This window comes from Talpa occidentalis, unplaced genomic scaffold, assembly GCF_014898055.3.
Source record: "Talpa occidentalis isolate TD23 unplaced genomic scaffold, MPIMG_talOcc4v2.1 talOcc4.17, whole genome shotgun sequence".
Lineage (NCBI taxonomy): Eukaryota > Metazoa > Chordata > Mammalia > Eulipotyphla > Talpidae > Talpa > Talpa occidentalis.
Genome location: NW_023601754.1, coordinates 58009202 through 58135343, shown reverse-complemented (window position 1 = coordinate 58135343; position 126142 = coordinate 58009202). Strand labels below are relative to the sequence as shown.

Below are 126142 nucleotides of genomic sequence, written 5' to 3'. Positions count from 1 at the left end.
CTGCCGGGACGGCGGCTTGGGAGGCCGTGGGAGGGGCGGTGACAGGGTGACCGGCGGCGCGGCTGTCTTTGGCAGATCTCTTGCAGAAGAAATCAATCGGCGCCAAGGAGGAGACGGGCTTCACGGAGGGGTCCACCAAGAACCCCATTGTCTTCCAGCCCCCCTCCCAGGCCCTCCCCGGGGACCCAGTAAGTCAGGTTGGACCCCGCTGAACGCTCCGGGACATGGACGCCTTCTAGCGTGGGGATTTCTAGCCTGTTTAAAACAAAGCGGGAGCTGCAGAACCCGAGGCCAGCCACACGTGCAAGAGTTGCAAAGGCCGCTTTGGTCCCCTCACCCGTTTCGGGGCCTCGGAGGCGCAGAGATGAGGGCCCCGCAGCCGCGGTCCCTCGAAGTCCGGACGAGAGTCTGGCCTGCGAGCGTCCACGCTGCGTCCCAACCTCCCCTCCCCCCAGGTTTCCCCCTCCTCAGTTACCCCAGTTCAGCACCGGCGGGGAGCCTGGAGGTGGGGCGGGTGGGGGTCGGCTGCCTTGGCCAGGCTGACGCGCCTCGTGGGCATCCTGCCAGGTCTCCCTGCCCAGCCGCAGCGTCACCAAATCCGACTTCCTCCCCATGAGCCACCCTCAGGTGAGCCGGGCCGGGGAGAGCTGCCGTCCCCGCGGCGTGAGGCGGGTTCTCTCCCGGGGTGGTTGGGACAGCGCTGGGCGAGGGGTCACTGGCTGCTTCCCTGCTCAGGGGGATGAGTTCCTGCCTGCGCTGGCCAGAGGCTCCGATCGAGAGACCAGCTTCAGCCGAGCAAATGAGCGGATTCTGAACCCCAGAGTGAGTGACAAGGCGGGGCGCAGGGAGCCCCTTGTCGGGGGGGAAACTCAGGCTTCCTGGACCCAGCACATCTGAAGGGTGGGAGGACCCGGGAAGGCCTCCTGGGGAGGGTCTAGAGGCCTAAGGGCTCAGAAACAGGGGGTGTCTGGTTGGAAAGCAAGGACACAGTCCTGGGTTGGGGGAGCGCAGGTAGGGCTCAGCCTGCCCCTCCCTTCTTGTTGCCTCAACCTGGTCACCCAGACACCCTTTTGTGACTCCCCCACCCTGCTTCCTGCTCCCCTACAGATGCCCCCTCCTGGCCCAGAACCCTGGCAATTCCAGGCACCCCAGCGTATGCAACAGACAAATGTTGCCCTGCTTGGCCGAGAGACGGTGGGGAACAAGGTGAGGCCTGGGATACACAGCCCCCCCCCCAACATCCCTACCCCACCCGACCTGACCAGTGCCCTCTGTATCCGCCTGCGCAGGAGCCCACGGGGTACAGTCTGAACAACCAGGGCTATGTCCGGAGCGCCTGTGACCCCGATTTGGGTAATCGCTACCTGACCACCTACAACCAAGGGTGAGCCCCAGCCTGCGCCAAACCAGGACTGCAGAGCTGGCCCCCATTTCACAGACTGGGGGACTGAGACTGGGGCAAGATGAGGGGCTCGGAGCCCCTGAGTTCCCGTGGGACCCCCAGACCGCAGCCAAGGGTTTGAACACAAGGCCTTTATGGGGCAGGGGGGAGGTGGGGGAGGGAGGGCGGCCAGCAACAGCGATGGGGGTTCTGCAGCCTGAGCGCCCTTGAGGGAGGGGGAGACTAGAAACCGATGCCAAGCACGTAACTCAGAATTATCCAGAAAAGGGGGGGAGGTGTGGTGTCTGTACACCCAAACATTCGGGGAGCATTTGTTCAAGGCTGTCCCTAGAGGCAAAATCAGCCCCTGGGGCCTCCTTGCTCAGGCAGAGCAGCCTCCCCAGAGGTGGGGTGCAGGTCCTGGCAGCCAGGCTGGTGGGCGGGAAGAAAAAGGGGTAAAAAGGGGCAGTGCGTGGCACAACAATAGTGTCTGCTAAAAAATGCTCCTTCCAGTTCACAGTAGGGGGGCTCCATCCTCCCTCAGAAGGTAAACTCTGCACTGGGCAAGTCCTGGGCAAAGAGTGAGTGCCCTAGGCATCAGGGAGGGCTCCCTGGAGGAAGTGTCCTTAGCCTCATGGGGAAGACTCGGGGCGGGGCAGGAGTAGAATAGAGGTGTCATTCTCAGCCGAAAGCACGTCCTGATAGCATCTGTCATGTGTGTGTCAGCAGGTGTCTTCTGGGTCCACACGGTCCCACCTCCTCACCCTCTTGTACCCCAAGATGTCCCTCCATGTTCAAGGCTGAACCCCTCCCCTTGAGGTTGAGGGGAAAAGAGGTGCCTGAATCGCAAGCACATCGGTGGCACAAGGGCTGCTCCAGTCCCCAGTTCCGTGGAGGACCGGTGGGAGGGCGGGGGCTCCCGCTGGGCTCTGGGGACAGTGTCCCTGGCCCTTTCCAGGCTCCGGCCACCTCCTGCGTCGCCAGCAGATCCCTGGCCCAGGCACCTCTGCTGGCTCCTTCCCCCACCCTTCAGCACTACTGAGCTCCTTCCTGCTGTGCCTGGAACCCAGGGATCGGAATCATGGTTTCCACATCAGCCTATCTGCACCCCTTCTTTGCAAGCTCAGGGGCGAGCCCCACATCTTACATAGCACCTTCAGAACCTAGTTGCAGAGAATGTTGGCGAGATGGAAGAAAAAGCCGAATGCATGTCATGGCGCAGGGCACCAAGGCGGCACACTGGAGGGGCGTCCGGGCAGGCAGGACGAGGGCAGTCTTCCTGGGTAAACACTGGCCAGTGGAGTGCCAGGAAGAGGCGGTGTGGACAAAGTCCAGGAGGCTGGAGGCACCAAGGCAGTCCATGCCCTAAGGAGCCAAGATCCCTGCCGGAGAAGGGCCAAGGCAGCAGGGTGGACAGAGGCCACCTTTCTACCACCAGCCCATCCTGTGTCTCAGGTACTTCGAGAACATTCCTAAGGGTCTAGACCGAGAAGGCTGGACTAGAGGTGGCGTCCAGCCCCAGAAACCAGGAGGCTACGCCCTCAACCAGCCAGTCACCCGCATGGAGGCCACCCCCAGCCCCGAAGAGAGCCTGCGGCGCCTGCACCCCAGTGGAAGGTAGCCCTGCCTCCCTGTCCTGTGCTGCATCCGGGTCTCCCCGAGCCTGTCCTCTGCCCCTCTGTCCCTCCATCTGTCTGTCCTCCTGAGAGGCCCGTTTTCTCCCTGCCTTGTTCATTGCTTGTCCTGCCCTCATGCGCCCCTCCTCCCTCTCCCCAGTGACCCCTTCCTGGAAAGGCTGCTCCCCCAGGCCAGGGCAGGGGCTGGGGAAGCTGAGCTGATGAAGTATGGTTCAGCCTTGCTCTGACGCCTCACTCCACGATCTAATTCCTCAAAAATCACATCTTTACACACAGCGGCCCAGAGCTGCCAGGCAAGGAGTGTTTTGTGGCTTGGCTGCCAGGTTTGGCGCTGGCACGGAGCGGAGAGGCAGGCAGAGAAGGTCTGGCTGGCCACTCACCCCCGTCTGTGCCCTCCCTCCCTGCAGAACCCTGATCTCAGCCGACCCCTTCTACAGAACCGCCCCTCACAGCAGCCGCTTCACTGGGCCCAACTGAGCTGGGTAAGGGCTGCAGGGTCCCCATGAACAGCTGCTTCCTGTGTGGGGTGGCCATGGGGGTCATTACGGGATCACACCGGCCTTCCTAGGGGGTAGGTGGGAGGTGGGATGCAGACATCAGGGGACCTCATATGGGGAGAGTGCCTGAGCCCCTCAGGCCTCCTCTTTGTTTCTTACAGGTTTGCCATCCCACTGGGACAGGAGCCGGCTGCTGTCCCTACCTTCACCATTCCTGCTGGGGCTCCCCGTGACATTCCTAAAGAATTAAAAAGGCACAGAGCAGAGAGCTGTGTCCATCACTGCAGGGTGGGTGAGGCAGGGCCCCAGGGGTGGAGGAGCCGGATGCGGGTCAGCGAGGCCCGGGTGGACTCACCACCAGCCTATGGACAGAGCATGTCACTCTCGAGACTCAGTTTCCTCCCCTGCCAAAGGCTGTCCTGCGTACTCTGCGTGTGGAGGTGAGGACGCCTGGGAGGGAGCAGGCGGGCGGAGAGGCGCAGGTGGAGAGGCTCAGGTGGAGGTGAGTGGAGGCCGTGTTTCACCTGGCCTGTGGAGCAGGATAAGGTGTCAGGCAGGACTTCCGGGGCCCTTCTAGGGTCCCCCACAGGATGGTTCAAGGAGAAGGGTGCAATAGGCCAGGAAGAATCACAGAGATCTCTCTCCAGAGACAGAGACTACAGATCTGTGGTCTATGGACAGCCACACAGGGTACGGGTGTCTAGTCCAAACAAGGCACCTAACCTGACCCCCCCTAGGCTGACCCTCCCTAGACTGACTCCCCCACTAGGCCTATCTCCCTAGACTGACTTCCCCCCTAGGCTGACTCCCTTAGGTTGAACTCCCCCACCCCCGAAGCTGACCACTCCTAGGCTGACCCCCCGGAGCAGGACCTAGAGAGCAAGTATCTTGTGGGAAGGAAAAATGGCCTCTGGTCCCAGTGCTGCAGACCGCAGCGGCGGTCCACCTGCAAGGCTGCTCTGGCTGCTGCAGGGCCCTTCTGTCACCTCGGCCAGCTGCATGGGCGTGCACGACCATACAGCTGGCACGGTGTGTCTGAGGAGCCTCGGCCCCGAGAGGGTGTGTGAGCTGCTCGAGGTCACACAGGGACAGAAAGGTGGCAGCAGCCCCACCCGGGGAGCTCCCCTTCACTTGCAGCCCAGCCCTGACTCAGAGGTGCAGCAGCTGCTCCCCGCCCCCCTCCACCGCCCCTCAGTGGGTGTCTGTGGGCTCTGCTGGCCCTGGGGCTGGCTGTTCGCAGCATATCTTGCGCGCCAGTCGGGGGCTGTTCGGGGGCCTGACTGGGGCTCCATGCTGTCTGTCCTCCTGAGAGGCCCGTTTTCTCTCCCTGCCTTGTTCATTGCTTGTCCTGCCCTCATGCGCCCCTCCTCCCTCTCCCCAGTGACCCCTTCCTGGAAAGGCTGCTCCCCCAGGCCAGGGCAGGGGCTGGGGAAGCTGAGCTGATGAAGTATGGTTCAGCCTTGCTCTGACGCCTCACTCCACGATCTAATTCCTCAAAAATCACATCTTTACACACAGCGGCCCAGAGCTGCCAGGCAAGGAGTGTTTTGTGGCTTGGCTGCCAGGTTTGGCGCTGGCACGGAGCGGAGAGGCAGGCAGAGAAGGTCTGGCTGGCCACTCACCCCCGTCTGTGCCCCCTCCCTCCCTGCAGAACCCTGATCTCAGCCGACCCCTTCTACAGAACCGCCCCTCACAGCAGCCGCTTCACTGGGCCCAACTGAGCTGGGTAAGGGCTGCAGGGTCCCCATGAACAGCTGCTTCCTGTGTGGGGTGGCCATGGGGGTCATTACGGGATCACACCGGCCTTCCTAGGGGGTAGGTGGGAGGTGGGATGCAGACATCAGGGGACCTCATATGGGGGAGAGTGCCTGAGCCCCTCAGGCCTCCTCTTTGTTTCTTACAGGTTTGCCATCCCACTGGGACAGGAGCCGGCTGCTGTCCCTACCTTCACCCCATTCCTGCTGGGGCTCCCCGTGACATTCCTAAAGAATTAAAAAGGCACAGAGCAGAGAGCTGTGTCCATCACTGCAGGGTGGGTGAGGCAGGGCCCCAGGGGTGGAGGAGCCGGATGCGGGTCAGCGAGGCCCGGGTGGACTCACCACCAGCCTATGGACAGAGCATGTCACTCTCGAGACTCAGTTTCCTCCCTGCCAAAGGCTGTCCTGCGTACTCTGCGTGTGGAGGTGAGGACGCCTGGGAGGGAGCAGGCGGGCGGAGAGGCGCAGGTGGAGAGGCTCAGGTGGAGGTGAGTGGAGGCCGTGTTTCACCTGGCCTGTGGAGCAGGATAAGGTGTCAGGCAGGACTTCCGGGGGCCCTTCTAGGGTCCCCCACAGGATGGTTCAAGGAGAAGGGTGCAATAGGCCAGGAAGAATCACAGAGATCTCTCTCCAGAGACAGAGACTACAGATCTGTGGTCTATGGACAGCCACACAGGGGTACGGGTGTCTAGTCCAAACAAGGCACCCCTAACCTGACCCCCCCTAGGCTGACCCTCCCTAGACTGACTCCCCCACTAGGCCTATCTCCCTAGACTGACTGACTTCCCCCCTAGGCTGACTCCCTTAGGTTGAACTCCCCCCACCCCCGAAGCTGACCACTCCTAGGCTGACCCCCCCGGAGCAGGACCTAGAGAGCAAGTATCTTGTGGGAAGGAAAGGCCTCTGGTCCCAGTGCTGCAGACCGCAGCGGCGGTCCACCTGCAAGGCTGCTCTGGCTGCTGCAGGGCCCTTCTGTCACCTCGGCCAGCTGCATGGGGCCGTGCACGACCATACAGCTGTGCACGGTGTGTCTGAGGAGCCTCGGCCCCGAGAGGGTGTGTGAGCTGCTCGAGGTCACACAGGGACAGAAAGGTGGCAGCAGCCCCACCCGGGGAGCTCCCCTTCACCTTGCAGCCCAGCCCTGACTCAGAGGTGCAGCAGCTGCTCCCCGCCCCCCTCCACCCCTGCCCCTCAGTGGGTGTCTGTGGCTCTGCTGGCCCTGGGGCCTGGCTGTTCGCAGCATTCTTGCGCGGCAGGTCCGGGGGCTGTCCGGGGCCTGACTGGGGCTCCATGTGGCACGTGGGCGGCTCCAGCTGGCTCCAGCGTTGGAGGAGGGAGGAGGGACACCGTGTCTCTCGTGTCTCTCGGCTGCAAAGCCCGGCAAGCCCAGGACCTGGTGACAGACCCACAGCTATGGGCGGGGCCTGCTGGTCCCTGGCCCCCAGCTCCTGGTGAGTCACCAGAGGAGCAACTCGAGGACAAGGTTGGCCCCAGGAAGGGGGGGTAATCAGTCCCTCCTACCTGCAGTCTCAACGCACACAAATAATACCGTCTGCATAAAAACAAGTAAGGAGGCACACGGACCCCTGAACACACGCACACACACACACACGCGTGCGTGCACACGCATGCCAACTCACAGTGCCATGGACTCGCTACCCAAGCATGCCCGTACAGGCAGACACACACAGACCCCGGACACACTGACAAACAGACACAGATGCGAGAGACTGCCAGGACAGACACCCCACTTCACTTCCCCATCTCCTGCCCCCGGTCGGCTTGCAGCTCCTCTTTCCTGCTCACCGTGGCTCTGCCCGGCGCGACAGGATATGGTGTCAGGGACACCGGAGCCTGAGTCACCCTCTCTCCATCACCGTCCCCTCCCATTGTCTGTACCCTGTTTCCAGGGCACCTGAGCTGGGTTCACCCCACGACTTTCCAGAGTTGGAGCTGCGGCTGGCCCCCAAGGGGAGGGGCCGAATAGCACCCCCTGCTGCCTGGGCCCTGCCTCCCTCCCGCCCGCCCCCCCACAGCCAGCTGGTCTTCAGGGAACGCATCTCCAACCCTGTAGCGGTCCTGGGCCCCAGCGCGCAGGGTCTGCGTCAGGATGGCATGACCCAAGGCACGGGCGGGCAGGAAGGGGGTCCAGGAAGAGCCAAGGCCAAGCCCGGATGGTTCCGGAGTCCACCTGGCACAGTCCATCTCCCAGTGGTGGAGGGTCCTGACCTGGCTCATGCAGCCAGCAAGGACTGTGGCGGGGCCTGCAGGGGAGGAGCGGAGCCCAGGAGGGAGAAGCCAGCTGTGGGCGTGAGCTGACCGCTGGTCTCCAGCTTCCTAACCGTGGCCCACTCCACGGACTCACCCCAGACGGGCCCCGGGTGGGGCGAGGTGTGAGCCAATCTTTGAGTTAAGTGGGCAAAGCGACCAGTGTGGGGCACTGGAGGAGGCCAGGCTGAGGTCAAGGATGCGGTGGCGGGCCAGCCCAAGGGTCACGGGGCGGGGCGAACGATGAGCCTGAGAGGTGGGCCTCCCCACAGAGAAACCAGCCTGGCCAGATTTCAGGGATCCACGCTGGGGGACCTGTTCCTGCCCCCTCCCACACTGAGGCACAGACCAGGCAGAAGCTCAAAGGTCAGGACAGTCCGGGCATATTTGTCTGTAAACCTCAGGTGGATGGACAATGACCAGACTCTACCTGCCGTGGGGGACGCCAGATGTGGGTCTCTGGGCATCACCTATGCTAATGTCAGGATGGCAGTCACTGCTCCCTGCAGGTGTCCAGGCTGGAGGCTGAGGCCCACTGTGCCGACCGCCCCCGCCCCTGGCCAGGCCGCAGTTACCAGTGACCCCCAGGACCACTGAGCTTTGCCTTCCAGGCTGTCCCCTCTCATCACGTGCCCCCTTGCATTCCCCTCACATGGTGCCCAGCCTCTGACCGACCCCAACCAAGCTCCCCGCAGTGGCCAGGGGGCCCCCACATTGCACCCCTGCCCCCATACCCAAGGCCAGGGTAGGTCACAGCCCAGCAATCCCCTTTGGGTCCCCAGGGAAGGAGGGGAGACGCTTCTCCCCGTGGCCCTTAGGTCACTGAAACTGCTTGGGAGGGGCTGGCCTTTGCCACGTCTCCCTCTGCTGTCAGGAGAACGTGGGCACCGAGGATGCGACTTCACTTTTGGAGCCCCTGACCGCTGGCCCAGGCCGCCCGGTGCCCTTCCCCTCCTGGCCCCGGGAGTCAGTGGTGCTGTCTCCCAGAACTGAGCTGTGGAGCCTGGACTCAAATCCCAGTGCTGCACTAGCTGCACCTCCTAGGCTGCCTCCAAGTGCCCCTGCTGGGCCCCAGCAGGGAGCAGCTGCCCCATGGGCTCGGGAGGGTGTACCAGCACTGGGGCAGGCGCAGGTGGGAGTGGGGCCTTGGGCCAGGTGAACTGCCGAGTCACAGGGCCTCTCTCCGCTTGGGCCTGGACAGGACGCTTCTCCTATGGGAGAAGGGAGAACATGACGGGGTGACCCACCTGTACGGTCCTACCTGAGACCTTGGCTGCTCCTAGAGGGGGCCATGCCCTGCTCTATCCCCAAGGCCAGCCTCTGCCTGCACAATGCCCCCCCAAGCTGCCACTCCCCTCCCCCACCTGCTAAGCAGGCGTTAGGGTGCGGGTGTGTCACTCCTTACAGGGGTGCTTATTGTAGCTGCCACCAAAAGTTTGCTGCGATACCCGCAGATATTCCAGAAGCTGCTCTGAGGTGCACAATGAGGATGATTAACCTGATTCTAGGCGCCCACAGCCTCCCTGGTGCTGGGAATATTCCGTGGGCCTGCAGCTTTGCAGCAAGAACACGGAGGGGCCTCCCTCATGGGGAAGGCTGGGGACGCAGGTGGGGGCTGTGCTGACGCCATCAGTGTGGAGGCGTGGAGTTCAGAGGACCCAGCGGGGTGGCAGGATTGGGACAGATGCTGGGGGCCGCACCATCGGGCCCCACTTCTGACGCATGAAAACGCGTGAGGCTGCTGCCCATCATGGTGTAGTGGCAGCTGATGTTGACAGGTGCCATCTGGCCGGGTCACACGTGACACACACAGCCACCAGCTCATGGGCTTGACAGCTGGCCAGCTGAGGAAAGGGATCTGTCTGTGGGAGGTGGAGGCCTGGGGGTGGCAGGCAGGTGGGCACGCTACACACAGACTGATGGAGGCCAGGGACTCGGAATCTGATCCCTGATTTCCTCCCTGACCATCTGGAGAAAGAAACATTCCCCAAGCAGCCAACTGTGCAAGGACAGACCCAGGAACCCCCACATAAGGCCTCTGCTCGAGGTCAGAGGAGGGTCTGTGGAGATCTCCCAGGCGTCCAGATAGTTCCCTGCTCTGGACACAAGCTCCAGGTGAGGAGCTCCCAGGAAGGTTCTGAGTTGTAAGACATCACCCCCCACCCCAGAGGGACCTTTGTGATGACCAGTCACCTGTGTGGGAGAGGAAGCAGCCTCCCAAATCTATGAGGCTCAGGGAGTGCAGGCCTGGGACTCTCTGCCCTTTAATCTGGGTCTTTCCCATCACATCCTGAACCAGGGTCTCAAGTGGGCAGCAGTAGGGTTGGACGCTTCCTGGCAGAGCACACATGCATACACATCTTCATGGGTCCTGGGGAGATACAGCTGAATGGCTCACCTGAGAGCGAGACTGGGCCTGATGCTGCAGGAGCTGTGTTCAAGGAAGACTGCAAGGGGCCACCCTGGGGGGCCCATGACGAGGTGTCCCTTCTGCTAGGACAGTCTGTAGCAGGTCCGCATTCTCCTTGTGGGCTTGTGGGGCTGGGGACTGGAGGCTGCATTGACAAACGTGGCAAACTTTTTCCTGTGTACCTAGGGGGCATCTATCGGGGTGGGGATACCTTGGCATGACAGTGAAGGGCCTGGGGACATGGGGCAGCAGTCCCTCCACTGTGATCACATGACCACCTCAGGGATCACAGGCTGCAGCCTGGCTGTGCAGACAGCACTTGTTGCAAGCAGCAGAAACCAGCCACAGCTAATTTAAGCAGACAAGGCATTTATTTAAAAGGTTTTGGGTGCCCAGAGAATCTACAGGTGGGCCTGAGAGCAAAGCAGAGTCCAGCCAGTCGAGACCCGTGGCCAATGTTGCCCCGTGGACCCACACAGTCCACCTCCCCTGTGGCTGGTCCCTGGCCACTGCCCCTGCTGCAAGGACAGACCCAGTCCACCTCCCCTGTGGCTGGTCCCTGGCCACTGCCCCTGCTGCTGCTGCTGCTTCTGAAATGCAGCTCTCGTTTCTGATTCAACATCTGTGATGGGTGCCTCTGATGGGCGGCTCTCAGGACACATACCTGCACCTAGTCTGCAAGGGAAGCTAATAAAGGAGTTCCCAGGGTCACCAGCTCCCAAGGTGGAACATGTGGTCCTGTTGGGTGAGGTAGTTGGGTTTTTCCGACATAGGAAGGGGCTTCAGATACCGCGAGGCCCAAAGAATCCAAATGTCCTCCACCTGTGGGTTTCCATCCGCAAGAAGGTGTTACTGGACAATAAAGGGCATACGACTGGTCAAAGAGAGCACCCAGACAGCTTCCCAGTCACTGAGCTGCTCACCTGTGCGCGCAACTACAAGGCCACTCGGTTTAGGGAGCAACAATAATGGGGTTTATTTAACAAACGGGGGAAATGAGTCACTAAGGCCACGAGTAGCCGATTATCTCACCCCAAGTGTTCAGAAGTCCTAAACAAAAAATGGTGTCCAAGATGGCGTCCACCCGCCACTGAGGGCCCAGAACGAGCAGCAGCAGAGATAACAGGCTGGGATCCCACTTACCACGACAGCAGGAGACTCTCCGGAGCCGCCAAGATGTGGCCGAGGCAACAGCGCAGTGTCAGACATGCAGGACTGGGAAGAGCAGCAGTAACTGAAGACCCCACCGAGGGCCCACTCAGCTCTGCAGGGCACCCAGCTCCAGGCCCTCGCCCCCTCCAGGCTGTAACAGCATCAGAGCTGGGAACAGTTTCAGCCTCCAGGCTACCTGCAGAGCTTGTCAACTTCTCTCCTCTGTGGTCGGCGGCTGGAGCCTCTCTGCCCTTCGGAGATCTACGAGAACAGTCTGGAAGACCATTTCAGCTCTGAAATGGCAGAGTCGGGGGCTGCTTCTGCCAGTAACAGCCTTCGGCTCCAGCCTTGCCCTTTAGGGCCCCTCCCCTGCCGTTATAAAGGGAATGGAGCCGCCCCAGGAGCCAGCTGCTTTACTCTCCCAGCAGGGACACTGCTGGCCCTGATGGCCCCCTGGTGAGACGCAGCAAGAGGGGAACTTCTTCACCGTGTGGTGAGGGTCCCGGAGCCACTCAGTTCTCTCACATCTGGTCGCGCTGTACATGGCGGGACATGCTCAGTTCCACAGGCGCAGACTCAGGAGCTCAGAAACGTGCACGGTCTCTCTGTAACTGAGCTTAGCGGCGACATCTGTCTAGTCCACTCTAAACTCCAGTCCTACTCAGTCCCCTTTGAAGTTGAACACTGTGCATTGAGGACTCAGATCCAATCAGAACAAGAATTCTGCCTGCCTCACCCTCTCACTGCCTTCTGTCCTGAGGGCATGCATTTTTGCAATTCAGTCTTGGGGAAAAGGATCCAACCATGTTGACTCCCCGAGAGATGTGTGATCTCTGGGGGTTTTGATCACCCACATCTGTTCTCCCAGCACCTGCCAGGAAGCAACTGTGACCCCCCTGATCTCTGGATGCCAAGGTCGTGAAATTGTTATAGGGCAGCCCCGATACAAAACGGGGTGCCTGACTGTGGGTCCTCACCCGCGCTTAAAAGGACTTACCAATGCTCTACTGCAGGCACACGCGAAAGGTTAATAAAAGGTTTATTGACAAGGGAAGGGGAAATGAGGAAATGTACAGCTCTGGGAGAAAAGTGGGAGACAAAGTTTTAAATGCGTCCTACCCGATCCGCCGATCTGGAATCCCAAATGGCGCTCTGAGAGCTGGCCAGAGCCAGGAGCCATGAAGCCAGGAGGAGAGCGACAGCGAGCCACCCCAAGGCCCACGTGTTTGGTTTTTATACCACACCTGGCTGCCCAACTCCACCCTCAGGTCCCAGCCACCCTCCCTTTGGTGGTGATGGGATTTGTCTTTCCCAATGTCCTGATGGCTTTGGTCTGGAGTGTGGGTGGGGTCCACAAAGCCTGTATGGGATGAGCTCAGGACATCATTTCCCTCTAATAATTTCAGTTCTCCTGCTGCCTTACCTGGGCCATGCAGCCCCTCCAGGTGTCCCGGTCTGCCCTCAGCTACCTACTCCTACACATCCATCTGGGAAGTACAGAAACTTCTGCATGCTCCCCCTCAAGCCAGGGCGGGTTTGTGTGTGTAGGATTCGGGGTAAGACTAGCTCACCTCCATTCTGGTCTACTGAGGCTTCTCCATGCCAGTGAGGAGAGGCCTGTTGCATCCTAAGGGAAGTGTAAAACCTCTCTGCCCTGGCTCCTCCAAAAGTGCCTTTTTTCACGCCACCCTCAGGCTCAGCCCCCCAGTAGATGGAGCCGGCTTCCACATTTAGGGGCGTTGCTGCCCCTTCTTCTCCCACCCACTGGTTGGGCCTCTTCTTTTCTGGATGACACATGATTCCCCTCTCCAGGACTTCCAGTGTCTGCTCTCAGCTCTCCAAGTTCAAAGCCAAGCTTTTAGAGTCAGAAAAACCATTTTTCTATCCAAACCTCATCTCAGCTGGGGTTTCAAAGCTTCCTTTGCAGCTTAAAGCCAAGGATTTGATCTTTGTTCTGTACTTCCCTTGGAGAGCAGGACTATTGGAAGCTTCAGTTAACATCTCAATGTGATAATACCCAGCTCCCTGGCGCTGCAGGACAGTCATGGAGGGAGCCTGGTGGGAGGCACCTCTTCCAGGCTGGGGTTAGGGTGAGGGAAACCAAACAGGCACAGAACTTAAAGAAGTGCCACAAAACTCAGTAATCAAGATAAAGAGCATTTCATGAAATCACTTTAAAAATAAAAGTTGATGCAAGGGCCTCCCTGGTGGCGCAGCGGTTGAGCGCTGGGTTGCGAAGCTGCCCGAAGCCTCCGCGGCGCCGGTTCGATCCCCGGCTGCTCCCCAGCCACCGGAGGAGGGTCCCGCATGGCGCGCAGACCTCTCCTGCCGCCCACTGCTCCCCTCAGCAGTGTACTTCGGTCCTTCTGCCTGCTCTGCTCCCCTCTCTGGCTCTGGTGAATTCTCTCACCCTCTCGCGCTTCTGACTGTACCCAGTGCTTGTATAAATAAATAAATAAAAAATAAATCTAAAAAAAAAAAAAAAAAAAAAGACTGCATTTCTTTTAAAAAAAAAAAATAAAAAAAAAAAAAAAATAAAAGTTGATGCAAAAATAAAGGATGAACAAAATGTCAACATTTTAAATAAAGGTAGGATTAGTACTACTGCTTTGCCCTTTGGCACAGCCAGCATGGCTCATCACACCATTGGCACTGAGCCTGTCTTTGCTGCGTTGAACTATTATTGATCTCAATGTCAGAGTAACATTTAATAAAGTTAAAACCTAAGCCCCAACTCCTTATCCAGCAGACAAGTTTGGGAGGCTTGACTAGATAAAGAGAATGGATAAGGTTGCTATGGAAACCAGTCCATAAGACCAAGCACTTGACCAAGAATGCAGAAGCAAGGCCAGTACAAAGGTCAACAGCCAAGACCAGACATCCCAGCAGATAACAGTTTATAAAAGAAAGGCTTAAACCTTTCTTGGGTTGCAGAACTCTCATTTCTCACCCCCACTTGCAGGATATTTCAATAAATCCGCCTTTTCTGTTATCCAATCTACCTTTGGTGAATCTTCTCCCCAGCCCTCAGCCCCATCAGATGGCCCCAGGGAACCTGTGGGAGAGGAGCTTCCCGTTCATGCCTTCAGCAGATTCCTGGAGTAGATACACCTGGTGCAGGCACATCAGTGAACAAGGTCCCTAAGCTTGTGTTGCTTATGTCTTAGTGCAGAGAAAACAGATTTTAAATAACTCACTATGAACAATTGTAGACACACTATGCAGTAAAATGTTCTGGGAAAAAGACTCCTCTGACATGTAGGAGAGCAAGGTCATCAGCACAGACCTGAAGTCTGAATCAGTTAGGCAAAATCTGATGCCAGTTTTCTTACCCCCACCGATGCCCAAGGAACTGTCACAACTGGCATGCAGCCCTTTCATCTCTGCAGGGCGTTCTTTAGAAAGCAGATTAGATCCTGCATAACCTTCCTCTAGCTTCAGCATGACAGGTTGGGGCAATCTAGAACCAGAAGCATCCCTGTCAAGAATATATTTTTAATGTCAATGATTCTCTGTTCTTATCTACATAAAGTGGATTCAAACTTGCGTTCATTGGAACAGTTCTCACAGACTAAAATGTGTCGGACAACTATCCTCACTTTGATTAATAAACTTTTGTCTAATCGCTGAGACTTTATTTACAGTTAACATTATTTCTTGAATTATAATCAGAATGATAAGTACTTTAAAGGAGGGATGCGGGAGCTTGGGCACCCATAACATGGGGGTTTGACAAGCTATGGAGGACCTGGAAGGCTTCTCTGAGACAGGAAGGCTTTAGCAGAAACCGTAATCATGAGCAATGTGAGCCAAATGAAGTGGGTTAGACAGCATGTGCAAAGGTCCTGGGACTGGAAAAAGTAGGTGATTTTAAGGAACTGACCTCAGTGTGTTAGTCAGTCTGAGTGGAGTCTGAAACAAACAGCCCTTACATTTAAATGACTAAACATTAAAAATGTTATTTCCCACTTGCTTCATATTCTTCACGTGCTGACCCAGGGATCCAGTTCCTTTCCAGCTTTAACACTGCAGAAAATAAAAGACAATGAGATTCTTCCAGGATGAGGCGTGAGTCCCTTTGGCCTCCTCTGTTGGCCCAGTGCCCACTCCAGGTCTCCATCCCATCCTGCTGGGTGCTCAGGAAGAAGAGGGGCAGAAACAGAAATTGGCCACCTCCGGGAGCGCTTTTCACAGGAGAGTAACCGAGTCCTTGGGGAAGTCCTTGGGGGCCACGGGAGGCCCTGGGTTGATAGTCTGGGAGCAGGACATCTGTTTTGCTCTTGGCCACAGATCTAGGGCAGCTGCCAGCCATGACCACAGCAGTCTCTTCCAGGAAGAAGAAGCCATGATGCGCAGAACCCACTTTGCAACATGCAGACTTACCACAACCGGCTAGGAGACACCATGTCTGCTTCACTCCCTTGGCCTCGTTGCTCTGGCGGCCCGGGGAGGGGCCGAGAACTCTCAGCTTTCAGCAGGCCAGGAGATGGCTCTCAGAGCTCAGGTTCTGGGAATGTGATCTCTCCACCAGGCTTCAGTTTCTAGGGCCCCTGGGGAGCAGGCCCGCAGCGACTGAGCTAGCCTCATGACCTCAGCTACCTAATAAAGGGTTCTGGGCACTGATGGGCCAGACGCTGCCTCAAATTTGTCAGCGGGCAACCCCTGGGCCCAGAGCATAGTCCTATGTGCCCCTGGAATTGGGATCCTCTTTGCTCTGCCCTCCTGAAGCTGGTTTGGGCCTCCTGGGCTTGCCCAGGATTCCAGGGAACCCCCAGTTTGGGAAACTCAGGGAGCCCTGTGTCCTGGAATCAAAATCTCCAAGCAGGGCAGTCCTGCAAACCTTTCTGCTGTGTGCAGGGCGGGGGCGTCCTGGTTTCTCTAGCCCCGCTACGGGAGGCGTGAGACACAGCAGGAGAAGGCCCGCTTCCAGAAGACCCACTGGAGACAGACTTTCCAGTGAGGAGGACTTGGATCTTGTCTTTGCCCCCGAAGAGCTGTGTAACCTTCACCAGGTTACTGAACTTTTCTGAATCTGTTTCTTTGCCTAGAAAGCCTGGAAAGGGCGTGGGGAAAGGTCGGTTAGGTACTCCATCACGCTCAGATGATAGTGACCGCTGTCATCGGTGGAAGAGATGACACAGAGATGACGGGGGGCGGGAGAGGTACAAAACCCCTCCCAGCTTCTCCTTCTTGCTGCTGTCTGGTGGCACAAGGGGTTAAGACGCAACCTATGAAGCTGTCCGCAGCCGCTGTAGCACAAGTTCCATCCCCAGCCAAGGAGATACCAACATGGCGCAGCAGACCTCTCCTGCCTCACCCGCTGCTCCCCTCAGCAGTGTATTTCAGTCAGTCTGCCTGTTCTGCTCCCTACTCTGTCTCTGGCGAATCCTCTCACCCCCCACACCTCTGGCCTGTACCCCTGTTCTTGTATGTATAAATAAATAAATCTTAAAAAAAAAAGTGTCGGGTCTTCGGCATCCCTGGTGGTGCAAGGTGTTAAGCACAGCGCTCTGAAGCTATCCATAATCTCTGCAGATAGTTCCATCCCTGGCTGGCCAGCTGCCCATGTGGCGCAGCAGACCTCTCCTGTCTCGCCCGCTGCTCCCCTCAGCAGTGTATTTCAGTCAGTCTGCCTGTTCTGTTCCCCACTCTGTCTCTGGTGAATCTTCTCACCCCTGGCACCTCTGGCCTGAACCCCGGTTCTTGTATGCATAAATAAATCTTTACAAAAATAATAATTTAATAAAAAAAAGTGTCAGGTCTTGCCTTCCTTTGCTCACACCCCCAGTGCCTCTCACTTTCTCTTTCTGACCTCATCTGCAGCCCCACCTACCCCCTGCTGCTCTGGGCCGCCCAGGCTCTCTCCCTCCAGGGTCTTGGCAGCTGCCAGGCCCAGTGTCTGGAACTCGCTCCCCCAGATATCTGCCTACGGCTCCCTCCCTTCCTCCTCCCCATCCTGGCTCCAAGGGCAACCTGCCAACTTGACCTCGGGCAGCTCTGTCTTCACTGGAGTCCTCGAAGGTAAAGCCTGGCCACTGTCTTGATAATATGCGCTGTGGATGTGAAAGCTGCTGAGAGCACAGATCTCGAACGTTCTCATCTGAGAAGGGTTTTGTAACCGTGCGTGTTGATGGATGTTCACTGGAGTTATCGCGGGGACATGTCCCAGTATGGAAATATTGAATCACCATGTCATACACCTGAAGCTAATAGGAGAATGCACGTCCCTCACACCACTATTAAAAATAAATAAACAGGTAATTAAGTGGAGTCCTCAGGCCTCCTTCGCTCTCATTTTGTTTCCTCCATTGCCTGACGCTGTGCACTACTCTTTGTGGATCACCTGTACCCCACTCTCTCCATGTGTGTGCTACACAGGCAGGGTTTTGGGGTCTCTTATAGTCACATTCGGAGCAAACGCTGTGCCCAGGTATAGGCCAAGGAGCTTAGTGTTGGCTGAGTAGGCAGCTGAAGGGCGGCGAAGGTTCAAGTCGGGGCGGGGGAGTGCAGGTAAGGAAGAGGGCCAGGGCATGCCCCCCCCAGGATGAGACCCCGAGAGGTCATGGGTCCCAGGGGGTGGTGCACACCCATGGGGAGCGCTCCTGCCTGCAGGTGTTTTTCTGGGACCGGGGTCTCAGGCTTCTTGCAGACACCGAGCAGAGCCTGTGACCCAGAAGGGCGGCCAGGCCCCCTCCCTGCTGGGACTTTCCTGGCCGGCTTTCTAAGAACCTGACATTCCAAGGCCTGTGGCACTAGCCGCGGTGGACCTGGCTCCAGAGGGCGTGGGGGCCAAAGGGAGAGCGTGCTGGGGCAGGGGTGCTCGTGGGACATGGGAGGAGAGACAAAGGCGGCTGATATGCCGCGTGTGCCGCTTGCTTCCTTTTACTGAAAAGAAAAGGCTCTCAAAGCTAGTGTGACAGAACGCGAGCAATTGCCAGCTCCGGATCCGGGGCACAGCGGCTCGGCACGGAGGCTCGGCACGGAGGGCTCTTACTGATTCTGGGCTGCACAAATTTCTTTTTAAAATCCAGCTTCAGAGGTGGGCAGGGCAGTTAGAGCTCACCGTTAGGAGCGAGGGGCTGTTTGCAGGGGCCTGAGGGGCGTGTCTTTGGACATTTATCTGTGGGTGTGGACAGGGTCTCAGCCGTTCCTGGCGCTGTCGGGGGGAGAGGGCCTTTCCTCTGCTGCTCCCCCCTCCCGGGTCTCAGTTTCCTGCCTTCCTGGGGAGTGGGGAAAGGCTGAGAGGCCCCTTGCTGGGGTGAAACTAATTCATTAGCGACACCTCAACAAGGACTGGGCGCCCGCGGTGCCAGCGTGATTCATCAACATGATTGCCCCGCTGCCAGCCTGCGTGGGCCCGGAACGCCAGCACATTTTACCTTTACCCACTGAGAAGGGCCTGGTGGGAGGCAAAGGTACAGCATCTACCAGAGCAAGAAAAAGACTCAGAGAAAGGAGAGGGTTGGTCCCCTGTGCCCTTGAACCCAAGGAGCTTGCCAGGCTGGTAGGAGTTGCTGCAGGGGCTCATGTGGTTTCTGCCTGTGCCAGCAGAGCCCACAGGGCTCCTGGCAGGGAGTGCAGCTCCGAGCATGTGGTGAGGGGGGCTGGCTGGGCTTCCTCCTCCACAGTGAATGTTCTCTGGGGAAAACTGCTAGGGGGGTGGCAAGGGGTGCAATGGGAGAGGCACTCACCCTCCTCCCATCATCCTGGCTGCGTTTTCTAAGCCTTTCTAGACTCTGAGGTATCGCCTCTTCCAAGAAGTTCTCCGAAATGAGTAGAAGGGAGAGCTGGACTGGGGCGGGGGGAGGGCAGGAAGGTGTGTGACGCCCCCTGGCTGGGGCTCAGAATCTCCCTACGCTCCAGTCTGGAAACTGGACTCCCACCCTCAGCCCCAGCAGCCTCCCTTCCAGGTCGGATCTGCGGCTGGGTCCCAACTCAGAGCAATACCTGCCTCTGTGTTCCTCTTACCTGTTCACCCCATGACACCCCGATGACAAGCGCTATTGCTCTGTTCTTTTGCTCCTTTATCCAACACAGAGATATTGAGTATCTGAGCAAAAGAAGCCAGGAGCAAGAAAAGTACACACTGAGCAATTTCGTTTCTATGAAATTCAATAACAGGCAAAACGGCTCCATGAAGATAGAGGTCAGGATGACGGCTGCCCCTGGGAGGTGGGGATTGACTGGAAGAGGCACTGGGGATCGCTGTGAGTGACGGCAATATCACATGGATGTTGACATTTGTCAAAACTCATCAAACTGTACACTTCTGAACCATGCATTTCACCGTATGCCAAGTTGGCCTCCATTTGAAAAAATGTCGAAACGTTTCCTTGATGGCTACCATCTGCTGGACCCTGTGCCAGCCCGGACGGAGACGAACTTGCCTGGGTGGCTGCGTGGCTCTCCTTCTCACGTCCTGCCGGCCCCTGCTCTCCACGGACGGCGCTCCCTCCCTGCCTGCAGAGGGGACGGGAGGGGGGAGGTCAAAGGGTGGCGCGCGCCCAGAGGAGGTCTGTCCGCGCATCCAGTCACACAGCTCGCTCGCACCTGCAGGAGCCAGGGGCGGGCGGGATGGGGGAGGACCCGAGCCTGCAGGCTGGCTGCCTGCTATCGCCTCCACTCGCCGGCAACCTCCTGCAGGCTGCCTCATGCCTCTGGGACCACTTTCCTCCCCTTCCGTATGGGCTTATTAATGCCTTCCTTGTGGTTTTGTCATGAGAGTTACAGACTCCTTTGTGAGCAAGTTCATTGCCGGGGTGGAATCATCACTGTTTCCACTTGTTGGTGGCACACCAGTTGGCAGCACTGACTTGGAGAGGCAGACTCCATGGTTTCAAGTCCCAGCAGTGCACCAGCAAGGTGAGCTCAGGTGAGCTCGGACTAGTCACCCAACTCAAGTCCAACTTCTCAGACTCAGTTTCTCCATTTTTTAAAGTAGGGAATCGAAGGCACCTATCTCCTTGAGTTGTCCAAAGAATCAATGCAATGCTTCGCACAAAGCTGGCCCAGGGCCGGCCCCCCACAAAGCAGTTTCTGCCAGGAACTCTGCAGGAGGGCCCTGAATGGGGTGGGGTGGGAGGCAGGGCAAAAGGCTGTGGCTGGGAGCATGCGCTAGAGGAAGAGTTAAGGACGCACCATCACCCTGGCTGGTGCCCAGAGGCACGAGTCCGGGTCCTCTGTCCGCCCAGCTACACGCAGAGCCTGAGCACAGCTGGGGGGACACGGCAGGAAGCCGGAGGGGTGTGAGCGCATCCAGGACGAAGCTGCCGGGAACTGGGGTGCCCAGGAGGCCAGGGAGGCAGCGCCAACCTCTGGGTTCCGGCCAATTCCCAGATGAGCTTCCCTCGCCCTCGCCAAAGGGTCAGAAAGCAACACCGCCTGAGTTACTACCCTAAGGTGACCCCAGCAAGGAGACTGGCTCTAGGCCGCTGGAATGGCCCAGAGTGGCCGGCGATGGCCGCACCCCTCAGTTCTTCCGCCAGAGCCACTTGTCCCGAGTCCTGCATCGCAAGGCCGCGTTTCTTGGCCCCCTCCCTGGACGCGCCGTGCTGGGGAGCACCCCACTGTGCCCCAAACAGCTGGCCGTGGGCGGAGGCGCAGACCGCCCGCCGTCGGGTCTGTGCCGGCCGCGCCAGACCCGGCCCGGGCGCACCTGAGCCCGCGGCTCCGCGAGCTGGGGGGCGGGCCCGACGGGCGCCGGGGGGCGGGCCCGAGCGCCCGGACCCCGCGCGGGAGGCCCCGAGGCCCCGCCCCGCCCCGCCCCCCTCGCCTCATTGGCAGCCGCACGCGCGTCGGGGGTTGCCAGGGCGACGGATCGCTCCGCCGCGAGTCAGCGCCAAGCCCAGCCAGTCGGCCTCCGGCGGACCGAGCGGGGGAGGCCGGAGGGCGCGCGGCCGAGCGCAGCGCGCGGTGCGCGGGGGCCCCAGGCGGGCGCCTCCTCCCGGCCCGGCCCGGCCCCCTCCCGGCGCAGGGACCGGCCGGGGCGGGGGGCCCCGGAGCCCGCGCGGCCTCGGCCCCGTCGGGGAAGCCGGGGGGCGGCCGGGGCGGGGCGGGGCGATGCCGGGCGGCGGCGGCGTCGGCGGCCCCGGCCGGGGCCCTTGACCATGGGCATCGCCGAGTCCACGCCGGACGAGCTGCCGTCGGACGCGGAGGAGCAGCTGCGCAGCGGCGAGCAGCAGCTGGAGCTGAGCGGGCGGCGCCTGCGGCGGCTGCCCGGCGCCGTGTGCGCGCTGAGCCGCCTGCAGAAGCTGTACGTGAGCGGCACGGGGCTGCGCGAGCTGCCCGAGGAGATCGAGGAGCTGCGCGAGCTGCGCATCCTGGCGCTCGACTTCAACAAGCTGGAGCGCCTGCCCGACGGCCTGTGCCGCCTGCCGCGCCTCACGCGCCTCTACCTGGGCGGCAACCGGCTCCTGGCGCTGCCCGCGGACTTCGCGCAGCTGCAGAGCCTGCGCTGCCTCTGGATCGAGGGCAACTTCCTGCGGCGCTTCCCGCGGCCGCTGCTGCGCCTGGCGGCGCTGCAGTCCCTGCAGATGGGCGACAACCGCCTGCGCGCGCTGCCCGCCGAGCTGCCGCGCATGACCGGCCTGCGCGGCCTCTGGCTCTACGGGAACCGCTTCGAGGAGTTCCCGCCCGCGCTGCTGCGCATGGGGCGCCTGCACATCCTCGACCTGGACCGCAACCGCCTGGGCGGCTTCCCCGACCTGCACCCGCTGCGCGCGCTGCGCGTCTTCTCCTACGACCACAACCCGGTCACGGGGCCCCCGCGCGTCGCCGACACCGTGTTCCTCGTGGGCGAGGGCGCCGTCGAGCGCATGGCCGAGCGCGACGAGCCCCGCTCCCGGCCTCCGCCCCGCCGCCCGGCGCGGGCCTTTGAGGATGAAGAGGAGGAAGACCTGCTCATGGGGGGCGGGGTCTCCCGGGCGCTGGGGCCCCCCCCAGGCAGCCTGCGCGCCCTGGAAGCCGCTCCAGAGCTGGGCACCTGAGCCCGGGCGCGGGGTGATGGACTTCGGCCATTCTGGGAGGAGGAAGCGCTCTGGGAAGGTCTGTGGCACCGGCGCGCCCCTCCTTGGGGCAGCGCAGGGGCCACTTTGGGGACGCAGCAGGGAGCAGGCGGGCCTGGGGGCCATCTTCAGACATTGCTGGGTGCTCAGGAGACAGCACCGCGGGCGCTGATTTCTGGGCAGTTGGCAGACCAAGAAGTTCAGCTCTGCGCAGCCCCCTGGGGCGCCATCCAGTCTCTGAAAGTCACTGACAACGCAGCAGAGGTGCCAGCTTCCTCCTGGAGCCAGGGGCACCGCCACCCACTGCGCCAGCCCCTTCCGCTGAGCCGGGATGCTCTGGGCGCTCACCCCTGCCCCTTCTCCCGGAGCCCGGCTGTCCCAGGCCCACCCTTCCCGGTGCAGGAGCTGCTATCCCTGGGCAGGACAGCACCCCCGTGTGAGACAGACCTGCCCTCAGAGGAGGACCTGGCCGAGGGGTAGGGGCTTGGAGTTGGGCTGGTGCCCAGGACAGAAATGGGTTTTGGGGCCCTAACACCGCAGCTGCCCTTGCCCCTACTGGGGCTCACCGAACACCATACCTCCCACGCCAGGCCCCCCTGCGATTCGTGTGGGGATGGGGGCGCAGACGGTAGGGTCTCCTCCCCTGCCCTTCACTCTGTTCTTTTCTCTTAGCCTGTGCCTGGAATCTGGCTGGGAGGAGAGCGCACCCCCTCTCTCCGCCACAGCCCCAGCCTTCCAGCTGTCAAATTTGAAAAGAAGCCACGGTGCCTGGTGCCTCTAGGGCCTGCCACCCCGGAGAGAGCGCTCCTCGCTAGGAGGCTGCCCCGGCGCCTCTCGCTGCCTGCACTCTCCATTCCCTTAAATGGGCACAGGCAGGGTGGCTGGCACGGCCAGGGGCACGACGAGCACTGTGTGCCGCCGCTCCCTCAGCAGGGACAACCTCAAGGGGGTGAGGCGTGGGGCCGTTCCCAGGGCCAGATCTCCCCCAGCCAAGCAATAATGGGAGGAGGGGCCAGATGCGGGGACACTCAGGGACACGGTCGGGGCAGCGGCCCCGCATCGCTAGTGTTTTCTTTAGGAGAAAAAAACAAAACTGGCTGTAAACATAAATTATATTTCTTGGAGAAAGACTGTGCATTTCCCACATGCCTGTTTATTCATGAGCCCTGGGAGCGCCAGGTCGCTCGGCCATGGGCACGCGGGGCTCCCTCCGGCACTGCCTCTGTCCCTGCGGCCCAGCTCGGTGCCAGGCCGGCCCCGACAAGTGCTCGTGTCACCGGTGGCTTTGGCTGCTCGGGATGAGCCCGGGTCCTGCTGTCCTCTCCGCCCCTCAGCCCCCCACGCGCTCCTCCTCCGTCTCCCCCATCCTGATTCTCAGGTTCTGGCTTTCAGTGTATTTTCAACCCCCCTCCAGCTGGGCTGAACTTTTCTTTCCTTCACGGTACCGATGCCCCTCCCTCGCCCACTGCCCCGCTCATCTCTCTCCTGTCTCTCCCTCTGAGTCTGTTTTTCACGACTCTCTCCCCTCATTGTTCAGGAAAAAGAAAAAATAAAGATTTACAGGAAGAAATTTGTTAGACCTTAAGCCTAGAGAACCATCTCCCGTGGGAAGCGGCTGCTGGCCAGCATCCCCGTGACAACACGGCTGATGTCATCCAGGGCCAGGGGGTCAGGCCCTGCCCAGCAGCTCTGCTGCCCGCTGGGTTGGGCCTGGGTTGGCGGAGGCTGGGGGTGGATCTGGAGCATTCAGCTTGTAAGTGGGGTGGAAGGTCTCCCACGGGCAGGAAGAGCTGGTGGGGGTTGCTGGGAGGCGTTGGGGTCTGGGCCTGGCTGCGGACTGCCCCCTCCCCGGCCTCTTTCGTTGCCCACACAGTCTCCCCTGTGGCAGGCGCTGTCAGGGCCAGTGGCCCTTCTTGGGGTCTGGGAACTTGGAGGAAGGAATGTGAGCTGATCCCTGGGGGGAGGGGCTAGAGCTGAGCCAGTCCCCTCGCCTGAGACTCTGCCATTGACCCAATGACCTTGAACAAGTGGTGGCCTCAGTTTCTCCATCTGCACACAAGGAGCGGGTGTGTTTTGACCTGATGCTGCAGCTCGGCGGGCTTCATGCAAATCCTAGACAGAGGGAAGGGGGCGTGTGGGGTGACCCGGAACAACCGCTGGCTCTGGGAGCCTAGATTTTCTCTCTCCAGCCTGTTCCCTGCTGCGCTGGTCCACAAAACAAAGCCCTGTGAGGTACCCCCACCCCAGGACGGCCCTGCCTTGTACTCGCTCCCTTGCCACCATCAGAAGCCAGTTCCCTCTGGGAAGTTAGAGCATTTGGTTAAAGTGGGTGCTGATGCCCAGCTTGACCGCATTATTGAGGGGCTGTCTGCATGAGGAAGTGGGGGGCTGCTGTGGAGACAGGGGGCCTCCCAGGCGCCCTGTGATGAAGAGAGCACTGCCTGGGCATCCTGGCCTGCCCTCGCTTCACTGCCTGGGACTTCCCACTGGCCTTGGTGGAGCAGGGAGATGGGGAGACGAGTTTTGCAGGGCGCGCATAACCCAAGCCTCCGGGGACAGTCGGCGTGGGTGGGCCGTGGGGGGAGCAGGGCAAGAGGTCCTGGAAGAGTTGTGTTTGCGCCAAGGATGCAGAGCCGAAGCCAAGGGAGTTGGCTGAGGTCAGAGCAGGAGGGCTGGCAGTGGGGACTGTGTGGTCTGAGCAGGGCAGGAAGAGGCTGGGCCCTCGGAGGGAGGGACTTGTCCATACTTGGCTGTTAGGCCTCCTCACCCAGGCTGGACCCCAGCACACGAGATCACCCCACGCCATCCTAAGCCCTTCCTCTCCCGTGACTGCGACCCCTCCGGGCCCCAGAGCAGCAGAGGCGGGGCAGGGTGGGGGTTGGCTTCTCCTGGCTGTTACTGCCCTTCGCCTTCTTCCCACCGACTCCCAGGATTTGGGGGAAGTAGGAGAACAGGGTGCTCAGGAACTGGGGGCCCTGCCCAGGAGCACCTCCCTCCCTTCAGTGCCTCCGCCACGCTGGCCTGCTCAGCCATCTGGCCCCAGCCTCCTTAAGACACCTGCGCACACTTGTTCGGAGGATGGGCATTTATTAGCACAACCAGGTGTGCCACACAGAACATGTGTTCAGATGGGGGGCCCTGCCCGGGGGGCTCACAATCTAAACGAGACACAACACGGACACACAGGACACCGACACGGGGAGCAGGGCATCTTCAGGGGACACAGCTGGTCGGGGGCCCCAGGCTGGGCATACAGCATGTTCAAGCGTTGGCCTCTGGTGGTCTTTGTGTGGGGAGGAGAAGAGAGCAGGCCAGGGCCCAGGGCGGCCTTCCAGAAAGCAGTGGCATCCAGGAGGGACTTGCAGGGGCAGGAGACAGCGAGGGCAGAGGCCGGGCAGATATCTCAGCGTAGGCGTGGATGAAGAGACCCGGCCCACGAGGGCAGGAGAAGAGGCCAGAAGTCCAAGAGGCCCTGAGCCCGCAGCAAGGGCCTGCCCCTCTGCCCGCCGAGCTATCCCTGCCTCAGGCTGTTTTCCCAGAGAAATCCTGGCAAGGGGTTCTGGGGAGAAGGGTGCTCTGGGGCTACTTACCTGACCCTAGGGCGCCCTCCAATCTCTGGGACAGAGACCAGAAGTTATATCAAAAGATATAACGACCTTTCCGCCGGACCTCGAAACCAGGTCGTAAGAAATTAAGGGACAGGGAGGTGCGGCAGCTTCGGGGGGTGTACTAAGCACAGCGCCAGGAGGCAACTGTGCCCCCCCAGGTATGGGGGAACAGGAGGCCCCCTTTAGTCCACACAGGGGCAGGGCCAGCAGATGGACAAGTGACAGCAGGGGCTCCTTTTGTGTCTGGAACAGAGGCGGCCCCTTCCTTCAGAGGTACCCGGAGAGCTGGGGGCCTCCATTTCCCTGGGCTTGCGTGCGAGGGCAGGGCAAGGGCCTGGAAGCTTATTGCTCTTTTGTGGACTGAGAAACGGGCTGGAAAGGGACTAGCTTGCCTGGCCACAGGGACTGGTGGAGATTGGGACCCAGCTTGCCAGGCCCAGGGGCAGGGACTGGCCAAAGGCTCTTGAGTGGGAAAGAGATTTTTTAACCGTAAGGGGTTAAACCAGAGAAAGGCAGGACAAAGTCACGAGTCCAGCTAACAAATCCTGAGCTCTGTCCTTTTGGGGGTGGGGAGGTGGAGGGGCAGGAGGAGGAGAGGCTAGCCTGAACCCACAGTGACCCAGCTGGAGCTCAGGTGAGGGGGCGGGGGCAGGGCTGGAGGGGCCATTCTTTGGTTTTCTGACCTACTCTGGGGGGTGGGGAGAAGGCAGGCTGGGTGAGCCAAGGGGCACCCCTCAGGCCTCTGCTCTCCAGAGGCCTGGGGTCAACCCCGGCCCTGGAGGGGCGGCTCCTCCCCTGCTTTCTGGACAGCTGGTGGGTTGGGATTCCAGAGTGCGGCTGGGCTGGAAGCTCGGGAAGGACCTCATCACCAGCGAAGCCAAGGCCCAAAGGTGACAAGCGGAGGGGAGACAGCCCCAGGCTCCCGTCCCCCCACTGCCTCTCCCCTGGGAGGTGAGAGGGGGCTGGGACCCACGCAGGAAAAAGCCAAGGCCCTACTTTTTCATGATCCTTTATTAATCAGAACGGGCCTCGCCACAAAAAGCAGCGCCCGTTCCCACAAAAATATGATTTTGCAAAGAGGAAATCTTGCTGGCTTAGAGGGTGCGTGTGGTGGAAAAATTTTGTATGGTTTTTTTTCCTTTTTTTCTTCAGTGTTTCTTCATTTCTCTTCACTGCAACTTTTTTTTGTGATAGTGGGTTTCTGTTTTATATAAAACACTTGCGCTGAAGGACTCAAACACAATACAAACAGCGGCCACCGATCCCCACCCTGGGGTCCCAGCTGGGCTGGGGCGCTGGGCCACCCACCCCCTGGCTGTTTTTGTGGCTGTTTTCCTGGTCCCTTCCCTGGCGTCCGGGGCCAGTGGACAGGATCCTGGTCCTGGGGCAGGTGGGACTTATATAGCAGTTGTGGGGAGACGGTCACATAACAAGGTAACGACAAAGTCTAGGCGCCCACAAAGACGGCAGATGAGGCTCGTGAAGGGCCTGGGACACAGTGGCGAAGAGAGAGTGGGGCCAGGCCAGCCCCGGCTATCTCTGGAGGCTCTGTGGGGGGGAGGGCAGGTGGGTCTTGCGTTCAGGCAACGGTAATAATACTTTGCTCACGGGTAGCACCTTCAGAGTCCTCCTACTGCGACCCCCAGGTCAGGTGACAGCGGCCTCACAACCTCCCCTATGAGGTAGGTGAAGTATTATTACCATCAGTTGACAGATGGGGAAACTGAGGCCCCGGGAGTGCGGGTGATGTGCCCAAGGTCCTGGGATGGTGGCAGGCTCTGGTGTCCTTCTCCCACCCTCAAGTTCCCCCAATCCCTGTTCTCCAGTGGCCCTAGACCGCCCGCCCTCACCCCCCCACCTGCCTCCTCCGCGCCCCCGCCTGGCCCTGGCCCTCCACGTGCAGCTCCACCCCCACATCCCGGCTGGTCGGGGTCCAGAACCCAAGCAGGGTTCCCCAAGGTGCGTGCTCGGACGCGGCTGGGAAGCGCTCTTTGCATGTGTGATTGGCTGGGAGCTCTGTGGACGGGGCTCTGCAAGGGACGGTTCGATCCCCGGGCCCGGGGCGGGGCGCTCTCCCTGGCCTCCCCCGGAGGGGCCGGGGCACAGGGAACCAGGGCGGCTCCGAGGGAGGTGGACAGGACCCCTCCGCCTCTCGAGACTTCCCACAGCACCCTCTCGCTTCCACACAGCCTCCCGAGTCGCTGCCCTCCTGTCTCCCCTGGGGGCCGGTCCCTAGCCTTCCCCATAAAGACGGTGCGGACCCCCATTTTAAACAAAGCTACAATATAGAAAACTTTGGATTTACAAGAATGTGGTTGACTATTTGCTTTACACGAGCTCTCTTGACTCTACAGAATGATTCACCTACTGTGTGTGATGCTCAGATCCTCGGGCTGGGACGGGCGGGCTGGGAGATGCAATTGAAGAAAATTTGGAGATGGGCCAAAACGTGGCCTCCTGCCCCACCTACGGCCTCCTTCCTACCGGAGGAAAATGGCTTCCCAATACCCGTGCGGTGGCCACACTCTGCAAGGGGGGCCTGCCCAGCGCCTCGGTCCGGGGTGAGCCCCGGGCAGGGCTGTGGGCCGAGCCCAGGCTGCGGTGTTGGGGCGCCACCTGGCGGTGCGTGCTGGGGACGTCAGGTGCCGGCGCGCGGACCCCGGATTCCAGGCTATTCACCAGCTGGCTCCTGTCAATGCCCGGACCTGCAGGGATCAGGGGGCTTAAGCAGAGATCATCCCCCAAATCTGCGGCCTCCAGGGGGAACCAGGCCCGGTCTCTGCAGCAGCTGACACGGAGAAATCACAGCTACTCTGTGTGGGGCAGACTCAACACTCCCTGCTCTCTCTGCCTGAACTGGGAGAGGCAAACGGGCGGCTGCGGCTGTGCAGGCGACGGAGCTCAGAGGCCACGAGCAGCAGCAGTGACTGGGGCCACAAGCCTGGGGGCGAGGGGCCCGCGCGCGTGTGGCGGCAGGTCTGCCCAGACCCACCGGAGGAAGGGGGAGGAAGCAGGAAAGCATGGAGAATATTGCCACATGGCTGGGACTTGAACTCTGGGAAGGCCGAGGGCGTCTTTGGATGAGGGTGTCAGGGAAGAGAGTTAGTGGGGGCTTGGGACCCCTGAGAAGAAAGGGAGCAGGTGAGTCCCAGTGGAGCAGGATGTACACAGTAGGTGCCTAAAATGTGCGAGCCAGTGTTCAAGAGATGAAATCGCTGGGGTAGGAGCTACTGGGGAGCTCTGAGCAGAGGCCGGCACGGGGAGGGCAGGGAGCCGGCCCCGGGAGACAGCAGGAGGCAGCCCAGTGCTCAGCCCAGCTCGGCTGTCCCTCGTCCCCACCCCACGCTGCCCCCGCCCCACTCACCCCTCACCCACCCCCCAGCTCTGCATGCACTGCTGCCAGCCTCCAGCCCCACCTCACTTCGTGAAACCCTGCTCTCTGCATAGCGCCCAGCACTGCCAGCCCCGGCAGCCGGCGCGCCCCGCCCACACACACGCACACACGGTGGCCACAGGACTCAGGGCTGTGCTCCAGGACTCTGGAGCAGGCTGCATACGATCCCGGCATCAGGGCCCAGCCGGCACCTGAACTGCCCCGGGACGGGCCTCTCCTGGCCAGGCCGGGGCCAAACGCCTCGGCCTCCCCTCTCCTGGCCCCGCATGGGGGACCCGGGAGGAGGTGGCCTCTTTCCCCTCCAGGCACTGCCTTAAAGAAAACGGGGGGCCATGCCCACCTGGCGGGCCTCTGGAGGGATCTGCCCATCTGGCTCTCGAGCTCTCCCCCACTTCTTTAGCATCAGCAAGTCAGGAAGGAAAGGGGCAAAGCAGGAAAATGGCTCCCAGAGTCCCTCCCCCAGAGCTGGACTGGTGGGGGATGGGGCTGGTATTTCCTAGAAACTGGGCCCAACTATTCCTGGGCCCCCTCCCTGGCCGAGCCCTCAGGGTCCTCCCCTCCCCCACGGCAGGGGGGTCAGGCTGGGCATTGTGCATAAAGTGGTGAGGGCATGATGGCGACCCAGGCCCTTGGCCCCCCAGGCCTCCCTTGGCCCCACTCAGGCCTTCAGCTGGTGCCACTGGGCCACGGGCTGTCGGGGCCGGGCAATCATGTCCTTCCAGTGCTTCACCTCCCCAGGGCCGCTCTTCCAGGACAGGTAGATCTGGGGAGGAAGGGAAGAGGGTGGCATTAGAGGTACTGGCGGAGGCCTTGCCTCATGCCCCCACTGGGGGGAGACTCTCTATCTCCACAGCACCCTAACCTGTGATCATGGAAACAGCCAGGCCTCTTCAAGCCTGATCACCTACCCCTGGGGCCCCCTTCTTGCCTGCTCCCTCCCAGCCTGATCTACTTTCCTCGTTGGCCTCCCTGGGGAGCCTGGGCATGTCTGGCCCCCCAGAATCGGACTCGGGCCTGTTTTGTAGTGGGGGGTTGGAGGAGGGGTGGGGGCCCCTTGCTCCCACGCCCTCCCCATGCTCTACCTTTTGGGCACTATCTCTCCTTACTCACAGCCACTCCCTCTCCCGGGCACTTGCTACAGGCCAGGCAGGAAGCAGGGCTTTTTACAGCTTGGTCGTCACATCCGCACCTGTGCGGCAGGTATAGCAGGTGCTTGAAGAAGGTCACACTCATTGGCCGCTGTTTTGTTTTTCCCAGTGATATTATGACAATAGGACATTAGTGGAGGACCTGCCTATATGTGCTTCACTTAAAGTTGCAGTTTCTAAGAACCTATGGATGGCATTAAGTGAGGACTCGCCGTGTATGGTTACCCCGATTTTACAGATGGAGGAACTGAGGTGCAAAGAGTTAAGAGACTTACCCCAGAATTTATGAAGGGCACAGAGGGGCTGAGACCCAGTCTTTCTGGCTCTACACCACTAGCCCCAGCCTGCTGTCCTCTGCTTTAGGGGCTCACACCTTATGGGACCCCATGTGCAGCTGACCCTAGCTTGTGACTGACGCTGGCAGAATAGGGGGTGCCCTGAGCTACCCGGGCTGAAGTGAGGACAAATCCACCTTCGCTGTGGTTCACCCAACAGGAAGTAGAATCATTTCAAAAGGAGCTGTGACTGGTGGTCAGCAGCAGGGGGTCAGGTGAGCTTCAGGAGAGCTTAGATGTGGTTCCTTGGCCCTTGGCCTGAGCTATACAAGGAAGAGGCTCGGCAGGTCCCAAGACCAGTGTGTGGGTGATGGCCGTCCTGGGGAACAGTCTCATCTGTGACCCAGGACAGCTAGTCACGCTCCCTGGGCCTGGCCAGGTGGTGGGCCGGGTCAGCTCTTTGGACACTAGCCACCTCCCTCACCCCCAATAGCTAAGTTCTCCATTCCCATCAACCTGAGGGGCGTCTCCAGTTCTGCCCTATTCCCTGCGGGTGCCCAGGTTACCTTTCCCGTTTCCCCCCGAGGAGGCCAGGCCCTAGGGGACCCCTGTCCTTCCCTCACTGGCTTCTGGCATCCCTCTGCCGGCCCCAGCCATTGGCGTGGTCTCAGGACTGCCTGATCTAGGTACTGCACAAGCAGCTCCTCAGTGTTTGGTCCTCTCGGCACACAGTGAGGTTAGGACTCATTCTCATTTTGAGAGGCGGAAGTGAGGCTCCGAAGGCTACAAGTGACAGCAGGTGGGGCTGGAACCAGGACCCAGTCTGACTCCCGAGCCCCCGTGCTCAACACTAAACCATCCACAGCAGTAGATACTTCAAAGCTGATGTCACAGGACTGTGTCCTGGAAAACGCAAGGCCCAGCATAGACTCTTTGGGTTGATAGATGCAGAGGAGAGGCCACTTTCTACACGACCCTGTGGACTGCTGCAGGGTTGGCATTGGCAGCTCCTGTTTATAGATGAGGACCCCGAAGGTCAGAGAGGCCCGCGTCCGGCCTGAGGTCACGCAGCTGCAGGCAGCACGCGCGGCAGGAACAGAAGCCAGGTCTTTGGAGCCTGCCCTTCACCCCTCCCCAGCTCTCCCTCTGCAGATGGGGCCCCAGGTGACATTTCTCCAAGGACCTCCCCCTGTCTGAGGGTCCTCGCCCAAACCCCACTTTTGTGGAGCTTCTTTCTCCCACCTCCTTCTTCCCTCGTGCTCATGGCGATCTGTCTTTAGTTGACAGCCCACAGGCGGGCTCTGAGCGGGATCTCGTTCACCCTCCTTGTTTTCAGAAGAAATGGAGGCCCGGGGGTGCCGTCTCCCCGTGTTCGCCGTTCACCCACTGCTTCTTTAAGGATCAACCCTTGCCGGACCTGGCTGTGTGTCCCCCCGCCCCCCGGCTCCTACCTTGCCGATGACGTCGTTGCGGCTGAGTTTGTCCTTGTCCATGACGGTGATGATGATGGTCGTCTCCCTCAGCTTCTCCGTGGGGATATCGAAGGCAAAGGACTCGTTGAAGATGGGGTTCAGGTTCCTCTTCATGGTCACTGTCTTCTTCTTCTCCACGCGCTTGTCCTTGTACATCAGCCACACCTTCACGTAGGGGTCTGGGGGATGGGTCGAGGAAGGATCAGTGGGGCAGGAGGTGGGGCTCCCTAGGACCCCTTTTTCCTCCAGGTGAGGAAGCCAAAGCAGAAGGGGCTGAAGGCTTTCCCTAGAGGGCAAGGAAAGCTCAGGGGTGGGGGGCACCACGGAAGAGCTGGAAGGAGCCTTTGCATCATCTGGGGTCCCGTGAGCACCGCCGAGGAAACCAGCCCCCGAGTGGCCAGGTCTTGCCGAGGCCCCAGACAAGGGTGTCGGGGCTGGAGCTGGAACCCAGGTCTCCCCAGCAGCGTGCCCTTTCCTCCTGATTCGGGAAGGATGGAGTCCGAGGGGAGGCTGACACCGAGGATGCTCCAAAGGGAGCCAACAAGGGCTCTAGAGCAGGAGCTGGGGCCAGAAGCGGGGCGCAGGGGTTGGGGGTGAGGGCTGCCATGCAGTCCCCTGCTCCATATTCAGCATGACCCCAGTGTCCCCAGAACCTCCCCCGACCCGCCCACCCTGTCACGAGAAAGGGCCCGCACCTGATGTGCCCCCGATGTCCATGGCTTTGAGGTTCCGGGCTTTGATGATGTTCACGGTGATGGAGTTGGCAGAGGGGTTGTAGCAGAGAGACAGGAGCAGCTCCCCTCGGCTCCCCTGGAGACGCAGAGGGAGCGGTGAGGCTGGGCCGTGGGGAGGCCTGGGGGGCTGTTCCCTTAGGTTCCATGGGAGGGGTATGGAGACGGGTGAGGAAATGATAGCCAGCTCCCTGGCTGGCCCAACTGCCCACGCCCCCCACACTGACATGGGTGCTCACCCGCCCCGCCTGTTCCTCCTGTCACTCTGACTCCCCTCATCAGGCTTCCACCCAAGCCCAGCCTTCCACCTTCCTCGGGTTAAGGAGGAACTGGGGGCAGACCTGCCAGCACCCCCCGCCCCTCCCCAGCCCAGGGCCCGAGGCGGGGCCTCACACTCCCATCGCTGCATGGCTTCAGATCCTTCCAGAAGGTCTGCATCTGGGTCAGGTCCACCTTGTTGAGGGGGATGGACACCTCCCCAATGGGGTCGTTGCGGCTAAAGCGGTCGTAGTCCAGGACCTGGAGGTAGAGGACCCTCTGCACCACCTTCTCGTAGGGGAAACCTGGGGGAAGACAGTGCAGGTGAGGTGGAGGCTGAGGGGCCACCGGCCGGGCACAGCAGGCTGCACCCTCTCAGACACTCTTGCGTTGCGGAGAACTGGCAGGGGTCCTTGCCCCCCGGAGGGTCTCCTGCCCATCTCACAGCGGGGAGACCAAGGCGCTGATGGCTTAAGCGACTTGCTCAGAGCTCTGAAGAGCATCATGGGGCATCTGCTCCCTGTCGTCGTGTGCCCGTCCCAGCAGCCGCTGCCCCTCTGCTCGCCAGCAGTGCTGCCACCGGGGCACGGGGCGAGGGCTCCAGCAGAGATGGCCCCACTGCAGGAGGGCGCGCCCCGGGAGGGTTAGGACAGAGGGCCATGCCAAGACACAGAATGAGGAGGGGCTGCACGTCCTGAGGCCCCTTGCCAGCACTTTGCCGGCCCACCAGCCTTCCCAAAGGGACCCTCAGCTGTCCCCTCTCACTGCCACCTCCCTCACCCATGCCACTGGGCACCTCTTGCCCAGACAGTCCCCAGAGCTTCCAAACTGCTCTCCCGCTGCATGCTTCTCCTTCAGCCCATTCTCAACACAGCAGCCAGAGCGAGCTTTTAAAAATAGAAATTCACATCCTGCTCAAACCCTTTCAAGGCCCCGGGGCACTTCCAGGCTCGGAGCCCGGCCTTGGCTCCTTCCCCAGCTTCGCCCGCTGTCCTCTCCCTGCTCGGCTCAAGACGGGGTGGCTCCTGACGGGGCTCGGGGCTCGGGGGTCAGCCACCCGAGGTGCCCTCCTGCCCTTCAGCCCACCGGTTTGTCCCGCCACACCCCTCACAGCCATCTGGCCTGTTCTCTTCCTTTAAGTCTCAGCTGGCTCTCCTGGCGCCCCAGATGGGTGGGGCCCCTGGTTCTACCCTCTAGAGCTTTCCTTTCACGGATGTATCACCAGCTGTAATGGAGATTTCTTGCTCTCCCCTGGAGCCTGACTCCCTCCCTTGGAGAGGATTTCCGGGAAGGCATCTCTGTCCTCAGCCACCAGATCCCAGTTTCTAACGTGGCTTCTGGCACGTAGTAGGCACTCGATAAATAAGTTAAGTGAATAAACAATTGAACCAATGAATAAATGCCGGCAAAGTGGTCCGATGGTGCGATGGGTATGGAATGGGAGCTAAGGCGAGGGTGGGGTGGGGGAGAGGGGGAGTAGGAGGGAGCCTGGGAGGGTCTGGAGCTGGAGTCACCGTCCCTGGGGAGGCTGGAGGAGGGGCCAGCCAGGTCGGACACTCCCCAGGAGTGCTGAGACTGTGGCCACATAGCGTGCGGCTTAGTTATCTGCACACCTGTGTCCTGTGTAGACCAGGAATGCCCCGAGGGCCGCCCCAGCATCCAGGACAGTGCTACACCCCCATCCTGAGCCAAGGCTTTCACTGGCTGTGCCATCTCCAAATTGGCCCCCACACTGACCTGGGGGGAGGGTCCATAAACAAAGGGCACCCCTTAGCTCCCCCTCAGTGCTTTCTTTAGTAGCTAGCAGGCTTTATTTAGCAGCTGGCTGTCACCTTGCAGAAGGGGCACCAGATGGGAAAGCGTCCCTGGGGTGCACATGGAAGCTTCTGGAGAGCCAGTGTGATTTATTCTCCTGGGTGAAAGGGTTAGGGCTTCTTTAAGTGGGTTGAGGCACTCAAAGTCCCTGGGTCAGAAATCACTTCCTGATCACACACCTGGCTTCCTGGTTACCCTGAATCCTCAGAGATAAGACACAAAGAGAAGTCTTAATCATTCCCCAGCATCAGAGGGGTGGGGCTGTCCACACGGGAGGTGTCAGGGGATGGGAACAGATGGAGGGCACTTAGCAAATGGGCATAAAGTGGTTTATAAAGCATCCGGCACAGCTGTAAATGCTTTTTACCATTTACTGATCTGCTTAATCCTCACTCTTATTATCTTTTACAGGTGAGGAAACAGTTCAGAGAGGTTCAGGAACTTGCCCCAGGTCACACAGCTAGAAGAGATGGAGCCAGGATTCACACTCAGGTAGCCTGGACCACACCTGTGCCCGCAACTTGCAGGACGGTGGTTCTAGAAGCACCACCTCTGGGTCCTGTGGGTGCCTGCCTTCCTGCCTGCCCTTCTTGGGGGTCCTGTGCCTGGGTTGAAACCATGGGCGGTCGTCTTGCTCACCTGGGCTGTGACGCCCGCTTCACAGGGCCCTGTAACCTGAACCCTGCCGTGCACACAAGTTAACTGCACTAAGACACCGGCCCGCGTGGGCAGGTGCAAGCACACATGTGTGCATCTAGACATCGTGGTGTGGGTGGCGGCAGTAGGGGGCTGGGGGGGTGGGCACCAGCCTCACCTTCAAAGAGGAAGGTCTCATTCCAGTGGGGGTTCAGGTTCTTGCGCTTCACCTTGGTCTCCAGCTTGTGCTTCTTGTCCGGCAGCAGGTAGATCTTGACAAAGGGGTCACTAGTGCCGCTGAAGTCCTTGGCGGGCAGCTCCTGGGCCTTCATGATCTTCACAGTGAGCGTGGACTCCTGGAAGTTGTAGCCCACGCTGAACTGGATCCGGCCCAGGTTCTCTCGGCTGCAGCCCTCATGGGCCTCGTCCTCCTCGGAGCCTGGGGACAGCTGGGGGAGGGGGAAAGGGTTGGCAAGGATTCTGCGTCCCCCAAGTCCGCACAGCTTAGCACAGTCCAGCTGCTGAGAGCTGCCCTGCCCCCTGCCCCCAGGCCCGCCCCGGCCCCCTAGGCCCGCCCCTGGCCCCCCAGGTCCATGTTCACATTCAGGTGAGGATGCTCAGGTGGTGGGTCAGTGCCTCGGCCGGGGACACACAGGGAGGGAGGGCAGAGCCAGGACAGCCCCTGTCTCCTGAACCCCAGAGCAGTGCGCACCCCATTCCTGGAAGTCGGGGTCTGCCCCTACCCCCCAGGTCACAGCTGAGCGGCGCACCTGGGTCCTGGGCTCCCCACCCCGCCACAGCCCTGAGGGGTGCTGTGAGGTACACCAGCGCCAAGCCCTGCTATGAAGCAGGCGAGGGAGGCCGTTCACGTCTCACAAGAGTTTCCCGAGGTGTTTCTCTGGAAGGTGGCTCTCTGGGGCTCTAGGCATATGTGATTTACAAAGCGAGAGAGGCAAATTCGCAGGAGCCATGCCTATTTGTGTAATCAGGGATCTTAAAATATAGACTCCCAGGCCCGTCCCTGGGGAGCCTGATTTGATGGCGCTGGGGTGGGGGCCTGGACCTCAGAATTGTTTAAAGGGACCTCGGGATTGTTCCGCTCACCAGGGCTGAGGCCCCCTGGAGGGGAGGGCTACCCTGCTTTCCAGACCCAGCCCCCGGGCGTGATCATCTGGGCCCCCCAGCAACGCACAGACACAGGGAGGGGAGGGTGGGAGGCATCCCGCCCCCTGGCTGACATGGACAAAACAGGAAGAAATTGGGGGCCTCCCAACCAAGTGTTCCCACTGTGGCTGCTCAGAGGGAGATTTTAGATCCTGGCCCCACCCCCAACCTTCCACCCCAGCCATCTGGCACCTGCCCCAGACCCCACCCCGGGCCTGGGGGGTCCATGCAGCATCCGTTTATAAAAGCCCCTCAGCAGACTGGCTGAGAGCCGGGGTGCAGGAGGGGGGAAACAGGGCGCCACGCTGGAGAGACAACTGCTGGCATCTATTTTCTCTCCCCCTCTCCCCTTCTGGAACGTTCTCTGCACCCTCTCCTTCCTGTTGGAGGGGCACCCCGAGGCTCTGAAATACTAGATGGCACAGATGGTAAGAAGACGCGCAGTGTGCACCTACCATGGCAGAAGACTCTTACATCACCTTCTCACTGAATCCTGACAACAGCCGGGCCGTCATCACCACTCTCTAGTGGGGGAGACTGGCTCAGAGAGGTTAAGTCACAGGTCCGAGACGGCACAGCAGTACGAGCTCCCTGCCTTACAAGTCCACTCTCCACCAAAGCAATCCCAGGCCAATTCTGAGACCTCCCCCCAAGCCAGCGAGGACTCACCTGCCCCAGGTGGGAAGCCTCTACACACTATTAACGCAGACGACGCACGCGCCTGCCCTGAGCCACGTGCTTCACCCTCCTTTGCTCTGTCCACCAGCCTCTCCTGGATCATAAAAATATCTCACAGAGCAGGTTTTCCTAGGTCCCTGCTCAGCCCAGAGCAGGAAGATGGGCATTCCTATTGTCACATGACATATGAGGAAACTGAGGCACAGAGAGGCCATTTTGGTGGAAGAGCTATGGCGACGGCCCATCCTCCTCTCTGACCCCTCTTGCCTCGGCCGCCTCTCCTGACCAGCTGTGGGAGCCTGACTCCTGTCTTCTGACCCCCGACTTCTGACAGCGGGGGACCTGGCGGTCATATGGGCCAGTGACCCTGCCTCGGCCTGGCGGGGGGGCAGTTAGATCCAGCATCTCAGCATCCACTGAGCAAGGAGAGGGCGCAGGGGCCTGTGCTTCTCCTCTGCCTGCCCTCTCGGCCCCTCCCTGGGCGGGCTGGGCAAGGGCCGTCCCTCCTGGGAACCTGCTACCAGGAAGCTGTAGCCAATTAAGAGGCTGTGCAGGGAAGAAGGCCGGTGTGTGGCGATGGCTGGCCCAAAGGAGAGCACAGCCCAGGCCCACCTATGGGGGGCGGATGGACAGGGCAGTGCTGGCACACGGCGGGTGGGGCAGGGAGGAGGGGGTGGGGAGGCCCGAGGGAGACCAGCTGAGGAATGGGGAGCTCTGACACGCCAATCTGCAGGGAAGACACGTGCCGCCTCTGGGCCCAGCCCGGGCCTGCTGACCGGGAACCCGCACTTAAGATGCTGGCAATTCGTGTGCATATGCCCATCCGAGAGGCTCCGGGCTGGATGAGGGCAGGGGAATGGACGGTTAAAGCCACCCGGAACCTTAAACAGCAGAAGGGTGGGACCTGGGGGCTGGGGACCAGCCCAGGGACGGTGGGGGCTGCGGTGCCAGGACTATGGGTGAGGGAACCCTGAATCGAATGTCAGGACTGAGGAAGGACTACGAGCCACCCAGTCCCCTTCCTCTCTAGCGGAGAGGGGCTCCAGGTCCAGGCAGGGGGAGCGGCTTGTCCCAGGGCCCCTATTCACTAGCACCACAGCAGGCCACGGCCCAAGCCTCACGCGCGCTCTAGGCCTTCCTGGGACTGGAGCTGACTCCTGTCTGCAAATCTCAGCTGCCCATTCACCATGTCCTCACTCTGGCCCTGGCCTCCGAGTGGTGCCCTTTGAGCTCTGTAGGGTGAACAGTGTGAACCACCGCTGCCTCCACTATGGGAACCACAAATTCTGCCTTTGGTGGGCAGCCCCAGCCTGCGGACTGGGGTCCTGGTGGGGTGTGGACAAGAGTACCCCAGCATAGCTGGCCCCATCCAGGGGTCAGAACTGCTCTCCTGTTCACTTCGGGCCTCCACCTGCCCCAGCAACAGGGGTTGGTGAAGGCCCCGAGGACAGGCCCCTTGGCTGGGAGCAGCTCCTCAGGCCTCCCCTCGATGGGACGCCACTCTGAAGGAGGGGACGCCTCTGCCCCAAGTGCTCTGTCCACTAGCCTCTCCCGAGATCATAAGGATATCTCTGAGTAGGCTTTCCTAGGTCCCTGCTCAGCCCAGGCAGGGACTGAAGGAAGACGGGCATTCCTATTGTCACTTGACATATGAGGAAACTGAGGCACAGAGAGGCCACTTTGGTGGGAGAGCCGGGAAAGCACCCAGGCCCTGCTCCCTCAGTCACCAGGCGCTGGTGGGCGGCCTTGCTGAGTGGACGGACGAATGCCACGCTGTCGCCAATTTCCCCACGCGCCCCTCCCCCTGCCTGGCCTCTGGGCCTGCTCACCATGAGCATCTCGCTGGTGAGGGAGTTGACGAGGTCCGAGACGGAGGAACGGGGCTCGGTCCGGCGGTCAGACTCATCGTGGGGCGTCTGGCCGGGCACCGGGGCTGTGTTCACCGCCTTCCCTCCTGCCGGCAACCTGGGGGTAGGGAGTCCAAATGAGCACAGGCCGAGGTGGGCTGGGCTGGGCGCCACGGGCCTGGTGGCAGCAGGACCTTCTCTGAGACCACGCAGCTGCCACCTTGTTCACCGGGAGGCCTGGTTTTCCTCAGAGACCAGGGCCTAGGGCCTGCCCTCCTTATAGCTGGCACCCCTGGCCTGGACCCCAGTGTGATCCAGTTTGACTTCCCCCTGGGGTGTTGTGTTAGCGGGTGACCCCAGAAAAATCTCCTGCCCTCCAGTCACTGCTTACACGATGGTCTGGGGCGTGACCCCTACCCAAGGCCTGCCCCACCCTGACTCGCCCGCTCGGCAGGGCTGGCTCCGTGGGGCGTGTCCAGACCAACTCACTGCATCGGCGCCCTCAGCACCACGCCCAGTGTCTAGCACTGGTGCCCTCGGCACATGCCCAGCGTCTAGCTCCCGGAGGCCCCACCTCTGTTTGCTCAGGTCAGCAAGTACATAGGTGCCCTTCGACGTGAGACCGGCCGGGTGAGGTCAGGGCCACCGTGCGCAGAACTTTCTATGGTGACAGAAGTGTCCTAGGTCCGTGATGTCCATGTGTGGCGAATGATTTTGATTGAAAGTAATTTAGCTGTGAAGAGCCACTTCTTGGCTGGGGAAGCCTACGCCCCTTGCTCCCCGGCCCCACCCTCCCGCTCTAGGGCTGCACATTGACAAGGCTGTCATCCAGGGTCCGAGCAACATGGGGCACCGCCGAGAACCCCCGGACCTGACCATTCCACGCCAGGCCCTGTCTGCACCCGATTCCACGCTGTGCCTGGGAAGCCGCGCTCTCTGGCCAGCACCGGGCGATGAGCCCCGGCTCCGTCCAGCCGGAGGCCAGGACGGGGGCACTAAGAACCTGCCCAGGGACCAGGCTGGAACATCCATGAGGAGAGGCGGGGGCAGGCAGCGTGGAAGAGCCGGGCAGACGGCAGCAGGGGCTCAGGATCGGCTACGAAGGGACAGCGCACAGGACTAGAGCCACAGACTCGACACCCACGCGCCAGACACAAGCTTCGGTGTGGACCAGCTGCCAGCCAGGTTGGCCACCGCAGGCAAGACAGACATGCGCGGAAGGTGCCAGCCCTGGAGGGGGGACACCGGGACCCCCCCGCAGGGCGTGCGCACACACAGGAGCACACATGAACCGATACTGGGGTACGGGGAGGGGATGGCACAGGCAGCAGAGGGGACCCCGGGAGACACACGTGGGGAGACCAGGCATGCCGAGCTGCACGCGGGCGTCGGGCCAGGACCGGAAGGCACAGGGAGCCGCTTCAGGGACTAGAAGCCGCGAGCATCGGGCGCGCCTGCCGAGACCCTGGCCTCGGCTGGACAAGGGAGGACCCCACCCCGCCCCACCCGGGCCATGCGGGCACCCCCAGAGGCACGGCCACAGCAGTGCACGCACACCACACACAGACACACACGGACACGCGAGCGGACACGTGCTCACGCAGACAGGCACGGGAGGAAGAGGAGATTGAAATAGCTGGAGAGGTAAAGTCAGGTTAAAAATAGAGCAGGAGAGGAGAGCACGCGAGGTTGACTGCTGAAGGTATGAGAAAGTCGGAGTTATTTTGGCCACACCACAGCGTCAGCGCAGCTGCAAAGCAGCCTGGGAAGAGATGGTCAGCGCCACGGAAGCTACCGGAGGTCACAGGACAGAGAGACAGAGAGAGCACAGAGGCAGAGGGAGAGGCGGAGGGGCGCGTCACCGGCCCGGGACATCCCTGTGAGGAGCAGATGGGGGGCAGGAGAGGGGGAGAGAGAGGCCAAGAAAGGTTAGTTGGAGACGAGCGGAGGAGGCTGCTGGGGGACAAGGGGCCAAGGAGGAGCGAGGCGGCCGAGAGGAGAGGCAGAGAGGCGGGAGACACACACCAGGACAGAAGAAACATGGCGGCTTCGGGGCGAGGAGAGCGATGGGGTGGCCAGGTCCCTGCCCTGCACCCCACCAGGGTGGGGGTGGGGCCACGGTTGGAAACCATTTGGATCCCAAGGAGCAATGGCTGACGAGGATGTGGGAGCATGAGGTGAGATGGGGGCAGGTGGAATGGCAGAGCCAGGAGTGGGCCAGGGTGGCCTTGGCTTCCCGCCCTCCAGGGCCAAGGGCATTCTGAAGTCCTTGGGGCCCCCAGAGATGGGGATTCCGCATGGGGGGGCCTCAGAGCCACCTGGAACCCAGGAGAGGGGCGGTGACCAACCCTCCCACCTCCCTCGGGACCTGGTCGCTCGTCTCCCAGGAGCTGGCTGCCTACACATTAGGGCTCCCTGTCTCCCCACCAACCATCAAGGGACACCCAGCCCTCTGAGGGTGACCCTGGGACAGCCCCGGGGCCTTAGATCTGGCAGGTTCAGGGTATGACACCAACTGAGCTGACCTCAGGGATCAGCTGCGGTAAAGGAGGGGGCGCTGGGGCAGGAGGGAAGACCCTATGTCTGGACAGGAAGACCCAAAAGCTGGACAGGACGAGACAGCTGGCCCCGGCCCACCTGCCCGAGGTCCCAGAGCCAAGTGGAGCCCTGAGGGGCCTGGTGCCCAGCGGGTGGTGCCAATGCCAACCCTGGGGACGGGGAGACTGTGGGGAAGGAGAGCTCAGTTCTGGACCCCCTGGCAGCGGCCTCACCTGGGGAACACCCCTGGAGCCATGAGAAATGAGTTTCCAGGATGGGGTGGGTGTGACCAGGTGGGAATGCATGTGTCCACTGGGAAAGTCAGGTTGGGCGGGGCCCGGGGCCTCCACCTCCACACGCACCTTTCCCAGGATGGCAGGGGACAAGCTGATGTAATGATCAGAAGGGATGGGTGTGTTAAAATATGGAGTGAGACCTAAGTGGCAAGGAGGCAAAAATAGGCTGTGGGTGAAAATGGAGCCAGTTAATTAACACATGGGTGATGTGAAATCTCGTTTCCAGCCTGCATCTGCTCCCTCACGCTTCACACCTTTCCCCAGCATGGGGCTCGGTTTCTTAGCAGACTTTCAGAGGGCTCCGGCCTCCCTCCTGCAGCCTCTCGCCCTCCCGTGGCCCCGGCCCTCTCCCGGCAGCCCTCTGGCCTGCCTGGGGCCCAGTTCTGAGGCCAGACTCAGGAAGCATCTGAAGCGCCAGGTGGGTGGGAAGTGTGACACCACCTGAGCCTCTGAGAGAAAGAGCTGGTCCTGCTCCCCCCCACCCTAACCCCAGGACTTCTGCCTCTGCCCGCCACAGACATGCGGCTGTGGACTTGGGGATGGGGAGGATATGAGAGGGCTGCTCTCCAGAAGCCACGAGAGGGACTCCTGTTGGCCGTCTGACTCGGCCGACCCGCCCCCACCCCAGAGCCCCTGGCAGCCACCTGGGACAGTCCCTTCTTGCACCTCAGTCCCCTGCCCAGCTCACAGATCTGGCAAGCGGCCCACCCCCCTTCCCTCACTAGAAGCTTAGCGTGTCCGAGCTGGAAGGGGCCACACTGTCCAAGTCTTCGTTTGACAGGCAGGACAGTGGCCCAGGGATAGGCTGTGACCTGCTCAGGGTTGCAGAGTGAGGCCCTGGCTGAAGTGGAGCGACGGGCAGGCGTCCTGGCTGTGGGGCCTTAGGCCTGGCGAGAAGCAGACCTGCCCCCGGAGATGAGCCTCCTCCCATGACTACAGGTGTGTGGCCCAGCCCGTGGCCAGGGGAGAGGCACCCAGCCAGTGCAGGACCCCTGGCCTTGGGACCTCCAACCTCTTGCCTTCCGATGAGCAGTGTCCACACCCCACCCCCCTGAGACAGGCCCAGCAGAGGCTGAGCTCCCGAGCCCACGCGCAGCTGAGCGCCCAGCCCTCTGCCTGGCTGTGCTGTGGCCACAGGGGCTATTCCTGGTCCCCTCAGGGGTCTGGGGCCAGCAGCAGGGCTGAAGCCACAGGGAGGGGCACCTGCTGGCTGCCTCTGCTTCCCCCGTCCCTCCTCCTGGGACCTCCAGGGATGCGTTCCTGTTTCTTTCTGGCCACCAGACTCCCCCCATGCCCCAGCCCTCCCTGCCAGGAGCTCCTCCTCTTCAGCCCACCGTGGAGTGTGCGACCACAGCCCCCTCGGGCCCCCAGGCAAGAGGGAGGTTGAGGTGGCGGGGATGAGGGAGCGGGGCCAGGGCCCCTTCCCTAACATCCCTGCTGCCCACCAACCACCAGAGAAACAGGGATTTCTGGGCCAGGGTGGGGCAGAGATGAAAGATGAGGGCAGCAGAGGGGAGCCAAGCAGGGAGATGGGGTAGAGGCTGGCTTGCTCCGGGCGAGGCGCGGGCAAGCAGGCCCGGGGAGCAGGCTTGATCCAGAATGGTCCCAGGACGGCCGCGTGGGCCTCAGACCCAAGGGATACCACCACGCGGCCCCGTGAGGGCGCCGGCCGGGGAGGGGCTGTCCTCCCGCTCCAGCATCTGCTGAAGGCCACGGCGCCACCGCCGCCTGGTCCAGCAGCCGGGCCGTCAGGCGGGCGGCCTCTCGCGCCTCCTTCTCTGCCGCTGCCGTCGCGCCGCAGGCCCTCGCCTGTGCTCGTACCTCTTGTCCCCCTGAGCGTTCTGGGTCTGCTGGGTTCCTGGGTTTTGCAGGTCAGGGATATTGGCAAAGTCATCCTGCTCCGAAAGCCCTAAGACCAAGGATAGCACCACCATCCGGCCTTCCCTGCCCGGGCGGGCAGCCCACCAGCCGGGGTGAAGCGGGAGGCCCCAGGGGCGGGGGCGGGAGGGGAAGGAGAGAGAGACAGAGACAAAGAGAGAGAAGAAAACAGCGTAAGAAACTGGCCCTGCAGGAGAGAAACCAAACTTCAGCACTGTCAACAGGTGTAGAGCAGAGGGGGCTGGCAGGGAGGGGGCAGGGAGGGCGTTTCCATGCCCCAGGCCTTGCGCCCTGGGGGCCAGAGCAAGGTTCTCTGGAGAGGGAGGAGGCAGGGATGGCCGAGGCTGCTGTGCCTGGGACTTTGCTGGGGAGCAGAGCACAGGCCCTGGGGCACCCTGACTTCCAGGGCTAATTCATTTGAATTGCACAAAGGCCAGAGGCTACTGGCTCTGACCACAGGGTCCCTGGGAGAAGAGGGAGGGCTCTGGTGCCTTCTTGCTTCAGGTCTGTGCAAGCAGGTGTGGGTTTCCAGGTGGGAGGTTCTTAGAAAGTTCAGGATCCAGTGGGCACCGAGCCCTCTGCTTATGGAAGGTCTGATAAAGACGTCCCTTTGGGTCTTGTTCGGCAGGTGTCCTTGATGCCAGCAGCTCCCTCCCCCAGGTCCCTGGACACATGCCCTTCAGAGGAGCATGGACCCCTTTCCGCACGGGAGCCGGCCATGGTAGGCCTTCTGCATCTGCCTTCCTGAAGATCTGGGAGTGACCGCCAAGGCTTTGGGGTCTTGAAGACGCAGTTCCGAAGGCACGAAGACCAAAGGTGGAGAGAAAGTGCAAAGGTGGAGAGAAAGTGCAGGCATGTGGTGTGGCCTGGAGATATCCTGGCAGGACAGAGGGAAGCCTGTGTCCACCGTAGGGGGGTCTGGAGGGATCCCGCTCTGAGGGAGGCCCAATCTAGGAAGATTGGACAGGGCGAGAGAGGCCCTCGAATAGGACAGGTGTCACTACACGGGGCCACAGGTCAAGGTCATCATTCCAGGCCACCACTGGCTCACAGCAGGGTCACCTGTATTTTCCAAAGGTGTCCTCTCAAAAACATCTGAATTCGTGGGCATTTTCCAGAAGCTCATTGAGTGCTGCGTCACGCCCCCAACAGCAGCAGGGGGTGTGAAGGTTTCCAGGCAGGCATGAAAGCAGGACTCAAGAAAGGCCAAGAGGAGATGAAAGTCGATGGAATGTTCCAGAGGCAAGGGACATGGGGTGAGAAGGTCTACCACATCAACTCCCACCCAGGAGGGCGAGGTTTAGGGAGGAAGAGCGGGCTGTGGCTAATTCTTGGAGAGGTTATTAAGAAGAGAACTCTGTAAGAAGGGCATCTGGATGGGGCAAGGTGGCCGGGGGTCTCAGAAAGCAGGGGTGGCCACGGGGTCTGAGCGTGAGGGAGCTGAGTGGCTGCTTCTAGTTGTCGTCTCTGTCCTGGGCACGGTTATTCCAGGCTGACACCTGCGTTGGCATCGAACTTTTGGGAAACAACTCCCCCCTTCCCTCAGGACAAATCCTCATTTCTTTGTTCTCTGCCCACCGGTACTGTTTTAGAGTTGGTAAAATTCCATTTGGCTGCTTGGGAGCTAGTTGAGCTGGGGGAAGGCGAACCCAAGGAAAACAACATGTTTTTCCCTGGTTAATGCATTTTTCAGATACTCCTTTTGCTCGTCTTAAAAACAAAGCAGCTCTTCTCCATAGATCCCCAATTTGTCATTCTCTGCAGCATCGCAGGCTGCAGGGCTGAGAAGGGGAGAATTTGGGGAGAAGTTGGTGGTCATGGGGGATCACACCCAATAAGCAGGAGGAATATCTCCATCCCCACAAGAAGGTGGGATCTTGGGGGCCTGGCCAGCGCTCTCACCTTGACTCTTGACCTGCACCGCCAGCACGGGGCAGGGGCGCGGAGGCAAGAGAAGGGTCTCAGCCACCTGCCAGCTACGCTGCGAGGCAGAGGTCAGGGCGGCAGACTACAGCTGGTGGCCCGTTTTCGTACAGCCCACAAGCTAAGAATGGGTTGTACATTTTTAAATGTGATAGGGACCACATGTGTCCTGCAAAGCCTAAAATATTTATAATCTAGCCCTTGATAGAAAAAGCTATGCAGACCCCTGCTGTGAGGGTGACAAGCAGAGGAGGGGGGGGGTGCGCAGAAATAGGGTGGACAGAGGATGGAGGCCCGGGAGGGAGGATGCTCGTCCAGTCCCGCAGGAGTCCCAAGGGCCCAGCGTGGAGGCCGCAGATGGGCCACTCCAGTTTGCCAAGCAGCAGGTCCTGCCAGGTGGGGCCGCGGGCCTCTTGCGCGGTAGGAAGCTGGTGTGGCAGGACCCTGGTGTCAGGGGCCTCTGCCCTGGGGGTCTCGGTCAGAGGCAGGGTGTTTGGCAGGACTTGCTTGGCCACAGAATCCCCACATCTTGCCAGGGAGCTGGGCCTTGGCCTTCCCTTCCTCCTCTCCCAGGCTTCACGTGCTGGTCTGCTCCGAGAAAAGTGCTCCCAGGGGACACCTGGGAGATAAATCATCCCCGAGAGCCTGGAAGGAAGGTCACGTTAGGCTGGAGGGGGTGGCGATGTTGGGACGAAGCCCAGGCCTGCCCTGGGCTCTGAGGGTGAGTGCAGATGGGCGGGGGGTGCAGGCAGAGGGCCACCTCTGGTGCCCACCAGCCAGGGAGGGGAGGGGCACGAGGGGGGATGGACAAAGAGGGGGACCTGTGGGAAAGTCAGGCCTGGACACTTGAAGGGAGGTTCTGAAGGGGAAACAACTTTTTCTCAGCTTTGGAGAGAACATCAAGGTCTGTCCTCAGGGGTCAGTGCAGGAGCTGGAGGACAGGTGGCTACAGAGGTCACAGAGGCAGAGGACAGGGTCACAGAGGGACAGGGGAAGTGAGGGAGGGAGAGAGGAAGCGGGGGCAGGACGGTGAGCAGAGTTGGGTTACAGGGAAGACACCAAGGGGAGGAGGCAGGGCCTGGGAGTGGGGGAAAGGGAGCCAGAGGCTCGGGAGGAGGGGAGGAGAGAGGTGACAGGAGCCGGGCACTGGCCAGGGCCACGGGGACTGGACGCAGGAGCAGCTGGGGACGAGCAGCAGGGAGGAGGGGACAGATCTGGGACCTTAGCAGCATTGCCTAGTGTCAACACTGACTTTCAGGCGGCACATTTCCGAGCCCCAGAGGCACGGGGGGGGGGGGGGGGGCTGGTGTGCTCAGCAGTGGGCTACGTATGAATCCTTCCATGGGGGACTTTGGGCAGTTGAGCCCCAAGAGGCTGGGGTAAAGGCTGGGGGGCGGCCAGTCTGCCTGGCACCCTGCCCCGGAGCAGAGCCCGGCAGGCTGCACTCTGGGAGGCACAGGGGAAAGAGGCTGGGGCAGGGGGTGGGGGCTGGCCCGCTCAAGGGGGGACTTACAGGAAGGATTTCATGTCCAAGCCTCGGTTTCGAATCTGCCCCACCACGTGGTCCCAGCTGCCTGGGTTGGAGCGGCTGCGGCCGCCGGCCGGCCGGTACTTGGAGCCAGCGGAGGCGCCCTGCCGAGCCTGGCCCCGGCCATGGCCATGGGCCCGGGGGTTGGGGCCGGGCACCGAGGCCGTGTGGGCCTGCAGCTGGCCTAGGCTCTGGCTGGTGGTGGGCTGGCTGGGCTGCCGGCCCCGCTGGTGCTGGCTCAGCGGCTGCTGCAGGCTCTGCTGCCGCATCAGGGTGCGGGGTCGCTGGCATTTCGGCTCTCCCGCGGAGCTGGGGATAGACTCTAAGGTAGTGGCCGTGGACAGGGTGGAGTCCTCGAAACTTGGGGCGGGTGGAGGAGAGGAGAGAAAGGAGAAGCAGGTGAAGGGATCACAGTGGAGGAGAAAGAAGCCGAGGGCCAGGACTGGGAGGCCCCGGTGCAGGGCGCGCTCTGCAGGACCTCGCCAGGCCTCCATTGGTGTTGTCGCTGCTGGTTGCTGCCACCATGTCAGCCCAGAGGCCGCAGAGGCCTGTGCCCACCCGGAGGCCCCCAGGTTGCCCTGCCCAGCCCGCCCTCTGGCCTTGGCTCGGCTGGTGCCTGCGCCCCCCGCCCCCCTGAGTGGGCTGGGGAGCTGCGGAGGCTGCGGCTGCTGCGTGGCGAAGGTGGCCCTGTGGTGGCCTGTCCTGCTGGAAAGGGAGGGGGGGGAGGGCGCTGCTGCCGTCCCCCCACTGTCTCTCCAGGGGATGCCAGGAATGGCTACCTCTGTGTTCTAAGTACGACTGGCCTTTGGAGACGCCAGGAAATCCAGGCCAGGGCAGAGCTGGCCTAGTAATGCTTGGGGAGTCGGGGTGGGGGGTGGGGAGAGGCGGCCTTTCTTCTGCTCTGTCCACGAGGGGAGGGAGGGTCCTTGGGCGTGGTCAGAGCGGCCTCGGGACTTGGGCTCCGGGGCAGCTCTTTGCCCCTCCCGGGCCCCGTGTTCCTGCCGCTCGTGCCTGGGGATGACCCCCAGTCAGAGGAGACCGAGGAAAGGGTAGATGAGGTGGGAGCCCCAGGACCCACTAGCCTGGCCACCCTGCCACAGATCTGACGGAGAACAGGGGGACTGTCCCGCCCTCTATGCAGCTGCAAGGCCCCTGCCCCATGGGCTCAGTGGCAACTCTGAAGCGGCTGGGAATGGGGCAAAGACAGCAGGAAGGAACCAGGATGGACCCCAGCAAGTGTGGGGTCAGAGACCTGGGGTTCAAACCCCATCTAGGCCACCTACTAACTGTGGGACTTTGGAAAAGTTAGACCCCCTTGGTTTCTTCACCTGTAAATTGGGGGTAAAAAATACCCCCCAAACTGCCTCCAAGAGGGTTGCCAGGAAGACTAATGAGGTGGGGTGCAGGGATGGGGGGCACCGGTCAGTGCTGCAGGTACCGTGGGAGATGGAGGCAGAAGGAGTCAGACCCTGGGCCACCTGGAGCTCTGCGGTCGGGGCAGGGACATAGGGCACCCACGGGCAGGGCCAAAGCTCAGCTCCTTCTTCTGTGTCTCTTCCCTCCACCTCCCAATCCAATGGTCTAGGGCAGGGGTTGGCAAACTCTGACCTGTGGGCCACATCTGGCCAGCCACCTGATTTTGTACATGAAGTTTTAGTGGATAGTCTCAGTAATTTACAGCTCATCCACAGCGACTGTGGGGCGGCTTTGGGATTGCAAGGGCAAACGCCTCGTCTTACCTGGCCCTTTATAGAGAAAGTTTGCCAACTCCTGGTGCTGGACCTCAGGGTAGCCTACGGCTGCCCAGGCAGGAGGCCCCAGGGCCCTCAGAGCCACTTTCACCACAGCAGCCAGGCTTCCGCTCTGCTCACCCCCTGAGCTTGCCCTGGGAACCAGAGGACAACAGTCAGGCTGCCCCTGTGGGCTGAGAGAGAGAGAGAGAGAGAGAGAGAGAGAGAGCGAGAGAGAGAAAGAGAGAGAAAGTCAGAGAATAGTAAGAGAATGAAAGAGAGAAAAAGCAAAACATGGGTCTTGGGGTGGGGGGGCAGCAGCCTTGCCTGGAATCAGGGCCACCGCCAGGCCAGGCCCAGACCTGGCGGCCAGGTGGGCCCACAGCTCCCTGGGGGCCGGCCGAAGCAGGGGGAGGACGGCACTTGGACGGCCGCCTCTTCCTCCTTGCTGACCTCATTTTGGTTTCCTATCACATCCAAAATTAGTCCAATTTACAACCTCTCAGTCACAGGAAACTAAAATTGGTTCCTCCAGGCCTGGAGCCAGTGGAGGGCATGGAGGCCTCCGCCAGCCTGGAGTCTGTGGCCGGAGCAGCTTGGGAAGGGCGGGGCACTGGGCTCTCCGAGGGGGGCTGGGCTGCCCTCTGGGACCCTCCTAAGACTGGGTGTCAGGGGAGAAATCTGTGTTCTCTTGGGTCAACAAGGAAACATGGTGCCGGCACAGTGACCCTCAGGGACCCTGATGGTGGCAACCACGGGTCTTCTGAAGACATCTGGAGGGCTCGGAAGTGAGGCAACAGGACAGCTAAGGAAGGGTCAGAGCTATCGGCCTCCTGAGCGAGAGGCTACTCCATTAGCTGGGAACGAGGCAGTTCTAATAGCTGCATGTGGAGCCTCCGTCCCAGTGGGGGACAATGGTGATAGTTCAAGGGATTTTGAGCCTGGAAGGGCTCAGCTGAGGGGAAACTGAAGGTTTGAAAGCCAAGAGCAGAATAAGACTGGCCCAGGGTGGGGCGAGGGGAATGTACTACCTGCTGAGCACAGGGGCCGGCTCTACGCTCCTCGCCTGAGGTGGGACTGGCCGCTTGGCAAGCTCAGACAGCTACTTCAAAGCAAACAGCTCTTCTGTGTGATGTCCAGACCACCCTCGCCAGCAAAGAGAAGCTAGCCGGACTCACCGCCCCAGCTTCCGAGAACACACAATCCCAGCAGCTGGTGGGAGGGCTTGCTGACCAAGACTGGGACAGCCGAGGGGGGCGGCTGAGATGCAGGAGCGCCAATGGGACAGCCGCTGCCCGTGGGGGGATCTGTCACATGGGTGTGGGGCAAGCAAAACTGACCCAGCCAATGGAGTCACCTGATGGTCAAAATGAAATGGCTCGACCGCTGGTCTAGAGCCACCTGCTGGCGGCAAGAGGGAAGATGAGCAGGAAACAGGCTGAGGGAGGCCGGCCCCAAGGATGGGAAGGCCCGACGGCTGATGCCCGCAGGCCTGCCGCCCGCGGAGGGATGGCCCGATGGCTGAGATGGGACCGCCAAAGAGGATGGGATGAGCCCAGGGCTGAAATGAAGCTGCCCTGGGGCAGAAAATGCAATGGTCTGGTCGCTGGCCAGGAGCCGTGCGGGGCGGAGGCCGGAATGCGACCCCGGATGGCTGAGTTGCGCCCAATGGCAAGGACGATGGGAGTCCGTGGAGGATGGAATGAGCCAGGGGCCGAGGACGGCACCTCTGGGGGCAGCAGCGGGCAGGCCAGGGGTCCCGCTGTCCACCCTGGCGGGGCAGGCCTGAGCTCCTGGCTCCGGCGGCCATGGGGCCATCACTCACTTGGACAAGTTGAGCTTCCCCGCGGCCAGGTGGCTCTGCACCGTCCGCCAGCGGCCTCTCCCCGCCTTGCCCGGCTCGCTGGGGGCAGCCCCGCCGCTTCTCAAGGCGTCCTCTCCAGGTGGCGGCACCGGCGCCGGCTTCTCCCCCAGCCGGCCTTCCCGCTCCACCGCCAGCCCCGCCGCGGCGGCCACTTTGGCGCCCGACAGGAGGGTGCCACTGGAGGCACGCAGGAGGCAGCCGGGCCAAGGGCACCGGGGTGGCGGTGGGGGAGAGAGGACAGGCCACAGGGGGGGGTGGGGGGAGGAGGAAAAACAATGACAGATAAAAGGAAGAAAGAGACAGTGAGAGAGGAGGAGAGAGACAGACGGACAAGAGACAGACAGAGAGAGAGAGAGAGACATCAGCACTGCAAATGTGTTAACAGCGGAGCCTGCAGAGAGGAGAGAGGGGACCGGGCGGGCCGGGGTCGGAGAACAACGCACCACGACAACGGAGGGGGGGCCCCTCCCCACCGCCTGGGGCTGGGGCGGCGGGGGTGGGGGAGGGCAGCCACCTCCAACTCTATCCCACAGGACAACGAAGGGTTAACGACGGAGGAAGAGCGGGCTGTCCAGGCCAGGAGGCCCCCAGGCAGGGAGAAAGAGAAAGCCGTGTTAGTCAGAGATCATCACCACCACCATCACCGCCACCACCGCTCGACACCGACCACCACCACCACCACCACCGGGCAGCCAGGGCAGCAGCACACAGCAGGGAGGAGGAAGCGAGCCACGCCGAGGGAGGGACCAAAACGGGCAACCCCATCCTGACTGCACAGAGCGGGGTGGGGCGGGGGCCAGCTGGGGGCCGGGGCGTGGGGGGGACGCTCCTGCGTGGCTGGCCCTGGGGGAGGGGCAGGCGAGGGCGGGCAGGCGAGGGGGGCAGGAGGGGTTGCTCGTCTCCATGGCCAGCCTGCCCATGGGGGGCCTGGGTGGGGGAGTGGGGGAGAGGAGCGGGAGAGAGGGGACGTGGGGGGCCGGAGGGGGAGGAGGGCGTGCGCGGATACTCGGAACATATGATCAAGCCAGTAAAGTCACTCACTTGAGGGACAGTCGTGGGTCGCCATAAGGGGCGTAGGGTGAAATGTTTAGAATAAACTCCTTGGGAGGGTAGGAGCTCCATTTCTGCTGCACTGTGCTCTCATTGTTATTCCAAAAGTCTCTGTCTAGATCACTGGAGGGGCAGAGAGAGGGGAGAAAACAGGGAGATACAAGAAGAAACAAGAACTGCAAGTCCTGCGGGGGCAGAGGGAGGGGCAGGGCCGGGCGCGTGGGCACAAGGGCGGGGCGGGGTCCGCTCCTGCGGGAGGAAGAGAGGCGGGGGGTGGGAGGGGTGGGGGCAGCCTGCACCCAGCACACGCACACGCCACGGCCACGCACACAGGCACACGCCGTGGCCACGCGCACAGGCACTCGCGGGCCAGGAGGAGCTGCAGCAGGTGGACGAGCCTCGCACCTGGGAAGCTGGTGGGAGAGAGAGAGACGGTGAGAGGAGGGGGGAAGGGACGGGGGACCAGGACTGGGTGGGGTGGGGAGCAGGAGAAGGACGGGGGCTGGTTTCTGGCTGTAAAGAGCTAAAAGGTAGATTGGGCTCTGCTGCCAGCCCCCGGGGCCCCAGCTCTCCAGGCCTCAGGCCCCCGCCTGTCGAAGGAGAAGGGTGGTTGTGACCACCAGGCCGGCGGCTCTCCCACGCGGGGCGGAGGCCTGGTTCTCGACACCTGAGGCTCTCCCCGTTTCTGTCCTTCTCCACAGAGCCACTCAGGAGAGGCCCAGCTGCCTGCCCCCCTTCTCCTCGTCCTCCCACTGACTTGAGGGGACCTCCAACTCCTGCAGCCCCCTGTCTCCAACCCCTTTGAAAAACACTGGGATACAAACTTCACGTGAGATGGTCAGGAGCCCAGCAGAGCTGGAGACCCTCGCTACTCATTGCAGATGTGGGGGTTGGGCCACCCCCAGAAAAGGGAAGTGCTTCCAGGCCTCTGACCTTAGTGGGGGTAACCAGGGTCACCAAGGCCCAGCAGGTCCTCTGCTCTGGGGCCTGTCTCAGGGAGCCTCCCCTTCTCTGGGGAAGATGCTGGGCAGTCTCAGCCTTGGGCCTTGGGCCCTGCTGGCTGGGGCAGCCTCACCCTGTGCCCTGGTCCCTTTCCAAAGTGGAGATGCTGGGTCTGCCTCAGTGCCCACATTCCTGCCTCTTCACATGTGGTGCCAAAAAAGCACATATGCTGGAAGCACAGAGAATGGATGGGGGGCTTCCCTAGAGGAGTTGGGGGGTAGTAGGAGAAACCTCAGTCAGCAGAGGGTGTGGCTTGGAAGCCCAGGAGGGCAAGGGTCTTCACCAGCCTGTCAGGTTCCAAAGGCCCAGAGGAGCAGAGTTAGGCGCACAGGGAGAGAAGAGGCAGTTCACAGGCTGAAGGAACATTCCAGAAGGTAGCCTGCCTGAGCCATCAGGAATGCATTAGGGAAGGGGCTCTGAGAAGGAGTAATGTGGATGGGCTGCATGTGCTGCTGCTGTGCTCAAGGCCAAGGTGAGGTCCCTACTTGGGGATGGGGGTGCAATGGGGGTGCAATGACATACCCCCGAGGGTCGACCAAAAACATATTCAGGGGGAGCAGCTTCTCTACTGCAAAGGTTAACCTTGATTTTGGTTCTCAACCTCAGACTCGAGAACAAAAGACGGTAAGACAGTGAGAAGCCACAGGTCCCAAGGAGACATGGGCCCTGACTTAGGGGTGGGTATGGCCTGGTGGGTATGGCGTGTGCCTGTGTGTATAGGGGTTCAAAGCGAGTTCACAGGGGCTGATGGGGCTGGGCGTGGGGGAGGCACCCCCAGAGGTAGTAGGAGGCCCTCCCTGGCCAAGATCCCTGGACAGAAGACCCTGTTCCCACCAGAATGGTCCTCTGATCCCCTCTCCCAGCCGGGCATCTTCAAATTCAAGGGCCACCCAACCCTAGGTGTCCTACAGAGAAAGATGCCCCCAGGAGCATCCCTGCCTTGGTCTCCCACCCTGTGATCCAGGGAGCTCTGGGGACCCTCAGGTTGTCCGCTGCGGGACTAGAAGAAAGAACCTTTAATGGAGGGAGTTTGGGAAACAGGTTCCCCTACTGCAGGACTTGTCGGCGCCTTTAGTAAGACAATGAATGTCAGTCTCTTCAAGAGGGTGAGAGACTATGTGGCATTTCCCAAACTTAGTCAGGGTCTTTGATTCATGGAATAACTAGTAATCATTTAGGGGGAGCAAATGCCGGGGGGCACAGTTTGAGAAGCACAGCTAAAGAAGGCTGCTTCCCAGAATCCTCCAGGAGACGGTCCCTTTGGAGGAGGTCCTAGGTCCACAGGGAGATGGTGCAATGAGAAGCCCTGCTTCCTGCCACCAGCTGTGGGCCCTGGCAGGAGGCCCAGGAACCTGGGGGCACGGAGGAAGGTGGCTTCCTTCCGCTGGGGCAGTGGGCCTGACTGCTCAGAGGGAGCTGGCAGGCAGGTCTACAGGCTGCCAGAGAGGCAGGACGGCCCTCGTGTGCCCTCACTTTGGCTCAGCCCTTGTGGGGTGGGGGAGGGTGCTGTCCTGGCCCTTCCCCCGCCCCACCCCGTGCCCTCCCCTTGCTGGGAAACCCATCTCCTCCCATGGGTCCTTTCCAGGACTCCTGACCCGGCCACACACCCGATACAGGAACGTTATGGTTACCTGGCAGGGGCAGGTCCCCTGGGCAGCGAGCTGGGTGAGGGGCAGGTCTGGAGGTGGCCCAGGAACCGGGCTGGCCCTGCACTCCCCCCCAGGGGCCCCTCACACCTTCAGAAAGCCTGGGCCTGGGCTTTGCACAGCCTGAGACTCCCAGGGCTCCACTTTGAAGGCTGCAGAGTGCAATCAAACCAGCTTCAAAGGCTCTCCGCGGCTCCTCTGCACCCCAACCTCGGCCTGGTCCACCCCTTCACTTACCACCCAACCCAATGCACCCATCTGCAGCTTCTGAGCCAGTCCCAAACAGGGTCAGAGCAAGACATGAAAAAAGAGGAGGGGGCAGAGGTGGGGCAGGGAGGGAGCCCTCAGGAGCAGGGGGCAGGAGGAAGGGAAGTGGGGGGGCGGGCAAAGATCAGGGCAGGGCAGGGGGTGGCATGAGGAGGGGCCAGGGACTGTGAGTTGAAGGAGGCAAGGGCACAGGGATGGGGGGCTTCGGCTTCAGGCAGAGCCCCTTGCCTGTGGGCTGGGCCTGGGGTGGGGGCGCACAACCCCCAGGTATTCTGACCTGACAGCCTCCTCGCGAAGGCTGGGGCTGGGCGGGAAAGGGATCACTGGTGAGGCCAGAGTCCTCGAGGGAGAGGCTCATCCCAGAGGGGCCGGGGGTTCTCCAGTCCCCATGAAGAGGGCTCTCAGCAAAATGGGGAAACCTGGGTGAGGACTGGGGGTGATGGGGAAGAGAAGGGCTCTGCTTCCTCTGAGTGGTCCTCACTGGGGTCTGTCCCCCTCCAGGTCACCCTCAGAACATTGGTGGGGTCTGAGCAAGGTGCCCCAGCCCCCCCAGGTGAGGGCTCCGGGAGCAGCGATTATGGGAGGAGACTGGAGGTGCGGGGTGGGGGGCACAGTGTGCGTGACAAGAGGGTGGATGGAGGAACCAGCACCCAGGGTTGGGGCAGGAGGCAGAGGCCAGGAACCGGGGCTGGGGGCTCTGAGAGGCACAGGCAGAAAAGGCAGAGGCCTGGAGCCACCCTGAGGTGTAGGGTGGCGGCCAAACTGAGTGTGTGCGTGGCCAGACTGGGACAGGGCTCCCCCGACTCAGGCTGCTTGTGCACCCCCTCCCCGAACTTGAAGCCTGACACCTACTTGATGGCCTTCTTCTCGCTGCGCCCACGCCCTGAGTCCGGAGTGCCCACCGTCTCCAAGGAGTTCTTGTAGCGTTTGCCCTGTGGAGACAGCCCAGGTTCATCCCGGGAGACGGGGCGGCGCCCTCCCCGCCTCCCCGAGGGCCCAGGGGACCGAGAGGAGACTGCAGCCTGGCCTCCGAATCCAGGCCGGGGCTGCTGTGTGAGGCTGTCACCACTGTGGGGTGCCAGCCCCCTCCAACCTGCTCCCTGACTGGCAGCAGGCTGGAGGATCTGCCCCACCCTTGACCTGCACCTCATCCCTGACCCTCAGGAATGGGGCCCCGCCTGCCCGCCTGTCTCCTGGGGCTCTGGCCCGGCTCCCGGAAACATCTCCCTCTGCCACGGACAGACGGCTCTCAGGCGCCTGGCCACGTCACACCGTCCACGTCACCGCCCCCAGATGGTGGGGGTGGCATCCTGCAGGGCAAGGTTGGCAGTGGCCAGTGACGTGAGTGGCGGGGGTGGGGAGAGGGCCCCGTGCCCAGTCCTGCCCAGGGCCGTGTCCGGCATGGTCTGGGGGCTCCCTGGGGGCTTCGTAACCTGGGAAGGTGAGGCAGGACAGGGCTGAGCGCTCTGCTTGGGAGGCAGGCAGCCAAGGAAGGAGGCTGCCATGGCTCTGAGGCCAGGGCCCCTCCGCTGCCCCCCGGGGTCCCTCAGACCAGGCCGAGGAGTGGAAGGGGCAGGGCAGACGCAGAACTGGGGCCAGGTCCCCCAGCTGAGGATGAGCCAGGGCTGCAGCGGGACCGGGCCTGCTGCCGGAAGGTGAGCACCATTCACCTTCTCGGTTTGGGTTTCTAAATTTAGCTCCTGCAGAGCCGGGCACCATTAACATTCCTGGCTGCCACCGAGAGTCCTCACGCGCACCGTGGGCCACGGGCCTGGGCTGGGCCCAGGGCCGACAGGGGCCATGGCGCGGTGTGTGCAGGGACTGGGGCTGCCCACCGCAGCCCCTCAGGCCCTGGCCCGCCCTGCCCAGCTGAGTGGGGATGGGCACACGCACTCACATGGCGCACCCGTCTCCCCAACATCCCGTCATGTGCACCACACGCAGCCACCACAGCCGATTACTCCATCCCCCCTCAAAGCACAACAAAAGCCGCACAGCCGCGTTCCCCGACACTGCTGCCAGCTGCAGCCCCTTCCTGCACAGAAGCCAGAGTGGGGTGGGAGCGGAAGCTCCCCAAAGGGTATGTGGGGTGGGAGGGCCCTCATCCTACCTCCAGCACCCCTAAACCTCAGGTGTGTTGGGTCCTGGTCCCAGCAGTGGCGCGCCTCCCCTGTATCACCCCGCTCAAGTCCCTCGCTCTCTCCAGCCTCCTTCTCCTCCAGTCTGGGATGGCGTGGGGTCCCGATGCGAGCCCGGCCCTCTTCCTGCAAGGCTCTCACCAGGCATTTCTCTCTTCACCACCTCCAGCGGGAAGGCGGCCCCCACAGGCAGGGACTGCTTGGTCTCTAGTCCTTGCTGTAGAACCTGCTACTTGGAAGTTTTCAAAGGCATTAATTGGAAGCCCCCTCTAATGCCCCCAGCCTGGGGTCCCTGGCCCAGGCTGTTGCCTCTGGGCCTGAACTTAAGAACTAGATCCAGAGCTGCTAGCTCTTCTGGGCCACAAAAGCCGCCCTCTCTCGGATCCCTCTCATCGTTACCCAGAAGTTCAAATCCCAAATAATTTCCAGAGCGGCTCCCTGGTGGCTAAGGACTCTTTTGGGACCCTCCATTCTTCAGCCCCTCAGGCAGTGGGGGACAGCAAGTGTCCCACTGAGAGCCCCAGCCCCACCTCATGACCTCTCTTCTTTCTCTCTAGTGGCAGAGAACTGGCCTAGGACCAGCATCCTCTGCTGACTGGTCAGCTGCCCCTTCCCCCAGGCCAGGCCTGGATGGAGTGGGTCACCCCTAGTTCACCCAGGACATTCTAGAAGCTTCTGCTGGTCCCTCTTCCTCCCATAGCCCAGAGACCCTTCCTCTCTCGCTGCTGCTGTCACAGAAGTGAGTGCTCAGGGGGACAGAAACCAGGGCAGGACTAGATTTGGGGGAGAGGGGCATTAATGAAGCATGACAGGAAACTGAGGTGGGCCCAGGGGACATTAGGAGGCTGGAGAGGAGCCCAATACCACCCACCAGCCAGTTTCTCAGGGAAGGGGTTGGCTGGGCTGATCTGGAAAAAGCCAGTTGGAGATTAAGGAAGTTATTAATGTTTGGAAATGGGATCTGGGTTGGCAGGTATCACGTCACCACTCTGAGGGGACAGGCAAGCAAGGAGAGCCCAGCAACTGGCAGGGGGCATTTAAACCCCTCCCAGGAAGCAAGGAGGCAGACTGTGGGAGTAGGGGGGGGTCTCTGGCTTCTGGAACTTGAAGGTGGAAGGAGGGTGGTGGCAAGGTTGAGGAGAAGTAACAAAGCTGCTCTGGGGGGCAAGGCAAGAGGGACAGGCTGTGATGTGGACCCCTGGGGAGGCTTCCTTCCCTGGAGGGTGGAGGCTGCAGAAGGGGCAGGGCTCAGGGGAGATTCTGCATCTCAGATGCCAAAGGTAGTTCTCTCCAGCCTCCCACCTGCTACAGAAGCAGTCATCTTTGAACTGCCGTCCCCAGGTGAGTAGGGTGGGGATGAGGTGCTCAGTGTGCCAACAGAACACACAGACATGCGTGTGTGTGCATGCACACACACACACACACACACACACATACTGCAGCAACTGGCTGCACGGGGGGCTGGGACAGTGGGGCGGGCATGAGCATCAGCTCACCCGAGGATCTGATGAGACGATCCACATCCATGCAGGATGAAATCTCTCTCTCTCTCTCTCTCTCTCTCTCTCTCTCTCTCTCTCTCTCTCTCTCTCATACACACACACACACACACACACACACACTGCACCAAACACCGCAAAGTCGACACACTCAGCACAAAGACCCCCACTCAAGGTCACTGGCAGCACCTGCTCATCCAGCTTCCCCTGCTTTCAGATGCAGACAGAAAGCCTGAGGGGCCTGCCTCCAGCGCAGTCACTCCCCACTCCCGGCCTCTGAGGACACACAGAGCACGTGGCCAACCTCCCCCCCCCCCCGCCCCCAAGTCTCAGACAGAGGAGACCCAGGGACAGTGCAGCCCCAGAGCAGCCCGGTGCTCACACCAAGCACACTCACGCCGGGGCAAAGGGGCATTCTCCGTGGCTCCTCCCCAGGGGAAGGGGGCGGTCACCCTCCCAGTCCCTCAGTTTGCCTATCCTGAAGAAGGAGGCTTGCTGGATTGTGGGTCTTTTGGGTCCTCCCCATAGCGCCCCTCTCCAAGACCCCCAAACCCTCGCCCTGGCTGTTCTCTTTCGTAGAAGTGAGGTATGAAGCCCCCCATGAACACAGTGCAGCTGGCCACTGCCCTGCCCCCTAAGGCGCCTTGAGAGAGGGAATGGGGCTCCCAGAGGCGGCACCCCACACCGGCCGCACTCCCAGCCTTCTGGGGCTGAAGGCGGCAGGTGCTCTCCGGGGATTGCTCTCCACTGGCTCTGGGGAGGACCACACACCTGGGCACCTCTGGGTGCACCTTCGCGGGTGGCCCCCTGCCGCCCCCAAAGTCCCCACCACACTTCTGGGCTGGGGCTGCAGGCTCGGGATGAGTGGGGGGCTCTCGGGGCAGGCGCCCTCGCCCCGGGGAGCTGCGGGCTGCGGCGGGCGGCTCCCCGCTCCCCCCCTGGAGGCCTCGGGTGATGAATGTCTCTCCCGCAGGCCTCGTTACTTATTGATGGCCTAATCCCGCTCGCTAATTCCCCAGCCCTCGTTAAAACTGAACAGGAGCCGTTTGTGCTTGTACAAACCCCAGCACCAGGATGGATGTGCCGGCGGCGGGGCGGGGCGCGCGGGCGGCGGCGCCTCCTCATTGGCCACGAGGCCGTGGGGCGCCCCGCCCCGGGCCGCGGGGAGGGGGCGCAGGAGGCCTGGCGGGCCTCGAGGCTCCTCGGGCGCGGGGGGGCCGGGGGGCCGGGGGGCCGGCGGGTCTCTCCGCGGCAGGTGGGCGCGCGCGCGGTGGGGAGCGGGGCCCGGGCGCGCACGCAGACCTGGGGGCCCACACGCCGGCTGCGTGGACTTGCACCAAGTGTGCCGGGCTGTGTGCAGGACCTGTCGTCGCGGGGGGCGGGGCGGGGCCCTCAGGAGCCTCACCAGTTTGCGCTGACACCAGTGGCAGAGGCCGCAGAGGACGACAGTGACGCTAAGGCTGACGGTGATGATGGCAGAGACCAGCAGGACATCGCGGGTAGGCGCCCCTGGGGAGGACATGGCACAGGTGAGATCCTTACTGGGCAGGGTCAGTGATCCCCCCTTAGCCCAGAGCCCCCCAGGACAGCCAGCCCCCTCCATTTGGCCCCCACACTGGCAGCTCTGAACCCCAAAGTCTACTCCCAGCTCTGCCTTGCTGGGTGGTATTTTCCTCGGGCCTCAGTTTGCTAATCTGTAAAATGGGGAAGTTGCACGGGCTGACCCCTTTCGGGGGGTCCACACCATGCCCCACACTTGACAACCTCAAAGGGAGAGAACACGAGTGCCCTTCAGCCCTCTGCAAAGCCAGCGCTTTCTTCGGCCCAGCTGGCGCCCACCACCCCACATCCCCACGTCCTCTGAGCCACAGCTCCAGCCCGATGCGATCAAGGGGCATTTCAGTTCCCCATCCCTCTGAGTTAGGTCAAGACTCAACAGCCGCGCATTTGGTCAGAGGCGATCCCTGGAATCCAAGCACGGGATCTCGCCCCTTCAGCGGGGCGCCCCTCCAGGCTGGCCCCTGCACACCTGCCCTCGGCAACCTGAGCTCCGCCGGGCTCCCTTCCCCCATCCTGTGGGCTCGGCCCCAGCTGCTTGCAGTGAGCGGAAGGGCTGCCTCGCAGGTTCCACGCCAGGGCTCAGCGTCCCCCACTTGAGGTGAGGAAACCCTGACGTCTAGTGTCTGCAAATCCGCCTCTTGTCAGCTGTGCGGCTTAGGACCAGTCTCATAACCACTCAGTTTTCTCGCCTGGAAATGTCAATTAAACCTCCTCCCTGCCTTCCCACAGGTGGTTGTAAACATGAGCCCAAACCAAATGCCAGGAAGACAAGACCGGACCGGAGTGAGCTGCGGGGGAGCGGCCGGGGAGAAGGTGGCCCGGGCACAGTGCGCTGTAAATGTGCGTGCGCTGGGGTGAGTCCTGAAGTCAAGGAGACGCTGCTTATTTACAGAGGCGCCTGCGTGGGCTCTTCCGTGCCAGGGATGGTGGTAATTAAGAGCCGACAGTGTCTTTACGGCTGGCCTCGGATCCTGTGGCTTTAGCTTCTCGCCTCCCAGTCTCTCTTGCTTTGCGGCGGGGCCTTCAGGGAGGGGGCAATGTAGGGGGCAGTGGTCATCCCCAGCTCTCAGGGTGCCCGGGGCTCCCTCCCACCCCCCTCCACTGCCCTGGGTGTCAGGCTCACTACCTCCTCCCCTAGAACGCCTCGGGGCCCCATCTCTCTCCCCAGCTCCCTAAGCCTCCTCGCCTGGCCGCCACCTGTGCACGTGCCTGTCTAACTAGTTCCAAGTCCACAGCCTTGGCCCCAGGAAGCCCCGCACACAGCTCGCTGTCAGCCTCAGGGCCACGCACCCAGGAGCTCTCAGCTCTGCCAGACTCAGGGCCATGGCGGCCAAATGGGGGGCCTCCATCTTTAATGTCCAGGCTTCCGAGGAAGAGGGGGCAGGACGCGTGGCGTGACAGCCGCGGCGCAGAGGCATCAGCCCCCTGAGACAGGTCTGTGATAGCAACGGGCAAATGCGCCTTCAGGGAATGGGGGTGCACGTTTTACAGTCTCTGTACAGGAATTGCCCCTGCCCCATCAGAAGGCCTGGGGGGTGCTGTGTGGGCTGGGAAATGGGGGACCCCACACCTTCCTTTGTTCGGCACACTTTTAAATAGTCAATTCCATTCTTAGGTTGAGCTCTCTTCAATGGCTCTCCATGAAGAATCGCTGCGAGATGGGCCTCCCCTGGTGGCGCAGCGGTTGAGCGCTGGGCTGCAAAGCTGCCTGCAGCCTCTGCAGTACCGGTTTGATCCCCGGCCGCCGGGGAGGGTCCTACATGGCGCGCAGACCTCTCCTGCCGCCCGCTGCTCCCCTCAGCAGTGTACTTTGGTCCTTCTGCCTGCGCTGCTCCCCGCTCTGGCTCTGGTGAATTCTCTCACCCTCCCGCGCTTCTGACTGTACCCAGTGCTTGTATAAATAAATAAATAATCTTTAAAACAAAAAGAATCGCTGCGAGCCCCAGGGGAATCAGGCGCTGCCCACGTAAGTAGCAGCCAGTGGGAAACAGAAGTGTCCAGCTCATGATGTCTTACCCTGTCGGTGCCCCAGAGCCAGGGCAGAACACCCGGGACCTCCGAAACACCAAGGAAAGACCCACATGTGAGCACAGCCTCGCTTGCAGTGGCTGTGCGGCCCCAGCTGAGTGTCTTAGCCACGCGGTGTCTCCATGTTCTCCTTCACCAAGTGAAGGCGATAGTGGCACCGCCCTACTGGGCTGCTGTTGCCTCTTCATAGATAGGTCTTATCATTAGTTTCTTGATAACATGATTATTTTTTTCTCAGGTGTACACAGAAGGTGCTTGGAGCTCAAGGGAAGACATGATGGCTGAACTAGGGTGCGATCTGGGAAGGCTTCCCCGAGAAGGTGACCTGGGGCTTGGGGCCGAGCGCAGAGGAAACAGCAAGAACACAGGCGAGGAGGGGCAAGAAGTGCCAGGCCCACTGTGTGAGCAGCTGGACTAGGTTTGGGGCGTGACGTGGTGGAGAGCAGGAGAGCAGCTCCTGACGGCAAGGGGGAGCCATGGGAGGTCTCTGAGCAGCGCGGGGCGGGATCAGAAGGGTGTAGCAAACTCAGGATCTGCAGCTCTGGAAAGAGCTCACAACTCCAGGGGGACCCCCTGCCTTGCTGTTCCCTCGACCCCCTTCCCCAATATACCTCTTGCCATGGGGTATTCGCTAAGGGCTCACCTCCCTGGAGCACCCTCCTCTCTTTGCCCGACAAGTTCCTTCTCGAAAACTGCTCTTCAACCCCTGCTGTAGGCTGGAGAGCCCTTGAGGACAGAAGCCTGTCACTCCCAGAAGGCAGCAGGCACCTCTGGGTGTCCAAGTGACACCCAGAGCCCCAGGGAAGGGGCACCTTAAGCAGGATGAGTGCTGGGTGTGGAGGCTAAGGGAGAAGAACTAAGAGAGGCCAGTTCTGGCCTCTGCCCAGCTGTGTGGCCCCGGGCAAGGTACTCAGCCTCTTGGACACCTGTGCCTACAGCTGTGGAAGAGCTGACCCTTCCTCTGAGGATGAGCTGGTGTTCTGGGTGCCCCACATGTAGTAATAACTTAGTCCTCACAACAACAACTGAGGGAAGCATTTTGATTGTCCCCATTTTACAGATGGGGAAACTGAGGCACAAAGGGGGGTACCTCGTGCAAGGTCAGTGAGTTACTAGGTGGTGGAGTTGGCATTGAACCAAGCCATCTGGCTCAGCATCCACACTCTTTGCCTTGACATCATACATACAACAGAAATGGGTGGTTGCTGGTTTTTAAAGTGTGCTCTTTGGAACCCTTAGGGTTCCCAGGAATTTTTCAGCGGCTGCAGAGGCGGGTGCTGAGCAGATGAGGCTATGGTCCCTCAAGCTCTCTTCAGCTGAAGTGGCATCATTTCCCTGTTTTAAATCTTGGGTTTTTGTAGAAAATTCCATTTGAAGAAAAGGGATGTGTCATTCGTAGGACCCCCTGCAGCCTGGGTGGATGCTGTCATCGTCCAGGTACTGCCCGCTACCCCTCGGATCCTCTCAGCCCCCCCAGCATCCCGCGGACAGCCCCTGAAGCCAGGATGAGATCAACTCTTGCCGTTGCAAATTGCATCGCTATTGTGAACAAAAGTGACATGATTCTTCGGTCAGCACGCGCTGTTGTCACCAGGGGGGGCCGCATGTCCTCGCATGCCAGCTGGAGTGAGCGCATCCGGAGCACGGAGTCACTGCGTCTCCCGCTAGAAGTTACCGCAGAAGTCAGAGCCAGACCCCATCAAAGCACAACCCCCAGGAAGCAAGCCCCCCCACCGACGGCACTGTGCAGGAGGCCTGCTGTGCCCTGCACTGAGCCCAACCTGTCTCCCTGGAACATTCCCCCCACACCCCGTGGTCTTAAGCGCGCCCTCCGGGCTGTTGGGAATGAATCGACTCCCTCTGCCACATGACAGGCCTCCAAATCCTGGCCGACAGCTCGCATGTCCCCTTCCAGTCTTCCCCAGGCAAAGCCACCCGGCCTTCCAGCCCTGCCTCCGAGGACATGCGTGGTTTCAAGTCCCCTTAGCATCAGCATATTAACATGTGGGGAAAGAAAATATTGCAGCCCGAGTCAGCCTTCTGGCAGGGCTGAGTTCCACGCCCTATCCTTGGGCGGAGGAGACATCCTGGGTCCCAGGGGGTGAGACACTGACAAGGGCAGACAGATGACATGGGGAGACGGGGAGGCAGGGTGAGCGGGAGGGGGAGAGCAGGCCTCCAGGGTCCCACCCCAGGGCTATTCTGGAGCAAGATCTGAGTCCAGGCACATCGCTGCCCCTTTGCCCAGGCTGGTGGTGGGCGACTCTGCTGATTACAACCCAGGGCTTGTGATGACCCACAGAGCCTTGTGGGCACTGCTGGATCCAGACCATGCCAGCCCTCAGGGCTCTCAGGGTCCAGCAGACACGCTCCCGGGTGGGGGTGGGGGATCCACCTCTGAAGGGTTCCCCTGGAGTGCAAGCTCCAGGAGGGTGGGGTTTACTCGTCTGTTCACCCCTGTCTTCCTAGCACCAGTGATGGAGCCTGGTGAAGAGCAGGCGCTCAGTAAATGCTTATTGAAAGAATGAGTGAGGAGGAACCCCAGATCTCCAGGAAAAATAACAGAGGCTGCCATTTATTATGCACCTACTGTGTGCCAGAATACAGGGGCCAGGAAGGCAGGAGCCATATCTGCTCTGCTCACTCCCATGTCATCGGGCACAGCCGACGCACAGAAGGTACTCAGCAAATATTTCATCCATGTTCAATGTTATCTCCTCGTTACCCACACAAAATGGGGGAGAAGAAATGGGAGAGGCTGCAGCGGCAGAGTTTTACACACACACACACACACACACACACACACAGCCAGGATCCCGTCCCTTCTTCCCCCGTATCCATCATTGTCTGACAAATCTGGATTTTTTGAAACCCAGATGAGAAGTTCCTCCTCCAGGAAGCCTTCCATAATCTCCCTAGTGGGAATGAATTTCTCCTGCCTCTGAGCTCCCACACAATGCTGGTTCCCTCGTCGTCGGGCTCAGTGGTGAAGCGCCAGGGCTCTGGAGATCAACTGTCAGGGCTCAAATTCTGGCTCCTATTCCAGGTTGTGCCACCTAATCTCTGCTTGCCTTGGTTTCCCTAGCTGTAAATGGGGGCTCACAGTAGCACATGCCTCACAGGACTATTGTGAGGTTCACAGGAATTAGCACATATAATGCACTTAGCACAGTGCCCAGCACAGAATAAGTCAGCAATAGACGCCAGCTATTGCCACAGCATTGTGACAACGTGCTCTGTATTAGAGACATCTGGGGCATGCAGTTGGCGCTCACTGAGCGCCAACGAGATACACATCCAGCCCTCCCGAGGGAGCACAGAGGCCAGGGGTTATGTCTGTCTCAATCCTATAGCGCTCCCCTCCCCCCCTTTTCATGTTTCAAGGCCAGGCCCCAGGCTTGGCCAAGAGCAAGCATCAAGGAATGGGCGGCTGAGATGTGGGGGTGTGGGGCAGGGCCGACAGCTGGAAGTCAGGCTGGGCGTCAGGTGTGAACTGCAGACCTGACCCTGTCCCTTGCCAGGGCTCAGCCCCACTCCCTACTGCTTCTCATCTCCTCAGCAAGTCATGATTTATGGATGAACAGAATCAAACAGGGCTGCTGGCTGCTGGGATGCCCCCGGGAGCTGCTGGAGAAGGAATGGACTTCAGAGGCAGGCTCGCCAGCTGCCCAGGGGGGAGCGGGAGGGGAGCTAGAGGGGAGGGGCAGGCACACACACAGGCCACAGACACAGACACCATGGTGTGCACACCCATACACACATGCCGCAGAGACTCAGCCTCAGCACAGACGCCATGCCTCCCCTCTGCATGTGCACACATGTACACAAACACACAGAAGCCTCAAAGACTCACTCCTTGCATGGACACCACGCTCTCTCTCTCTCTCTCTCTTTCTCACACACACACACACACGCGCGCACACACACACACATTTACATCACAGCCATGAGCCGATACCCAGCCTACTCTGCTGTGGTGAGGTCTAGGTGAACATGCAGCTCTTCCTCGGGTCTGGTCTGGAATTCCCTCCTCGCCCACATGGCCTGCTCACATCCTGGCTGCCCCTGAGGGAGGGCAGTGGACCGGGCAGGAGACTTGGCAGCAGATGATCTGGGTTCAAGTGCCACCGCTTTCCCCCCGCAAGGAACCCAGGACAAGTTCCATTCCAGGCCTCTGTGTTTTATTTTCAAATGATGATACTAACCCCCAACCTCCCCTGCTGGGCCCTGTCAGGATCAAAAACAGCCAACATTCCCCAAGCACATGCCTTTGTGGCAGACCCTGTGTCAGGGAGCTTGCATGCACCTGCGCACTGACCTCCATTACCTTCTACTGTTCTTATGCCCATTTCACAGAGGAAGAAACAGGCATGGAGAGTTAAGGCAGCTCGAGCTTGTCCCTTTTTGCCAGAATACACCTGCCTCCTTCTGAGCGACGATGTGCCAGCATTCTGTAACGCGCTCCACTGCCCAGCCTGGCTGCACTCAACTTTCCTCCTGCTTCCAAGGTCAACGCCTTCAGACCTGAGGAATTGCATAGGCTGTTCTCCCTGCCTGGAGTGCCCTCCTTTCTCTTCTGCACCTTCACTGGCCCTAGACAAAGAGGGTCTTCATTTCCTCCCACATTCCTTTTTGCCTCCTCTGTAACTATGGGGTTCATAATTATGGGTTATAAGGAGCACTTTGTATATCTTTCCCCTACTGAGAGTAGCTGGAGAATTGTGACCCCAGATCATTATGTACCCCAATGTCTGGTACCTAGGAGAGGCTACATAAGTGCTGAACAAATGCGTGAAATTATTCAAGGTTCCAGGTAAGCCCACCTACTCCAGGAAGACCTCCCTGATGACAAGTACTCACAGCAGTCTCTTCTTTTTCCAAACATGAATTAACTGGCCTCTCTGTCCAGTCCCCTTTTCTTAGGGGTGAGCCTGTGGGACAGTGGGGTGAGATCATGTTTCCCCATTGTTTAGGGTCCCCCATCGCCCGTGGTCCAGAACATGATAGAGAAGTCACTGGACAGGCTGGAAATCTATGCACTCTCAGACAGTGAATGCACACTTCCCATACCCAGCCCTTCTAAAGTTGTCCCATCACCCCATACTCTCCCAGTCTAGACTGCTCCCCTTTGGGGGCATCCCAGGCCATTCGCTCTTCTTACCAGGGCTCTCCTTACTTCATCATAGTAACTAATGTATAGTCAACATTGAATCATGTTCACAGTCCTCAGCATCCCTCTGAGGGTACATACTGTGTGATCATTTTACAAAGAAGGAAACTGAGGCTCATGGGAGTCAAATACTTGCTCAAGTGCACATGGCAGAGAGGAAAGGCTGCACTGGCCCTGGAGTCTGTAAGACTGCAAACCCTGCAGCTCCACTCTTGTTCCACCCTTGAGGAACTGAACCTTGGAGCACGTCATGTGGAGGTTAGAGGGAAGAAAAGAAACTCAGTGAACGCAGAATAAAGAGTGAGCAGGGAAAGGGTGGCTTCCACTGGCCGAGAAATTTTTTTTTTAATAACCATTATTTTTTTTAAAAGATTTATTTATGCACACAAGAGCTGGGGTACAGGCCAGAGATGCGGGGGGTGAGAGGATCCACCAGAGACAGAGTGGGGAGCAGAACAGGCAGACTGACTGAAATACACTGCTGAGGGGAGCAGCGGGCGAGACAGGAGAGGTCTGCCCCGCCATGTGGTCTCTCCCTGGCCGGCCGGGGATGGAACTCGTGCTGCAGAGGCTGCGGACTGCGTCATAGTGCAGTGCCTAACCCCTTGTGCCACCAGGGAGGCCATGGCTGAGAATTTTACCAAAGGAGCCATGCTCTTTTTCAGAGACCTCTCTTACATACAGACCTTTCCTGGGGATCCCTCCTTTCTCCACCAGTCCGGTCCTTGACCTCACTAGACAGGCTCAATCCACCTAAAGTCCCCAGAGCAGCCAGAGGTCGGGTGCCTGGGGCTGGACAGGGTGGGAACCTGAGGAGGAGGTTGGGTGGCTGGAGGACTTGCCCAGGGCCCTGTCTGTGGTGCTGACCGGAGTGCAGCCACTATTCCAGGAGGTAGCCGACGGGTGTTGGGGCTGGTTGGGGCTATTGGGGCTACATCTGCCAGCGCATTCACGTCCTGACCGTGCCTCCTCCCACCTGATTCTGCAGTAAGACGAACATGTCCCACTGCCCCCCCATCCCCTGGCTGCAGGATGCCGTTCAAAGTGGAAAGCAGTGAACGCTGGAGTCACAGGTTTCCAGAGGAAGCACCCGTCCACGTGCACGCTGAGCAGATGGAAATGGGGGGAGGTGGCAGAGAATTCACAAGTGCAGGGCCTACCAGCCCCAGGGCTGTTCGGGCATGGAAAAGGGGGACATTTTTGGTAGTACCCCATCTCCTTTCCTCCTCCCGACCCAACGCACACAAGGAAGCCAGAAAAAGAGCAGAGTTGGGGAAAAAGCAAGAGAAAACCAATGAGCTAAATTCTGAACCCTGAAGAGCAGGGCACAGCTCCAGGCCTCCCGTCATGCTGAGTTTTCTGTCCTCTTCCACTCTAATAAAACTCCCCACTCCGGGCCACCCACCTTGGGAACAGGGGCAGCGCTCTCCTTGTAATACGGGAAAGAAACTGAGATGGGAAGGTATAAGGAGGGGAAGAGAGCCAGCACTCACTTCCCAGGAAAGCTGCGTCTCGGCCCTGCCCCCACGCCCTCCAGACTGTCTCCCTGAGTGTCCTTCAGGAAGGATGAAGGCACCCACGACCCCTCAGGCCTCACCCCAGGTGGGAACGAGGCCAGTGAAAGAGGAGGCCCGAGGGGAATTGTTTTGGAAAGTTACAAGTAGCTCAAATAGGGGCTTAGCAGGAGCAAGCCTCCTCAACCTTGACTGTAATAAAAACAGATAATGCGTGAGTGAGCTAGGGAGAGAGCGCTGGCAGGGGCCGCAGAGGCCGCCTGGATGCAGACAGTTTAGAATTCAGAGGAGATGCCAAGTGAGTAAACATCGAATGAAGGATTATCTGGGTGGGCCAGGAGCAGTTCCAGCAAGAAATTGGACGGGGACGTGTCAGGATCCACAAGCACACCGACTCCTCCTCAGAGAGTGAGGCCTGGAGAGCTCCGAGGACCTCACCCAGGCCTCCCCTACCTTTGCTTTCTCCTGCAGCAGAGAGCGTGGCCTTGGTAATAATAGCTCACATTTGTTCAGCGCAGAACAGTTTACAAAGTGCTACAAGTTTACTGAGGGTTTCATGTCCGTTACTGATCCATTATTGCACATAAGAGAGGGGATGGGCTCTCTCCTGCTGGTGATGCCCCTCCCCTCACCACAGCTACCCCCACTTCCGGTCCTGCCTTGGAGAAGCCGCCTGCATCTGGCTTCAGTCTTCAGCTTCAAATGAGGGGGAGGGAGAGACACGTCATGTAGACCCCAGAGAACTGCTGAGTCCGGAGTCATCGGGGTCAAAGCCATTCAGGACATTCCAGGTGCCAGACTGAAGGGGGAGCCCATGCAGAAGGGTGTCCAGTCAGGAGTTAGCCTGCAGTCAGCCATTCTCCCCACCAACCTGATCCCAAAGCTGATGAGTTGCCTAGGCAGCCATGAAAAACCCTCATGTCCACCAGGACAGGAGGAGCCCAGATGGAGGGCCTCTCCGCCAGGAGTGTGGAGCGGGGGCAGGATCAGGGACGTGTGATGATTAAGTGCAGGCCTTGACCACTAGTTACTCCTATGAATAATGCATTGTTGCGCCTTGGCCTAAATCAGCATCTTATTGTTATTAATAATACACACTGCAAAGAAGCTGAGTTGGAATGGTGTGCTATATTTTATTTGAGGATCTCGGAGCACTTTAGAGCTCCTCATGCTGATGACTCAATGCTACCTCCTCAAGTCACAGGCTTCCTTACAGGCCAGGGCACCTGCCGTCCACCCTCCCACCTGAGGCTCAGAGTCATGAAACCACAGGGGCTGGAATCTTCCAACAGCGATTCAGATCCATGATCTGGGCTTTCGGTGGGAGAGGGAGGTACACTTAATCTTTACCAGCTCAAAGACTCTCAGGGATGCAACATAATGTGAAGCTGATCCAAGAGATATTTAGGAAGGAGGGAGAGAACCAGTGGGATTCCAGAGGTCGGGGGATGGATGAAGAGAGGCCACAAGGGATCTGATCCAGTTCTGCCTCCCACTGTGTCACTGTGGCTGCGCGACCTTAGACGCCAACTCAACACTCTGGCCCCAAGTCATCTGGTTAAAATATAGGGCATGTGAGATTCTCTTTCAGAAATGCAGTTCTGACATATTCTGGGGCATCACTTGCACCATAAATATTAGGACCGAGGGCCTCCCCTGGTGGCGCAGGCGGTTGAGCGCCGCGCTGTGAAGCTGTCCGTGGCCTCTGCAGCGAGGGTTCGATCCCAGCCGGCCGGCGAGGGTCCCACATGGCACAGCAGACCTCTCCTGTCTCACCCGCTGCTCCCCTCAGCAGTGTATTTCATCAGTCTGCCTGTTCTGTTCCCCGCTCTGTCTCTGGTGAATCCTCTTACACCCCGCACCTCTGGCCTGTACTCCAGCTCTTGTATGCATAAATAAATAAATCGTTTAAAAAAAAAAAAAAATCAGGTCCGTGAACGACCCGGGCTCTGTCCGTGGTGCTGAAACTGCGGTAACAGCCGCTGTCCTTGGTGCTGAAATAGAACTCAGCCCCGGGACGAGCCCTCCTCCTGGCCGCCCTGTGCATTACTCCTGGCGAGCGTGATCTAAGCGACTGGAACCTTCTTCAGGTCGCAGAGAAGTGATCCCACCTTCCTCCGCCAATTTTTCCCTGATGAGGTACCAGCTGAAGCCACGGCAGCAACCAGCCAACCTCCAGATCCTCAGTGAAGTCCTCAGCTGCAGAGGAGGAGCTCGAAGGGAGAGCGAGCTTCCCCGCTAAAGCAAATGTCACATCCCACTCCCCAAGGGAAGCCTCTGCACTGCCTCCTGGCGGCTGGCGCGGGTACTGCGCTCAGAGCAGGAACACAGAAGGTCCCCAGCTGTGGAGCTGGGAGAGTGGAAAAGGAGCGGCAGACGGTCTGGCCCCCGCCACCCCCTCACCCCTCTTGGGGCAATCTGGCGTTCTAAGATGCAAGGATGCCCAACACCCTCACCCTTCAGGCTGCCCGGCTGTGCGTTGCCCGCCAGGGAGTGTGTGTGGATGGGGATTGTGCATGCTGCCTGGTTTAACAAGAACTATCAACCCAGGTGACCAGCTGAAACTTCCTGCTCCCTCCCCCAAAGAGGTGTGGCAGATATGTTTAAAAAAACACAAGCTTTCCTCCCCTTGCAGGGCCAGTCCTACCATGATGACTACAAAGGGCAGAGGCTCCTGACCTAACAGGAAACTAAACTAGAGTCCTTCCCTAGGGAAAAAATAGGGAGTTGAGGGGAGAAGGTAAAAAATGCAGCCCACACCTGTTCCCTCACCCTACAGGTGCGGGTGATTTGAGAAGCAGGTCTGTGGTGTTTCTAGGTACTACTTGATATTCACCTCGCTGGTCCTCGAACAAATAAAACCACCTGAAGGCAACACCCAAACACAATTTCTCTGAATCCAGGCAAGGAGTTAAGATAATGGCCTTTAATTACAGCAGATACAGCTAATATCATTTTTTGAGCACTTACTAGAGGCCAAGCACTGTGCTAAGAGCTCTGGAAGCCTTATCTCATTTAGCCTCACTTGCCCCTCCCTAAGGAGCATTAAGATCAGCATCTTACAGGTGAGGAAAGTTGTGTTCAAGAGAGCCGAGGTGACCACTCAGAGTGGCAAGCGGGGAGACTGTCATGGGAAGCCACGTCTGTTTGCCCTTAATTCTGCAGCTCAGATGGATCCATCTCACCATCCTGTCATGTCCTGGATGCCTCACTGCTTCCAGGTGCTTCCAAGACCACCCGTCCCTCCTCCCTCCTCCCTCTCAGCTGAAAGCCACATGGAGGAAGACAGTGACACTTCACACTCCCACAATGCTTTACAGCCCACAAAGTGCTCTCATAGTCACTGTCCAAATCAACCCTCAAGAGACCAAGGGATGAGGCCAGCAGGGACGGCCTCTTCTGATTTTACAGGGCAGAAAACTAAGGCTAAAAGGAGTAAGTGGCTTGCCCCAAGTCACACGGTGAGTGGTGGAGTCAGAACTCAGAGGAAGAGGGTGCGACACCCAGCCAGTGCTCTTTCCCCACTTCCTAGAGTCCAGGGTACTGGGGGGCAAGCCAGGGGGGTCCTCAAGCACTCCCTGAGGGGCATCCTGTGGCCCTGACCTGGGCCGCTTCTCCTTCCTGCTCCTTAGAGGCCATCAGTTGGCTCAGCTCTCACTTGGAGTCTTGGAGTCTCATTCTAAATGAAATTTTTTTCCAGGCAATTACCTTCTGCTAATTAGGAGGCAAGGCTGCCAGTCCCTGGGCCCTGGGCTGACCCCCTTTCTCAACGCACAGGGGTGCGGGGTGTTGAGGTAGTGGGTAGCAGAACCAGTCACAGAAAATGCCCAAATCAGCCCTGTTGTCTGAGGCTGGGAAACTTTTTTTTTTTTTTTTTTTTTTTTTTGAGGGGAAGGTTGGTGGAGGAGTAAGGAGCTCTAAGAACTGGAAAGGGGGGGGGGAGTGGACACTGGGGAAGGAGGGACTCTGAAGTGAGAGAGAGCCAGGAGATAAGAAGCTGGAAGGAGCGCAGACATGCCGCGCAGACTAGGAGACACCTAAGTCAGGAGCAGTGGTGGCGGGGTGGGGGGGGGTAGGAAAATCCAGAGAAACAGGGACACGTCATCCCAGGAAGGAAAAAGGAGGAGAAATCTCAGGAAGCAGAGACACAGAAGGGGGGAACACAACTCCCCTCTGTAGAGGGAGAAGAAGGAAGAAGGTGCCCTGGAAAAAAACAGTTAAGACTACAGAAGTGGCAGGGGCAGAGAGAGGGAGATACGGGGAGACTCCGGGAAGGGGAAGGAGAGAGGAAGGACAGGGAGGAAGGAGGAACTGCTGAAGGAAAGCCCCGGGGAGCAGGGGAGGAGAGCGGGGGAGGACGGCTGGAGTGGCAGCTCCCAGGGCCCCAAGAAGGGCTCTCTCTACGTCACTGTCCTTGAGCCTCCCCCAATGTCAGTGCCCAGCCAGTCGGGCCTGCACGCCCTCCTACGCAGCCACAGGTGCGGGCGGGCACGATGGCAGGCCACCAGCCAGCTCAGGCCCCAGATGCTCCATCACCCAGGGCAGCCGCCGGCCTCCCTTCCTGCCAACCTGCCACCCCCTTCAGCTGGCTGAGCCAGGGGCCCTCCTGGGTCACACAGCAACATGGCACCAACCTCTCCACTTTGTAGAGGGAGGATCGAGGCCCAGAGAGGAAGGCGTGTGCCCAAGGTCATACAGCAAGTGGGTGACGAGACCAGATGTGGGGGCTTAGGGGCTAAGTCCCAGGTGGGTCTTGTTCCCTCCTGGGTAACAGGAGACATAAAGGCATCTTGGTTGCCAGCAATTCAGTCTCGGATCAGTCCGAGGCCTGTGCAGTGCACAATGGCAGGCAGGAGGGAGCGACGGTGGCCAGGGCTGGCAGGAGGGCAGAGAAGTCCCACTTGTGCAGCAGCCCCCAGGCTCTGCTCCGGTGAGGGCGGCCGTTAGTGCTGCTAAGCGCTTGCTAGGCACGCTGTCCAGCCGCTTGAGACGTGTTGTGCAGGATGGCGAGTCCCCACGACCCCCTTCTACAGCGTGCGTTCCCGGGACTCCCTCCTAGGGAAGAAGCTGAGACTCGGGAGGGTTGAGGAACTGGCAAGCCTGAGGCTAACCAGTGGCCTGGCTGCTGGCCTGTGGGCCCCTCACCCCGACATCATCTGAAGATGCTCAGATCTCTGAGCAACCAAGATCCCAGCCCAGCCCTGGCAGATTCTAGGCCCCAAATAGCAATGGGGGGAAGGGGAGTGGGACAGGGGGCTTCTTGCAGCCCAAGGGGGGGCTGCAGGCTCATTCAAGCACTGAGGCACTGGAGTCCAGGTTCTCGTCCCAGCTCTGCCACTAGCCTGCTGTGTGACTTTGGGCAGGTCATTTGCCCTCTCTGGACATGGTGTAACCACTCGTGCCGTCAAAGGGTAGGGCCAGTAAGGAGAGTGAACCCACACATGGTGGGTGTGCCCTGCCATTCCAGGTGGTTCACCTGAACTCAAAGGCCCCTCCTGGCAGCCCTCTGGAGGAGGCGCTCCCTCATCTCCATTGTGTAGACAGGAAAGGAGGCAGTGAGAGGTTAAGTCACTTGCCCAAGGTCACACAGTGAAGTTCATGGCAGACCTGGGATGTGAGCCCAGGCCTTTGGATCCTCAGGTCCATGCCCTGGCTGCCACTCTGCATTCTTCCCCCTGCCCCCCCAGCTCTGTGTGTGCCCCCGGGAGGGCTGGGACACGTGACGTTGTGCTCCCACGCGAGACACACACCTGCTGTTGTGTGTCTGCGCGACACCACGCGTGTCTCTCCTGTGCTTTCAGCCAAGGTCTGTCTGGAAGAGCCATGCTGGGTCAGACATCGCCACCACCCTCGGGGCACCAAGAACGGGGCAACTCCAGCATGGCCACAGGTCGTGCACGTCCCCCTTTTGGGGAACTGGCTGACTCTCGTGGGGGCCGGGTACCATGTCTCAGCACACAGACACATGGCGGTGACGTGGGCACCACACCCCTTCTCCTCTGCCCCCTCTAGTGCCTGGGTGGCTCTCACGTCACATCACACACCTGCTGCACCCCCATCCGTGCTGCCTTCCTCACGCCTCTCCCCAACAGAAGCAGGCACCTTCTCCAGGAAGGAAGCAGGCACAGACCCAGCCCGGCTCCCACGGCCCGAAGACGCCAGCCAACCCGGGGGTGGAGAGGGAAAAAGAGGCATCGACCGGAGGCTCTGGGGGGCGGGGGGCCACGGTTCCTGTCTGGGACTCAGCCCTCCCTGCAGTCTCCGTGCCAGACCCCAGTTCTCCAGACCCCGGAGATGCCACCCCCTCCTTTGTCATTGCTACATATAGGGCCAGACGGGGAAGCTGCCCATCACTCCCGGGCAGGACTGCGCTGCCACCACAGGTTCTCTGGCCAAGTTACCATCGTGCACCCCCCCCCCCCCCCATCCCTGGTCCCTGAGCTCTCCTCCCCCTGCCCAAGCATCTCAGAGTTCTGGGTATTTTTAGGCCTCAGCTGACAGGCTGTGAAATCGCTCCCTTCGCACCTCCCCAACCAGGCGGGGGCTGGAGAGGGAGGAATAGGGTTGGGGGGGGGGGGTACACACAGCCAATTCATCAGGCTCCTCCAGGGCTGGCAGGTGCCAAGTAGGGAGTGAGGGGCTCCTCCCCTTGAGAGGATCCTTCCACGGCGCCTGCAGGCAGGGAGAAGAGATAGGGTGGGAAGGAGGCTCCACCCTACTCCAGGGATCTGAGAACAAAAGCTTTAGGGACACCTCCGGCACTACCGGGGGACACCCCAGGAGTCCAGCTCTGCCTCCAACACCAGTCCCCAGCACTCCCTCCCGAGGGATGGGTGACACAGGCTGGCGCAGATCCTAGTGGGATCAGGGAGGCAGCAGGCAGTGGGGCCCGGCGGAGAAGACCTTGCTCTCAGCCCTGCCCTGCTGAGTGAGCTGGTGGGCACCTGGGGCCTCCGCCTCTGCACCACCTATGGCCCTTGCAGGATGCTGGGAAGACCCAGTGAAGGACGCAGTGGTCTGCGCACCCACGAGGCACTGCCGGGAGGGTCTCCCTTGCTTCTTTCCCTGACCTGCCCGTCCTCCTGACCGCCTCTTCTCCTGCCTGCCTTCGCAGGAGCCTGGCCTTACGTTCTTGGGGGCCCACCTGTCCTCTTTTCCCCCAGGGAAGTAAATCCCCACAAACACGGTACTTGCCTTCCTGCTTCCTGCTGCAGGCCACACACAGGCTTCATGCGTGCGCGTGGACCCAAATACCAACACGTGTGTGTGCTCCCAGCGCCTGGGTGTGAGGGCGTTTGCCCTGGGATGACCTCCTAAGCAAGTGGGAAGATGTACCCAGGCCCTGCTGCGAATGGGCCCCTGCGCCAGGGGCCGTGGGCACAGGGAGGGGGGCGGCCCGCCTGGTTGCCGTGGAGACAGTTGGCTCTGGTGGGGCTCAGGAGCTCAGGCCTGGCAGCTGGAGTGTGAGCCATGTGGCTCCCCCAGGGCCTGGCCCAATCCCACGGTGGAGGATGGGGTGTAGAACCAAACCTCAAGAGCATTAACCATGCCCACCGGGCACCGGGCCTACCCACCGTGGCCCTACATCCTCTGGAAGGCTTTCTCTGGTACCCCAGGTCCCTTGGGCTGCCTGTTCACTTGTCCGTCTGCACCAGGCTGTCCCCATGACTGTCCATTACCCACCATGCGCTTCCCAATGTCAGGGCCCAGTCCAGCTCGTCGCCAAGGACCTAGGGCATGGGTGCCTGGACTCAGCCCTGTGCAGGTGAGACCGCGGCGGGGCTGGGCAGAGGTGGGTGTTTACATACGCCACTGTCGGGATCAAGGTCTTTATAAAGAACTATTTGAAAGCCGTCCATGGGCCTCTGGTGGCCTAAATTTCTTTTTTTTTTTTAAAGCACTTTTCCTACTTCAGAATGTCAGGACCTTCCTAATCTGGTCCAACCTGCCCGTTGTGGGCCTCAACTCCTGCTACTGCTCCCCAAAGGCCTCCCTCCGCCAAGTTCAAGCACACTCACAGCTGCCTCGCCCCTGCTTGCCCTGGCAGGCTCTAACTTCTTCAAAACCCAAGGTCCTGAGCCCAGAGCTCATGCTCCTGGGTCCAGCGGTGTGGCTGGAAGGCCCAGCTGACTTCTAACTACAGTTCCCCTTGCAGGGTGGTCTCAGGATGCGCCGAGGCACGTCACATGTTTAAAACAGCCTGGCACACACAGGGTGCAGACAGCTTTGCTGTTGTGATGGGAGAGGACTGACACCGCCTCGGTGAAGCCCTCCCCAGCTCCTCCCCCTGCGGGGCTGAAGCAGGCATGTCCTCGGAGCTTCCGGAACCCTCGTCCCACACATCAATCACTCGGTACAGGCAATGTTGATAACAGCTGCCGTTGGCTGAGTGTTTACTACGTGCCGGGCTCTGTGCGAAAGGCGTTTCCCGCCTCATCTCGCCTCCTCCTCCAGCCACCTGGGAGGGAAGAAGCATCACCATCATCCTCACTTAGCAGGGGGGAAACCAAGGCCAGAGTGCTGGAGACACACTTCAGGGACTCCGTGGCAAGTGTCCGCCGAGAATCAAATGGACCCAAGACTCAGCATAAGCAGCCCCACCTCCGCTGCACATAAAGTGCTTAGCACATACTGAGCGCTCCACACAAAAGAACGGACTATTACTGTGTGGCTGTTAATATCAGGGAGTGGATGTATGTGCTGGGTGACCCGGGGGGGCTTCTTTCAGCTGCATCCCTCTAAAGCATGAAACCTTCATTCCTAGAGCGAGAGAGGGTTCAGAGGGACTTGGGCTGCCAGGGACGGGGGTCACGATGGCCAGGAGCCCTAATGTGTGGGCCCAGGGGACCCGAGGGGTGCTGGAGTGAGTAAATGCAGGAGGAGCCATGCGAGGCCCAGTTTGGGCAGAGCGCGTGCCGGGGGCTGGCCACCGCTCTCTGGCCCCGTGAACCACCCCATGGTAATGAGACGGATCCAATTTGTACCCAGGGCCCCGCCGGGAGCAGCTGCCGCGGCAGGGTTGGAAGTAATTTAATTGGACACATTAGCCACACAGCTCTCCCCTCCGCTCCCGCGCGCGGGGCTCACACAGGCGCCACACTCCCCCACCCATGGCCTCCCACACCTTAGGCCACCCTTCCCCGGCTGTGGGCAGGTGGCACGCTGCACTGGTTGGCACCATGAGACCCCCCACCCAGTGAAGGCATTGACCCCTCAGCACCCCTTCTCTTTCACTTGGGGGGGGTGTCCCTGAGACTCAGGGGTCTGGCTGTGTAGGCCCCAGGTTCTCCCTTTTCTGTGATGCAAGAGGAAACCATGAAAGCCTATAGGGCAGGGGTGCAGAGCTGGCTCTCCTGTCTCCTCTGATGGGCAGAACAGATCACCCCCTCGCCCCCTGGAGATTCCCCAGTCTCCTGCCCGTCACCCTTCAGGAAGGGCCACTACCAAGATGGGGGAGCCCTTCTAGGGCTTGAGGGGAGAGGCACACACACACAAAATCAGACAAAGTCACAAACACACAGATGTACCCAGTTACACACACACACACACACACACACACACAGAGACAGAGAGAGAGAGAGAGAGAGAGAGAGAGAAAATGCCAAAGCTGCAGCACCTCCACCCAGCCCTGCCGAAAGGCCAGGTGAGGCCCTGCTCCCAGCAGATGGAGGCCTCAGAGGCAGCCAAGTCAGCAGGTGGGAGGGTGTGGCAGGGGCAGGCAGGGCCCCTGGAGGGCACGGGCCCTGCCTGTGTACAGGGCCAGGGGAGGCGCCCTCCCCCAGCACTTTCCGCCACTGCTCCCCATGCACCTCAACACACGGTGCTACAAATACACTCATTAGCTGCTGTTTACAGCGGGCAGGGCACTAGGTCCAGCTGCCACCCGCACACGCACGCAGGGACACACCACGCTGGCCCACCCCTTCCCACTGCCGCCGTGGTCTGCACACTAATCATGCAAAAACGTCAACTCCCCAGACACCCTGGCTCGAGATGATACACGCCGGCTCCCAGCCCAGACACACCTCTTCCCAAGGGCCCTTCCAGGTGGAAGCTGCAGAGCCCCCCAGAGCAGACCCCACCTGCCACCCACCTTCCAACCCACTGGGTCCAGAATCCCAGGCGCAGGCTCTGGGCGCCGTCCAGCCCCTTCTACAGGCCCCACGCTGTCTGCCAACTCTGGTCCAGCCCTCGGAGAATTCTGCTGGGTGAGACCAAAGCCCTGCCCTCCAGACACGAGCTGGACAGGGCCCAGCACGGCTGCCCCTGCTGCCTGGAAGGTCAGGGACTTCCATGTCCATGGAGTTGGCACCATCCGCCTGGCACCACCGGCTGGGGTTCCCTGGCAAGGCAGGCGGGCACCCGGGCTGGGCCTGGCACAGGCTGGCTCCGGCACCTGGCCAGACTGGTGACGCCCCAACAGAGGGCTGACCTCACCAGCCAGTGTGCCACCTGCAGGGCACTGAGGGCCACCCACGCCCACACAAAATGTCCCAGTGCTTCGGAGGATGTCTGTCCCGATGATGCCTCTTTCAGCCAAGAGCCCTCTGCTCGGGGTTGGGCCTCCCGCCCCCCACCAGGGCCCCTCCACACTTCTCCCCCTGTTGTTCTGGGCTTTGCTCCCCTGGGGGAAGCAGTTATTGAAAACGGTCCATCAGATTCAATAAGGATTCAAAGTCCCTGAGAGAATAGGGTGGGCGGGGAGTAGGGGTGGGGGAAAGGGGCTGTGAAAAAGGACAAGAACCACCCACTCCTCCTCCCTTCCCAAGACCTCCTGCCATAGCAGGGCTGGAGGGAAGGGCAGGCATCCCCTGGCCCGGTGGGCCTTCAGCGCCCCTCAGGCCTGGGGCCAGCCAGGAGGAGGACCCAGCTGCCCAGGGTCTGTTTTTGCCCACCTGACACCCACCTGTTCACCTACATTCCAGCTGCCCCTGCCTGTCACCTGCAGGCCTGTGTTCCCACCCCAAGCCAGTCAGCTCTAGCTCCCTTTCCTGCACAAGGGGGGCTTTCAGGCTCTCTCCTTTCCCACCATCCCCTGGTCCTTGAGCACCCAGCCCCTCGGTCAAGTTGTCCCCACCAGACCACTGAATAGCTCGACCCCAGGCCAAGGAGTGCTCCATCTCCATGGTAATCCAGGGCTGGGGGGCACTGGCTGTCCTGGCCCCAGCTTCACAGCAGCTTGGGTCCCCTCCAGGCCATGGCCTGTGGGAGAGCGCTTGATCTTCCATCCAGGACTCTGGGGGACTCTGACCCAAGATGCAGGCCAGGGAGGTCTGGGCCCAAGCAGCCTGGCAGGTGGGGGTGCCGGGTGGGGAGGGATTTGTCAACGAAATGGCCATACAGTGTCAGATCTCCTGGGAACATCCCACACCCTCAGGCCTGGTTCCTTACCCCACGGCCCTCACAGAACACCCCCGATCTACACTTACAGCTGTACCCCTAATTCCCGCCCCTCACATCACCCAACAGCCTCTGCCCCTGGATCCTTCTGAGACCCACCTTGCCGAGGTCCCCTACCCCAGCGTCTGTCCCCGAGGGATCCCTTGCTGGGCGGAGTTGCTCTCGGGGACAGAGCTCACTAACAGGTGAGACGAGGCTTCAAGCACTGCTACCCGGGGGACCAGCACAGAGGCCTGGAGGGCAGGCCAGGCACCCTCAGGACCTGACCTCCCTCCCGGGAGCTCCTTCCCTCGCTGGCCTTGCTCACTAGCTCACCGCAAGGTCACCTCTCCCTCCTCCCTCCCTGCTGCCTTCCAGCCTGCCCACTGCAACGCTGACCCCTGCAGGCCTGCTGAGGCCATGCCCGGCCCGGGATGCCGGGCTGGCCTGAGGGACACAGGAAGGCCTGGTCAGGCCAGCTTGAGACTGAACAGCCAGGGGCCGAGGGCTGCAAGTCCTCGGAAGGGGCAGAGGGGAGGCTGCCGGTACGGTTGGGGGAGGCCGCGCAGAGTTTGGAGCAAAAGCCCATGGGGGTGTGTAGGAGGGGGGCTGGTCTTCGTTCGTTACTGGGCGCTGGCTTTTTCCCACAGTCCCTTGCTTTAGCCATGATGGATCAGGGAGAGAACTGCCCCGGGGCCAGGGGCCCACGTGGGGAGGGAATGGCATCTGTCAGGGCCAGGCACTCTGCAGGAGGCTGAGGCCTGTGGGGACTTGCTGAGTGAGTGGGATGAGGGAGGATATGCCACAGGGACCCTCTGGAGCCAGCCTGGGACATGGGGCACAGGAGAACACAGGAGATTAAGATTTTTAAAAGGATTGGGCCGCAGGTGTTCCTGGGAACGGGATGAGGGGATCAAGACATAAAAGGTCCAGGCTCCTGTGGGAGCGGAGGGAATTAATTTGAATATCTCCCTCCCTCCCAGTGCCAGGCAAAGAGCAGAGGGGACATAAAGATGGGGTACCCACAGCTCTGGCCAGAGGAGCAGAGTCTGGGGGGCCTGGGGTAAGCTGGGGAGGGAGGGGAACTCTGGCCTGGAACTAGAGGGATTATGTGAGGTTGGCAGGGATGCCAGGGGGGACAGAAGTCAGACTGAGCACCCCGGGGGACTAGGATCAAAAGCAGATGCTGTCCTCTCCAGCCTGTGCCTCAGAGCAGAGCCCACACCTGAGAGAGGTCAACCTCAGGCCTCCTGGCTCTCTGGCTGCCCGACCACCAGCAGGGCAAGACCGGGCTCTGCCCCGTACAGGGGAACTCATTGAGGATGGGGGAGAGGGAAAGGTCTGGGGGTGCCAGGATGCTGGGGGCAGCACTGGCTTTCAGGCCCTCTGCCCAGACGATGCCAGGCACATCCCGTTGGCCTCCGTGGAGAGGGCAGCGGTGCTGGGAGGAGTGGTGAGGCCGTGGTGCCCAGGCGTGGGAGGAATGACAGGGAGGGGCGGGGAAAGAGGACAGGGCCCAGGCCCAGGGCCTCAGAGGAAAGGGGAAGCTGCTAATCTGCATCCCCCCTTCCAGCCTGGCACCCAAGAGCTGGTCTCTGAACTAAGCTAGTGGCTTCCGAGTAAGCTAGTGGCTTACTGTTACAAGTAAGAATGCTTCTGCCCTTGGTCCAAGCGCTGGAAGCTGGCAGCCTCCTGGGGAAGACGACAGGGTGGCGGACCTGGGTCGGGACAGACGAAGGGGTCTCCAGAGAACATGTCCCTTCAGTTACTACCCACAGGACATTCGCAGAGGGGACTGAGGCGCGAGAGGAAGACCGAGTCCTTTTCCCCCTTGTACCCAAGTGCTGAGTGAGCGCCGTGCCTGGCACCCAGTAGGTCCTCCTCAATCTGCCTGGGCTGCAAGGAGCGCATGGGGGTGGGAACACTCTTCCCAAGGCAGGGACAGGCTGCGGCGGTCCCAGAGACAAAGAGCAAATGTGGGGCTGGGGCAAGAGCTGGCCACACCAGCGCCCACTGGACTTCTCTCCAAAGCCTTGGGGCGCTAGGTCCCTTCTGTAGAGGGCCTTAGAGCTGCCCCCCAGGGCCCCCACCCTGAGGAGGTGGGCAGCAGTAAGCCAGGAGGCTCTTCATGTAGTGGCAAGTCCTCAGGCTGGGGTGTCATGCTTTTAGCGTCAAAGAGAAACCCCGAAGTGGAGACCCTAATGCCAGAACCGAAACACTGGGGCTGCTGGGCCTGGGGTGGGGCTCCCCAGGTGGAGCTGAGACTGAGCCCGGGCAGGAGCTGCAGGGGACCTGCCTACAGGTGGGCACTGTGTGAGGAGGTGTGGGCAGCCCGGGAGGAAATGGCAGAGCAATTTCCCGAGGAAGGCGGAATGGGAAGGAGGAAAGACTCCCCGGCTTGGCTTCCAAGAGGCCAAGCAGAAGGGTGGGCTCCGGGCCACTCCCCAGGAGCTATGCAAAGGGGTGCAGCCCCTCCCCCTCCCCCAGGACCGGAGTGAGTTTGGGGTTCTTTGCTTCCCCCCTCCCCAAGCCTAGGAGAACATTTCCCCAGCACCCCCTTCTCGCCAGTCTCCGCTCTTTCCCCAGGTACTCCTGCCTCTCCCCTCAGCGCCCCTGCGGCTCCCCGCCCCCCGCGGCCCCCTCCCCTGCGGCTGCACCAGATCCCCCGGGCCTGGCCCCCTCTCCTTCCACGGCCGGCACCGCCTCTGTCACTCCGCTCCCCGGCGCCCACAACCTCGGCCAAAGCCGCCCGGGCTCCTCGCCCTGGGGTCCCTCGGCGCTGGCACCCGCGGGGACGGGTGCCGGGGACCCGGGGATACCTCGGAGGGCAGCGCCGGGCGCCCGCGGGGGGCCGCGCTGCTCGCCCCGCCGCGCGCTGTCCTTGGGCTGCGGGGGGGGGGGTCCTTGCGGGGACACGGCGAGGCCGGCGCCGGGCGGCAGCCTGGCGGCGCCCCGACCGCGGGGGCCCGAGTGGGTGCGCCCGCGCCCGCGCCCCGGCCGGGGTGACCCCGGGGGCGTCGGCGCGGCTGCGGCGCGCGGCGGCCCGGGCCGGGCTCCGAGACGGCGCCCGCGCTGCCGCCGTCCTGCCCGCCGGGGCGGGCGCCCCGCCGCGGGCCGCGCTTACCTGGGCTGGCCGCCTGCGGGTCCCGGTACATGGTCTCCTCTCGCGGCTCCCTCCCGGCTCCTCAGAGCCGCCCGCGGCCGCGCGCTGCTCCGCCGCGGCGGCAGGACATGGGGCCGGCGCCCCCGGGGGCGGGTCCGAGGGCGGGGGCCGCGGCTGCACCGAGCGCCGAGCCGGAGCGGGGGCCGCCCGCCCGCCCTGCCGCCCGCCCGCGAGCGCCGCGCCGCGCCGCCAGCCGCCTCCTCCGGCCGCGCGTCGCGGGTGCGCGCCGGAGCGTGTGTGAGTGTGTACGAGGCCGTGTGTATGTGTGTGTGAGCGCGTGTGCGAGCGCGCCCGGGGCACCGCCGGCGCCGCCCGCCGCCCGCCGCCGCCGAGCTCCGCGGCCGCCGCGCCCCGCCCGCTGCTGCCCCCTGCCGGCCGCGCCCCGCTCTGCGGCCGGCCCGCCCCCCGGGCCGCCCCGAGGGCACCGCCGCCCCGCGCCCCGCCCGCCCCCGCGCGGAGGGCGCCGAGCCCCGGCCTCGCCTCTCGGGGCCTGCGGGCCCCGCCGGCCGCGCGCGCCCCCCGCCCGGCCGCGGCTTCGCACCCCGCAGGGCCGCGCGGCCCGCCGCCGCCTCCGAGGGGCCCTTTGACTCCGTTCCCCACGCGTGGAAATCCACTCCGGGTCTTCCGCGTGGCGGCGGCGGGAGGGCGTCAGCTCCCGGCTCGACCGCGCGGCGGTCCCGGGAAGACAGGCCGGCGTGTGCGAAAACCAGGAGTGGATCTGGGTGCCAGCGCTGAGCCTGGGCCCGCCACTCCGGCCATCCCGCGAGCTTGCACGCGACTGCAGCCAGAAGACTCTCCACCCTCGGTGGGGACTAATAACCGTGCCCGCTTAACGCAGCCCCACGAAAGAGGAGAACAGACCTTTCAGCCTCTGTTCGTCCCTCTCCGCACCGACCCTCCACCGCACCCCCACACCCCCTCTTCCTTGCTAGGAGCACTTCAGGGGGTTGGAAGTTCTTCTTTCCCTTCCAACCCTGGGGCTCTTTTGGCCCTCTTTGCCCCTTTGTCTGCTCAGCACAGTACAAATGAGGTGAACCGCAGTTCCTTTTCTATAGAATTGTACTGCTTGATTCTGGGGCAGGGAGAAGGGGCCCTTCTCCCCAGGATTTTAGAAGCCTGTAACCCTTGGTGGTCTCAGGTGTAGAGAACTCCCCGCACACACCTACAATCAGCTACACCCACCGCCACCACCACCACCCCCACCCGCACACGCACACACAGACACACACGGTGGCACACAAACACACCATGGCAGATACAGACATGGAGGTGTCCACAGTACAGGCCTGTCCTTGCCCCGGACTGAAGGGGGTGGCAAAAGGACAAAATCCCTGGGCATGCCACAGCATCCTGGTCCCTCCCCTCCTACAGAGGATGCAGCTTGAAGGTAAGCCAGAGTCAAGGATGCATCTTGAAGGTAAGCCAGATCCTCCAGAGTCAAGGATGCCTCCTTGCACCAGAGAAATCCACTGAACTGACTTTATACTGCACAGCCACACCCCCACTGGTTCAGTAGTCAGCCAGCACCCGCAGGGACACCTCTGTGTCAAGTCTCCCCCAATACACACAGACACACACACACACACAAACACACACACACACACCCCCCAGCCCCTTGAACTCACATGGAGCCTATCACACACACACAGGCATACACATACACCTCCACCCACAGCTTTTCTGGTTGAGAAACAGATAAGGAAATTCCCCCAAGCAAACCTCCGTGAAGATGGTTCCGGTGGAGAACAGATTTCCTTGGATTGAATGTTCTAATTAAAAATGGAAGGAAAGAGGCATCTGTAGTTTCTAGCCCACAATTCCTCAGTGGCCAGAAATCTCAGCCCGCATCCCCTGGTCATGGATGGCCCTATGTTCCACAGCCGCCGTCATCTCCCCTGCACACAGCCAAGATCCAGGAGCTACTGCATGCTTGTTTTTTAGCAAACCCAGAAAACCCAGCCAACAAGCTGGGACTCAGGGTCTCCAGCCTTGGCAGATTCCAATCCCTCCCCCAGCTGCCTCTCTCACTGCTGTGAGAAAGAGCAAATAAGTGCACATATTCCTGTTCCCACCCTGTGACACCCCCCCCCAGCCCACTCATCAGTGGGCACCACCCAAAAAAGGTTTCCCATTCAGGAGTCCCCCCACCCATCAACCTGAGAATCCAGGAGGGGACAGCAGATCCATCCATGCAGCTCAACAGGTCTTTATAGCATCTAGAATCTTGGAGTTTTCAGGGTCTGCAGGAAATCTGAGAGATGATCCAGGCCACCCTTCCGGTGACAGGAGCTGGAGGCTTCTAGCAAGACAGGAACTCACTCATGAAGTAAAGGGCCCCAGAGCTAACGGCACAGGGACTTGACGAGGGAGTCTCGGTCCTGACTCCCAGTTTTTTGCCATCTGTGGTGAGATTCACGACAGGACCCACGCTTGGTCCCACCCAGGAGCTCACAGCCTGTTCCTTGCGAGAAAGTAAAACTCCCCATCTCATTTTTTCCCAGCAGGGTTTGGACAATGTTCTAGGATGTCGGAGCTGGACAAGCCCCCTGAGATAAGGTTGTGGAACCCAAGGTCATCGGGGCATCGGGAATCTTGGGTGGCTTTTCCTGCTTCCTTTGACTCTGAAGACCTATGAGATGATGCAATTAAAGCATTTGAAATGGTACTTGGAGCACAGAACTTCTTCTTGATAGTAAATGCCATTATTGCTACTTGTTTATCCTGGACAGAGATGCCACACTCTCCATTCCCCTGTTTGTCTGTCAAGGAAGTTCTTCCAGGTGTCTAACCTGGAATCACCCTGCTGCACTCAAAGGCTACTCTCTTTTGCTGGAGCACCAGTGAGAACCAGGCTAACTGTGAGTTCTGTCTCCCACACACTTGGGGAGGACTGGGCAGGAGGCGGAGTCTGTGGAAGTTAGCAGGCCCCCGAGAAAGTTCAGAGGGTGGGAGTTACCCTTGGTCTGTCCCCCGGTCCTGCCCTGGCAAGCAGGTGATGGCCTGAGTCTTGGGGGTTCTGCCTCTCCCCTCTGGCCTCTAGTAGAGGCGGGCCCACAGAGGTCCTCTCATTCCATGATGCTGCTGGCCTCTGTGTTATGGGTTCCATGACGTGGCAGGAAATGCTGGCAGGACTATCTCCCCCAGGACTGCCACACTGCGTGCTGCGGACCCCTCAGGCCTGTTTCCGCTCTGGTGCTGTCATCAGGGCCCAGGTGTCCTGGGCCGGGTAGGGGAGGGATGAGAAGCAGGGAGGGACGTTCTGTCCCTCAGGAGCAGATGCCAGGCCTGCACTCTCCTAAACAGGGCCCCTGAGGCCACTGGGCTTTGTTGCTAGGCCACGGCTGGGAGGCAGGGCTCCTGGGTTCCCTGCTGGCCTCTACCTGGACTGGTCTCTGCTGCTACTTCTCTCCACAGCTCCTGTCCCCCCTACCCCACCCCCTTGGCCACAGGCTGAATTATTAATAAAAATGCTGAGGAAGCTGTTTGTGCCGCTCACGTGACAACAAACACACCTCTCTCCTCACCACCGTCCATGTGGCAAGACTGGGCTGAACAGGGACAGGCTCAGAGAGCAGCCAGAGGTGGCTGGAAAGCCTGGACCTGCTGGAGCATCCTGTCCCTGCAGCTACCCACCTCCCCTGGGCTCCCCTCCCTCCTCTGCGGAGGCCAAGAGTTTGAAAAGGGAAAAGCGTAAAATTAACAGACTTCATCTCCCCAGAAAGAAGGGGACAGCAAACTCCTGGAAGGCAGCGGCTGCCATCGCTGTGGCCCTCCCCACCCCCGGTCGCTAATGGAGACTGAACCAGTGCTTGCTGGTCAGATACCCCCTCTTCCGATCTCGTGACCACAAATGTCGTGGCGCTTCTACCACACGCTGCTGCTACCAAGGAGGCGGCGTCTGGCCCACAGCAGCCACCAAGAATTTTACACTTAAACTCGGATCCTGCTTCTGACTCTAGTTGTCCGGCTTTCTAGTGTGTTACTGTGTCTCTAGTGTGTTACTGTGTGTTATTGTGTCTCTGGGCCTCTGTTTGCTCGCCCCCAAAATAGGGCAAATAGTGGCACCAGTTGGGTGAGAACATACTGGGGAGATGGCAAGCCAGGATTGGGGGGTGACTCCAGACACCGCGACCTGGATTCAAGCTCACTTTCCACAGCTCTGAACCCCGTTCCTGTCCTAAGGCTCCCTTTTGGGAAGCCCCTCCCCACTCCCACCCCGATTCTTTCTCCCTGTAATTTGGCCCCCACCCCACCCCAGATCTCTCTCTCCAGGGTTACCCTGGTGACCCCTTGTCACCCCAAATGATGAAAGCCGGTGCCCCCTCTCCTGGCCAGCCTCTCTCCGGACATCCTTGTCAGAATCTTGGCCTTAGGCTTCTGTTTCCAGACACCCCTGACCTCTCAGCCTCCCGCAACTCCGGGATCCTGAGAAGGATGGGGGCCCTTATCAGGATGCATTGTGGAGGCAGCTGGGCTGGCAGGTTACAAGCTGACTGACCTGGGGTAAATCAGTCCATCCTTCCGAGCCTCAGTTTACCACTCTGTACCACAAGGCTGTTGGTTTTTCATCCTGATTTGATATCGACTCTTTCGGCAATGCAATAAGCTCATGGACACGTGTCCTCAGAAAAACGCATCTTCACAAACAGTGCTTTGTGTCCACAATGGGGAGGGGGGTGCAGTGTGCAGAGAAAACCCCCTGACACAGACGTCTATACGGTCCTTCCAGTTCTGTCCCTGAGCCCAGTTCTGCCCTCCCCAGTGATTCCTGGGTGATGGCGCCCGTGGGCTGGGAGCACCCCCCACCCCAGCTCCCCTCCCCCAGCGGTGGCAGTGGCTGGAGCCAGCTAGCCGGCAGCTCAGACCAGCATTTCAATCCCTCTAGGAGGCTATTGAACAGGCTTCACCTGCCTTTCAAGGTATTTAAAGGTTCTTTGACCAAATGCTTTTTGATCCTCCGCTGATGGGAACCAAGCAGCGGCTCTTTCGCCAGCGCCCCCCTCCCCCATGTATTAGTGACTAAGAGCTCTTTTGATATCGCAGAAATCTTCTGTGGTTTGTTCAAAGCCCTGGCCCTTGTTGGCCACCTCCCCCGGAGACCCAAGCCGGTCAGCTCCAGCAGCCACTGCCTGGCCCCAGCGGTGGCCTAGTTAATGGGGGCCTCCCAGGGCTGGAGGGCTCCCCGACAACAGTGGGCCCCGAGCCCCAGCCCAGCCGGGGGAGGGGCTGCTTCGGTCTAGCCCACTCCTCCGAGCACCCCCCAAACCCCCTGCCCGGCTCCGGTGGTGGGAGCAAGTCTCTTCCTGCGGCGCAGCCCAGGCTGCAGAGACGGGCTTGGGGGGCCCCGGGGTGGGTTAACCTGCTTCCCGGGTACAGTACACGAGGTCTCAGTCTGAGGCTGAGCAGCGCAAGCAGGCACCGGCCTCCGTGTGCGGGGGGGACCGGAGTCAGCACCCCCCACTCAGGGGCCTCGCGGACTCCGTGCGCCCGGCCCCAGCGGTGCCGCCAGCACCCCGCGCCTCTGCTCCTCCAGCACCCCGCGCCTCTGCTCCTCCAGGATCGCGCTGAGGCGCCGGGGCTGGCCCCCCGCCGCAGAGTCGTGGGGGCAGGGGAAGGGGCCGCAGACCCGGGCCGCCCCCGCCCCGCGACGGGCGCCCCCCCAGCTCGGGCGTCTTCGCCAACTTGGACCGACCCGCCCGGAGCGCCCCGAGTCGCCGAGCGCGGGCGGGGGCCGGGGCGGGGATGCGCGTGCGCGGAGGGGCGCGCGTGAGCGGGCGGGTGGCCGCGGACCGCAGGGGACGCATCGCGCCGGCGGGGGAGCTGCCGCACCCCGAGCGGGGGGCGCGACTCGCCCCAAGGAGCCACCCCTCCGGGACTGAGGCCTCGGCTGGAGCTGAAGACCTCAGTGGGGGTTGGGACCCATCTCTCAGCGGGTCGAATGGTGTCGGTCCCAAGAGGGCTGTGACCGCCCCCCACCCCCCACCCCGGTCCCACCGGGCCTGCCCTGCGCTGGGGAGGGTCACAGGAGTGGCCCCAGGGCGCCTGAGGTGGCAGTTCGGGTTGTCAGGCCCCCTCCCTCGCTGAGGGCGCTGCGGGCCCCTTAGTGGGGCCAGACCCAGCGCGGGAATCCAGTCCTGGCCCTGCTGCAGTGATAGTACAGCAACAGCCACCACTTACGGATCTCTGAGGGCTTGCCAGGCCCCAGCGCCAAGTGCATAACGCACATTATACCACTAATAGTCAGAGCCCTGAGGAGGAGCGCCTTGTGATCCCCAGGGCAAGGGGACGGGCCAGGCGAGGATCAGAGCAGGCATGGCCTGCCTGAGGTCACCCCGCCAGCAGGAGCCAGGACAGGGAGGGCGGCTGGGAGCCCACCCATTCTGCCCAGTTCTAGAACCTAAGCTCAACCAGTGGGCTTGGCTGCCTTCCGCCTTGCGAGCTTCTGGAGATAGGACAGATGCCAGGTCTGCTCTTGAGCCAGTTGGGTCCAGCTCATGGGAGGGGCGAGGGGTACAGAGGAACAGCACTGGAAAGGGGAGAATGTAGGGGAACCTCCCCCTCACCGCTCAGGCTGCTCTGTTTGCTCCTGGATCCCCTTTCTTCCTGCTTCCACCCCCCAACTGTGGGCACCCCTCGAGGCTCTGTCCTCAGCCGCCATCTTCCATCTTACCCCACGCTCTTTCCTGCTGATCTCATCCCCTCCCACAGCCTCAGCTTTTGCTTCAACCCAGCTCCCAAGTGTGTCTCTGGGGCCCTGACCTCCCTCCCAAACTTGGCATCTGCTTCTAATGAAGCATCTCCACCCAGGTGGGGTGCACTCATTGCCTTCTCCGAGAAGCGGCCCTTCCCTGGGATCCTGCCAGGCGTGTCAGGGCTCCATTACTCTCCTAAGCCCCAGACCAGTCCCCACATGCCTCCCCCACACTTAATTGGTTTCCAGATCCTTCAGACCCTTTCCTGTGGGGCTGCTCACCCTCACTGCGAACTTAGTAACTGCTCCCTAAGTCAGCCTGGCAGCCTCTTCCCTTCCACCTCAGCAGTGGCTCCTAAGCAGCTGCTTGTTTATTCTACCACAGGCCAGTGCCCTCCCTGACTGTGATTTTCTGAGATCAGGTCTGATTACCGCGCTCCCCAGCTCCCTGGCCAAAGACTGTCCATGATTCCCTATTACCCGAAGAGTCAGGTGTGAGCCTGAAATGGAGTTGTCTCCAGTATGGCCCCCCCCTTGTCTTGCCTGATGCCGTACCTTTAGCTACAAACTGTTCTTGTTCTTGAGTTTCTGCTGTGTCTTTTCATCCCCCCAGAGCGCATCTCAAACACCACTTCTTCCAGGGAGCCATCCCTGATTTTCCCAGTTTGAACTCTCCAGGAATTCAGGAGCCTCATGGTTAATTCTTCAACGTTGCCCTAATGGGACTGTTCACCTCTTCAGTCTGTGCTCAGCCCACCTCCCCCACCCAGGCATCAGTTTGGGAGCTCTTTAAAGGCAAGGGTCTCCCACAACTATCCATCTTCACCTTCATTTTTAAAATTGATCCATTCAGCAGATATTGAGCAACAACTATGTGCTAGGGACTGTCAATACAAAATTCCTACTCTGGGTTCCTCCTCAGGGATAACTGGCGTGCAGTGGACCAAGTACACTAATAAAGGGATGCCAGGGCACATATTGGGGTTAACCTTGCCCTGGGCAAGCTTTTCTCCAGGTTCCTGAATGCCAGACCTTGGCCTAGGCTCTAGGGGGGAACGAAACTGAGTAAGCCCTAGCCCTGCCCTCCCAGCACTGTAGGCATATAGAAACACCGCATGTACCCATGTGCGGTGGTGAACCAATGAGACAACAGAAGACAAAGCAGTGGCCCCAGCACATCCAGAAGCTTCCTAAAGGCCCAGTGCTCCATGTCCAACAGGAGCCTCTTTGCAAAATTAAATTGGGTGGGAGAAGAAGGGAGTCATAATAGAGACCGAAGAAGAAAAGGAAGGTTATGCAGGGAGGGCAATGACAGAGCAGTTTCACCACATCTGCACGAAGGGGCCTGCCACTCATCCCAGAGGGATGTCTTTCGGATGAATGAGATCATCCATGTGCAGCGCTCTGAACTCTTGGGAAGAAAGGAGCTATATATATATATATTGAATATCAGTGATATTATTAGTCTATCCCCATCAGACCAGTTAGTCCTTCTCACCAGGAAGCCTCAGTTTCTCCCCTGGGGAAATCAGGTGTGCCCTATGACAAGTCGCCTCTCCCTGGGCCTCAGTTTTCCCATCCATACCTGGAGGCTGTGGGGTGAGTGTCTCTGGTTCCCCCAGGGAAATGCTTTGTGGGACCGCTGTGTCTCACCAGATGCCCTCTGTCCTCTCCTGCTCCCACACCCTGGACCAAGCTCAGGAGTCCCCATGATATCACAAAGGCCACTCCCTGCCCTGTTTGTCTTTCTGGTCAAACAAGGCTGTTAGGCAAGCGTGGACTTTCCCACTGGAAGTTTCCCTGTAGATTTGGGGGCACTAGCTCCTGTATTTTGAAAAACGCTCTCTCTCTGGACACTTCACCCCCATCCCAGGTGCAAGATCTGGGTTCTCCTGGACAAGTCCTGAAATTCTCCAGGCCCCATGGGACTCCTCCCTTTCTGGCCAGAGTGTCTGGGTATAAGATGCCCCCAGTGAAAGGGGATGGAGGCTGTAACGGAGGAAGGGATGGAAGCTTCTGGCATGGGCCTCCTTATGCCTTGTGATGGGTGCTCAATTGTCCCAGTCCCTGCCTTTGACTAGCGCACCCGCCCCCACCCCCCTGCAGACCCCGCAAAGCAGACACCTCTGTCGGATCCCTCCCTTTCCCCTCTTATAGACACAGGCTACTGCGTTAGTGATCCTGCCGGCCTGTCCCCCCTCCTGGCCATCTCTCTAGGCCTTCTCCGCCTCCCCTCCCCACATCTGCTGCCCTAACCCAAGCCCCCTCATGTCCTTCTTTCTGGGTGCCTTCTTTCTGGGTGCCCTCCTGTCCCTCCAGCCTGGCGCCCAGCCCATCTGCTGCCATATGGACATCAAGGCACAGAGTGAGCTTAAAGCTCTTTCAGTGAGCTTAAAGCTCTTTCACGGATCCTGTGGCTCACTAAAGGATGGCGCTGGGGAGGTGCGCTGGGGAGGGAGGGGCCGCGAGTGCCAAGGTGGGAGGCCCTGGAGCCCGATGTGAGGGAAATCAGACACCTAATGTGGCAGGAGCCTGGGAAGGCTGTCGGGGATCTCAGACACAGCCACTTCGTGCTGAACCCTCCTCCTCTTCGCTGCATCCATTCGTCACCAAAACAAAGCTCCCTGCCCTCCGGGAACTGGCTTCCTGGCAGGAGGCAATCGGCAGTGGGCAGAACAAGTAAATGTCAGGGTGTTAGGAGGCGATGAGCAGTATCAAAAAATAAAAGGTGGGAGAAACCAAGATTCTCTGGAATGCTGGGGCCGGGTGGCAACATTAAGATGGGGTGGTCAGGGCATCTCATGGAGAAGGTGACGCTGGAGCAAAAACTGGAGGGAGGTGAGGGCTTCAGTCCTGCGATTATTTGGGTAATGTTCATGGAAAGATCAGGGAGAGTCAGGGCCAAGGTCCCCAGGCAGGCCTGTGCCAGCAGAGGTCCAGGAACAGCCAGAGGCTTTTGGGTCTGGAGCAAAGAGAAGGGGAGAGGAATAGGAGAGGTGGTCAGGAGACTAAGGGGAGCTGGAAAGTCAGAGCTTTTGGGAGAAGCTTCTAGAGTATTTTGTGAAGGGGAGGGACATGAGCTGCCATCTATTGTTAAAGGACTCCTCTGGCTATGTAAGGGTGAGCAGGGACAGGAGACCAGTTAGGAGACTGTTGCATTAATCCAGGCAAGAAAAGATCAGGCCAGGGTAGATGTGGGGGAACATGGTGGGAGTGGCTGGATTCTGGGTCTATTTTGAAGGCAGAACCAAAAGGATTTCCTCATAGATAGGCTGTGGGTGGTGAGAAAATGGGAGGAGGTGTCACCCCTCCCACCCCCAGGTTTGGGCCTGAGCCCTGGGAAGAAGGTGAAGGTTGCCATCGAGGAAACGGGAAGTTCATGTCCCACAGAACTTTCTCAGTCTGTTTCTTCACCCATGCCTACCACCCCCTCCTCCCCCAGGAGACTTTTTAGACCTTTCCCCTAATTGCCCCTCCTTCTGCAATGTTCATCCACTGTTATAACATGTATCTGTTCCGTGCTTTGACCCTCTGAAGAACTACAAACCATTGCACTGCTTAAGAGCCTTTGTCTCCCAAGAACCAGTTTGCACCCCCTTGGGGTGATGGGGCAAGGGGAGAATGCAAATGCTGTTGGTTTGGGTGGGCAGGAGCTCAGCTTGGCCCATGTTGGTTCCAGCCATCCGTCAGGGAGGTGCCAGCGGAGGAGACACCGGGGCATTTGAGGTCCGGACCGGAGGAATGGGCTTGGGGTCATTGGCATGCAGGAGGTGCTTCAGCAGTGAGGGCGGGTGAAGTGACCTGGGCAGTGAGGCTGGAGCTGAGCCTGAGCTTGTGCCTCCACACTGAGAAGGCTCGGAGAAAAGAAAGAACCAGCAAAGTAGACAGAACAGCCAGAGGGGACGGGGTGGGATGCAGCCGGGGTGGGGGCGGCACGTGGCTGCCAGGACAGACTGATTGTGGATTTCCCTTGCCAAGGCCCTTGGAGACCTGGTCTGGGGACTTTCTGCTGGGGGAACAGATCGGGCTGTGCTTGAAAGAGAACGGGAGGAGAGTTGATATAGACAACCCGGAGAAGTTATGCCGCAGAGGGGCCTTGGAAATGGGTGGCAGTGGGCAGGGACGTGGATCAAAACAGGTAGGTGTGTCCTGGGGGAAGAACCTCTCATTTGTGTACTGAGGGAATGATGTGGGGGAAGGCAAAACTGATGGGGGGCGGCGGGAGAGCGTGGGGGAGATTGTGGCAGCCCGTCCTTGAGCCGAGCAGAGGGCTGGGCTCCCTGCCTGCCGGGGGGGGGGGGGGGGGGGGCGTGGGAAGTCCTGTCTCAGAGGACCGGGGAGGCAGAGCAGCATGTGGGTGCAGATGCTGGCGGGGGCGGAGGTGCCCGTGCAAATCTGGAAGCGCCTCCGAGACACTGGATTGTCTTGGGGTGTGGGAATCAAGGTCAACAATGGAGTGTGAGCACAGGGGAGGCGGGGGAGGGGTGTGAGGAGAGGAGATCGTGAGAAACAGTCGCCCACCCGAGGGGTGCTGGGGTGCCTGGTGCGCAGGCCGCCGTGAGGAGAGCCTTCTGCCCCACCTGGCACCCAGGCTCCCTGCTCTGCAGGCTGTCAGGTGTGTATGGCTCTGCTTCCTTCCCTCGGCACCCGCGCCCGGCAGGCCCTGCGTCAGACCACCGGTGTTTGCCTTCTCCGTGACTCACTCCCTGCTGTCACCTTGGCCAAGTCTTTTAATGTCTCCATGACTCAGTTTTCTCTTCTGTGGAATAGGAGCAAAGGTAAGGAACGCGCTCCAAGTGGTTGCTAGTTTGTACCTGTTGCCTGGCAGAGGAGGGCTCAATCAGTGAAGAGTGAAGGCCTGAGGGAAGGGAGGGGAGTTTGCCCTCAGCCCTCACCTGCCACAGAGTGAGAAGAGGGGTCAGATCTCTGCCCCCTGATGGAGCTTTCTGGACCCACCCCAGTGCTCAGCTCTCACACTGCGAGCTGGGGCCTGCGGCTGGCAGCTTGCAGATGGGCACTGGCCACCTGGGGACAGACCCACCAGTGCAGCCTAGGACAGTCCCGAACTCAGCCAAGGCCAGTGTCACGCTGGCTACTGGCTTGTAGAGCCCACCCGTGCCCAGAGGAGAGAAGGGCTGGAGTTGGCACCTCTTCCCCAGCCCCGCCCCCAGGACTTCCTTTCTGTCTGGCCCTTCCTGTTTTTCTCCCATGGCCCTGGAGGCCACTTCCTCCTAGGGGTCAGGGCAGGATGTGGTTTTCTCTCTCCAGAGCCCAGAGCCTCCTGGACTTGAAAAAACTTCCAGATCCAGGCCTTTGGGGCCCCCTAGAAAATAGCCCACTGGCTAGCCCCTCCCCTGAGGCTATGTGTAGGGGCTCTGCCTAGGGCATGACCAGTGTGTGTGTGTGTGTGTGTGTGTGTGTGTGTGTGCATGTGTGTGTGCATGTGTGTGTATGTTACATCCTCCCACTGGCTTGCAACAGTTCATGGGATGGGGAACTGGCATCCCCGGAAGGGACCGCTGCCCTGGCACAGAGGATCTATTCTGCATGCCCAGCAGGGGCTCTGTCCCCAGGAACTTCACCCCTACCCCATCCCCTGCAACCTGGAGGTAGCAATAAAGCCTCCCTCACCGGGCGTCAAGGAGGAAGAACTAATGGCCAGAATGGGCTCCATAGATTATTATGAGATCCACAGTGTTCCCTACCATTCCCAAATGCCTGGCCGGGAGTGGTGGGGAGAGAGCTGCTAAGTGAGTGGGGGTGGGGCAGATGAAGTGCAGAGCAAAGCCCTCGGCCTGCCTGCCCCTCACCCCCTGCTGAATGGCCAGCATCCCCATCGGCTTGGTCCTCAGGCCTGGGGGGGGGTGGCGGCTGACACTGCTGCCTGGAGGCCCAATCGTTTACATCCTGCGAATAGACAGCCTAATAAGGTGCAGGCTAAGGGCGTGGCTCCCTCATAGCCACGACCCGCTGCCCCATCATCACCCCTAATGTCCAGCCTTGGGCACAAGTCAGTGTCCTCAGACAGGGCCATGGCACAGGGCCAGGAGCAGCCCCTGGAGCTCCCAGGCTCCCACCAGCACTTAGCAATGCCCTCCCAGTACTGGGGGGGGGCAAACAGAGAGGGCGTGGGACCTGCCAGAGGACACACAGCCATCCTTTTTGCAGGCGTGGCTTCCTCCCTCTGCTCAGCCAGTCTCCCCTCCCTTTCAGGAGACCATGGACTTGAAGAAGTTCCCCCTTTCTGCCCCTTCTAGTGATGTCGAGTGAGAAGTAACGAGGTGCAGTGGTAATGACCTTCCCCTGAGGGCCTACTATGTGTCAAGACAGTGTCCTGGGTGGGTACCAGGAGCTCGGGGTGAATGAGACCAAGTCTGCCCTTGAGGGGCTCCTCTTGTATTAATCCTTCTAGCCCCCTATGTGGGCGGTCAATATGGCTACCCCCAGTTTACAGATGGAGAAAATGATGCTCAGAGGCACCAAGGGGAGACGTGAGTTTCCATAGCCAGTGAGCGGCAGAGCCCTGCCTCAGCCTTACGCGGCACATAGACCAGGAAGACCATGGGTCGGGAGCAGGAGGAGGGGCAGTGGCCACTCCCCGGGACCTCGGCTTTGGGACAGTCTCCCCTCTCTGGGTCTCAGTTCACTCATTCTTAGTTGATGTGGAAGTTTCCTTCCAGCATTTCTGCAATTCTGGAATGTCAAAGGACCTGGAAGTCTGACTTTTTGGGACATGGGGGCAGGAATTGCTCTTCTCCCTGCCCCTGTACCCCAGTTGCTGGTCCACCTATGAGCCAGACTTTGCAGTGTGGGGAGGAATAGAAACTGTGGTCAGGATTGGGCGCTGCCTGGCTTTCCTCAAGGTGACCCTGCTTTCCATCCCCATGGCTGGTCCTGGCACTGGAGGCAGACGGTCCAAGCTCCAGTCCAACATTGCTTCCTCTAACTCGCTGTGTTACTCTGGGAGAGCCCAAATCCCCCTCTGGGCCTCCATTTTCCATTGGATGAGACCATTTCTGATGTCCCCTGACTCTGCCAATTTGACTCCATAAGCTTTGTGAGCCCCCCAGGGGTCTAGCCCTTTGGGGGATGGAGCCAGGCTCAGCATGTCTGCTGGTTGGGGACTCCACTCCGCCCACACCCCCCACCCACATTGTTCCTAAGTCAGGAAGGGGAATGTGACCTGTCTCGGGCTGGTCCTGGGCTCTGCTTGCCCCACACCTAGGGTCTAGGGCCCAGGCCCTACCAAGAGGGGTGTCTTCTCCACCCCGCCCCCGTCCCTGGGCATTCTGTGATCATGACAGGTAGGGCTGGTGGCAGCGAGGGCTCCGTGGAGACCAGCTCGGCACAAAGGCATTTCTCATCGCGGGCGCCTGCCAGATGGTGGGAGGACCAGTTCTTTCTTTTCTTTTTTTATCCCCAACCAAAGTGGCTGGAAGGGAGGGGGCCAGGGAGACAGGCTCCTGATATGGAGTCCGGGGTACACCACCTGGGCTCAGACTGTGGGGACCAGCCCCAGGGACTCTCCCTGTTCTGCCCTGTGGACCCAGACCCCAACCCAGGCTGCACCCCCTGGCCAGGCAGGGGAAGGGCTGGGCCTGCTTGCCTTTCCTCCAGGTTTCTCATAACATTAACCACGTGGCCCGAGCGCCCCACCCCCTGTAATAAAAGATGCGAATGAGGCTCCAGTGGAGAGGTGACTGGCAGATCGTGGAGTATGGTGCAGGTGCAGACGATGAGTCTCCTAGGCAGACACAAGGCATTAGGAAGTCCCCCCAGTGGGCGAGAATGACGTCCCCTTCTTGTAGGACAGCGGTGGGAAAAAGCCAACCAATAGGGAAGAGCAAAGAGGCCAGCCCAACCTGAGAGTTCCCAGGATACCCTGCGCTTTCTCTATACCCAGACCACAGACTAAGCTGTTTGCTCCTCCTGTCTCTCTCCTCCACCTGTCAAATGCCTGCTTCTCCTTCAAGTCAAAGTTTAGATGTTGCCTCTTCCAGGAAGCCTTCCCTGGTTTCCCCAGACTCAGGTAGCCCTCATGTGTGCTCCTACTGCTCCCTGGGCTTCCCCCAACCAGGGCACCAATCACCCACTATGCTATGCATGGGTTTCTCTCCATCAGTCTGGGAGCTCTTTGAGGCTAAGGCTGGGCCTTACTAGCCTCTAATATCTGTCCCCATACCCAGCATGGAGTGATGTATGGTTTGCCCTGGAGATAGTTGCTGAGTGATGAAATGACTGAATGGACACCTATAGAAATCAACTATGTCCCAGGCAGGGGCCAGTGGTGACTAAGACCCGGCCCCACAGAGCACCTGTGTACGCTGTGGTCAAGAACACTTTCTGGAGAGAGGTTATCTGGGTGTGCAGGGGGCTTGGAGCAGCGAGGGGTGCCTTTGGAGAACGGCGCCCAGGAGCTCTGGGAAGAGGTGCAAGGCGCCTGGAATGACAAAACATTTGGGTCAGGGGTTCTGGCTAGGGCCTGGGCCCGTTTAGTCACCCAAGAATAGGTTACTTTGTCTCAAGCCAGAACTGCGCCCAGGAGTGCAAAGATAAGGGCCCCCTGGACAGGGATGCCAGGTGTGTTATGGAGACATGTTTCCCGGTGAGACCAGGAAGGGCCAGCTTCAAGGCAAGGTAACACAGCCTGGCAGGGCTCGCAGTCAGGGTTCTGCGCCCTTTACCGCCCCGTACCCCTGGCCTGGCAGCTTCCCGGCTTCCCCAGGCCTAGGGACACAGTACCATAAGGAGGTGACAATAAAAGCTTATCAAATAGCATGTAGGAGGCAGCGCAGATTTCAGCGGCTAAGTAATCGGTGTCTAATGTTCACTTAGCAGAGCACAAGCTTCCGAAATGTCAGCACCTGCGGTCTGACCCTGCCGCGGGCGACTGGCTGAGCGGGGACACGGAGTCACTCAGCCCTGGAGTTGCACGCCCTGGCAGCTGCCATGTAGGTGGGAGAGTTCAGGCGCCAGACCCCCCTGGCAGCATCAACAGCTGCTCCCCAGGTGGCAAAGAAGTATCTTTTTTGCTCCTGAGTCAGAGAGCCTGTGAGATGTGGAGACAGGAGACCAGCCATGGGGACCAGCGCGGAGCGACTTCAGACCTACCCAGGAGCCTCTGCAGCTACTCCCCGGCAGACGAGAGGGGTTTTTAAGGGGAGAGGGGGGTCACCCTGACTCTGCTGGGGGAATGGCCTTACCTCTGAGCCCACACAGGGCCTTGGGGCCTGTCTCTGCCTTGTCCCCCTGTGCAATCTCAGGCAAATCTTCTGCCCTTTCTGGGTCTCAGTTTCCCCATCCATGACTGGAAAGCTCCCTAAGAGCCAATCCTTGTATAATAGCTTATAAATATGACGGAAGCAAGCGTCCAGCGCCCTCCCTGACCCCACTGCTTTTCCTCTTCTCTGCGGCACACGGTCCTAGAGTCCACTGCGATAGTCCCACTATGACAGCACCGGTCACACAGTAGGTGCTCAATAAATATTAGTGGCTTTTATATCCCCCAGGCCCCCCACCTCCTTTGCCATGCCCCTGCTGAGGTCTTTTCTTATCAGCCCCCTCCAGTCCCCCAGATTCTGTTCAGTCCACTCTGAGGTGGGGCTCAGCCTGCTGAGCACGTGTTGATCTGCAAATCTGGAAGCCTCCCCTGTTTCTATTCTACCTTCTCTTGCCATCCCTGGTGCGTGGGAGCCATGTCTTCTTTTAGATCCCCTGGCACTGCTAGGATGAGCGCCAGGGCCTTGGTGGTACAGCCAGTGCTCCGTTGAGTTGTTTCCAGTCTGCCCATGATTCACCCACAACAGCCCGGGGAAGGCTCTGCCCAGCCTGGGCCAGGCACGGGGGAGCCAGCGGGGCCAGACTCTTGAAAGCCCACTGGGATCCAGGAACAAGGTGGGGGCTCCCAGGAGAGCCCTCGCCCAGGAGAGCAGGTGTGGGGGTTTGAGGGCTGAGGCCCTGTCCTGGCCCAGGGCTGCTGATTCATCCTTGGTTGCCCTTTATCAGGACCTTCCCCTTGGGCTGGAGCTGGGCCATAAGTGTTGGTCTTCAGGGCTCACGGGTTGGTAAAGAGGGTGGTGGGTTCTGTGGGCTATAGTGGAGGCAGACACGGGGTGACAGGGTGACGGGGGTGCAGGCTGCCCTTCATTCGCCAGGCTCAGGCTTCACCTCGGAAGGGCTTCCCCAGCGAGAGGAGCAGCACAGACACTGGTCACACTCCGGCAACAGCGCGAGGTCGCATTGGACCTGCCCGCTGCTCCCTGCCTGGGGCCACTCTCTCCTCTCAGGGGCTCTCCTCTGGATGGTGGAGGCGATGTGACTTGGGTAGATGCCAGGGGTTGTCCTCAAAGCTTTCCAGGGGCTTCCCCAGCGCTAAGGGGACACTGTGGGAGTGTGAGGGGCAGGGATCGGGGACAGGGAGGCTCTTCCTGGTGGCTGGGCAGACAGGACCAACAGGGCTGTCTGTTTAGGCAAGGAGGGGAGCTGGGAGTGGGGCGCCGGCGGCCAATTAGGCTGACTTTCCAGGCCTGGTGTTTGCTGATGGAATAAGGGCGTCAGGTGTGTCAACAGCAGGGAGTAGGTGGCCCTGAACTACACACACATGGCTGTCGCTGGAGGGAGTCCCTGAGAGCACTGTGCAGGGCGCCGGCTGTCGGGAACCCCTGGAGCCTCAGTCACCCCGTACACCCCTTAACACAGGGCCTCAGAAAGCCCCGCCCAGCCTGGGCTTCCAGCTGCTTCCTAAGGTTCTGGCTCAGCTGAGGAAGTGGGGCATGGACACACCCTCCCAGAGGGGTGAAGGCCCCCCTCTGGGAGGGAAAAGGCCCGGTGCCAGCTCCTGACATCTTCCCTCCCGCCTCTGGGCTCCACTCTGCCACCAGCCATCAGCTTGATGGGTGATCTGGGCCTGTCCCTTCCCGTCTTGACTTCAGTTTTATTCTCTGAAAATGAGAGGCAGGGAGAGAAGCATTTAAGCAATTTTCCAAGGGAACCCCATCTTCTTTGTTTCGCCCAGAGCAGTTCTGCTAAAAGTCACCAGAACCTCCCCGCTGGCGCAGGGGGTTGAGCACAAGCGCTGAGAAACTGTCCACAGCCTCTGCAGCGCGGGTTCCATCCCGCCAGCCCGGGAGATACCCACATGGTGCGGCAGACCTTTCCTATATCGCCCTCAGCTCCCCTCAGTAGCGTTTTTGGTTCGCCTGCCCATTCTGCTCCCCGCTCTGTCTCTGGTGAATTTTCTCACCCTCCCATGCCTCTGACCTGTACCCCAGTTCTTGTATAAATACATCTTTAAAAAAAAAGCCACATACCCCATGGTTCCTTCTCTTGCCCAGCAATCGCCCAGCATCTGCTCCATCCCAGGTGGGTATGAGACCAGGTGAGACAGCCAAGTTTCCAGCCTCAAGAGCTGGGAGCCCCGATCCCAGGCCCTGCATTGGAGCCATGGGGGTGGGGGTCTTCAGCCAAGCCCAGTGCAACCACTTAGGTGACCCTTTGTGCCTCGGGTCCCTCATGGGTGGCCTGGGCATGAGGAGAACACCCCACCTAAGAGCACCTGGCGTGCAACCCCCAAAAGGTGTGTGGAGGTGCTCCACAGCCTCAGAATATTACTCTGAAGGTCTCGAAGGTCTCAAAGTGTCCAGTTCCAGGAACGGGAAGCCATGGAGAAAAGTCCCATGGTCCAGGCAGGGGTAGGAGAGGGGGCTGAGGACCCCAAAATTGGTGGGCACCTGGAGTTGGGAGGAGGAAAAAGGTGCTAAAAGGTAGTGCACCCTTCTCCACTGCAGCCCATCCACACCACAAAGATGTCAGTAATTCAACTGCCCTCAGATGGGGCCCACCAGCACACAAAAGCACCCCAGCTCTTGTGTCAGGACACCTTCATGCACGGCCTGGTTGGCCAGAGAAGCAGGAGGAGCCAGGCAGCCACTCCGTCACGCTGATGAGGACTTAGGCTCACAGGGGCAGGGAGAGACCCCAGGCCTCTGAGCCCTCAGCCTGGACAGCCCCGTTTGTGGGGAGCAAAGTGAGGTACAGAGCAGCCTACCCAGGCCTGGTGTCCTTTAGCTCCACCCAGCCACCCTGGGTGCACCCTCTGTGGAGCCTGGCTCCCCAGGGCGGCAGATGGTGCCGGGCCTGCCAGGAACTGGCTGTCCCAGATCCCAGCTGTTGCGCAGATGTGAGCAGGAGGGTGGGGAAGTGGGGGTTACCAAGGCAGGGCCCCTTGGCAGCTCGGGCCTGAGTCACCCATCAGCCAGGAGTGTAATGAGCGGATTAGGGTTATTACAGCTGAGTGACTGGGAGCGCACTTGCTCACCCAAGCAACCGCCAGCGGACGGGCTGCCGCGGCTGTCACGCCAGCCTGCCAGCCCGCCAGGCCCGCCTCGCCCCTGCCCTCCTGCCCGCCTCCCCTGAGGCCTTTGCACGCCTCATTAGACCCTCATGGTGTGCCTGCGCCCCAGCCAGACGTTGCCCCTCCCGCGCCTTTTCCTGGGCTTGCTGGGGGGCCCTAAGGCTGGCTTGGAGCCCAACTAGCGAATGCAGGGTGTAGCATCCCTGCCCAGGCAGGCAGCTGTGAAGCCCCCCAAGCCATCTGGACCTGGGGCCAGGACTGGGTGTGGCGGGGTCCTGGATCCGCCCTTGCCTGTGAGGTCACCCCCCAGGGCTCTGGAAACAGTGGGCTGGCTAGATCAGGCCAGGGACACTTGCCTCGTGTCTCCTACCTGCTCTTCTCTGCAGGGACACAGAGCCCACAGGTCCCAGGCGAGGGTGCAGAGCAGAGCAGTAGCGAGACTACAAATACCGTAGCGGAGACCGAGTGCTGGCTGTGTGCTCACGGGCACAGTGTGGACGTGTTATTGTTCACTTTGTCTTCACAACAGCCCCATGAGACCTGTTAGTCACCACACCCCCATTTTATAGATGAGATAACTTGAGCCCAGAGAGGTTAAGTAACTGGCCCAAAGTCACACAGCCAGTGAGCAATACAGCTGGGCTTCTACCCAAGCTTCTCTTTCAACTACCACTGCCCGCTTGCCCCCGTAGGGCCTCTCTACATGAGTCTGTTCTCTGCGGTCACCCTGCTTACCTCCTCTGAAGATCATCTTCTGGAAAGACACCTCTCCCCATGCATGGCTCCTACTCAGGAACCTCTTGTGGTGCCCCCAAAGCTCACCAAGTAAGCTTCATCCTGGCAATCAGACCCCATCCTTCTGCACTAACCTTCCTGCTCCCTTCCATCCCCCATGCTCATCCTCCACACTATGCTATGAGCGGGTGGGGTGGGCACCACGTGTAATGGGGGGCACCATGTGTGGCGGGCAGGCAAAGATCAGAGACTTCAGGCTCAGGTATGTGACTTCAGGACAGGGCCCTGCTTCCTGAGCCTCAGTTTCTTTCTGAGAATAATTGTCCCAACTTCTCATGAGGTTAAATGATGATGTACTAAAGGCCCCACCACACAGTAGGTCCACAACCACCTGTTGTGATAGCAGACCCCTCCTGAACTTCAGGGAAGACCCTCTGGCAATGGCAATACAGGAAAAACCATAGCCTGCCTCTGGGGGCTGCCCCCCACTCTGTGCACTTCAACTCTATTCCCACCACTAACAAACAGACCGGGGTGGAGTCACCAGGCAGCCTCCAGTAGCCCCCATCGGGGAGCCCAGCACCAACCATCATGCCCTGCTCTGGGAAAGGGTGGGTGGCACCTCCCCTCCTCCATGTTGCTCAAAGAATCAGAATCCCGGGAGACCGTCTCCTGGTAGCACGCTCCGCTGCCTGCCCCGCGTGGTGTCTGGGTGACTGCCCCGGGGCTGTGGTACTCAAATCAGAGCTGGTTAGACCCTGGAAGTGGGCAGGGGGTCCAGCCAGGGAGGCTGGAGACAGGGCCAGCCCTGGGTACCCGCTTGCCAGGGGGAAGGACCAGGAGGGCCTATCCCCAGGGGAGGTAGGCAAGCAAGATGGCGGTCCTGGCTGCCCCAGGCCTATTCCATCATGAGGGAAAGCACCTGGCACAGGTACCTATGTCAGGTGCTCCTTGCGTGGGGAGAACCTACCCTTGGGGGGATTCCAGCACTTTGGCTGCCAGCAGGACCAGAGTTCCCAGGGAGAGGGTGGGCACCTGACAATGGCCCTTGGGGGAATGTAGAACATTGGACCCTTCCTCACTCAAGGGGCAGTGGTGACCTCAACCCCAGGACCCTCCTACACTGTTCACACCCACCCACTATCCCTGCTCTGTGCCCGCCTCATTGGACATGGCAGAATGTAATGAGGGCAGGCTGGTCCTCAATGACTTCACACTGGCTTGAGGGGGGGGGCAGTCCCCACATTTCCCTACCTTAGGGGCAGGCTTGAGACTTCAGGCTGGGCCCACCTAGCTCCACCACCTCACTGCCCAGATCCCAGCCCAGCGTCAGCAGTGGCCATTCCCACCCCTGGAAACATGGAGCTGAAAACAGCTCTGTTGAATAAAAAAGAAGAACAGAGGGATATTTTAAAAACTAATTCTAAAAATAAAATTTGAAATATTACATTCAGATTTTGAATGGATAATGCATTCATACGATTCAAAATGCAAAATTCAAAAAGGACCCACAGTGAACAGTCCCTCCTCCTCTTCTCTACCCTCAGGAAAGGGGTGCCACGGCCAGCGCTGGGGTGTCCTTCCAGAGGAACTCTAGGTCTCAGCACTCACCTGCGTAGCCTTCTCACCTGTCATCCTCTTAAAATGCACACACGTCTGCTCTGTCCCTGGCTTTCTTCCTTTAAAATCTATCTTGGTTATTGTTCCACGTCAGTTGAAAAACAGTTTCTCATTCTTATTTTATGGCTGCGTGCTACTTTATTATATAGAGGGGCCACAAATTATTTAACTGATCCCCCACTGATGTGCCCTGAGCTAGTTTCAGTCTTCGGCAATCACATTAAATGTTGCAATAAATAACCTTTGCAGCGAGAGCCTCTTCAAGTGGGTGCCAGGAGCCTGCAGAGAAAGGCCCCCGCTTGGATCTTCAGGTGGACGGTCCACCTGAAGCTGCCAAGGGACAGAGGGCCCAGCTGCCCTCCCGAGGCTGCACCCTCCCCGCACACCCGTCTCCTCAGCGCTCATCCGGCCGCCACCGTGTGGCCAGTGCCGAGTTTTATCAAACTCTGTGAGCTTTGCCAGTCTGATATTTGAATAATGGCATGTCACTGTGGTTAGAAATTTTAAAACAGCAATTATATTGGTGGCTGTTTACTGAGCGGGAAGGCACCCCGCCAAGCCCGTGTCACACGTGACCGTGGGCTCATTTCTCACAGAGAACTAGTAGCAGCAGAGAGGAGCTGTCCTACCCGGTGGGTCTGGGATGCCCCTTGGATCCCACAGCCTGAAGAAGCTGGTGGAGACTAGAACCGGGCCCTTTGCCTGGAGCCCACGCCCCTTCTTCAGGCTGCCTGCCGGCGACGGGCTGCTGGAGACCCCTGGATCTGAGGGCACCCGCTCTCCACCTTCCCCAATACCATCGGGCTCTGGGTCCACCCAGGAAGGTTGCTCCCCAGGAGTGGGTAACTCCTGGGGACTCAGTCCCCACAGCCCTGCCTGGGAGGAGGCCCCTCCCCAGGAGGGACGCCCAGACCCCATGGCTGTTTCCTCCAGGCTGCGGCTCAGCGGGAGGTGGGCAGGTTGGTATCCTGAGGCCTGAGCCAACATTAGCCCCCCTGGCTCTCACAGGGGGGCTGTTTCGCAGCAATGACTTTCATGGGCCGCTCCCCCAGGGGCCTCTCCTTTCCGGAGCAACCCACAACCCCAGGGGCCTGTCAACATTTAGTGCTGGGGCCCTCTACTCTCTGAGTCTAACCCCCAGATTTAGCCAATAACCAACAGGGAGGATTTCAGGATTCTCCCTTGGCGAGCAGAGGGGTGAAGGAGACAGGCCCTGGGCCAAGACCTGGGGGTCCCTCTGCATCCCCAGGCCTCACGGCACGAGGCCCTCCTGTAAAAGTTCAGGTGGCCCCCAGGCCTGCTGGCGCCTCCAGGATCTCAATCTCCAGGAAGGCTCTGGGGCTCAGCTGTCAGGAGGGGCCGCCCCGCATGGGCCGCCCGCCCAGCAGCTCTCGGACACGGTTGGGCCTTTGCTGCCTTCCCTGCTCCCCTCCCCCAGGTCCCACAAGGTTCACCCACGACGCTGAACTCTGCTCCTGCCTGTCCAGCACGGGTGGGGCAGCGGGTTCTGTCAACAGCAGCAGAAATTCGTTAAGCGAATGTCAATAGGATTAAGGGCTCGGATGCTCCAGCCAACGCGATGTGACAGGATGGACAGCGGGCCAGGGCTTCCTGGGGCAGGTGTGTGTGTGTGTGTGTGTGTGTGTGTGTGTGCGTGCACGCGCAAATGTGTGTGTGAGAGAGAGAGGGAGAGGGAGAGAGACAGAACAATAAGTTTGCAAACGAAGATTGAGCGCTGAGAAGCGTTCTGCCCTGGAAGTCTTCCGGGGAGGCTGTGGACGGTGTCCCCGGGGACTCAGCCTGGCAGCTTTGTCACTCAGGCAAGGATGAGCTGCGCTGAGCACCCACGGGGTGTCAGGTTCTGCGCTGCTTGCTGGGGGCAGGTGGGAGCAGGAAGAGCAAAGAGAGAAGGAGGTCGATTGAGCCCTGAGGGTTCCAGACCCGGGAGGAGGGTGCCCAGAAGGATCCCTGGCTGCTGCCTTCGGCTCATGCAGTGAATCTGGGACTCAGCGAGCCAGGGGCAGATCTGGTCCTGGTCTGGGACTACTGGTCAGTGCTTTCTCCAGAGCACCACGTGCTATATGAATGGGACACACACACACACACACACACACACACACACACACACACATGGGTGCCTGGTGCAAAGTGTGGAGGACATCTTTTGGGGTCGCTAGGTAGGCTAAGCAGTCCAAGGGAGGGTGACCAGAGCGGCGGAGGCTGGGTAAGGCTGCAGGACACAGGATTCTTGGGTGTGTGGCCCAGCTGAGCTCTTCCGTGGGGGCGTGGTCTTGTCAGGGGGCTTTCACCTCTCAGCCTCAGTGTCCTCCCCCAGGGGATGATGATAGCAGGGCTGTTCAGTGCTTGGAAGGAAAGTTCTGGCCCACAGCAGGCCTTGGGTTCCTGCTTTCCCGCCCCTGGCTCCAGGCACCTGGGAAGATTAGTGGAGACTTGCTGAGTGGAGTTGGCCCTGGAGTGAATCTGGGCAAAGCCAGATACCCAGAAAGAGCAGTGGCTGTGGCCAGGCTCGCCCTTCCCAGGCCTGGCACCTGGGATCTTCCAGTCTCAGGGCCAGGAGGGCTGTTGGCAGATGTCCCTGGCCAATAGCTGGGATCCAGCAGGACAGCCCCCTATGCAGCCAGTGCAGCCCTCCCCACATGCTACCCAGGACCCTCCTTGGGGAGGTACCCATGAGGTGGGGAGACCCAGAGCTACCCAGTCCCAGGCACCTGCTGCGCCCGTGCTGCTGGCTGGCATATAGACAGGCAGGCAGGCTGGCCAGCGGGCACTCGGGAGTGTAAATTCCACATTTGCATTGTGGATGTTCCTTGGCCCCAAGGGCCGCTGACCTTTACAACTGCTTCTCCGTCCTTCATTCCCTCCCAGGCCTCGGGGTTCAGCGGGCTGGCCATCCCGGAAGCTCATAGAACAGGAGAAGGAGCAGTGGATGGGGCCGGACTCTAGGGGACACTGACTGGCAGGGGGCCTGGGAGGTGGGCCCTGCAGATCCCAGCTTACCCTCCCCTCCTCACCAGGCAGGAGGAGCCCACTGTCCCCTGATTCAGCATCTGCTACCCCAGCCAGGCCCCCCTCTGCGACCCTGTGAATCACCGCCTGATGCGCGGGCAGCTCGGTCCCAGCTCAGCGGTGTCATGGAGTCAGCGGTCGCCCCCGGCTGCTGTGACGTCTCCCAGGGATCGCCCCTTCCGTGCTGAGCGGCAGCAGTGCTGAGCTCTCCGGCAGCTTTTCTGGGTTCAGCGATCAGGTCTGCTCCTCCGAGGGCAGGAACCCCTCCGCAGCCCCCGCCTACGCCCGCCTGGCCCTAGAGGACTCTTCACGCTGGCTCGGTCAGCCAGCTGGCTGGGCAAATTCCCTCAAGAGGCCTCTTGTGAAAATCCACCTCTGCTCCTTCCAGGAAAGCAGGCTCTGGCCTGGGCCCCAAAACACAGAGATGGGGACACTGAGACCAGGGAGTATGTGGGTGCTCTGGTGGCATCCATTTCACAGCTGGGGAAACTGAGGGACAGAAAGGCTGAATGACCTGTCCAAGGGAGGATGTGGACGCAGGAGCTAAGCCTTTCCCCACGGCTCAGCGCCCCTGAGAAGGAACAGAGAGGAAAATCAAGGCTGTGAACAGTGGGGCTGGGTGGGCTAGAAAGAGGACTCAGGCCTTTTAAATACAAACGAGGTGGGGATGGGGGATGAGAGGGCTCCCTGGTGGCACAGGGATTAAAGTCTCAGCGCTATGAAGCTATGGGCAACCACTCTGCACGAGTTCAATCCCCGGGCCTGGGAGCTGACCCACATGGCGCAGCAGACCTCCTGCCCCACCCGCTGCTCCCCTCAGCAGTGTACTTTGGTCAATCTGCCTGTTCTGTTCCCCACTCTGTCTCTGATGAATCCTGCAGCTCTTGATTACATAAATAAATAAATAAATAAATAAATAAATAAATAAATAAAATCTTTAAAAAAATATAAATAAATACAGACAGGGTCAAGTTGCCCTCCTGTTGCTCAGACCAGCAACTGCTCTGATATCAATGTCCGGGCTCCCCTCTGGGTCGGCGGCCACCTTCCCCCTGCAGGAAGCAATGTGGAGTGAAGGGCCAGGACTGGGACGCAGAAGGGAGGGAGACTGGAGCTTGAACCCTGGCGCCTCCGTGTCCTAGCCCAGTGGCCTCTGCATGTCAGTCCCTTCACCAGCAAAGCAGAGATGGAAGAGGACCCGGTAGTTGCCAGAGGGTTTCACGAAACAGAAGGTGCAGAGTGCCCAGCCCACAGCGTCAGTGGCTCTCACCCTGCGCCTCCCACTGCCTCGTGGGAGGTGGCAGCAAAGCTGACCCAGCACGCTGCCAGCTCCATGTCTTTGCTCCCGCTGCGCCCTCTGCTTGGGATGCCTCTCCTGCCCTTAGTTGCTTCCACAATCCCCAGCCCTCTATCAAAACCCAGCTGGAACCATCCCCTGCCCTGCCCTGCTCGCCCCCGCCCTGGGGTTGGGTACCCCCCAGCAGGGCCTCTCTGGATGCCAACCAGGGCCCCGGAGACCCATCACCAAGAGAAGTCCTACATTCGCACTTGTTCTGTCCCTGGACTGGGGTTCTCGCTTTGGTCTTGCCTCAGTTTACCCTGACAGTGCTGGGGGTTCCAGCACCCTAGCTCTGCCTCTGGATCCACTCTCTCCTCTCACTGGTTCAGCTGCCTCCCTCCAAGCCCCACCACCCCTCCCTCACCAGCTGCCCTGTCACCCTCATCTGCCAAGTGTTGGCTTCAGCACAGGGAAGAGGAAGGGGCTGCCCCTCTCCCCAGCTGACAGGCAGATTATATGGCTGTCTCTTCCAGCAAAGAGTGGGTGACAAGGGTAATTAGACACTTGCCAGCTAGCTACCCCAGGAGCCAGCCCTGCCCCGGGGGCTGGTCACTAGGAAGACCTCATGTCTCACTAAGGTCAGTGTCTCCTCCTGGAAGATTCTGGGTGGTGGAGCCCGGGGTCATCCCCAGCTCCTGAGTCCTGTGAAGGGGGTTTGTCAACCAAGAAGTCATATCATTTTGGAGGACAGTAGAAAGTCCTGCTTGTGGCCTTAAAAGGTCTGGGTTCCAGCCCTGCCTGCTTTGCTGTGCGGCCTTGGGCAAGTCTCTTCCCCTCTGTAAACCCCACGCGGGAGGCAGAGGAGTTCCAAGCCCTGCATCATGTGACCATGGCAAACCCTCCATTGTCCACCTGATACCCATCCCAACCCTTGCTAACACACCCCAATTCTATATGGATCGTCATGTTCCCCATCCATGGGTGAATCGGGGCCAGTCTGGGCTAACCATGTCCCCCCATCTCCCAGCTTCCCCTGAATCTATGGCTGATCAATGAGGCTTAAGCTGAAGCTGGCTACATGGGGGCTCAGGAGCATTTTTGCTTCTTTAAATAAGGGGCAGATTGGGCTGATAGGATCCCTTTTGTCTCCAACCCCCTTTTCTTGCCAGGAAGCTAGACATGATGCCTGGAGGTGTGGCAGCCATTGTGGCACCAAGAGGCTAAAAGTCACCCCCTAAGTGTGGTAGATACCTTGAGGCCATGCACCAGCCCTGGCGGCAGACCCCCAGATTCCAGGTCATGTGACAAGAGGAAGCCGGAAAGTGTTTAAGTCCTGGTTTTAGGTTTTCTTTGACTTGTGACCAAGTGTGTTCCTCACAGATCCAGGTAATAAGGGTTAAGTGTAGTCAAGTTTGTAAATGATAAGAACCCTATCATCATTACACGAGTCGCTTCATCTTCCATGTGAAGCATAGTTTTATTGAATCCTTGCTGCAGAGTAGAGCCCTACTGTTCCCATTTTATAGACGAGGAAAATCGAGGTTCCACGTGGGTCACCCAGCTGGCAGGTGAGGCTGGAGTTTGACCTGGGTGTGTGGGCTCTGGGGCACCTTCTGTCCCTCTTGTCTCTCACCCTCGGGTTGAGGGGACCAGCTTCATCACTGTCTTCTGGCTGAAGAACAGGTTTGGGAGGGACAGAGGACTTGCTGGACAGAGTGGCCCCAGGGGCCCCTGAATCTCACACTATCATGTGTCAAACTTGGGGAGCTGAGGGCTGGGGTGAGAGTGGAAAGTCAAGGGAGGCAGGGAGAGGTGGCCTGGGGAGGACTCAGAGGCTTGTGGGGGACCAGGCCTCAGCTCTCCAGATCATGAGGGGACTCAACTATTCCCCGGATGCCTCTGGGGTGAGCCCATTTATTCCTCCGAGATATCCCGACGGGGAGGCAGACCCAGCTCCTCTCCTGGCCCCCTCCTCCACCGTCTTGGTGAAGGCCCTGCTCTGAGGCGAAGCTGCAGCAAGGCAGCGGGAGGTATTCTTTAGGGAAGCCTGGAGAGGAGGGGAGCGCTTGTGCTGCACGGCAGTGTCGGCTTGTGGGGGGGCAGGCAATGGTCATACAGACACAGAATGTTCCAGCCATAAGGGAACAGGCAGGGGCTGCATTTGGAGCACCCTTGGGGGTTGCCTGGCTTAAAGGTTGTCTTTGAGGCTGTGTCTAAAGGAGCTTGTAAAATGGGCGCCAAGCCCATGGGACCCTCCTGAGAATGAAGCCCCTGGCACGGTGACCCCGTTCTGCCTCATACCACAGGCCGCCGCTGCCCGCAGTCCCGCCCTCCGAAGGTCTATTTCCCTGCATTTCTTCATGTTCTCTGGACTCCAGAGGGTCTTGTGAATTAATGCAGTATCCACACTGATGCCCATGGTGGCTGAGGAACATTTATCTTGCAATGTTTAAACAATTCATATTACTCTTAAATTTGTACATATAAATTTAGATATAAAGTGCAGGAAAGCGTAAGGCGGATTCTTCACGTTGCCAACTAGATGATCTTCGAGCACTAGAATTGCTAATAGAGTTATTTTTTTCCCAAAATGCTTACTAACGTTTCATTAAAATTTCAAAAATATAATGAAAATTCAGATTGGATTTTAAATGTTACCTTCATTATCATTTACAATCTGCCTTTTGATTTCAACAAATAATTTTGAACATTTTAGAAAAATAACTCTGGGAAAATCATCTTTAAACTTTATATTTTTTATATTTTCCTTTTTGATGAGAAGTTTATTTTAGTTCTTTAGTCTTTTTAGATCACTCCTGTTACAAAAGCATAAATTAGTAGTTTGGGTGAAAGGTAGGCATGAACATTTTTATGGAATGAAACTATAATAATTTATGAATTATGCATGTCTTTATTTTATCACTTGTCCAAACACAGCCGGTCCATCAACAGAATACCCAAACACTCCAGCATTCCAGCACATAAAAACCATAGCTTTATATATGCTTTTCAAATTTTCCACTAAGGAGTTATCTGTTGAGGTAAGAGAAGAGAACATATTTTATTTAACAGCTTGTTTGCTTGATTTTTAAATATTTAGGCATATGGTATGTGGGTCTCCATTTATGCTCTTGCAAATATTAGAGACAGATTTTTTTTTTAACTAATAGCTTTGTGGACCTGTAACTCACCTACCATAAAGTTCATTCTTTTAAGGGCCTCCCTAGTGGGGCAGGGGTTAACTCTCAGTGCTATCACTGCCCTGGCCTGAGTTCAATCCCCAGGCAGGAAGCTGACCCATGTGGTGCCAAAGACCTCTTCTGTCTCACCCACTGCTCCCCTCAGCAGTGTATTTCAGTAAATCTGCCTGTTCTGCTCCCCACTCTGCCTCTGGGGAATCCTCTCACCCCTGGCACCTCTGGCCTACACCCCAGTTCTTCTGCGCATAAATAAATCAATCAATCTAAAAAAAAAAGTTCATTCTTTTAAGGTGTACAATTCAGTGGGTTTTAATATATTCATAAAGTGGTACATCTACCACCGTCTAATTCCAGAGCATTTCCATTACCCTCCACTTAAGGAAACCCTGTATCCATTAGCAGTTGCCTCCCAACCTCCCCTGCATCCCAGTCTCTGGAAACCTCTCATCTTCCTGCTTTGTGAATTTGTCCCTTCTGGATATTTGATGCCAATGGAATCGCACAATATGTGGCTTTTTGTGTCTTGCTCTATCACTTAGCAGCATGTGTTCAAGAATCACCCCCATGGTAGCACATATCAGAATTTCATCCTTGTTCAAGGCCACCTAGTATTCCCTCACATGGATGGACCACAGCTTGTGTATCCATTCACTGCCAATTGTTGGGCATTAGGATTGGTTTCCACTCTTTGACTTTCAATAGTGTCTGACTCTGCGTTTTTGACTCTAAATAGTGCAGCTGTGAACATTTGCGTGTAATTCTTTTGCAGGTACAGGTTTTCAATTCTCACGTAGGAGTGGTCTGGCTGGATCATACGGTAACTGTATGTTTAACCTTTTGAGTAACTGCCAGACTTTTTGCAAAGTGGCTATGCCGCATAGCATTTTCACCAGCAATGCCCCAAGTGTTCTGACTTACTCACATCCTTGCCAGCACTTGTTACTGTCTGTCTTTCTCGTGGTAACCGTCCAGGCGGGCGTGAGGTGGTATCTCACTGAGGTTTTGATTGGAATTTCCTGGGTGACAAAGTATGGTGTGTGCCTCTCCTGGGCTCATTGGCCATTTGCATGTCTTTTTTGGGGATACACCTATTCAGGTCCACTTTGCCCTAGGTAATTCAGGTTGGGTTTTAGTACTTATAGGGAGGGCTGCAGCAACAGCCATGAAGCAAGCCCTGTGTTTGCTTCTACACCAGCTGTGCACTTTGGGGTGAGAAGACTAAGCTTATGGTCTTGGTGGGGGTAGCTCCTGGGATGTCTGCTCCTCTTACCGCTGCTGCAAAACCTTGGCAGTTTATTGTTGATCACGGAGTGATACCTGAGCACCCTGCAAGTGATACCTGAGCACTCTGCGAGTGATACCTGATCATGGAGTGATACCTGAGCACCCTGCCAGAGTCAGGTGCTGTCTGTGGCTAAGAGCACAGATTCCAGAGCCAGTCTGCCTGCTGCTTACCTGGGCTCCCCCAGCCTCAGCTGTGCAGACCTGGCCACCTAACTTCTCTGTCTCCCCGCCTGCAAGATGTGATTGGTCATGCCTTCCTTAGAGAGCTGTTGGGAGGACTTGCTGAAAAACACATGTCAGCCCACTGCATCTTGTGCACCATCCATGGCTGGTGGAGGTCCCCCCTGGACAGAGCATTTCCGAATGTCCACCCTGGACAAAGCACTTCCGAGCATAAGGGGGAAGAACTCTCTATTGATGGGGGTACCCACTGGAGGCTGCCCTTTGGATGTTTGAGTGAAAATCACCTCCCTGTAAATCACCTCCCAGTGAACCCATCTGCAGGGACTCTGCAGCCCTTGAGTCTGGGGTGAAAGCTGGGTTCCCCCACCTACTCCAGCCCCAACTGTCCATCCACTCCTCCCATCTCCTCCCTCCTGTGTCACCCACGCCTCCTCCTCCCTCCTTCCCGAGTGGCGTGTGACTGCTCAGGGGATGTGAGAGGCAGCTGGAAAGTGACACAACACCCCTAATTACCCTTGTTCCTTCATTCTAGCACCTAAATATAGCCAGCAGAGCCTGGGCACTGAGGACCTAGCTCCTCCCCACCCCAAAGCCCCCCAGGGGCAGGAACATGACACCGGGGCAGGCCTTCTCCCACCCTGGGGGTGGGTCAGGGATACTGCTGTGACAGGGTGGGTCCAGAAGGACCCCTACCTACTGCAGCTGACAGCTGGGCTGCGAGTCACCAGGAGCAAAGAGCCACTTGCCACCCCCTGCCCTTCTTAAGGATGGGCAAGCCTGAGGGGGAGGGTCCAAGAGGGTGGCCTGAGCGGTCGGGGCACAGGCTCTGAAGTCAGAAAGCCCTGGGTCCTCAGCCTCCATGTGGCCACCTGCTGACAATGTGATACTGGGCAGGTCACCAAGCCTCTCTGGTCCTCTTTCCTCCTCTGGGGGACAGGGACAGCCGTAGGGTCTCCTAGAAAGGGAGTGGTGACCGGTAAATGAGAGGAGAGGTGTAAAGCCTGGGGCACCGGGCAAGCCACCAAGGGGCTCAGCCACGACTGGCACCAACTTCACCTGACATGCCCGGGGGCAGGCGTCTGGACTCACGCCTTCATCAGTCACTATGTCTTGGGCTTCGCGCCCGATCTGCAGAAACAACATAAACGCGGCCTCCTAGGGCTGGAGAGGGATGGAAGGAGACCATCCATGGGTGACAGTGCCCCCACTAGGCCCCTTCTGGTCTCGGCTTCCAGCTTGATGGGAAGCTGAACCAAGCGTGGCTCTACCACGTCACCTGAAGCAGCCACTCAGGTGGGACCCCTCTGCATGGGGCTTCCCTGAATACAGCTCAGACACACACATACACACACACACACACACACACACACACACACACACCCCTTCATGGCCACACTTCCTCAAGGGTACCAGTGGGGGGTGGTCTGGGCAGCCCCCCACTGCCCAGGTTTCTGATGACTCCCCACCAATGTAGGGGAAGCTTTGGGGCTCACTCGGCACTTATTAAAACCTCCCAGGGAGGTACTTTGCTCATCCCATGTCCCAAGTAAGGAGATCAGGGCAGAGAGGGGTTAAGGAATGTTCCAGAAAGACAGAATTTGACTTCAGATGCACATGGTTTGGCCCCGGAGTCTGTGCTGGAGGCAACTACCCTCCCTGGCCTCCCAGAACTCCTGGACTGGAGTCATTGGACAGCTTTCCAGTGTGGGGTGAGGCTCCAGGTTTGTGCTGGAGCGCACCTGAGGCAGCACCTCCAAAGTGGAATTTCTCCCCGAAGTTGTCTTCACTGAGGAGCGGGGACTCCCTGAGCTTGAACTTCTCTCCAGTTATACTTCCCTGACACCCTGCACTGATACTAGGACTAGGACTAATACAATATCAATATGCCAGCACCAATATTCTTCCAGCTCATTCCATGCACCACACACCCACCCAAAATTTGACATGTGGAGCTCATTTAATCCTCGAGACAGCCAAGGAGGCTGGGGTTGTGTTTCCTTGCCCAGATGGGGAAACTGAGGCTCAGAGAGATTAAATCATTGGGTGAATCCAGAGCTGATTGGATTCACCCAATCCTGCCCAGGTTTCTGATTGCCCCGTCGTGTGTGTGTGTGTGTGTGTGTGTGTGTGTGCGCGCGCGCGCGCACGTGTGTCAGAGCCATACCCAAGACAGGGCAGGCCCCATGCAGAGGTGCCCCAATGTGAGGGACCCCACCTGAGGAGGCAGACCTTGCCCAGGCGCTCTGGTTTCAATCAATCATTCATTCATTCATTCACCCCACACCCTTCTAACATATGGTTGTGATTCCCCCAGCCCCACATTGGGAAGCTGCACCCCACCATCACAGGGCCCCCCCCTGCAGCGGGGTAAGAGGAATGGCCCAGGCACCCAGTTTGGCTAGGAAGAAAGGGTGCCTTGGTCCTGGAAGCTGCCCTGGGCGGTCCTGGCAGACGTCCCTCCTGGCCCGCCCTCTGCAGGCGACAGGCTGGGAGCCCCACAGGCTGCCACACAGAGCGGCCTGGGCCACGGAAGGAGGAGGGAGTGTGTTCCCAGAGGCCTCCCTTTCTCGACACTGCTCCCAGCCTGGATCCAGTAAGTGGCGTGACCACTCAGAGAGGTGCCCGGGCCCTCAGCATCGCTTCCTCGACTCTACCAGAAGTTTGTTCCCGGAAAGGGTTCCAGTAAACCCTTAGCTAAGGGCCCAATTCTCCTTGGTTTCCATCTCAATCCAGAGAAGGGCTGAGGGGCTGTGTGCAGAACTGAACACACTGACCTCATCATCGTCATCCTCCGGTCACAGCACAGAGAAGACCATGTACCCCTGTGTGCTGGGTTCAAGGACCCATCCGGGATGCCGGGGGTGTGGGGATGGTTCTGGTGCCTCTGTGGGTACATGGATGCTCATGGATCTTGGGCTGGGAGGTGGGGTCCTGCTTCACAGCTTCAAGGGGATGAGAGATGTCTGGATGGGGGGCTGGTGTGGGCACCGAGCATTTCAGGATGTTGTCTATTATCTGCAGCAGAAACAGCACATTTCCAACCATCTTATTGAATGTGCAGGGAAGAAAGACTTTGGACAGGATCTGGTGAGTAAGGGATGATCCCTGGGAAGTAGCTGTAGCATGCCTGTCCCTGCTGCTTCAGAGGTATAAATATCCCCGGTGTTTTTCTTTTTTAAATGTATGTATGGATTCTCACAGAGGCAAAACAATGGGGGTACCAAGGCTTTTGAGGTTCAAATAAACAGTGTATCAAACATAGAAGTTTATTTGCTCTAAAGCAAACAGTATGTTGGGGTATCTAGTCCAGGACTGATGTGGCAGCTCCACAAACATCAGAGCCAGATCACTTCCTCTGGCTCCTGGGTCATCTTTAACTGGTGGTGTTTACCTCATTACCCAACATGGCTGCTGCAGCTCCAGCAATCACATGCATATTCCAGACAGCAGAAAGGAAAAGGAGGCCAAAAAGAGTGCAACTCCTGCCTTTGATTGACATTCTTCCTATGACCTGGTAGCAGAACTTATCAGCATGGCCGCACCTAGCTCTAAGGAGGCTGGAAAATGAAATCTTCAAGTGCCCATCTAAAAAAACTGGGGTTCCATGGTAAAAGACGGGATAGATATCAGGTACTAGTTGCAGTCCCTGGCACACCATATTGTTCTTCCATTCCACTGGGGAAGGGTGGCCGTGCGCCTCCTGGCACCCTGCCCCACGCTCTTGTATATTACTCTTCAGTCCCATTTACAAAACCAGAACTACCCTGTGTGCAAGAACTGGACCCATAGCACAAAGTCCTTACCCTGCTATTCAAGGGTCTCAGCCGTCGGGTTCCATCCCTGCCTCTGCCAGGCCACTCTGAGTGTCCAGAATGTTCCCACTGGCCCAAAGCCCCCTTACGGACCTCCTGGCAGGGGGACTCACCATGGAAATTCAGCCTGACTGGGCCCCTCTGGGGAGAATAAGAATCCCTCTCTCCTGCCCTCTCTTGGGCTTCCGGAGCATTCAGTCATCCTCTATTTATAGCCGCTCAAGTCAGGTGCCCCTGGACATCGCTGGGAGGGAGGGGTGGGCCCCAGGCTGGGAGAGCAGGTTCTATGACCTGCCTGGGGAAGGGCTGGGATTTTCCAGGGCGGCTCCTTTGATCTAAAGTCCTCCTTATTCATCTGTCTACTGGGGAGATGGAGCCCCCAGGCCTGAGTAGCTCTCATCACTTGCTGGGGTGCTCACTTGTTTCCTGGCATTGCCCTGGAGCGTGGGCTGGATCATCTCCACCCTCCCCTCTCCCAACCCAGCATCCAGCCCCGGGCTTGCCTGCCTCCAGCATGGCTGATCCGAGTACCTGGGGGGACGGACTCGGCCTCTGCGCTGGGGAGGGGACTGCATGGACTCAGGTCTATGCCTGGGGATGGTCTGGCTGAGAAGATCCCAACTGGGTGGAGAGGACAGGAGTTAGCTTTATTTGGGGGAGCCAAGGAGGCTCAATCCAGGGACACCCGACTTTCCTCATGCTTCCCTGGCTGGTCCAGGCCACCCACATGGGTCGAGAGAAGCATCCACCTTCCAGAAAGTCCAGCAGCGGGGGAAGGGTCCTGGGATCCCACACTCAGTGCTACTGTCACCGTGCCTCACCCAGCCCAGTGCCCCTTGGGTTCCAGAGTACCTTCCATTCAGCTCCCGGAGACTTTCACACTAGATCCTTGGGCTTCTCAGCCATTGCTCAAACCCCCCCCCTCCCCCAAATTGGCTTGGCCTGTCCCCACCTCAATTCCCCAACGGGCACCACTGCTGCTCCTCTGAAATCTGAGCCTGAGGGACTTGGGGATCCTGGGATCTGCCCATGTCCCCTCCATCCCAGTCCCCACTTACACATCCACTTTCAGATTAAGATGCCCACATGGATGCCAAGGATATTCACCAGCTGCCAGCTGCAGACCCCCACCCCCCAGCCCTTTCATAAGCCCCCCAGCCCTGACTGCTTGGACCAAGCCTTTAACCCTTGAGTGACCTGGACCTTCCTGACAGAGTCCAGGACACCTGCCCTGAGCCTCACTTGAGCCAGGACTGGCCTCGGGCATTTAGAATCAGACAGCCCTGCCCATGTGGCCCTAGGCAAGCAACTAGCCCTTCTGAGCCTCTGATATTCGAAGCTAATGCCAGCTGCTCCACAGGGCTTCCCGGGACTCTCAGAGGGACCAGTGGACCTCACCTCCTTGTGGGTTTGAGGGCCCTTTTGGCCTCTCACCTTTGGGGGGAGGGGGCTCGTCCACATGGGTGGTTTGGAATGGGGAGGGAGGACCCATGTGCCTCCCAACTCTGCCCCAGGACTGCCCCGGCCCCACCCACCTAACCCAGGGCCCACCCAGGGAGGAGACTGCACTGACAAAGGTTGGTGCTGGGGCCAATGAGGAGAAACAGCCTAGGGCCCCTCCTGGTGGACAGCAAGGGTATGTCTGCTCTGGCTTAGGACAGTCTCTGGACTGCTAGTCCGGCCCCGCAGCTTGGAATCAGGGTACAAGCTAACCCATCACTGCCAAACACGGAAAGCCACCTGTCTTCAAGGAACCTGCTTGCTCATTCCCGAAATGGAAATGATAGCGATTCTGCACAGGACCGCGGTGTCCACACGCCGACAAGGCCTCAGTCGCCCCAGAGGCGGAGGCGGGGCTGGCTGGAGGGCTGCAGGAGCTCGTGGCTGAGCCGGAGGAGCCAAGGGCTCAGGCTCCTGGCCCAGTGCACTTCCCCCTGGGGGTGCTGTTCACTGTGACCTTGAACCCTCCAGGGCTATTCATTCTTCCGAGTGGCTCTGGGCGTTTTCAGATGTTTTAGTGCTATTAACACGCCTGTCCCAGGAACAAGCTTAAGGCTGCATCCAATTAACCTTCCTGCCAACAGTGATGGGATGTGATTTCTTTTCTAATGCTTGCGGGTGTATCTGCTCACATCTCTTTCCCGAAAGATAGAAGGCTCGTGTGGACCCCAAGGTGACTGTCATGTCCCTCCAGTTGGGGTCACGTGACACTGACCCTGGGTCCTCTGCCAGGAAGCAAGATTGGCTTGCTCAGCCAGGACCCACAGCCTTGGGGCTGGGGCAGGAGAAGTGTGTGTGTGTGTGTGTGTGTGTGTGAGGGAGGGAGGGCAGAGGGAAAGGTCTTTCCAATGGGGAAGAGGGATTTGAAAGGGGAGCCCCCAGTCCTACCCCGAGGATGCATTTATTGGCCCCTAACAGTGGTGAAGGGCACTCTGGGTAATGGCAACTTCAAATTCCTGTGAGGCGCCAGGTGCTACCCTAGGGGCATGGAAGGCGCTGGTCCTGGCACCCCCTGCATCCCCTCCCTACAGTAAGCTTTGTCTTTTTGCTCGTGTGTTTATCTCGGGTTGGGTAGAGCTCCCCCAGCTCCCTTGCGCTGGGTCCTTACTGCTCTGGGTCCCAGAGCCTCTTCCTACAACCTGGGATGCCCCAGAGCCACACTCATGAACTTTACATGCCGGGACACCCTGCAAATGCACAGAAACACAGACATAACCCTGGGTGCATGCGTGCACTCACGTGCACACCCACATGCACACACACAATCACATACACACACCTGCACACAAAGGCAAGAAGAAAGGAACAGGTCCAAGAGATAGTCAGGGCTCTGGGGTGGGGGCTGAGAGCCAGGCAGGGAGCAGACAGTCGGGAAGCTGTGCCCCCTCCCAGCCAGATCAGCTTTGGGGAGCCTAGTGGTATGTGAAGCCTGGTAACTGAAGCCTGGGCCTGGAATGCCACGTGGGTGATCCCTTGACTGGCAGGCTGAGCTTGCCCCTCCCCCCGCGGGACCTCCCTCCCTGAATGGGGCTTTTCCCAACTCCCTGCTGCCTGTGGCAGAGCAGTCACCCTCACACTTCACTGCTCTCCCAGCTTCCCCCTCTTCTCCTGCCCCTCCAGGGTCAAACCCTCCTTGCCTTTTCTTACCTGTCCCTCTGCCTGGGGACCTCCTCCTACTGTGCCTAGTCCCGTGCCTTCACCCCAGTTCTTGTTGAGAGACAGGACCCAGCGCATGCTTCCAGCTAGGTAGAATTAGTCCTGCCTCCTGGCATCGGCCCCTCCCCTCCCCGCACTGGAGCTCCCCAGGCTTCTCCCCAGGCTTCGGGCTGAGAATGCACCTCCCTGCAGCTGCACTCTGCTGTGCTTTCTTCTACTTTGTGCTGAGGACAAGTGGAGGCCTAGCAATGGCTTTAACAGAAGTATGTAGGATGGAGCTGTGACTTCGGGAACTACTGCCTTGTGGGGCGGGTTAGCAGGGACACAGGACAGCTGTCTGGGCAGGACACAGGGCCGTGAGGTGACATCTGACCTGGGCGGGGATGTGGTCTTTGACCTTCCAGGCAGGCCCTTTAGTTGACGAAAGTCAGAACAAGCAATAAGTCAACATCCCCAGTAATCATTCATCTTCATGATCTATGGGTCCATAATGCTTTAGATCCACTAGAACAAGTCTGGGGCTAGCAGCATTGGCCCCCCAGAAGCTGGTTAGAAATGCAGAGTCTTGGCCCACCAGCTGTTGAACCAGAACCAGCATTTAAACAAAGTCCTCAGGAAATCCAGGGCAACTTTAGAGCTTGCAGAGTGTGGCCAGCTGTACCACGCTCCTGCCCCCAAGGCCCTCCAGGAAGGGTAGTAGAGAGGCTGGGGAGGTGGCCAGGCTGACACGGGCTTGGGGATGCCTCGCCCACTCCTGGACCACGGTCACCTTTGAATAGCCTGTCCCCGCACCTGTCAGCACCAGGACAGCCCTGGAGGCCTGTTCTCTAGTCATCTGGCTCGTGGTCAGCTGTCCCAGGCCTCAGAGACAAACTCCAGAGGCTTTGGCTTCGGTGTGGGAAGTCACTGTCCGCCTGGCCATGGGGGGACAACCTGCACTGGGCCTCCTTGTCCACGTGGGCCTCTGTAAAGGGCCGGACTGGGCACGGTGCAGGTTTTCTGATCCCATGCAGACCGGGTAAAGGAGGAGTCAGAGTCCTCAGTAGATTTGCAGGTTTTTTATTTGGGGTTCACCAGGCATATGGCAGGCAGGGGTGCTGGCTGGGGGGCTGGGAGGCTGACAGGCCTCCCAGCCCCCAGCAAGTCTTCACTCTATCTGGACTCTCTGGCGTTCGTTCTGCTGCTTCTCGGCTTCTGCTTCGGCTTCGGCTTCTGCTTCGGCTTCTACTGCTGCTTCTGCTGCTGCTGGCGTCCCCCCGTGACGCCGCCCTTAAAAAGCAGTCTTAACTCAGCTGAATCCCATCTACCTATGCCCACACCCTATTCCAGGTGCCCGCCATCAGGCATGCATTCAGGACAAGGATCCATCATCTATCCTGATGGCGGAAGGGCAGAAAAGCCTGACATTTTCTTTACCCTACAGCCTCACACAGATCCCCCTGCAGGGCCCCAGCTCTGGCACATCCCAGCAGTCCATCCAGGCCTCGCTGTGACCTGGGAAGTGACACTGTGGTGATGGCAGGTGAGGAGGTGGAGGCTGGAGGCGCCAGCTCCCGTGCGGCATGGTGCTGGAGCTGGGGTTTCAATTCCAGTCGGTCTGTCCGTTCTCAGCTCTCAACCGATGCCTCTGCTCTGGCTGTCACCTCACAGAGGACAACAGTGAATTTCAGGTTTGTAAGCTGCTCAAAGTCAAGTGGCTGCTCAGTGTTGGAACATGAACTCGGGACTGTGTACCCCCATTCTGGGATCCTGTTGTCTTCACCCCTGTAGGGTAAGGTAAAAAGTATCAGGCTTTTCTGCCCTCCCGCCATTAGGATAGATGAGGGAATCCTGTGGTCCCAAATGCATGCCTGATGGCGGGCCCCTGGAGTAGGGTGTGGGCATAAGTAGATGGGATTCACCTGGGCTGAGACTGGGCTTATAAAGGCGGCATCACGGAGATGCCAGCAAAAGCAGAGAAGCAGAAGCATGAGAAGAGCAAAAGAGAAGCAGAGACCGCCAGAGAGCCCAGAAAGAGTAAAGACTTTCTGGGGGCTGGGAGGCCTGCCAGCCTCCCGGCCCCCAGCACCCCTGCCTGCCGTGTACTTGGTAAATCCCAACAAAAGCCTGAAAAGCCACCGAGGGCTCCAGGACTCTCTCCTCCTTTACCTCGTCTGCTCGGGTCATAGAGATCCTGCCCTGTGGGCCAGTCCTGCCCCTACAACCCCATTTTACAGACACAGGAGCAGAGACTCAGAAGCTGGGCAGGTCAGCCTGGGCTTGAGCGTGGTAGAGTCTCAGGGGCTGATCTGTCCACCCCCTTTCTAGCTAGTTGAGCTCGCCCCTTGCATCAGCCCCTCCACTGGGGCTGTCACCCCAGACAGCCGGTGCTGATGGACCAGGGTCCCCAGAGCCACAGCTGCAGCCCAGGGGAGAAATGGAAACTGACAATTCCCAGCCCCACAGCTCTGCGCTGAGCTGGGAGAAGATGGCACACCTGGGCGCAGGAGGTGGCCCAGCACAGCAGCTGTCAGCGGTCAGGAGGCAGTAATAGGGAATGAAAACTGACAGCTCACCCACCTGGGCACCGCTGGGTGCCCACCACAGCTGGGCAGGGGAGGGGGAGGCTGTGGAGCTGACAGGACTGCCCCTGGCTAGCCAGGCAGGGGCTTTGAGCTGGCACCCACACCATCGCAAGGGGCTGCAGGTGTGGGTTCACATAGCCACTCAAACTTCATTAGCTCTGCAATGCAAGCAAGTTGCTTAACTTCCCTCAGCCTGTTTCTCATCTATATGGTGCGAGTGCCCGCAGTAGCCTGGCTTTGCTGAGCACCTGAGGAGTGTTAGCAGACAGGAAGTGCCTTGCACCCAGCAAATAGCACATGGGCTAAGTTTCAGAGAGGCAATTTACACCTGGCCGCTGTGAGGGACGGATGAATGATAACTAGGAGAAACAGTGCCCGGCACGCAATAAGCTCTGTGGCAGTAATAGGTATTATTGTTAGGAGCGGCCAGCTACATAATTTGCAGAGCCCTGTGCAAAATGAAAATGCAGGGCCCTGGGAACCTCCCTGGTGGTGCAAGGGGTTAAGACACAGCGCTATGAAGCTGTCCGCAATCACTGAAGCGTGAGTTCCATCCCCAGCCAGGGAGCTGACCCACATGGCGCAGCAGACCTCTCCTGTCTTACCCGCTGCTCCCCTCAGCAGTGTATCTCAGCAGATCCGCCTGTTCTGCTCCCCACTCTGTCTCTGGTGAATCCTCTCACCCCCCAGTTCTTGTATGCATAAAGCTTTTAAAAAAAAAAAAAAAGAAAAAGAAAATGCATGACTTTGTTGAAAATTTTTTAAACATTTCAAGATGGTAGCCTGTAGAGGGCAGGACGGGCCAGAGTGCAGGTTTTCTATGACCCAGCAGATTCGGTAAAGGAGGAGTCAGCGTCCTCAGTGGTTTTGCAGGTTCTTATTGGGATTACCAGGTACACAGCAGGCAGGGGCGCTGGGGGGCCGGCAGGCTGGCAGGCCTCTCAGCCCCCAGCAGGTCTTCACTCTGGGCTCTCCGGCCTTCTCTCGGCTTCTGCTGGTGATGCCACCTTTAAAAAGCCCAGTCTTAGCCCAGATGAATCCCATCTACCTATGCCCACACCCTACTCCAGGTGCCCGCCATCAGGCATGCATTCAGGACCGCAAGGATCCATCATCTATCCTAATGGTGGAGGGCAGAAAAGCCTGACATTTTTTTCCTTACCCTACATAGCTATAGGACATTAACTCAAGCGTGGGGCTCTGTGTGCATTTTACACACCGGAGACTGGTCCTGATCGGGAGGCAGGACACCAGGGTCCTCGGTGGCTCTGATGTCTGTCCTCAGGAAGCTCCGTCCTCAGAAAGGTTATCAGTCTGCACCACGCTGGAGCTGGGTGGGGGTTCCTGATTATTCTGGAGACCACCTTGTTATGGGGCGCTCCTAAGTCCCCCTCTTAACCCAGCCCCAGACTCCTTTGTCCTGCAGAGGGAAGCCCTGGACTTGAAACCCTTCCCAGTGGGCCCAGATGCTCGTGTGTTGAGGCAAGTGGCCCTTTGAGACCCCCCGGGGGCTGCACAGGACCCAGCGTCAGGGCCGGGGGCCACACCCAGCCTGGCATCCATAGGGCTCCGACCCCACAGGGACTGCAGGGCGAGCTGGGGAGGGGGAGGTTTCTGTTCTCTTGACTTCTCTGTGTTTTCTGCAGTGACAAAAACTGTTTTCGTACTAGCAGGAGAAACCCACAAATGAGCCTGCGCGTTTACGGTGCCACGGAGAAAAGCCCTTGATGGAAGTACATTCAAGGGGAAGCAGAGACAAACTGGAGACGGTGAGATGAGAGCAGTTGATTTTATTGCAGCCACTCCTCGCAGCTCACCCCTGCAGGAGGAGGCAGGCTGAGGGACTAAAACGACTCAGTTCCCAGATGCTGGGCGCGCGCCCGGGCATGTGCATGGGAGTGTCTGTCTGTGGATTTAAGGGTGACTGTGTAGGACTGAATGTGTGGGGTGGGGGGACAGTTGGACCCCCCCAGAGGTGCCCCAGGGGTGATGAGGGAGGCAGATCACCTGGAAAGTGTCACCGCCTTTGGAACCAGGCAGAGCCCGGCAGGAGCCCCAACCCCAAGGGCAGGGGTCCCGCCATTCCGCGTCTCCTAGATGCATTCTCCTCACCTACAAAACAGAAGACAACTCCTGACTCGCAGGGCTGTAGCGGTGGGGATTAAAGCAGAAGAGCTGCAATAACAGTAGACACACAGTAGGTGTCCAGCCGCTGTGACCCCCCCAACACCCACACCTCCCTCTACACTGCCACTATACCTCACTGCTGTGTGATCTGACCCCAGGGCAGAGCGGGGGTGGGGCACTCTGGGAGGCCAGGGCCTGGCGGCCCACGCTGGTCACCATGGGAGGGGGGCTCGGGGGCGCTGATCCTCGCTGACCCTCCTCTTTAGAGTCGCCTTTGCTGCCCAGTCTCAGGGACCCTGTGGGAGCCATTAGGCGGAGCGTGGAGACCCCTCGTGGCTTGACGAGGGAACTGCACCCTTTTGCGGGAAACCTGTCCCCAGGGGTGCTCGGGCTCTCCCCGCTCCAAGTCTCTGCGAACATTTCTTGAGGCCCTGCCACATGCCAGGGCTTGTGCTAGGTGCTGTGGAGGCAAAAAAGGGTGATTCCAACCCCAGAGGAAACCACCGCCATTAGAGCGCCAGAGGATGGTGATTCCTGTCCAGACCCCTCATGCATCTGCTGAGAACTCAGGTCCGTCGGCATCTAGGACAGGACACCCCGTCTCCGGTGTCTGGCTCTCTGGAGCTGCCCCGTGGGAGAGAGGCCCCAAAGCCACCTGGCATCAGCAAGAGTTTTAAAAAATGCTATTAAAGGTATCAACCAGCAGACGCCTTGGGTCACGCCCCCTTGTGCCTCCCCAAGCGCTGCAGAGACAGGTGCTGTGGCCTACGGCTTCTCATCAGATCTCTGAGGGGCAGATACTGCTCAC

At 59.7% G+C, this 126142-nt stretch overlaps 3 protein-coding genes across 7 annotated transcripts in view; 2 read left to right on the top strand and 1 right to left on the bottom strand.

The window, feature by feature from the left end:
• Positions 1-3719, top strand: part of PPP1R32 (protein phosphatase 1 regulatory subunit 32) — a 7365-nt gene extending 3646 nt beyond the window's left edge. The window contains 8 exon segments of the mRNA XM_037517829.1: positions 76-188; positions 568-627; positions 736-822; positions 1108-1206; positions 1290-1384; positions 2837-2998; positions 3426-3500; positions 3677-3719. Coding sequence (XP_037373726.1) covers positions 76-188; positions 568-627; positions 736-822; positions 1108-1206; positions 1290-1384; positions 2837-2998; positions 3426-3495 — 686 coding nt within the window. The 3' untranslated portion in view covers positions 3496-3500; positions 3677-3719.
• A 17489-nt stretch (positions 3720-21208) lies between these two features.
• Positions 21209-23824, top strand: LRRC10B (leucine rich repeat containing 10B). The gene has a single exon (XM_037517776.2). The coding sequence runs from the start codon at positions 21209-21211 to the stop codon at positions 22085-22087; it is 879 nt and encodes a 292-aa protein (XP_037373673.1). The 3' UTR covers positions 22088-23824.
• A 5211-nt stretch (positions 23825-29035) lies between these two features.
• On the bottom strand, positions 29036-83527 carry SYT7 (synaptotagmin 7). Of its 5 annotated transcripts, XM_037517726.2 has the most exons (13): positions 83266-83326; positions 59896-59999; positions 55706-55785; positions 51930-52061; positions 50850-51065; positions 47280-47654; positions 43787-43909; positions 39114-39249; positions 35621-35891; positions 33127-33296; positions 32698-32812; positions 31982-32181; positions 29103-29870 (listed from the first exon to the last, which is right to left on the bottom strand). In XM_037517726.2, the coding sequence occupies exons 1-13, from the start codon at positions 83294-83296 to the stop codon at positions 29766-29768; spliced, it is 2058 nt and encodes a 685-aa protein (XP_037373623.1). In that variant the 5' UTR covers positions 83297-83326; the 3' UTR covers positions 29103-29765. The 5 variants fall into 5 exon arrangements, with proteins under 5 accessions (XP_054553541.1, XP_037373621.1, XP_037373623.1 ...); XM_054697565.1 differs by lacking the exon at positions 50850-51065; XM_054697566.1 differs by lacking the exons at positions 43787-43909; positions 47280-47654 and having other exon boundaries at positions 29036-29870; positions 83266-83527.
• Between the last annotated feature and the right edge of the window lie 42615 nt (positions 83528-126142).

Excerpts from the sequence above, each read along its gene's own strand:
- LRRC10B (XM_037517776.2), top strand. The coding sequence starts at position 21,209 with ATGGGCATCGCCGAGTCCACGCCGGACGAGCTGCCGTCGGACGCGGAG.
- SYT7 (XM_037517726.2), bottom strand. The coding sequence starts at position 83,296 with ATGTACCGGGACCCGCAGGCGGCCAGCCCAG. Across the intron at positions 52,062-55,705 it reads AGCGAGAAGAAGGCCATCAA|TGATCTAGACAGAGACTTTT; the intron begins GTAGGTGTCAGG and ends CTGCCCCTCCAG. Across the intron at positions 29,871-31,981 it reads GCAACGACGTCATCGGCAAG|ATCTACCTGTCCTGGAAGAG; the intron begins GTAGGAGCCGGG and ends CTTCCTCCCCAG.